At 52.6% G+C, this 120,807-nt stretch overlaps 2 protein-coding genes and 1 long non-coding RNA gene across 6 annotated transcripts; 1 reads left to right on the top strand and 2 right to left on the bottom strand.

Moving 5' to 3' along the window:
• NSUN2 (NOP2/Sun RNA methyltransferase family member 2) lies at positions 8,298–87,392 on the bottom strand. 4 transcript variants are annotated; one of them, XM_021077095.1, is made up of 20 exons: positions 87,025–87,382; positions 86,752–86,909; positions 81,649–81,753; positions 76,155–76,260; positions 73,833–73,904; positions 73,022–73,106; positions 71,352–71,544; positions 68,807–68,881; positions 67,450–67,580; positions 66,151–66,224; positions 65,553–65,683; positions 65,148–65,244; positions 63,189–63,373; positions 62,811–62,903; positions 61,994–62,129; positions 61,183–61,263; positions 60,766–60,904; positions 58,477–58,516; positions 14,820–14,937; positions 8,298–8,360 (listed from the first exon to the last, which is right to left on the bottom strand). In XM_021077095.1, exons 1-20 carry the CDS (start codon positions 87,124–87,126, stop codon positions 8,313–8,315), a joined length of 2,169 nt encoding a protein of 722 aa, XP_020932754.1. In that variant the 5' UTR covers positions 87,127–87,382; the 3' UTR covers positions 8,298–8,312. The 4 variants fall into 4 exon arrangements, with proteins under 4 accessions (XP_020932754.1, XP_020932753.1, XP_013838238.2 ...); XM_021077094.1 differs by lacking the exon at positions 8,298–8,360 and adding an exon at positions 13,737–14,105 and having other exon boundaries at positions 87,025–87,392; XM_013982784.2 differs by lacking the exons at positions 8,298–8,360; positions 14,820–14,937 and adding an exon at positions 20,583–20,745 and having other exon boundaries at positions 87,025–87,381.
• On the bottom strand, positions 32,415–47,458 carry LOC110257333. Its single transcript, XR_002339811.1, has 2 exons — positions 46,401–47,458; positions 32,415–32,917 (listed from the first exon to the last, which is right to left on the bottom strand). It is a non-coding gene; the product is annotated as an uncharacterized LOC110257333 (long non-coding RNA).
• Positions 87,519–113,127, top strand: SRD5A1 (steroid 5 alpha-reductase 1). The gene is made up of 5 exons (XM_003134156.6): positions 87,519–88,016; positions 100,447–100,613; positions 103,388–103,489; positions 105,596–105,746; positions 110,664–113,127. Exons 1-5 carry the CDS (start codon positions 87,736–87,738, stop codon positions 110,728–110,730), a joined length of 768 nt encoding a protein of 255 aa, XP_003134204.5. The 5' UTR covers positions 87,519–87,735; the 3' UTR covers positions 110,731–113,127.

Below are 120,807 nucleotides of genomic sequence, written 5' to 3'. Positions count from 1 at the left end.
AATTAAGTATCCGTGTGATTTAGAAGATTTCTCCTTCAGCTGCCATCTGCTTCCTAACGACTTGTAAACAGGTTTGCCAAAGATGCCCATGAAAATTTCTCAACATAACTGAAATTGTGGGCTCAGCCAAAACCAAAGCTGAATGAGAGATACGTCTCAGGAAAACCGTTATAGAGTAGTGCTTCCAGAAAGGGACAATTTTCACATAACCTGAGCTCCATGTATTTAAATGAAATAAACTTCAGCCAGCTTTTCACACTAGTATATAAGCTGCCTTTCAGGTTTTATTTTAAACTGTTTATCAGAGAAATGTCTCGGCTCTTATGTCAATATTTGAGACTTTTCCAACTAAGAGCACATTTTTCTTTGTTCTTTTCTTTTTGGGGAGGCTGCCCTGTGCCACATGGAAGTTCCCAGGCTAGGGGGCTAATCAGAGCTGCAGCTGCCAGCCTATGGCCCGGCCACAGTCAACCAAGGATCCTAGCCTCGCCTGCGACCTATGCCACAGCTTGTGGCAACACCAAATCCTTAGCCCACGGAGCGAGGCCAGGGATAGCACACTCATCCTCACAGACACTGTGTCAGGTTCTTAACCGGCTGAGCCGCAATGGGACCGCCACATTTTTCTTCAAAAAAAATCTGAAAATGTGATGATTCTGTATTGAAGAGGCCAAGGCTTTGGAATCAAACAGCTTTGAATCCCCTCAAGCTCTTGTCACATGTGGACAAGGAACTTAGCCTACCAGATGCTCATTCCCGCCCTCGAAATTATTGAGACACTATCACAGTTGAGGCTGCTGGGACAAGCCAAGCCACAGGGAGGAACGAGGAGCCTCGTGCCTGGCGGTAAGGGATGCTCAATGCATTCTTCTGAAAACAGCAAGGAGATGGATCCGGTACAGTCACGCTGACAGCTTGAGGTGACTCTTAAAGACCTTTCAGAACTATCTTCTCCAATCGTCTCCGTGGGCAACGCTTCGAGGGGGACTCATAGGCTGTACGAGGCAGAACTTCCTGATAGGAAACAGGTATTAAAAGCTTCATTGATTTTTCTAATCCGATTTCACTGAAACATAGTCAATTACTTTCCGGTGTCACTTAAACATTACATTAACTGAATCCTAAAACCTTTTAAATCTCTATCTTCAAAGCATAGTTCTAGCTACAACTCTCCAAAATTTACCCTTTTTAAACAATACAGGTCATTTTGCACTTGACAGAACTTTTTTTTTCTTTTTTACCAAATTCTGTGTATCACAGACACACACACACACACATACACACACTTGATTTATGGAAACTTATTCTCACGGATTCATGGGTTTTGTCTGCCTTTCCCTAGTTTCTCCATTTTATGGTGTCACTTTTCCATAAAACGCATTAATTTCTGAAACACTACAAATTCCAGGTGGCACCTCCTCCTCTCTCTTCTGCTACCTGGAGCCTCTGGTGTCTCCGTTCTCACCTGCGAGGGGGCTTGTGTCCTCTGTCCACTGCCCCCAAGCCCTGGATTTCATGGCATCCAGGGTCCAGCTTTCCCACATTCAAACGGGGGGAATAGAAGCTATTTTTAGCAAGGACTAGGAGCTTTGTTCAGGTCTACTCTGGAAAGTTAGTGTTGGAAATAAAAGCAAAGGCTCTGCCTTCGGATCTTCACGCCCACTGTTTATTTAGTAAATGAACTGGAGTGGGCCTCAGTGGTCACTGAGAACGACCCTGTCATTTCATCTGCGTCCGTCGGCCCCAGGCTGAGTCCTCAGCTCAGAGCCTGTTCTGATCACATAGAAGGTTTTAAAACCAGCCTGTCCCAAGGACGTCTCGTAGTGACAGGACTCTTTATGACCGTAGAAGAGTAAGCTAGAGACCTCACTTTTCAGAAGGGTGTTTTAAGGCAGAGGAAGTTAAATTCAGAGCCCAGGGGTGGCATCGAACACACCGTAAGCCTGGGACCCGAGAGGGGGGCCTCACTACTTCCAGTTATGTTCTCTTAGTCATAGAAGACATATCGACCTGTGCACATGCCCGTGGTGCATCTAAGAAGTAGGCATATTCTTGGAACATAAAAAATATATATATTTTTTGGGAGTGCAGCAGAAACGAATCTGACTAGGAACCGTGAGGTTGCAGGTTCCACCCCTGGCCTCGCTTGGTGGGGTTAAGGATGTGGGAACCTCCGTATGCCACAGCTGTGGCCCTAAAAAAGACCAAAAAAAGAAAAAAAGAAAAAAATACATATTTTTACCATCTGTGTATAGCAAAATATAAACATGTATAAATTTAAATATATATAGTGGTTTGTTGAATAGTGGTCTCACAAAAGACATGTCCAAGTCTTAACCTCCAGAACTGTGAATACAACCTTATTTTATTTTATTTTATTTTATTTTATTTTATTTTATTTTATTTCATGTTTAGGGCCTCACCTGAGGCATATGGAAATTCCCAGGCTAGGGGTTGAATCAGAGCTGCAGCTGCTGGCCTACACCACAGCCACAGCAACATAGGATCCAAGCTGCATCTTTGACCTACGCCCCAGCTCGAGGCAACACCAGATCCTTAACCCACAGAGCAAGGCCAGGGATGGAACTCACATCCTCATGGATACTAGGCAGGTTCTTAACTCACTGAGCCGCAACGGGAACTCCCTGAGCTTCTCTTTTTAAATCTCCCAAACAGAAGTGCCAAGACTTAGTGACACTGGCCCTTTCTTCCCGTGGGAGCAAAGGTCAGAGTGGTGTGAAGTTCAGGGGTCGCAGGTAAGGAAGGGAGCGTGGGTAGCAACTGAAAGCTTGCAAAGAGCAGACCCAGGAAGGAAGATGCCCAGGTGTGCAAACCACACCTGAAGGGGACCCCCCGGTGAATTGCACTGTCCAATGCCCCCCCACAGTGGGGGGCAGACCAAGAGAACATGGCAAAGGGGACAAGACGCCCCCTGATCATGTTACGTTTCACCGCAAGAATGAAGCCCGAGCCGAGCCTTTACCTGAGAGCGGAGATGCTTCTGCTGGCCTCGGACGAGTACACTTCCAAGTGGCCCGGGACCTCATGATGGGAGGCTGTGGGGTCTCTAGATGCTGAGGGCAGCCCCCAGCTGATACAAGAAAAGAGCCCCCGTCCTACAGCGGCAAGGGACTAAATTCTGCCCTCAGCTGCCCAAGCTTGGAGGAAGAGCCTGAGCTCCAGGAGGGAACCCAGCCTGGCTGAGCCCTTGACGGCACAGTGCTGAGCAGTCTTTACCTGCGCAGAGTTCAGCGGACCCCGCACCCTCAGGACGGCAGATGGCAGATGCGTGTAATTTCAACTGTGAACAGTCACACAGCAATAAGACACTAACACACCGGGCAAACCTCACATTTTTGTCCTCGTCTGCCCCCACCCGGTCACGTCCAACTCCATGGTGTAGAGAAGGCTCTGGTCAAGGACAGTGGCCCAGATGTTAAGTGGGGGTTTCTTTGGGGTCCCTGGGCATTCGTTTCCTGGAGCTGCCACAGCAGGTCGTCATAAGCCGGGTGGATGGAAATTACCCTCTCACCGTTCTGGAAGCCGGAGGTCCCTGGTGCTGGCAGGACCATGCTCACGACTCTCAGAAAAGCTCTTTCTTGCCTCTTCCAGCTGCTGGCGGCTCCTGGCGCTCCCTGGCTTGTGGCCACACTTTGCCAATGTCCGCTTCCTTTGGCGCAAGAAGCCACTCTGCCTTTTCTTATAGGAGCACTTGTCATTAGGGCCCAGACAACCCAGGATCACCTCATCTCAGAATCCTTCATTCAATTACACCTGCAAAGACCCTCTTCCCAAATAAGGCACCAGGGGTGAAGGACATGGGCGTATCTTTCGGGAAGCTGCCAAGCAACCCATTCCAGTGTCACTGCCAAGGATGTTGAAAATTTGTTTTTATTAAAATATAGTTAATTTACAATATTTTGCCAATTTCTGCTGTACAGCAAAGTGACCCAGTCATACATGTATATACATTCTTTTTTTCGTACTATCTTCCAGCATGGGCTACCCCAAGAGACTGGATATCATTGCCTGTACAGCAGGACCTCACTGCATTACATTCTAAAGGCAATAGTTTGCATCTACTCACCTCAAACTCCCAGCCATCCCACTCCCTCCTGCTCCCCCTTGGCAACCACAAGTCTCTCCTCTATGTCCATGAGTTTGTTTCTGCTCTGAACAAAGGTTCATTTATGCCGTATTTTAGATTCCTCGATGTGGAAGTTTGCACGCACACTGTGACTCTGAGCAGCGCCCCCTCCTCTGGGGTCTGCCGAGCCCCTCCCAGAGAGCGCCCTCCTTGCCTGCTCCTGCCCCAGCCCCCACCCTCCACCCTGAGCTCCTATTCTCAGCATCCTGGCCCTGTGGAGGGGACCGGGCAGAGCTGGCAAGTCCCGGCCCCATTCAGCAGTGGGTCACCCAAGCCCTGCGATGGGAGGGGCACAAGGGCCTTTGACTCTCCAGTGAGACTCTGGGGAGAAGGGAGGCAAGGCTGCTGTGGTTCCCCTTGGTCTGAGGCCCCCAGAGGGCACCTCCAGGTCAGATCATCTCATTAGGAAGCCCCACGCCGACTCCTCCGGGCAAGGGAACCACAGCTTCCAAAGGGCACCTTTGCCCTTGAACTGGATTGTCCTCGGTCAGATTTGCTCCAAATGAGGAACCCCTGCAGGGAGCCGTGTACTGTAGGTACCAGTGGGTCCCGCCGTTGGGGGTCCTGCCTTTGCTCCCCCCCAGCCCCGCCCCCGCTGTGGTCCTGACTCACTGTCTCCACCTGCTGGCTGAGCTGACGTCTCCGGTCGCAGGAAGCGTGAGGAAGAGAAAGGGGGGTTGATTTGGGTATAAAAAGGTAAGTCTTCTCCAGGAAAGGAGACATCCCCCCAGCCCCATAACCTCATCGCCAACCGTGAAGAAACACCACCGGCCTCTGGGGAGCAATCCCCCCAAACCGCCCCCCTCTCCCAGCCCTGCCGGAAGGGACGGAGAAAGCCTCCACCCCTCCTGGGAGTGTCCTGGTCCCCTTGGGTCCTGGCGCCTCTCCCTCCTTTGGCTGGAGGTTCGAATTTCTCCCAAACGAACCTGTAGGGGGTCTGCCCCCAACACTAAACTGCCCCGTCCTGGTTGTTCCACCACCTCTCCCTGTCCCCCCGCCGCCGAATCCAGCCCAGCACAGTTCTGTCTGTCTGACGGGGCCTCGCAGATGCTGGAAGGTCTGCAGACAGAGAACTGGAAAGCAAAGCTTGTCATTAGAGGGAGACGGGAACAGCGGGCCGGGAGAGAGGCCCCGCGGCGTCCCCCTCCTCCCAGGCTGGCAGCTTCTGAACTGCATGTTCCAGCGTGTGGGTGGTTCCAAGAGATGCTGTTGACTTTTCTTCCCAGGGCTCATCCAGGCTGGGACCCGGGAGGCACGAGCCGTGTGTGAAACAGTCAAACTGCCCTCAGATCAGAGTCTCTATGGGGACCCGTTGGACCTGGTTCTGGCAGTTTCCATTGGAACTGACGGTCCCAGAGACCAGGTCTGCTTGGAGCCCTGGGGGAGGGGTGCATGTCCCGCCAAGGATTGGGGGGGGGTGGCAGAGGGGGTGTCTGCTTGCAGGAGGACTCTTCTCATGCCAAGCCTGCAGAAACCTGGCATTTCTCAACCGCAGAGGGAACACCAACCAGCCACATAAGCAGAACCTGTACAAAAATATCCGTCTGGAGTTCACCCTACAATTTACTTTCTCCATCAGAGGGAGAACTATATTTTTTTCTTTCAAAAGCTTCCTGTCCTTCCCCACAATTCTGAATGGATGGAACTGGGAGAGGCATCAATGAGATTTGCGTCCTGCCCAGGTGCCTGGCCAGGCTCCACCTTTCAGCCACATTTCAGGCCCTGTGGGGCCATCAGGACCAAGAAGCCTTGGCAGGGGCTGTGGGGCCCGGAAGCCGACGAGCTCACACAGGTTGACCCAAGCTGCCCTCTTGAGCTCCCTCACATTCTGTTCGTGAGGGCTCTTTTTTTTTTTCCATTTCAGCCAGGGGAGAAAGCCATATATTTCCTATAATTTTTTAATTAAGAAAAGAGACGAGAAAACAGAATGAAAAGGGAAATTCATGGTCTGAGAGAATCCCTGTGAGCAAGGCGGGCAGGGGGAGAAATGAAAATATTTAAGGTGCAATGACTGTGTCAGGCCAACAGGGGGGGACAGACCCCTGGTTTACCTGGAAGGTGGGATGGGGGTGAGGTAGGGATAAGAAAGTTTCCAGTGAGTCATCCCCCCGTTTCCAGGTGGCCTTTCTGCAGGGGAGCCACAGCCCAAGGTGTGCCTTTCAGGAGGAGGGGGGTTTAACCGGGGGGGGGGGGTGTCCTCAGCTCTCTCAGGCTGGCCTGGGGACCCCAATACCTTCTCGACCCAGGAGCACCTTGCTCCAGGTGACCCAGGAACTGAATCCTCAGTGATGAGGACAAATCCGACCAGACAGCTTACAAACAGGCTGGGCCTTCGGGAACAGGTGTGATGCTGAGCAGCGGGACACGCCTGTACCATGTGTCGGCACCACCTGCCAGGGTGGTGAAAACAGGCCTGAACTAGTGTGGCTGGCAGACTAATGGCCCCCGAGATGTCCTGATGGCATCCTAGCACCTTCCCCCCAACCCTGACCCGTGACCACGTGACTTTGCCGGTGCGATCCAGTTAAGGACCCTGAGATGGGAGAGGACCCTGGACTATCAGGGTGGTTCAATGTCATCACAAGGGTCCTTATAAGGGGGAGGCAGGAGGGTCAGGGTCAGAGGAGATGTGAGGACAGAGGCAGAAGCTGGGGTGACTCAGGAAGGGGTCACGGGCCAGGGAAGCCGGCCCCTCTAGGATGTGGACTCATGGCAAGTCCTTAACTTCTGTTTAAAAAAAAAAAAAAAAAAAAAAAAACCCATGCAGCCGATGAAAGTGCTTCTCAGACGCGGTTGGGGATGACTCAGGAGAATGAGTCATGACTCCGGGAGCAGGAGGCCTGGTGGGCTGAGAAGAACAGGCACCAGCCCTGCTTCCCATCTTTACCTCCGTGCCCCTCAGTGGAAAGGCCAAGACCCCCGGCCCTGGGATTGAGCAGGAGATGGGCAGCCAAGCCTCTGCAGCTTCTGGGAGCAGAGCAGCTACGAGGCTGAGCCTCTTCTGGCTCGGAGTGGGTGCAATTTCCCCGGAGCCCCAGAGCCCAGCCTTGCATTCTCCGGCCCCCACACCCAGTGTCAAGCTGGTCTGCCCCTCCCTGGGCCTCCCAGCAGGACCCTCATGTCGCCAGAGCACTCTGAGAGTGAAGGTCTCCAGAGAGCCTTCGTGTTGGCTCAAGGAACCTTCCAGAGTCGGGAGCAGTGGGAGAGGGCGACCCAGGAAATGAGAAGTGAGTAAACGGTGCCTCCAGGGCCCCTTGGGATCTGCAGCCTGCGACTCATTCCAGAGCTCAGAACTGCCTGGTGGCTCCTGAGCTCCCACCTGCCTGGTGGCTGCAGAGCTCCCTAGGCCAGTGTTGTCACCCCAGGACTTTTGATGATTCTTGTCCCCGGAGGTGTCCAGTTGCAGGTACAGGTGGAGGAGGAGAACCCACCTGGTAGACGTGGAGAGACACCTGCTGGGCGGCAGGGAGGGAGCAGGGTCCTCGGGGACAGGAGTCGGGCCGGGCCAGCCAGCAGACACTGGGTGGGCACCCAGGGCACCAGAGGGGGAGCCGGGCATCCTGGAGCTGGCTGGGTCGCGAGGAATGCCCGTCGGATGGATTTCCACTGTGGGCCTGAGGCCTCCGCCATCACCAAGAGGCAGGACCCCACGTCGTCGGTGGGGGAGGGCCACAGGTGCACAAGACGTGGGGATGGGAGAGGAGAGGGGGTGTCCAGGCTTAGAGGGGTCTCGAAAACCAGTGCATTTACAGCCCGATTCCCAGAGAATGTGGGGCTCAGGGCGGGGCCCGGCGCGACAGAGGACGGGGTCAAAGGAAAGATGATTGGTCAGCAGCGTAGAGGGTGTGTCCAGGGGCGGGGCTGCTGAGGGAGGGGTGGTGAGTGGCGATGCAGACCAGTTAGACCCGCGCGGCCCCCGCTGTCTGCAAAGCCGCGAGCAGAACAGAGAACGTGAGATAATGGATGGAAATCCTGAGGCTTTCAAAGCGGCTTCTGCTTCCCTCCACTTGCCAGGGCTGTGGGGCCCAGCTGTTTCGTCAGACACCAGACTCCATCCTGACAGCAGACACCAGACACCAGACTCAGTCTTGCTGGTATTTTAGATCCGACTCAAATTTACAGCAGTGGACGCTGAGTAGAGCTGGTCGCCCTCCCGAATGGGGCCTCATGAGGTCAAATGAAGGTCTCGGAGCCAAGGCTGGGATTCTTCCTCCTTGAAAAGAAGGAATTTGGCCTCAGACTACCGCCTGGAAACCGGCCTGATTCATAGATGTGTTGATTTGTTTCCTAGTTTCGATTCCACATACGAGTGAGATTATGTGGCATTTGTGTTTCTCTTTCTGACTTACTTTGCTTGGTATGAGAATCTCTAGGGCCACCATGTTGCTGCAAATGACATTATTTCATTTTTGATGACTGAGTACTATTCCGTCATAAGGTCTATCTCACTGCAGCTTAGCGGAGAGCTGCCAATAAGGCTCTGTGTGTGTGTGTGTGTGTGTGTGTGTGTGTGTGTGTGTGTGTGAGTGAGTGAGAGTGGGTTCCTATTTATCCTTCTTTCGCAGTATCAAATCCATCTTCCTTGTTCTGTAATTGGCACAGAGACATAATATTAAATGATGATAAAAATCTCCACATCACTCTCATGGGAGCTTTGGAGAAGAGAAGCATCTTAGAACAACCCCATCGTGCTCTGTCCTGGGCATCTCTCCTCGGGGGGGGGGACTGTCACCCCCTGGGACAGCAGCACCCAGCTGGAGATGCCAGAGGGAGGACGTGGGAGAGGCCGCTACAACCAGGGGCCCGTAGCCTGGGACGCTCTGGGGGGAATCAGCCTACCTTCACTGGGACCCAAAGAGAAAACTGGATATTTAATTTTGTGAATGTCACCATCACTGAGTTAATGACATGTAGTCACACCCTACGATGGAAACAAAAGATGGTCTTATGGAGTTCCGCCTGTGGCACAGTGAGTTAATGATCAGGCTTGTCTCTGTGGAGGTGCTGGTTCAATCCCCAGCCCAGTACGGTGGGTTAAGTATCCGGCATGGCTGCAGCTCGGATTTGATCCCTGGCCCAGGAACTTCCATATGCCACAGGGGCAGCCAAAAAAAAAAAAAAAAAAAAGATGATTTATGTTACTTTAGAAAGAATGTATGCAGAGTCTAAGAAGGCCCCATGTGCCCCAGTGCCCGTTAGCGACAGCCATCCATTCCCGGATTTCGAGATGCTGTGGTTCTGGGCACACGAGGACAAGGGTGTTTGCTGGCAGAGCCCACAGACTGCTGGCATTTTTGGAGCCTTTGCTTCTGGAACTTCAATTTTACATTCTTCTCCTTGGTGCAGCAAGAAGGGGCAGTGTAGACAGGCGTGAGGAAGAGAGAAGCTGGGTGGGCTGGTGGCAAAGGGACAGGGCAGGGCAGGGGGCCACCCAGGGCAGGGATCCTTGGTGGAGTCACCCCTGGTTTCGGGTGACACCGTGAAAGGCGGACTTTGTTCAGACCTCTGACACCCTCTGGGCAGGTTGGTGATCTCCCAGAGAGACGGGACCACAGAGTAAATATCAGGAAAGCATTTGCCAAACTCCACAGCAACCGTGAGTGCCAGGGAAGGTTCCAGGACGTACCTTGCAGGGCCAGGTGCCTACTTCAAGCAGCAGGACTGCTGGGCCCAGGTGGCCTGATGGGGACTCCCCCTGGACAGAAGAGGTGGACTTGGTTCCCAGAGGTGGAGAAGGAAGAGCCAGCAGGTCCCAGACACGGGGCATCCTGGCGCCTCCCTCCAAAGTGTGGTGCTGTTTCAACCAAGAACCACATCACGCCCTTTCCTGAAAGGTAAACTGGCCCAGGCCACCCAAGCAGGTTAGCACACCAGAGTCAGCCCCTCTTGCCAGGAGGCTGACTTGGGAAGAGTCCCACTGTCACAAGGACCTCCTGCGCCTTTAGGTGACTCCGACTCAGAAGGAAGGGAGTCGCCACCAAGCAGAGAGCAACAATTAGGCCAAAACCGCCAAGAGGTGTAAGCACCTGCCAGGTAAGTTCATGGACACGGGGCTGGTGTGGGTGCCTGAGGCCAAGGTCTAGAGTGAGCTCTCCCAGGCCGGGGACCCCTTGGGACTGGGGGCCTGGGCTCTCTCCCGGGCCCCTGGATCCCACTTCAGCCCACTGACCACTTCACCCCTGGAAGAAGCCCGATGTGAGTTCAGCGCAGCAGCTGTGAGCCACACAGCCCAGTCCAAACGGAGCTGCCAAGAGGGGTGTCAGATAGCCCTTTAGCGATTTTTACCTTGATTTCATGTGGAAATCATATGTTTGGAGTCATTCAATTAAATACAATATATTATTCAAATTAATTTTACCAGTTTAGTGTAGCATAGCTAAGGAAAATTTACAGTCACACATATGCAGCCTGCATTGTCTTTCTGATGGACGGCCCTGCCCTAAGGCTCGAGGCGGCAGCCTCACGGAAGGTCTGAAGACACCCGCCTGTGGGGGATCCATGGTCTAGGGTAACCCCTCCCTCAAGCGATCACTTTGAGGAATTCAGCAACACTGTGGGAAGGTCACTGCCATGACTGGGTCACAAAAGTCTATGGCTTCATCTCGCGGGCAGCCTCTCTGTGGCTCTGGAGGAGCCCACCTGGTGAGGCCATGAGGGCAGCCCCTGGCCAACAGCCTAAGGAACTGGACCTTGCCAACCACCGCCCTGGGTGCTTGCTTGGGGGCCAGTCCTTCTCGATGTCAAGCTTGAGGTGACTGAGGCCTCACTGATTCTCAGCCAACGAGACTGTCATAGATTAAGTGCATGTTGAAACAGCGAAGTCATAGGGTAATTTGTTACACAGTGACAGCTGACTGATAACAGCCCTCCCCCAGAGGCCACACGAGAACACAGGTGCCTCTGGTCTGTGGCCTTTGGCCTTGGCCCGCCTGGGCTTAAATTCTCCAGGCCATCGGTGCAGACACTGCCCTGAGCTCTGGCTCCCAGAGTGATGAGGCGGCCAAGGCGTGGCATGGCCATGAGATGGAGCGCGAGAAACAGCCACGGCTTTGCGGCAGCCCCTCTGCTACAAGATGCCACCGTGAGCATCTTGGGGGTCACAGGTGTCATGGTTACAATAAGACAACTAAACTCAGCTAGGTGCCCCACCCCGTCTGGAACTGCCAAGCCCTCAATTACGCCTCCCACCTGGGATGCTCCTGCCTGAAGGTGGGAGGCTGTGTCACCACTCAGGTTTCTCCACTTGACCCTGAGTGCTCTGGCCTCACCATGAGCAAATTCAGCTCCATGGAGGGGACATGTGCAGAGTGCAAGTCCCATCATAAGGGGCCCCAGGACAACGAGGCACTGACAGGAGCAGAGATGCCAGCAGATGCCACACACACACCCCAAAACATACACACACGCCAACATACACACACAGCCTGACACACACACACCCCAACACACCCTGGGGCACCATGGGCTTCTCAGGAGTAATTTAGTGACACTTGAACCCAAGGGCATCCTCGGGGCCTCTTCTGTCATTAGGAGTCTGGCCTCATCCACTGCCGGGGAGGCTGGGGACATAAAAGGCTGCGGCCACTTGGGAAGACAGTCTGGCAGTTCCTCAGAGTGAAACAGAGTCACCAAGCGGCCCAGCAGTTCCACTCCTGCGTCTACACCCTGTGGAAATGAAACCACACGCTCACGCAAAGCATTTCACAGCACCGTTCTTAAGAGCCGAAGGTGGAAAAGACCCAAATATGCACCAAATGATGAATGAAGTTAAAAAGCGGCAGGTCCATACAATGGAACATTATTCAGCAACAAAAAGCACTGAACTATTGAGGATGCTAAAACATGAGTGGACCGTGCAAACACGCCACCAGCCTCACAAGACCACACGGGCCACAACTGCATTCGCAGAATGTCTAGAATAAGAAAACTTAGAGACTGAAAAGAGATGAGGCGTTGTCAGGGGCTGGCGAGGATTAGGGAACCCGAAAAGCTAATAGTTAAATTACAGGGTCTCGGAGTTCCCGTCATGGCTCAGCAGTTAATGAACCAGGCTAGTATCCATGAGGACACAGGTTCGAACCCTGGCCTTGCCGAGTGGGTTAAGGATCCCACGTTGCCATGAGCTGTGGTGTAGGTCTCAGATGTGGCTTGGATCCTGGGTTGCTATGGCTGTGGTGTAGGCCAGTGGCTACAGCTCTGATTTGACCCCTAGCCTGGGAACCTCCACATACAGGGGGTGCGGCCTTAAAAAGATAATAAAATAAAATAAAATGTACAGAGTCTCTTTTGGGGGGGGTGAAATGTTCTAAAACTGGGATGATGATGGCACATACCCATGAATATACCAAAAGCCACTTGTGTTAGTCAGAGTTCTCCAGAGAACAGAAGCAGCAGGACATGGATATACAGAGAGAGATTTTTTTTTTTTTTTGTCTTTTTTTGCTATTTCTTGGGCCATTCCCATGGCATATGGAGGTTCCCAGGCTAGGGGTCCAATCGGAGCTGCAGCCACCGGCCTACGCCAGAGCCACAGCAACGTTGGATCCGAGCCGCGTCTGCAACCTACACCACAGTTCACGGCAACGCCGGATCGTTAACCCACTGAGCAAGGGCAGGGACTGAACCTGCAACCTCATGGTTCCTAGTCGGATTCATTAACCACTGCGCCACGACGGGAACTCCTTTTTTTTGGGGGGGGGGTCTTTTTTAGAGAGAGATTTATTTTAAGGAATCTGCCGTACTCAACAGATTTAAATATCAATCTCATCCCCCCCAAAAAAACCCTCACGGATATGCCCAGAATAATCTTTGACCACATATCTGGACATTGTGGCCCAGCCAAACTGATATAAATTGTCCTTCACAGGAGTTTCCACTGTGGCACAGTGAATTACGGATCTGTCTGCAGGAGTTCCCGTTGTGGCTCAGCAGTAACAAACAGAACTAGGAACCATGAGGATGTGGGATCAGTCCCTGGCCTTGCTCAGTGGGTTAAGGATCTGGTGTTGCTGTGGCTGTGGCGTAGGTCACAGACGTGGCTCGGATCTGGCATTGCTGTGCCTGTGGTGTAGGCCAGCAGCTGCAGCTCAGATTAGACCCATAGCCTGGGAACCTCCATGTGCCGCAGGTGTGGCCCTGAAAAGAAAAAAAAAAAAAAAAAGTCTGACTGCAGTGGTTTGGGTTGCTGGGGAGGCTGGGGTTTGATCTCCAGCCTGCAGCAGAAGGTTGAAGGACCTGGTGATGCCACAGCTGTGGCCTGAGTTCAATCGGCTGGAGGCGCTCCCTCAAAAAATTCTCCATCACACCCTTGACATCGCTTTAAAGGACAGCCTGTGTGGTCTGTGTTATGGCTCCACAAAGATATTTTTAAAAAGCACTCTGGCCACAGTTCCCTCTTAACATTGGTGCCACAGCGCTGAGCACACACAAAGCCGGCCCGGCTGGCAGCGCCTGGCACCTGCCAGCCTTTTGGAGATCGAAGGACAGATGCCACCCCTCCACCAAAATCACACTGGGTCAGTACCACGTGTGGCTTGGGCTGGTGTCAGCGTGGTCAAGGTCCAGCTGGGAAAACCCATGTGGCCTGGGGAAGGCGGCTCAGTGGTCAGAGCCAGGGGTTAGATGCACGCAGAGGGCCTGAGGCAGCAGGGGGCAGTGAGGGGGACGCCCAGCCCTCGGGAAGAGAGAGGCGCAGGGATTGAGGAGGAGGGAGCAGCCCAGTTTGTGGCACCAAAGAGACTAGGATACGCGTTGTTGTGATGAGTTTCTTCCACAGCCGCTCAGGGTCAGTCTGTTGGGCTTGGAGAACAGCCCATGTGGTTGCCAAGGGGGAGGGGGAGGGAGTCGGATGGACGGGGAGTCTGGGATTTATAGATACAATTATTGCCTTTGGAATGAATTTGCAATGCGATCCTGCTGTGCAGCACTGGGAACTCTGTCTGGTCCCTTGTGATGGAGCCTGATAATGTGAGAAAATAGAATGGGTACATGTAAGTGTGACTGGGTCACCTTGCTGTACAGTAGAAAAAATAAATAAATGAAAGGTGAAAAAAAAAAAAAAAAAAAACCAGCCCCTGAAATCAGCAGCTTAGATCCGCGATGCTCGAGGCTGGAGGGCGTGGCCTGTGAAGCCCTCGCGTCCCCGTCGCCAGGGTGACGGCGGGGTTTGACGACGAGGATGAGGCGGGGAGGAGGCTCTAGGCCCGACCACGTTCTTGCCAGGGCTGAGATTCTTATCGCTTTTATGAGGGACTGACATTTCCACAAAATAAAGTTTGGAAAAATGAGTTTTTAGTTGAATGAACGGCTGCTACCGAGAGGAAGGCAGTGGCCTTCACAGTTCCGGCTGCAGCTCCCCAGAGGGGCAACCTGCCCCTGATCCGACCCCCTCCCCCAAATGCCCTGGATCTCCGGCATCTGAAAAGAAGCCAGTTCTCCGCCGCCTCCCTCCTTGGTGCCAGGCCCAGCCCTGGGCGTGGGCGGCCACACCAGTGTCCACTTCTAAGCTCTGGAACTCGGAGCCCAGACCCACCCTGCACACCTCCACCCACCCCCTTGTCCCTCTCCGCCCGCAGGCCCTGGTCCCGTCCTTGCATCACCCTCTGCCCAGCCTTTGCCCTTCGGGGCACCCTCTTCCTGGACCCCTCTGAGCTGCACCCTCCTCCCCACTCACCTGCACCCGAGACCTTGCAGCTCCGCTCTTGACAGCAGCACCTCGGAGGCTCTGCGTTTCCCCTGGTTTCCGGTACTCGCCTCTCTTCTCCGTAACTCCCTGGGGCTCTGGGGTTTTGCTAGAAAATAAAAGTGACATAGCCTGGTCAGCTGACTATAACTGCTGCATCCATGTCACTGACGGGTCCCCAGTCCCTCCATCCCAGGCTTCCGGGCTCCCTGTCCATTTGCCCCTCCCCTCCTGCTTCTCTGCTCCCCTCCTGAAGTTCCCCTTCCTGCTTGCTGGCTGCAATGATTCACCCCTAAAGTCCTCTGTGCGCTTGGGGTCCTTCCATTGATCATGGTTCCACCTATTTTTTTGCTGTAACCTCTCTCCCAGTCCGTCCTTTAGTAACTAAACCACCATCTCCAATAGCCTGGGCGCTCTCTGCCCCAAATCAAACTTGGGATCTTTCCTAATGTGCCCTCCCATCGCCTTCCCAGCACTAAGGCATAAAACCTGTCATCAAACCTCTCTCTCTTTTCCTTACACCTCCTACAGCAATTAGTCATCAAGACCTGTGTCCTGTGCTGCCAGGATGAATCACCACCAGTCTTAATCTCCTTTCCCTAAGCATGTTTGGGTTTAGCTCAGCTACATATAACAAAAAGCCTCCAAACAACAAAAATGATCCATGAGGTTTCTTTCTGATTAATAATAATAATAATAATAATAATAATAACTCTACGAGGTTTAGTCTCCGGCAGAAGTCCAAACTTAGTTTCTGGCATCAAAAGTCTGGATCTTTCACACCAGAAGTTTATCTGGGGGATGGATATGGTGACCTCATAGGTGTCAGGGACCAGCCAACTCTAGTTTCTCCATCATCCTCAGTACTTTACCTTATAATCCAAAATAGCTGCTTAAGCTCCTGCCATCACATTCACATTCCAGATGATAGGAAAGATGAGAGGAAAGAAGGATATGTTTCCTGTCTTTAAAGATAGTCCCTGGACACTTCACATAAGACTTCAATTTATATCTTATGGTCCAGAACATGACTGTAATAGAAGTTGACACTGTTTGTCTTTTATTAATGCCCCAAACAAAATCAGGGTCTGTCACTGTGGGAGAAGGGGAGACTAGATCTAGGGAAGCAATCAGCCATTGCAGTTTTCTTCAACTGAGCATCAGAATGAAGGACTCAGCTTATATTTAAGGACCTTGTATTTTTTTAAAAGAAAGAAACAAAAGATTAGAGTGATGGGTAGTTTAGTTAGATGCCTACCTGGAGAAGCAGGCACAAATCTATACCTGGGCCTGCCCAGGAGATGTGTGTCTTCCCATGAACTGTGTCCCGGGGGGGTGGGCAAAGGGCAGGTAAAATTATTCTTCTCTCTCTGTTCTTCTCTCTCTCTCTCTGTCTCTGTCTCTCCCTCTGTCTCAGTCTCTCCCTCTCTGTCTCTGTCTCTCTCCATTGTTTCACTGGACATGCAGATGCGACATGACTTGGCTGGTCTCGTCCCCTCCCCTCTCCCCACCTGCCCCCTCCAGGGTTCCTGCCTGTCCGTTCACTCCATCATTCCCTCTAGCCCACTCCCACCGCACCTAAGCCCACTCCGTGGATCTCAGGTGCAGACCTGCGCCTGGCTCACTCTCTCCATCATAGGTAAGCACCTGTCCTGTTTGATGAGTTTATTTATCCCTGATCATCCTCATAACGTTCTCCCTCTGTCCCCCTCTCTGTCTCTCTCTCTCTCACGCATATACACAGGCAGACAGTCCCGTGTAAGTGATGCAATCCTGTCCTTCGCAGGCTCCAGTAAGACACAGTGGATGTTTTGGTGGTACGCATTCTTAGGCCATTTTCTTAAGTGTGTTTGGCTGCGGGTCTCGTGCTGATTCTTACTTCTCCATCCAGCCCTCTGTCGTCAGGACCCGTAGCCATGTGCAGAGACATTCTGTGGCCTCTGGCTGCCTCAGCGCTTTGGTGGTGTGTGTACGGAGAGGGCTCCACCAGAGAAACAGAACCAGCAGGAGACACATACACAGGAAGAGAGTCAGTGCAAGGAGCTGGCTCACCCAGCTGTGGGGCTCTTGCCTGGAAGGGAGGCAGGAGCTCTGGATTTGGCTGGAGCGGCTGTCTGTCCACAGGCAGAATTCCTTTTTTTCATCTTTTTAAGGCAAAGGCACATCCCCAGACACAAAGAGTATTAGCCACTTTTCAAATATTTGCAAGTCTGATGGGTGCCGAGTGGTAGATTTCCTGGGTGCAAAGCGATGGTGTTTTTCAACGTGCGATTCTTTCATTGTAAGTGGGTAAGCACAACTCGATTTTTGTAAGTCTTTGAAGTTCCTTCTTCTGTAAATTGCCTCATTTTTGTTCATTTTTCTCTTGGGGTTCTTGACCTTTTCTTATTAATTTCAGTGCTTCCTCGTATAATTCATTTTTCAGTTTCTGGGTTTAGCCATGATAAACATCTTTTCTCACAAGCTCAGAACAGAAATCTTTATCAAGCCTTCACTAAACTCATCAGTACTCAATTTTGGATGTTCCCATCGTGGCTCAGCACCTAACGAACCCCACTAGTATCCATGAGGACGCAGGTTCGATCCCTGGCCTCGCTCAGTGGGTTAAGGATCCGACGTTGTCGTGGCTGGGGTGTAGGTTGCAGATGTGGCTAGATCTGGCATCGCTGTGGCTGTGGTGTAGGCTGGCAGCTGTAGCTCCCCATTTGGCCCTTAGCCTGGAAACTTCCATATGCCATGAGTGCAGCCCTAAAAAGACAAAAAAACAAAAAAAAAAAACAAAAAAAACCAGTCTATTTTGTCTTACAGTATATGGGGGATTTATTTAATAGGAACACTCCACCTCTTGCTACTAAGATACTCACTTGCATGCTCTCCTGCTGCTTTCAGGAGATGCCAACTTTATCTAATAGTCCCACGTGTACACGGGTCTCTCTGGAGCTCTGTCTTGTTTCACTGTTCCTTTCCCTCGAAAATACGGCATTGTTTTCATCACTACATCTTCGCAGAATGTCTAGTAAGACAAATCCTCCCTTCCTTTTGCTCTTTTTTGAAGACTTTGGAGATTCCAAACAAAACTTAGAGTAAGTTTATCAATTTTCTCGGGAAAAAAAAAAAATTCAAGAGGAGTTCCTGTCTTGGCGCAGCGGAAACGAACCCAAGTAGTATCCAGGAGGATGAGGGTTCGATCCCTGGCCTCGCTCAGTGGGTTAAGGATCCAGCGTTGCGGTGAGCTGTGGTGTAGGTCATAGACACGGCCCAGATCCCACGTTGCTGTGGCTGTGGTGTAAGCCAGCGGCTACAGCTCTGATTCAACCCCTAGCCTGGGAAGCTCCATATGCCTTGGGTGTGGCCCTAAAAAGACAACAACAACAACAAAAATTCCACTGCAAATGTGATTGGGTTTGCATTAGGTGTATGGCTTAATTTAGGGAGAAACATCTTCTTTGTAATATTGTTGTTCCATCCTGGTGCCTGGGTAGTTTCCTATTTATTCATAGCAACTTTTAGGCCTTTCACTAGAGTTTAAAGTATTTGCCATAGAAGTTTCATACAGCCTTAGATGATTCCTACCCACTTTATAGTTTTTGTTGTTATTATTGCAAGTAATGTCTTGCTTTTTAATTATATTTCCATGTTGATTATCTCTGATGTCAAGAAATTTTTTTTCTCATTTTTAATTTATTTTTTATTAGAGCATAGTTGATTTACAGTGTTGTGACAATTTCTGCTGTACAGCAAAGTGACCCAGTCATATATACATATATATAGGTGTGTATATACACACACACACACACACACACGTATATACTTTTTTTTTTTTTTGCTTTTTGGGGCCTCACCCACAGCACATGGAGGTTCCCAGGCTAGGGATTGAATTGGAGCTACAGCTGCCGGCCTACACCACAGCCACGGCAACGCGAGATCTGAGCTTCCTCTGCAACCTACACCACAGCTCACAGCAACACCGGTTCCCTGACCCACTGAACGAGGCCAGGGATCAAACCCACATCCTAATGGATCCTCATCCGATTCATTTCCACGGCACCACAATGGGAACTCCAGAAACACGGATTTTGTCAACTTAGGTATCCAGCAACATTGCTTAACTTTCTTTTATTGCGATCGTTTTCTGATTCTCTTGGTTTTTCTTGTAAGATGATCATATAATTTGTAATCACTGGTCTTCTGTTCAAGTTATTCGTGTACCTGACTCCTTAGAGAAGACAGAACCCATGCCTGACCACCTTTTATCACCCTGGTGCCACACACAGTACCGAGATGTTCAATGAATATTTATTAAATGCATAAATGAATCATGAGTCATCACAAGACGGTGGTGAGCATATTGAGTTCATTCGAAATTGAAAAATTCAGCCAAATTGGGTTGAATAAGAAACACACAGGTCTGGTTGAGTAGCCTGGGTGGCTGAGTCCAACACCAGGGCCTCTGAACAAGCTCCATCACTCAGTCTTTGGGGGCAGAGGACCAGCGGGCCCCTGAGCCACAGCAGGGCCTCTGCGCCACCACCGGCTGGCAGTTCTACAGCGTGAGCATCCTGCTTCCTGCGACCGCGTGCCCCACGGAGAACGTGCGGTCCACAGGCAGCACTCGGGCCCAGCTCTCCGACCTCCCTATCCAGGCCTGGCTTCATGAGGATGTACAGTCACCGAGGGCACCAGAGGCCCTGTTTCCCCTGTTCTTTAATGGAAATGAGAAAACTCCAGCTTGTCTAATTTCCAGGCTGAGCAGATTCTCACTAGATGATAGATAGATAGATAGATAGATAGATAGATGATGCATAGACGTGTGGGTGGCCCAACAAACCCAGTTACTCTGGACTCTGGTTCTTTTCTCCACGCTCGCCCTCTGGTCTCTCAGATCAGTGCTGGCATCTTCAGCAGATCTCGTTGGCACCTTGCCAACGGCAGCAGAGGTTGGCTAACATGTGTGCTGCTGTGCACCTGCGCAAGGGCGCAGGTCTATGGCAGAGTGGTGATGGGGAAGCAGGCGAACAGAGACTGGACATGGGCCATGCTCTGCTGCAGACACAATCCAAGTGGCCACAGAATTCAGGACTCCCTGGTATAGACCAGAGTCAGTCTGGCTAGGAAAAGGGAGTCACAGCAGCTGAGTTTTCCTAGGGCTACCCTGGCCTTCCCACACCTCAGGGGTCACCAGGGACTCATGGGCTCCTCCAGAAACGGGAACATTTACCAGGGAAGCCTTGGACTTATCCTGGTATGCCAGCTCTGAGCTCACCTTCAATGACCCCTTATTTTTCAGCATCATTGCAAATCGAACTGAGACACAGAAGTGGTTTTCTAGGGCTCCCTCCCCAAAAATATCTTTTTTTTTCCCTTTTAGGGCCACACCTGTGGCATATGGAAATTCCCAGACTAGGGGTCAAATCGGAGCTGTAGCCACTGGCCTACACCACAGCCAAGCAATGCCAGATCCAAGCTACATCTGTAACCTACACCACAGCTCACAGTGATGCCTGATCCTTAACACACTGAGTGAGACCAGGGATCGAACCTGCAACCTCATGGATACTAGTCGGGTCTTTAACCCGCTGAGCCACAATGGGAACTCCCAGAAAAATTCTTAAATAATGTTGAGACAGAACTCTAAGGATTTCAGGTATCCTGGATGTAGGCTCGCAAACAGGCTGCTCCTGGCCACACGCTAGAATTCTGACTTTATTTGCTCATGCAATTCTGTCCCACACCACCCAAATCCCACCTTCCAGTGATGGGCGCTCTGTGGGCAGCTGCCTTGGCTCACAGGCAGCTCCAACTTTTTGAGTTCTTGGTCTGCTTTGAATGATTCAGGATCTCATGTCTCGTTGCAACTTGGGGTCTGAATCTACCTCCTCCGTCCCCTTCTGATTTCCGGCATCCAGCCTGTGGTAGCCTGAAAAGCAGTTTGCAACACGTGTCAGAAATTTACCAGAAGTCAAAGTCATAAACAGGCTCTGAGTAAAAGCTGGGGGGACTCATCTATGTTAAAAATACACACACAGGAATTCCCATTGTGGCGCAGCAAAAATGAATCCAACCAGGAACTATAGGCTGCGGGTTCGATCCCTAGCCTTGCTCAGTGGGTTAAGGATCTGGTGTTGCCATGATCTATGGTCTAGGTTGAAGACTCGGCTCGGATCCAGCTCTGGTGTTGCTGTGGCTGTGGTGTAGGCTAGCAGCTACAGCTCCAATTCGACCCCTAGCCTGGGAACCTCCATATGCTGCAGGTGCAGCCCTAAAAGCAACAGACACACACACACAAAACAAGCATCAGCAGCAGATCATCATTAGCAGCAGCATCAACATCAATGGTATCGTCTTCATCAACAGCAGCAGCAGCATCAACCCAGCACCCTCAGCATCAACGTCAGCATCAGCATCAACAGCACATCATTAGCATCAACCCAGCACCAGCATCGGTATCAGTATCAACATCAGCATCAATAGAACATCATTAGCATCAACCCAGCACCAGCATCGGTATCAGCATCAATGTCAGCATCAGCATCAACAGCACATCAGCAGCACCATCATTAGTGGCAGCAGCAGCAGCAACAGCAACAGCGTCAGCAGCAGTGTTCTTAGCTAGCTCAGGGCAAGACACCTCTGGCCTCTGCCCACCTGGGCTGGAGAACGGAGCGCGATTAACCTTCTACATCAGAAGCAGTGTCTTGTGCCGCTGCCCGTGACTGCGGGCACATTTGTCCACCTCTGAGGCCCCACCCTATTGCTGAGCCATCCCTGGCTCATCCCTGCTGCCATGGCTGTTCTTCCTGGCACTCCTCAGCCTCCTGTCTCGCCCTTACAGCTCTGCCCACCTGCTCCATGAGGCCTTGCCCACCCCCTGCCCTCACCCACCTCAATTCTCTACCTGGATCTGTATTTCCCACCTCAGAAATCAGTTGCCAGCCTCACGGCTGCTGAATCCCACCATGTAAAGCTGGCAGGTTTGTCTTTGTAGCCTCCAGGCACTGCCTCTGCTGAGATCTAGAGCCTCAGGGCCTGGGCCAGGGACCAGGGGTGGGAATGGCCGCCAGCCTGGACACGACCAGGGGTCCTGTGTTCCCCCAACATGCATATCCCTTTTCAAAGGAATTTTTTTTGGGCCACTCCCGCTGCATCTGGAAGCTCCCCGGCCAGGGACTGACTGAGCACGGCAGTTGCAACCTGTGCCACAGCGGCAGCAACGCCGGATCCTTCACCCACTGAGACACACGGGAACTTCCTCTGAGGAATTTTTTATTTAGTCAAGTGACATTACTGCTGCTGCTGTTGGGGGTGTATCATCTATGGCAGACCCCGTTTTCTGTGTACTCCGAAGCTGCAGGCTAATTGCTCAGAGACTGCGCCCTGAGATCACGTTCCCCAGTTTAGTTTTAGAAGCAGAGAGGGTTACGGGTGTCTAATCGTGCGTGTTCCCCGAGGGCCTCGGGCAGCTGAGCGGAGTATCTGCTGGGGCTCTCAGTGGAGATGCGGGGGCTGAAGGATCCCCGCGTGTGCCCCTGGCTTCCAGACACAAAGCTTTGGAACAAAACGCAGGCAGGGTGGGTCCCCGGCCCTGGTGGGCCCTGAGTAACACTGGAAGGAATGGCGAGAGGATGCCCTTTAAGTGACCAGAAACCTCCAGGAGCTCCGCGGGTCTCCACTCTGCCGGGGCAGAAGGGTGAGGGGGCCGGCAGGCTCACCCCCATACCCCAGAGTTCCCCATCTTCCTGTCCTGTGAGGGCCTGTGGGATCGGTGGTGCTGGAGGTGTAGACAGAAAGCTGAGGAATCGGACTGAGCTGCGGAGACTGCACTGCGCCCCAGATGCTCGCAGGTTTTTTCGTTAGCATTGATCGAGATGGATTCTCATGCGCGCCATCCACTCCTTTATGTGCCACACTTTGCGGGGCTCTGGTGTATGCAGTGATGTGCAACCTTCACTGCAGCCAATTCCAGAACACTTTCATCACCTCGAAAGGACACCCCATGCCCTTGGCCTGCCACGTCCCCGACGCCACCCCCTGCTAATGTACCCTCTGCCTCCATAGACTCCCCCCACCCCCCGTCCCTTTCTGGATGGTTCGTGTGATGAGTCATTCTATACATAGTCTTTCGTGTCTGGCTTCCTTCACCGAGCACAGAGCTCTCAAGGTTCATCCACATTGGACCAGGGTTTCCTTCCTTTTTACCCCCAGTGCTATTCCATTGTGTAGACGGACCGCGTTTTATTTGTCCACTTGCCCATCGGGGGTCGGTGGACATTTGGCTTTCTCCCCGCTTTGGGCTGCTACCAGCAGTGGTGCTGGGAACCTCGTGTATTGCCGCCTGCTTTGGCTGCTTTGCTGCTTTCTAGAGGAAAGTGAAATCCCAAGTGATCTTTGCCAAGGCTTAGTTCCCCTGCCCCCCTCCATACCCCTGGGGAACCTGCTCAGAAGCGCCCCTGCCAGGCTCAGGCTGATTCAGGGCACAGTGACAGAACAAATCCTCAGCTCCAGGGGGCACCTGATGCTCCCCTCCCCACCCTAGGGGAAGGGGCAGATTTTAAGGACAGTGCCCTGTGGGGGGCAGTGTGGCCTGCCTTCCCTCAAAGCCCCCTGGGCATTCCCAGGCTCCATTCCCAGCCCCCCTCTCCTCCTACCCAGGGATCAAAAGTGGGGTGGGCTCTCCCCAGGTGTCTCAGGGTTAGCCAGGTGAGGGGCCCTGGTCTGGCCCTGGAAGAGAGGTTCAGGATTTGGATGGAAAAAGCGTCTTGTACCTTTTGGACACCCACAAGTGAAGCAGAACTTAGGGAGCCCAGCCTTGGAGCAGAAGTCCCCGGGGCGGGGCGGGAGGTGGGGAGGCTGTCTGGCTGAGAGTCGCGCTGAGTCATCCAGAGCTCTGAGCATCCCAGCCGGCGAGGGGGCGGGGCCATGGGGCGGGGGCGGGGCCAGGAGCGGGGTGCGGGAGGGGTGTGGCTTGGGGAGCCAGAGGCCTCGCAGATCCACTTGGGAGGAAGGGCCAGTCTCCACTCCTCTGGGGTCAGGCACCTCCCCTTCAGCCCTGAAGGCTGCGGCAGCTCAGAGACCCAGTCCCTGGGCTCCTGCTGTTTGAGGGGCCGGCTGCTCCCTCGGTGACCCTGCCAGGCCAGCTCAGGTCACCTTCCCTCCCTCCCACTCTGGCTTCCCTTCCTCCCGCCATCCCATCGGACCAGGGGCTGGAGGGTTGTGGTCTCAGGAAGATAAACGCCACACTCCCTGCAGATTGTCGGCAATTCTTCTGGAGTCACTTTCCCGTCTCTACTGAGCTGTCAACCGTGGGGGGCGGGGGAGTGGAGCTGCTGACCCACTGGCTCCGCCCCTGGGTTCCCCAGGATTTCCCAGTTTCCTGGTGGGGGCGTGGGGATGACAGCGCTGGGGCTGTGGAGGGGACCCAGCGGACCCCCTGGTGGGCACCCCTGTGTGGACACCGGTTGTCCCTTTGTCCTTCCCAGCCTGAGCCCCGGCACAGGGCTCTGTTCTAAGAGATGGCTGATAAATATTGGTTGAATAAACACATTGACGTTTCTCCCTTGCCAATCAAGATCACCCAACCTGGGGAAGCTGCCTCGTTTTCCAGATGATGGAAAATTTGGTCCAGTGTCTTAACTGTGGCTTTGGCGGGGCCAAGGGTCTATGCAGCCATGCCTCCTGCCCTGGCTGAAATGCTGATGCCCAGGCCTCTCCCAGGCCCAGGAAGGTAGGTCTGAGGCAGGGCGGGCCGGGTAGTATTTTAAAGGCTCCCTGTGCCTGCGCCTCTGCGTGCCTCAGCTCCCTTATTTGTAAGAGCAGCTGAGATGAGCCCTGCCTGGAACCACTGTGCACGTAAGGAAGTTCATCCATGTGCCATGCGCGTTAAAGGAGTTAAGCCACGTGCCAACGCTGGGCGCAGGGTGTCCCTGCAGCTGTGAGCTGTGGCCACGAGCATCCTTCTCAGCCCTCACCTGCTTCACCTGCTCTTCCTGCGAGGAGCCAAGTCGCTGCGACTGTTGGTGCGGGAGTGGTTGGCGTCCTTCCCAGAATCCCTTTTGTCCCACAAGCCTGGACTTGACCCTGCGGGGGGTCTGGAGGAGCAAGAAGGCGGGCAGGGCGCCTGGATGGCCTCGGTGGCTCTCAGGGGGGTCAGCACATGTCCCGAGCTCCTGCAGGGGGTGGTGGTGAGCTGCCGTGTGATCTGGGCTTAGCCGGGGCGGTCAAGCTGGGTCTCAGCCCCGCGGAAAATAGAGGAGGGTTAAACACAGATGTGAACCCCTTCCCACATCCCTGTGCATCGCCACGACTGGAGGAGCTCCCAGATCTGCCCGATGTTTTTCCTTTTTTCAGGTTTTACTGAAGTCACCTTGATGGACGAGGTTGTGACCCTGCCTGCTGTACAACACAGTGACTCACTTACACGTACACACACATCCGGTCTCGTTCTGACCCTTTCCCCACATAGATGACCACAGAATCTTGGTAGAGCTCCCTGTGCTGGACAGCAGGGCCCAGTGGCCAGTCATCTCACATAGCTCAGTGTGCCTCTGCCAACCCCAAACCAGTCCATCCGCCCCACCTGTCCCCTGTGGCAACCATAAGTTTGTTTGCAAAGTCTGTAAGCCTCTTTCTGTTCTGCAAATAAGTTTGCTTGCATCCTTTTTTTCAGATTCCGCATATAAGTAACATCATAGGAGGTTTGTCTTTCACTGTCCGACTAACTTCACGTCATGCGACCATCTCTAGGTCCAGCCTGGCCATGTTAGTGGCCTCTGACCGGGCTCTGTCTGGGGCTGTTCTGGGTGACATGAGCTCATTTTGGTGCAATTTGGTGAAATCCAACTCAATTCACATCAACTCCAGACTCACTGCATTCACTTTGCGTCACCGAGACAGGAGGAAGGTGTCTGTAAGCCGCGGTCTTCACTGAAGGGGGCTGTTGTGGGGGGACCGGAGACCCGACGGCTTCAGTGCCAGCGCGCACCACGTAGGGAGTGTGAGGATGGACTCGGGGTGAAGATTCACGTCGGGAAAGGCGGGGTGGGAAGCTTTGGGGTGACCTTGGCCTAGATTACGGAGGCTCAGTGGGTCACACACTGGAGCGGGGAGAGGCAGGCGGGGATCAGCCAAAAGGCCCCCGGAGCCGCAGGAAGCAGGATGGCAGGGAGGGCGTCTGAGCACGAGGTCGGAGGACTGTGACTCAGACACTGGCCAAGGCCACGCGTATTTGATGTATTTAAAAGTCAGCTCTTGGAGAGTTTCCATCGTGGCTCAGTGGTCAACAAACCCAGCTAGTAACCACGAAGACCTGGGTTCGATCCCTGGCCTCGCTCAGCGGTTTAAGGATCCGATAAGGATCTAGTGTTGCCGTGAGCTGTGGTGGAGAGGAGAGGAGAGGAGGCTTGGAACCCGTGTTGCTGTGGCAGTGGCTGTGGCTGTGGTGTAGGCCAGTGGCTACAGCGCTGATTCGACCCCTAGCCTGGGAACCTCCATATGCCACAGGTGTGGCCCTAAAAAGACCAAATAAATAAATAAATACATAAATACATAAAAGTCACTTCGTGGAGAAATTGGCGCCCTCATACACCACTGGTGGGAATGGAAATGGTACAGCCACATGGGAATACGATCCAGTGGGTCTTTAAATGAGTGAACATAGAGTTTACCCCTTTAACCCTAGGACGCAGGAGCTCCACTCCTGGGTGTGTGTATACCAGGAAATGAAGACATGTGTCCATGCAAAAACATCTCTGTGGAGTTCCCGTTGTGCTCAGTGGGTTAAGAGCTCAACACGATGTCCACGAGTTTCCATCCCTGGCTTTGCTCAGTGGGTTAAGGATCCGGCATTGCTGCAAGCTGCAGTGTAGGTCACAAGATCCGGTGATGCTGTGGCTGCAGCTGCAGCTGCAACTCCGATTTGACCCCTCGCCTGGGAACTTCCAAAAGCGCAGGTGCAACCATAAAAAGAAAAAGAAAAAAGGTGTACATGAGTGTTCAGAGCGGGTCTACCCACAACATGTTTGTGCTGAGAATGTGATGAAAAAGGCATCGCAAAGCATTAGTATCTGTCAACGACTTTGAAAAATGCTAATAAAATGGCCACATCAGGTCACACCGGGCCCGCTCCAATGATACATTTTTCAGAGCAGCAGCAGAGGAAAGGAGAGAGAAAACTTTTAGGGTAAACTGGATAATTGGAGCATTATTGGAAGTTTTCCTCAACATCTTCCAAATTGAGTACTTTTCCTTTTCTAGTGCAGCTATGAACGCAGCTTGGGAAGTCAAGGGAAAAACGTTTTTCCTGGGAAATCAGCTTTCTTTGGATGTTCATTCCTCATCCTGGGAACCCCCTTGGACGTTGGAGGAGGGAAGGCCTGGCAGTGATCAATAGCTCATGATCCCGCTGCTAGAGACAGAAACCCTGCAGGAAACACAGCAGCCGGAGCTTTCATCTTGGCGTCTTGTTTTCTTCTCACGTGTCAAGGAAGAGGGGCCTGCGCGTCTGGAGCTTGCAGACCGTGTCTGCCCTTGGCCTGGCCTGTAGGCCAGCTCCCCACCTGTTTCCAACATGCGACAAGAACAAAGAGAGACAAGAAAGATGCCAGAAAGGATGCAGGGATGGCGTGGAGAAAGGGGCACCCTCGCATGCTGCTGGTGGGCATGTACATTGGTGCAGCCGCGACGGAAAACAGTGCGCAGGTTAAACCATTGAAACCAGAACCCACTCCCGGGTGTCAGACACAGCGAGGGAAGAAGGAGGCAGAGACAGGAGGCAGGGAGATCGCACGCAGGTTTATCGACCGGCAGAGTGGCCGGGAGCACTGAGCAGAGAGAACTCGGGCTCCCCGAAGCTTAGGGAGCAGCTAGTTTTATAGGGACATGACACGGGGCTACTGCACACCCGAGGCTGGAGACCAGACCCATGGATCGGCTGGGAATGTGAACACTTAACACGTGAATCAAGGGCCTGGGCCGGGGGAAGCGGGGGTCGGTGACGACGGGTCCCCACAGAGATGGGAGTTTGCAGGTCAAGGCTGAGAACCTGAGAAGAATGCAGGTGCCATGACCTGAGGGGTGAGGAGGAGACTCAGTGGCTTGGGCAGAGGCAGGCAGTGAGCCGAGGCACCGGTGAAGCAGCCCCCAGGGCATTTGCAGAGCAGAGGGGACCCTCGGCTCCGTGGCAAGGGGGACGTCCTGGGAGCCCATCAGGGGAGGAAGCCAGAACAGGCCGAGCTTTCCGTGCCTTCATGGAGTCAGGGAGGCATCAGCCTTGGTGGGCTGAGTCCGATGGAGCCAGAATGAGGCACATCCTGCTTCCTTGGGAATCAAAGGGGCTGAAAAGGGCCGGAGGGTGTCATGCTTCAAACGGCCTGGACAGGACACAGAGGTGGCCAAGTCCTGCAGGACAGGATGGGACAGGCCAGGGGAGCAGGTCTATGGCTCCCTAATCCCGCAGCACCCTGCCCCCTGGTCCCACCACACACTTCAAGCTCTAGGGGTGGCCTCGTGCCAACAGGCCGTCTGCCCCACCCCCCGGAGACTCCAGCACCATCTGGACCCGGCTCTGGGCCCAGTGGCCCCCGAGTGGGACATTGTCTGTCTCCTTTACATAGTCAACGACCTGGACATTCGGCCTCTTGTCACCTGGAGATTAACACCGACGCCGTGGAGTCCATCAGCTGAGGTTTAGACACGCTTGTTAGATTGCTCACGTGCTCCCTCCACCCTTCTTTTCCCGGTTTTGGATTTTTTGGGGGGCGGTGGTCATGCCCAGAGCATGCAAAGTTGTGGCCAGGGATCAAACCGGTGCCACGGTGCCACAGGCAGTGACAATGCCAGATCCTTAACGCCAGATCCTTTTGTTTTGTTTTGTTTTTTTGCTTTTAAGGGCCACATCCGGGGCATATGGAGGTTCGTAGGTTAGGAGTTGAAGCAGAGCTGTAGCTGCCAGCCTACACCGCAGCCACAGCAATGTCAGATCCGAGCTGTGTCTTCAACCTACACCACACACAGCTCATGGCAATGCCGGATCCTTAACCCACTGAGCAAGGCCAGGGATCGAACCCTCAACCTCACGCTTCCTAGTCAGATTCGTTAACCACTGCGCCACGACGGGAACTCCAGTTCTCAGATTATTTTGATGTTTGTGTTTCTGGCAGTTTTGCTCTAGGTAAATGTAACAAATGATCCAATTAGCTCAATGCATATGCCCATCGTACAGTGGGCATCTTGATGTTTACAGAAATAAAATATTTAATGCTTTGCATCTGGAACACTTCCAAATGGTCCAAGAAAACAGACTTCTAAGTGAGCTTTTTCACATTTTGTGGTGTCCCTACCCAATTCTGTATCCTGTGCCGGGCACCATAGGAAAAAGGAGGGTCAAGACTGACCCTTGCTGTTCTAGAACTTGCCAGCTGCTCCTGCAGCCCCTCCTAGCTCAGGCTGGAGCCCCTCCTGCAGTGCAGAGGCTGCCTCTCCTGGGAGCAAGCCAGGGGCTGGAGACAGAGGGGGTCTCTGCTCAGGGGGGCCTGCTGGGACCCCACACCCTCCCCGCAGTTCTGCAGGCAGCTGACCACAGGGACAAGGCCATGTGGCTGAGGGCTGTCCCAGCTGTGGACATGGACAAGCCCATGCGGGACAGGTCTTGTCCCAGCTGTGAACTGGCCCCGCCCACGGTGGCACTCCATGACGAGAATGGGGCCTTTTGTCCCCAGCCTGCAAACGGCCTCATTGAGACAGCTCTTGCTGGGCACACTGTGGGACCCTTAGAACAGGTCAGCCTCGGAAAGGGGGCTGGGGTCTTCAGGGCAAAGCCCCTTCCCCACTTCCCTGCATGCCAAAGCCTCCCACTGGCGGAAGAGGAGACTGGTCCCCACAGGGGCACAGAGCCACCGTAGCTGAGCACAGCGCGGGGCAGCCGGGGGAGCTGGGGAGGGAACGGAGTCCCAGCCCCCAGGACCACTCTTGCCTCCTCTGCCATCCACGTGGTCCAGAGCGGCAGAACGGCCGCTCCCTACCTGCACCCCTTCCTTGGGAAGCCAGCCTCCTGGGGGCTCCCAGAAAAGCTGGCTCTGGCTGAACCCCAAAGGAGCCTGTGTCCAGAAGCTTCCTGCTAACATGGGGGGGTCTGAGCCCCCTCCTGTCTGAGCCAGTGTCCAGCAGAGATGGGTGGAGGGCACCTGTTCCCCGGAGAGGAGGCAGGCCACCGGGCAGGGTTACCGGCGGGTCTGCGCCAAGGGCACCCGGGGTACAAACCCGTCTGCCACCCGCTTCCTTCTGTTTGATGCAGGCCCAGGGTGCTGGCAAGCCCACTGTCTAGATGCCAGGCTCTGTCCAACATGAGCTGTTCTTCTAAAGGAGCTTGTGGCTTTCTTGGCAGGGATGAAAGAGAACCGCCGTCCCGTCCTGCCGCTCGGCCCAGCCAGGTGACACTTTGAAGGGCAATTAACGCTGAAACCCACTTGCAAGCAAGGATTCCCCTGCAGCAAAGCCTTCGGATGCCTGGCTTCCCTGGCAATCACACCTCGGCTCGTGGTCCACGAGGGCACAGTATGAGGAAGGGAACCCTGACCGGTCGCCAAAAGCCCGCAGGGACCGGGTCCCCTCCCTCTGTGAGCGATGGAGGCGGATGTGTGCCCAGGAGCCCATTGCCTTGGCCCCTGGACTGAAGCCCTGCCAGCCGAGAGCGCGGGCCCGGGGGCCCAGTGGCACTTGGTGGAGGAGCTGGTGGCCTGTCTTTCTCCCTGGGGTGGTCCACACCCCCCACCTTCGCCGAGAGGGACACCGGAAGTGTGGAGGTTTTTCAGCAGTGACCTCAGGTTGCAAACGGGGAACAGGAGAGAGAGCAGAGCCTAGAAGCCCAGGGAAGGCCGTCTGCCCTCTCAGGACACTAAGAGAGAGACTCACACGGCGCAGGTGAGGGCGCTGGGGGAGCTCGTGGGGTGCGGGTGGGGAGGGAGTGAATCGGTGACTAATACCCTGAGGACGAGGGGCTGTGGACGCAGCCCCAGAGGAGGGAGCAGGGCCCCTCGTGGAGAGGAGCCTGGGTCTTGCCCGCCAGCCCTGCTCCGGGCCCCCTCCATGCCCCCCACCATCACCTCACTTGGTGGGGGGCTGGCTCTGGTGTCCGAAGGGTCTGTTTTCAGGCCAAAATCCTAAGCGTGGTCCCTCAGACTAGACCACAGGCAGGTGGGCGTCACGGGGGGTGCACCCGTCCCCATACCAGTCTCGCGGTGCCCAGCTGGTGCATGGCGGTTTTCTGGAGGGAACAGCGGTCCAGGGCTGAAGCCCCGCCTAAGCTAGACACGCTCTTGCACAAGAGCCCCCCATTCGGTGGCCGCTTCCTGGGGGCTTGTCTGAGGCTCTGGTCTCCACTGCGACTCCACCCTGTTCCACTCCTGGCCCTCCCCGCTCCTTCCTGAGCCCCCGGCCCTCCAGGTTCAGGGCTCCCAGCCGTAGGAGGATGCTCCCAGGCAGTGCTGAGCCACCTGAGCCCCGCCTGGTGCTGTCTACCCAGCCCCTCCTCTGCCTCTCACACGTCTCCTGGGTCAATAACGCGGCTTGGGTATCACCTTCAGGTTGGCTCCTTGAACTACTCCACCAGCTTGACAACTGATTACTCAATGATCTCTCGTTTCGGTCTTTCCCAACACACCCCCGCGTCAAGGGTGTCTTTCAACATTGGCAGGTGGATCTGGAACCTGAGGCCAAACCCCAAGATTTTATAAACAACGCCTTTGTTCCTAGGCTTCTTGACATGTGGTAACTCAACTAAAGTAAGGTTTCTCCTCTCTCTTTTTTTTTAAATTGGACCTCAGACGCACAGAGCTTATACAGATTCAGCTTATATCAGTGGTTCAACTATGCATGGCCCTTTTTACTGTCTGTCTGTCTGTCTGTCTGTCTGATACGAAAAACGTCCTGAACCTGACAGCCGACCCAAGCGTGAGGACACTGCGGATGACTAACACTTTCATCTGTGCTCCTTCCCGTTGGCGTTTTGCCTCTTTCTTCAGAGGCAACTACTGTCTCGTAGTTGAATTTGGGCTTCATCATCACTTTGCGTTTGAAAAAACTTAGGACACACACATGTAGAACTAAGTATTTTGTATAGCTGTGCACTTGGGGGGTTTTCGGCCATGCCTCTGGCATGTGGAAGTTCCCAGGACAGGGATCAAACCCACGACACCGGATCCTCAACCTGCTGAGAACCACCTGAGAACTCCAGCTGTGCATCTTAAAAGCTATGGGGAAAGGCTCTCCTCTTATACGAAGTCTTCTGGCACTTGCTTTCTCATGCAACGCGACACCATTACAAAGCATCAGGTTTTCCTTGCGACTCTAGTTCCTTCCTTTTTCATCCCTCTACAGAAGCCTGTGTGAGGAGACTCCAGTTTCTACAGGCAGTTGGGATGCTTCCAGTGTCTTGCGACTGGGAACAGCTCTGCCATATGCACATTTTTGTTCATTGAGTCTTATATGTGTTTGCAGGCATCCCTCTCTCTCTCTCTCTTTTTTAATTATAGTTGATTTACAGTGTTGTGCCAATTTCTTCCGTACAGCAAAGTGACTCAGTCACACATAAATATATACGTTTTTAAACATTATTTTCCATCACGGTCTATTCTAGGAGACTACATATATTTCCCTGGACTATATGGCAGGACCTTGTTTTCTACAGCCACAGGGAGAACAGTACGGAGCTTCCTAGGGGAGCCAAATACAGCCACCGCACAAGACCCAGCAATCCCACTCCCAGGCATATATCCAGACGAAGCTAGAATTCAAAAAGATACATGCATTCACATGTTCACTGCAGCACAATCCACAATAGCCAACACAGGGAAACACCCTAAATGTCCATCAACAAGCATCTCTCAACGATTCCTCAGACGAGAACAGCCAGAGTGTAGGGTAGGCGCACGTTCAAATTTACACGATCGATTTTCACAGTGGTGGTAACAATTTACACTCCCACCAGCAGGTAGACAGTATTGCTTGAGCTGCTTCCTCTCCCACACTTGGCACTATCGGAGTTCATCATTTTGCCAAACGGAGGTACACAATGATATTTCACTCTGTGACAGGAAGTCCTTAAGCCAAAGGAAAAAAGGCAAAATATGATGAGACAGTTACAGAGTAGCTTATTTTATTTGGCATTTTTGTTACAAGGAAAAATCCGCTTGTGAGCTCCAGTTTCTGCAGGCAGCACACACCCCCTCGAGAGCTAAAGGCCATCAGTCAGGCATAGACCCAGCACCCAAGTTCAAGGGAAGCCCCTTCTCTGGGCGCCCGTCTCGCCCCCTCTCTGAGAACATGGTTCAGCTTGGTCCCCGCACGTCCCATGTCCCTTTTGCTCTAGCTTGCTGTGGAGGGCCTTGGACTTAGGACCACACAATCTTTGAATCCAGTGCTGTCCCTCTGGGCAAGCTGGCAAACCTCAAGGCTTAGCTTGTTATTTATAAACGGAGACATAACAGAACAACCGCAGATGTTTCTAGAAAAGTACCTGCTGCATCAAAAAAAATTCAGCAAATGTTCGCTATACAATGTCAAGTGTTACCCCTGTTGAAGATGTGCCAGAAACCTCAGCATCTCCAGTGGGCAGAGGGCCACAAAGCACTTAGGACCACAGCAAGGACCAGTCTCGGGGTCCAGGAGAGCAGGAGGGGGAGTCCGCCGAGCAGTGGGGAGCGGGGGGCTGGAAGGGTGGGCTCCTGGCAAGTCAGATGAAGAACCAGGACCCAGAGCCCTTCCTGCTTCCGGCGCCTGCGGCTGGAAGGATGGCGGCCACCCCTCACCTTTGCCACTACCAAGCTGTCCCCACGAGCCTGACTTAACTGTCCTGGCCAGCACGGCCCAAGGAGACGGAGCGGCTGGACGCACTGACATAAACAAGGATAGGAGCCCACAGCAGAGACAGACTTTCTCTGACTTGCTGCAAACTCAATCTCCACTCATCTGCAGGCCGTTCAGCAAGACCAGGCTCTGAGCCCAGACGCCCGGGCCTCGGAACCTGCTGACCCACTGAGGCCACTGCTGTCCCCACTTGCAGGGATGTGAGACACAGAGGTATGGGGCACCAATTAGCCCCACCAGAGTTCCCGCTGTGGCTCAGCAGGTTAAGAACACAACTAGTAGTCATGAGGATGCAGAGTTGATCCCTGGCCTCGCTCGGTGGGTTGAGAATCCAGAGTTGCCCTGAGCTGCGGTGTAGGTCGCAGACATGGCTTGGACTCAGCCTTGCTAGGCTGTGGTGTAGGCCGGCAGCTGTAGCTCTGATTCGACCCCTAGCCTGGGAACTTGCATATGCGGCAGCTGCGACCTTTCCAAACTGCCCACCTGACTGTGCGGTCTCTGACCAGAGCCCCGCCCCGGCTCTCCGCCACCTGCAGCCGCGTGCACCGAGACTGGGGGGAGAACACTGTCCAGGAGGTGCCCTCTGCCAAGTACTTTGGGTGGAAGGCGCTTGGAGAAGGCAGTGCCCTGTCTGCCCTTCCTGGATCCACAGGGGTACATTCGAGGCTCCGAACTGAGCTTTCTGAACCCAACCTCCTCACGGACACCCTCGAAATTTACTGTAGAAATGTTGGCAGCTGTCAGAGTCATCCGCTGGCCAGCTGGGCATGCATTGCAGAAATAGTTTCTAGGAGCAAACTCTCTTTTGAGTTCAAAATGCTTGTGATGTTTGAAGTTCCTGTTTTGGCTCAGCGGGTAAGAAACCAACTCGCATCCATGAGGACATGAGTTCGATTCCTGGCCTCACTCAGTGGGTTAAGGATCTGGCATTGCTGGGGCTGTGGCATAGGTCAAAGATGTGGCTGGATCTGGTGCTGCTGTGACTGTGGTGTAGGCTGGCAGCCCTAGCAAAAAGCAAAAAACAAAAAACAATACAAAGGGAAAAAAAAGAGAGTCGTGTATACTCATGTTCACCACAGCATTACTCACAGTAGCCAAAGGGTAGAAACGACCCAAACGTCCATTAGCAGATAAATGGATAAATGCCATCTCTCTACACCCTGGAATATTATTCGGCCATTAAAAAGGAATGAAATTCTGACACATGCTACGACATGGAGCTGCACCTTGAGACTTTATGCTAAATGGAATCAACCAGACACAAAAAAGACAAATACTGTAGCATTTCCAGTATCTGAGACGCTAGGCAAGGCAGATTCCTCGAGACAGAAGGCAGAACTGAGGTCACCAGGCTGGGGGAGGGAGAACGGGAGTTCGTGCTTAATGGGTGCAGAGGTTCAGTGTGGGATGACGAGAAATTCCTGGAAGTAGTGGTGATCTTTGCGCAGCACTGTGGATGTACTTAATGCCAATGAATTTAATCATTTTAAGATGATTACAATGGTGAACTTCATGTTACATATATTTAACCAAAAATAAGCCTAAACAAACAGAACCCCCCAATTTATTATCTCACGGTTCCATGAGCACGGGCGCCTATCAGCGGAGTCCCTGATTTCCAGGCTGAAATCAAGCTGTTGGCCGACTGTGCTCTCCTCTAGAGGCTTGACTGGGAGGCTCCTCTTCCACTGCCCTCAGGTGTTAGCAGAACATATTTCCCTGTGGTCATAGGAGGACTGGGGTTCCCAGAGTCCTGCTAGCTGTCAGTGAGGGGAGACCCTCAGCTTCTAGAGGTGGCCCTCAGGTCCTTGCCATGTGGCCCCCTCCACAGGCCCCCTCACACTTCAACCTCTCACTCCAGGAAGGGCCCACGCCCTTGAAGGGATCACCTGATTAGGCCAGGCCCACCAGGACTCCCTGCCCCCCAACTTGATTAACTCAAGGTCAGCGATCAATAACCTGCTCACAGGCATGAATCCCATCAGAGTCACGGTTTCTGCCTGCAGTTGGGGGCAGGAGGAGTCTAAAGGCATGGCCACCAGGGGATGAGAATTTCAGGTCATCTTAAGAGTAGCCACCGTCCCTACCCACGCATACTAGAAATACCACTAGAATCTGTTTTAATCTACAATAACCAGGTGGCTCCACTGAGGTTCTCTGCTTGGCTTGTAGAGCCTCCCGGGAAGTTTTTTTGTGAGACCTAGAAGGGATGAGGAAAATGAGGTTTTATGCTTCTGCAGGGCCCGGCCTGCTTTGAAGACCTCATGAGCATCCTTTGCAAGACCCAGGCACTGGATCGGCCAGCGTGAGCCTCTCCCTCCCTCCGGGAAAGGGAATCCCGTGTGGTTTTCAATTAGCTGCGCTTTGCCGGCTTAAGCGTCTGGCTCCAGCTGTTGCCTGGACTTGAAGGTAAAAATCTGGGTCAAATGCATGTTTTCAGGCCTTTGAAACAGTCATCTCTGCTGACCATCTGCTCTGGACACTGCCAGTGCTGGGAGGCGACCCCTGGGAGCCACTGGGTGTCCTTAAGAAACCTGTGCCTGGGCCTCACCCACCCAGACCGGCCACGTCACATCCTCCAGCATGTTCTCGGCGCTGCGCAGCTGGTGCTTACGGGCGGCCTGGGCCGAGAACCACTGGCGTAGATAATCATTTGGGGAATACGCTCTGATAAGATAACAATGAGAACTCGAGCTGATCTGCTCACGAGGGTACTCAGCGGATTAGAGCGGGAAGTGAGGCCCCCCAGGGGATGGGAAGGCAGCTGAGTAAGAACTGGTTTCCTTCAAAGGGCCGGGGGCAGGGTGGCTTGTGTCTGGGGTGTCAGTGTCAGAAGACGAGGATTCGAAGAGCCCGAAGAGCCCTCGAGGGTGGCCTCCAGAGACACGGCCAGTTGTGCACAAGATCCCCCGGGGGAGTTCTGGTTGTGGCTCAGAGGGTTAAGAACCTGACTAGCATCCATGAGGATGCAGGTCTGGCCTTCTCAGTGGGTTGAGGATCCAGCATTGTCACAAGCTGTTGGGGCGCTGCTGTGGCTGTGGGGTAGGTAGGCCTGCAGCTGCAGCTCTAATTTCACCTCTAGCCTGGGGACAACGGCAGAACATGTCCCGAAAGCTGCTCAGATCCTGGCTGTTGGGTTTTTTGGGTTTTGTTGGTTTTTTTTTAACTGGAGCACAAGGATTCAACTCTGTGCTCTTACACTTTTTAGGTGAGAAAATTGTATCCCTGTGTGTTAAGAGAAAGCACATCTTTTTCTCCTGGAAATTTATGAATGAATAGATGGTCTTGGGTTTGCTTTAAGCTCATCTGGGGTGGAGTGTGTGTGTGTGTGCGCACGTGCGCACGCGCGAGCGCGTGTGTTAGGGGGAGGGGTCTGCAGACAAAACAAGCCCCAGTGTGACTTGGTGGAATTGAGCAAAGGTTGCCCAGGGAGGGGTCACTGTCCATTCTCCCTACTTTTGTATATTTGGAATTTTCCATAATAAAAAGTTTAAACTGATGAATCAAGAGACAAAGGAACAGGACATCAATTAAAACTTGCATGTTTTTGGGAGACACCGCTGAGTTGGAAGCAGTGCAGAGCAGGGCTGCAGAATGAGACCCTGCGGGGAGCCGAGGAGATGCAAGGACTCAAAAAAAAAGGACCTTGGAGTTCCCGTCATGGCGCAGTGGTTTAAGAATCCGACTAGGAACCATGAGGTTGCAGGTTCATTCCCTGCCCTTGCTCAGTGGGTTAACGATCCGGCGTTGCCGTGAGCTGTGGTGTAGGTTGCAGACGCGGCTCGGATCCTGCGTTGCTGTGTCTCTGGCGTAGGCTGGTGGCTGCAGCTCCGATTCGACCCTTAGCCTGGGAACCTCCTTATGCCGCGGCAGCGGCCCAAGAAATAGCAAAAAGACAAAAAAAAAAAAAAAAAAAAGTACCTTGCCTGATGGCAGAAAAACCTGAAGGCAGGTTCCTACCCAAGGAAGAGAGCTCACCTGAACGGTGAAGCCGAAGGTGGGCCTCTGGTCAGGATGAAAGCCTGCCTGCACGGTACAGGCCGAGGGCAGGCCTCGGGTTACACAGCTCTCACTTTGACGTCGATGGGGAAGAACTGGGGCTTTCCTGGGAAACAATTTCCACGTTTGCGCTGGAGAACATGGATTGTTTCTCCAGTGACCTAGTCTTTCCTGCTGCTTTATTTATTATTCAGTTTTTCCTCAGTCTCTCCTGATTATTTACTTATTATTCTTATTTCCCATTCTTATTTTCCTGTGGTGATTTGTGATTTAACAAAATTACAACAATATAATAAAAATTTCATCCTGAAGGACTCTCCCCTTTTCAAATCCAACTTAATTAAAACATAGTGTTTAGCCACTAACTAGTTATACAGTAAACTTTAGAGTTAGGATTTTAATAAGGTTCATAAAAAGTTAGACATATATTATTCTTGACCAAAAGATACCTAGCTATGAGTTATAGAAGCTTTTAAGTGATAGCTAGTTAAGTTGGCTTATATTTTCTTACACTGTCTCCTTGCCATAATGCTTTAAAGATAAGCGCCAGTCTGAAAACAAGATTTGTGAATGCCCAATTCTTGCGTCCGTGACCTCTTCAACTTGTGGAGACTGGCTGACCATGGGATGACTGGTACTGAGTCTCCTCCTTTCCACATGATGTATTGCACCTAATTGCCCTTAAATTGTACCCACTAAACTTAGTTAAGATAAAGGTCTTAAAACATGATGTATAGCTGCTGTACCATGTAAGAGTTAACCAATGTACTTTTAACACTGTGATGTAATCTGTAGTGAAAAACTGTCTATATAATCAACCACTTATGCCAATAAAATTTGAGCAGTCCAGCACCTTGAAAGGGACAAAGAGGCTGTCTCTGATGCAAAAGCCGACGGCCTTCCCTCTCCTTCAGGAAAGTGTACACTCCCTGGCCACCGGAGCTGGCCTCCGGCAAGACCCTGAACTTGGAAACTACGTGCATTATGACCCGACTCAAACGTGAGCCCCCACGCTGGGTTGGGACCTGCCCTGCCTGGTCCGTGGGCTCCTGACAGACACATCGCGCCTCCACAGGGAGCTCGAGGGCTCGGGGCAGCAGGGCTGGGGTCCGGGTGTCTTTGCCCCCCAGTACCCAGAACAGCCCTTCGCCCAGAGAAGTAAACACCTGAAATACCACTGGGCGTTTACAGAGCCAACACGGATCAATGGGAGCGTCACCGAAGGCCCAGCTCCCTGGAATTTTACCTGTATCTCGAAATTCCTGCCAAGCCCACAGCCTAAGGCATTGCATTAATTAAGACTCAATTGAATTTCAACCAGAAACTGGATGTGAGGATAAATGGAAGCCACGCTTCAGGTTTTCCCTGGTTCCCCTGGGCCTGGAGGTGGATCGGGGCGGGGAGAATCCAGGGAGGGGCCCCGGGGGTGGGTTTCCTGTGACTTGTGCTCACACAGCCCGTGGCCAGCTCACCTGGGGAGTTCGGGTGATGACAGTCCTGCCAAGGGTCTCAGTCCCCTCACTGCTGAAACAGGGGGCCCGACCTTTTGACCTTTGATCTCTGTCCAGCTTTGAAGATCAGCAGTGGTGTGGGTGCAGATGAAGCAAAGCGACTGCATACACTTACATTTAACACCGTATAGTGTGTGTGTGTGTGTGTCTGTATGTGTGTGTGTGCGTATGCCTCTGTGTGTGTGCATTGTGTGTGCCTGTGTGTGTGTGTGTGTGCTAGTGTGTATGTGTCTGTATGTGTATGTGTGTGTGTGCGTATGCCTCTGTGTGTGTGTGTGCCTCTGTGTGCCTCTGTGTGTGTGTGTGTGTGTGTGTGCGCGTGCGCGCTAGTGGGGGGGGCATTTAAAGTCAACTGATTTTTATAATCTTGGGTTGAGGAAGATTTTTTAAAAAGATGATCCCAAACCTAGAAACATGAAAAAAAGATTCATAAAGTCAACTACATAAAAGTCCCCTGTGGGAAAAAACCCCTATACAATTATCAAATTACCAGAGATAAATGGAAAGGCATACCAAGTTCAAGGGCTATTCTTTTTTTTTTTTTTTGTCTTTTTGTCTTTTTGCCTTTTCTAGGGCCACTCCCGAGGCATATGGAGGTTCCCAGGCTAGGGGTCGAATCGGAGCCGTAGCCACCGGCCTACACCAGAGCCACAGCAACGTGGGATCTGAGCCAAGTCTACACCACAGCTGATGGCAACGCCGGGTCCTTAACCCACTGAGCAAGGCCAGGGATCAACCCACAACCTCATGGTTCCTAGTCGAATTCGTTAACCACTGCGTCACGACGGGAACTCCTCAAGGGCTAATTCTTTAAGAGCGTGCCTCCAAATCAGAAAGAAAAAGATCATTGGCAGAGAAATACACAAACTCTGTAGATACAACAGAAATGACCACAACGTTGTAAATCAACTGGACTTCAATAAAACTTTAAAAAAGGAAGAAATGAGCTGAAACTTGAAATCAAAAAATTAAACTTGGAGTTCCTGTCGTGGCTCAGCAGAAACGAATCTGATTAGCATCCGTGAGGATGCAGGTTCAATCCCTGGCCTCGCTCAGTGGGTTAAGGATCTGGCATTGCTGTGGCTGTGGTGTAGGCTGGCAGCTATAGCTCCGATTCGACCCATAGCCTGGGAACCTCCATATGCCATGGGTGCGGCCCTAAAAAGACAAATAAATAAATAGACAAAAATAAAAAATTAAACTTGCTATCCAAGCTAAAAAATAAAAATAATGCAGGTATTGGAGGACAAATATTAGCTTGTAGACTACTCACAATGTCAGACTTTTGCTGAATATTTTTTATTGAAAAGCATGGCCTGATTAGCTATACACAGGTGAGCACACGTGTACCATCATAAGGTCCAAGTCTAATTTCAAAACTTTCAAAACACGACTCTGAGACAAGGAGGTAGTGACCACAGATCAACGACTCATTGAGGATTCATTGAACTTGACAATGAGAGGGCGCAGGAGGGTGAAGCTGGTTTACTGAGCGTTTGGGGAACAGAGATGGGCAGTCAGGCGGGGAGGAGGTCCGGGGTAAACTTGGGGCATAACCCCTGGGGTCATCCTTCCTGCCGGCCAGATGTCACCTGCGATTTGTCAGTTCATAGTCAGCATCTCTGAGTGTGGCTCCAGTCCAGGCACAGACAGGTGCCCGTTGGCAGGTGAGTTGAGGTTGCTCCTGCACTTAGAGGCTCAGAGCCTCTCTTCTCAGCAGGGCCCTCCTGCCTCCCCTGGGCTCAGCTCACAGCCTCCAAGCACCAGAATGCAGAGAGGGTGCTGTCTGCTGCCTGTTGTCACCGCTCTGGTGGACGAGGCAGTCCCTAGTCACGTGATGAGGCCAGAGCACAGGTCCAGCCAACTGGGACCTCAGTTTTCCCATCTAGAACTTGCAGCCTAAGGTACTGCATTACTTAAGCATCAACTGAATGACCTTCTCCCCATCACCCTGCCCCCGTCTCCCCATGGGCAGCCCCGAAGCCTCTGGTGCACAGGTCCCTCCTCCAATGCAGCCCATCCGCCGCGACTCAGGGCTGCCCCCTGCTGTCCCCTGGGCTGAGAACCTGGGTGCTGAGCAGGCCCGGGAAAGCCAAGCCTGGGCTCCAGCATGCACGTGGGCAGCACGTTCGCCTGAGCCCTTTGGGCAGCCTCCGCAGCATCCCGGCCGGATGCTGTCGTTGGTTCGCAGAGACTTGGGGTTTGGGAGATGCACCAGTTACCACTGCACTTGCGCGCTGACCAGAGGGGCCAGGCGGTGGGTCTGTGCAGGTCAGTCACGGGTAGGAATCCCAGGCAGCAGGTTTCACAGAAACGTGGAAGCATTTGTCCCGCGTGTATACGCCCCATTCTGCCCCGTCCAGATGGCAGAGACTGTCAAGGGCTCCGGGATGCCTGAGACCCACCCAGCCTTCCTCCTACAGCTCTGGGGGAAGCGTTACACCCCGTGGCTGAAACTTGGCACCTCGCCCCTCCCCCTCCTGGAGATTTTGACACTCTGCGTGCGAGGGTGGGGGGTCCCCAAGCTGGGAAGCGGGGGGTCTTCTACATAGCTCCACCTGCCAAGATTCAGATGAGCTTAATTTTCGGCAACGAATGGTTTTTAAATGTTCTCAGTGTCATGCTCAGGGGTAAACTTCATATTCATAATGCTGCGTAGATGTGCTATTTAAACTCCCTCCTCACAAGACCCCAGAAGGGGTCCTCCTCCCTCCACGGGCCGCCCTGTGAGGCAGGGCAGAAACCCCAGCTCTGTCCCTGAGCAAGAAGCTCTCTGAGAGCTTCCTCCCGCTTCCCCGTCCTAAATCGTGCTGGACAATCCTGCCCCCAGGCAGCAGGTCTCCACGGTGGGAAGGGGGCAACAAGCACTCAGCAGATGCTGTTTAGGCGATGAGTTGGGGACCCAGGGGGAGTCGCCCGCCTGAATCAGGCTCCACTCCTTGAGTTTAACAACAGGCTGGTGTCCCAGGGTAGGGACGGGGCTTGTCCAGCTCCCTCCCTGGGTCCTGTGACCAGCTGGGCAAAGCTGAGACCCCCGCACCCTAGAGATGACTGGAGAGTCCGTCCACTTCTTTCCAAACCATCACCCTGAGGCAGAGATGCAGAAGTCAGTGTCCCCTCGAGAGGCCGCCATTTGTCCCCCAGGACGCCTGCTACTGGCCGCTCACCAGCATTCATTCAAGCAATGCTCTCTGGGCACCAGGCACTGGGGAGAGGGACAGAGCTCCCTGTCTGCGTGGGGCTTGCTGTCTGCAGGGAGGCAGACAGAGTGAAGCACACCAGCAGAGAGAGGGAAGGTGCAAACGCCCCCTCAGGGCTTATTGTGACAGCGCAGGAGCCCCTCGGCCTCTGCTGCTGAGAGAGGTGGGGGACAGCTCAGCTCCCAGACTCCGGGTGACACGTGACACCGCCATTGTGGCTTTTGTTTTGATTCCCTGTGCACAGGATGCTGGTGAAGGCCCAGGACTGTCACCTCTGGAGGGTCCCCTCCTAACACACCTGACCATCATCCAGCCCGAGAGAGGGCGGGGAAGAGCCTCATCCATCGGACGCCTGGCTTTCTGCAGCTCCTGGGAGCCAGGTCCTGGGGCAACTGAGATCCACCTAGATCCCTGCACTTGACTCTGACCTCATTTAACCCAAGGTCATAGGCACATGGCGCTGCGGGACTCAAACCAGAAGCACAGGAAGCCCACCTCCCAAGACCCTGGGGCTAAAGCGAAGGCACCCTGCCCGTCGTCATCCTTGGATTATCACTCCTTCGGCTTCGGTCCTGAGAGGAGAGCAGCACTGAAACGCCCTGACGCCGCTTCTCATTTTCTAAGCTGAGCTGGGCTGCCTCGTCTCTCTTGCGCGCCTTTTTCTGCAAATGACCGTGTCCCTCCTTGGTCTGCTTTTCTCTAAAGCGTTCGTCTTTTTCTTATCGATTCAGAGAAGCGATTCACAGCGTATGGAGCTGATGGGTAAGCTATACAAATATGGCAAATATTTCCTCCTAATGGGTCACTGCAAAAATCTTTATGAGCTCTTTCATCTTTAGCAAATGACGGAACTATTTAACTGGGTTTTTATACCTTTCTCGTTCACGGTCTTGGATCTTCATGCAGCACTGATTATCTGATCTGCAAATCATGGCAGTGGTAGCCCTTCAATCCCGCGTTGCTTCCCTCGGCCTCGCCGTATGGCAGGAGTCAGGGTGAATTAACGGGATGATGGTGAAGAGTATCTGTTACAGTAACAGTGTCTGTTGCCTGGTTCCTGTTTCTAATATTTTTACCATTAAGGATGATGTCTGATACATGATTTCTGATAAGTATCCTTTTATCGAGTTAGATTAGTTTCCTTTTATTCTGAGGTTTTTTTTTTTGTTGTTGTTTTTTTGTTTTTTTTTTTTAATAAGGGCTACAATCGCGGCACATGGAGGTGCCCAGGCTCGCTGCAGCTGCCTGCCTAAGCCACAGCCACAGCAATGCAGGATTCAAGCAGCATCCGTGACCTACACCACAGCTCACAGCAACGCTGGATCCTTAACCTGAGCGAGGCCAGGGATCGAACCTGCGTCCTCCTGGATGCTAGTCAGATTCGTTAACCACTGAGCCATGACAGGAACTCCTGTTATTTTTAAAGTAAGGCATCTGTCTTAAATGTTATCGTCAATTTTTAATTATTCTCCTTTCATCTCTTAATATTCCTTATGATTCCTTGTCATTACATTCAATAAATAGCTTCATATAGAATGTATTTTACCATATAAATATATAATAAATATCTACTACATATAATAAAATACAAATTATGTAGAGAATATAAATCCTTGTGCCCTGTGAATCCATCATGGCTGGCCCCCTATTTTAATTCCCTGCCCATCTTGTTTCCCTGAGGTTTTTCCATCGGCGGCAGTGATGTGCCCACAGCAGGTTTCCTTTCTGTAGGTGCCCTGGGCCATGTGGGGTCTCCTGGGTACCCCAGCATGGAGTGACTGGGGAAATGTTCTAACCTTTTCAACAAAACGGATTTGACAAAGGAAGTAGGTGTTTTCCTAAAAATCTGACAAAGCTCACCTGAAAAGCGCCCAGGGCCTCGTGCCTGTTTGGGGCGAGGCAGTGGGCACATCTCTCGCTGACTTTTTTTTAATATATATAATGATTTTTTATTATTTCCACTCTAACTGGTTTACAGGGTTCTGTCAATTTCTACTGCACAGCACAGTGCCCGGTCACACATGCATATACATCCTTTTTCTCACATTATCCGCCATCGTGTTCTCACGGCCTTTCCCTCTGCCTGTGGTTGTGATTCCTGCTGCGGCCTCTCTCCCTTCTTGAAACAACGCCAGTGACATGATTCCTGCGTGTATTCATTTCACCCACGGCTTTGAATCCACCGGCACAAAGCACAGGTGTTGCCTTGCACACTGACGCTGTAGTGCAACGGCCTTCTCTCATGTCTCTTGCTTTTTCGCCTCTTTTCCTTTGGCCGCACCCACGCATGTGGAAGTTTCCAGGCAGAGACTGAATCTGAGCCACAGCTGTGACCTACACCACAGCTGCAGCACCCCAGATCCTTAACCCACTGCGCCACAGCTGGAACCCCATGGTTGTCTCTTTCCTCCTTGAGCAGTTACCAAAGATGTGTCTCTTCCAAAAGCCTTTGAATCATCGGTCACCCCTAATGAGTATGTGTTCTCCTTCATTACTTTGTGTTTGCTCAAGCTTGTTCACTGATACTCAATTCTTTTTTTTTTTTTTTTTTTTTTTTTTTTTTTCATTATCTTTGTTTTGCTTACAGTTTTTCATTTCTGTATATCAAATTCCTAAATTCTACATTGCGTGTCAATTTCTGATAGATGCTGTTATTAAAATTTCTTTATATAAACTGTGGATTTGTCCATTGCTTCTTGTATTGGTAACATATTTTGCTTTTTCAATTTTTTTTTTTTTTTTGTTCTTTTTACAGCTGCACCTGCAGCATACGGAAGTGCCCAGGCCAGGGGTCAAATCAGAGCTGCAGCTGCTGGCCTACACCTCAGCCACAGCAACGCTGAACCAGAGCCATATCTGCAGCCTACACTGCAGTTTGTAGCAATGACAGATCCTTAACCCACTAAGCGAGGCCAGGGATCGAACCTCCATCCTCACAGACACTATGTTTTGTTCTTAATCAGCTGAGCCACAACAGGAACTCTGCTTTTTCAGTATTTAGCTGTAAGGTGCTTTAAGGTCAAAGGCTGTTAGGTTAGGTTCTTGGTAGATTATTTCTTGTACATATATTTCTGTTTTTCCTTAATGTGTCTTGCAACAAATTTTATTTTATTGGATATCAATCTCAACACATCTGATATCTGCCATAATGTAAAATGCACATACTCCCTGACCAAGAAATATCACTGCTCCTTAGGAATTTATTCTAAGCTACAGGCCACACGCAGTATTTGAAATGAAAGGTACAAGGTTCTTCCTGCAGCCGCTGGAGCAGTGACAAAGGACTGCAAACAAAGGACCGCAAACAACGCAAGGATCTGTTCACAAGGGTTTGGCTAATGGGGGAGCCTCTGAACCTTAGCAAAGAACGAAGCTCCTGCTGCAGTGATGGGAAATGACCTCCAAGCTACATTATTATTATGTTTCATGGCCACACCTTGGGCACATGGAAGCTCCCAGGGCAGGGAGTGAATCCAAGATGCACCTGCAACAACGGCAGATACATTAACCCACTGCACCGGGCCAGGGATCAAACCCGTGCCTCCACAGCGACCCGACCTGTCGCAATCTGGTTCTTAACCCACCGAGCCACAGCAGGAGCTCCCCAAGCTGCATCACTAAATTTTTAAAAAATGCTAGGAGCAGAACATTCCACAGAGAAGTCACATTTGTGTACAAGGGAGAAAACACCGTCGGGGAAACCTCAGGAAGGATATACAGGAAACAACTGCTGCCGGCGGCCCAGAGGAGAAAGGCCGCGGGGCTGAGGTGGGGGCGGGGACCTGCTGATCTGAACCGAATTCCGACCGAACGCCCCGAGTGCCTCGGTGCTGGACTCTTAAAAAAATACTGAAACGAAACACTCACACCCCCCTCCTTCATGGGCGTCTGCCTGGGTCTAACTCCTTGTGGTTTTTTGAGCCGTTTTGTTTTCCATGTCTGTGTTTTCTTGCCATTTCTATCCTTTCTCCCGTTCCCTTCTCCTTAGACTGATAACGTCTTGTTACCTTTTTCCTCCAGTGGGTAGGAAGTCGCTGTCCCCGCTTTGCTTCTCTACCGTGTTGATAAACATGTTTCAGTGGCTTGGGAGATGCCCGGTCCTCAGGCAGGATGCCCCCCTCCGTGCCTGTGACACGGCCCCGCCCTGCTTGCTTCCCAGGGCCTCCCACCCAAAGCTCCAGCCCCGGGCCGTCGCCCAGGGAGGCCGGCTCAGCCGGGCATTGCCGCGCATTGCCCGAGCAGCCTTAGTTGACCATCACCTCTCTCCCAAGCAGGACAGGCCCTCGGCGCCTCGACCTTCCCGCCCCACCAGGCTGGATTTGCTGACGTCATTGGGAAGCAAAGCCTGCCACCTACGCGGCGGCTTGTGGCAATGCCGGATCCTAACCCACGGGGCGAGGCCAGGGATCGCTTTCAGATTTACGTGTCCTTCCCATCTCTGCCTCTCCCGAAACTGGGCCGTGCAAACGGTCCGGTGCTAATAATCAAGACGATCGGTTCTCAGAGGCACATGTGAACGTTGGTGCAGCCTCTGAACCCTTTATGTTATTTGTACCCGTCACTGTTTCAAACTGGCTGAAGTGCGGAGACACTCGTTATTGGGAAATGCTCTGGGTTGCAACCAAAATCCACCTGGAAAAACAAACCGCAGAGACTTGTTTTTATTTTAAAAGGTGTAGTCAATCTCCCGACACCAACGACAATCTTACAATAATCTAATGAGAAAAACTTGCATAATTTCCCAGGTGCTCAAATACTTTTAACGCAAAGGCCGATGTTTTCCAGCTTCTGTGAGCTTTTCATTCGCTACTTTAAAACAACCTTCAATATTAAAGCGTGGCTTTGAGGACGGGAGGAGCTGGGGGTGGAAACTGGTGTTTGAAATCAGAGCTGGGTCATGTGAGCAGTTCCGGATTTCCTGCTGCAACCAGTTCCTGAGCTGTCTGCCCCTGAGGTGAAACACCCCCTCCCTCCCGAAGCCATAAAAAGACGTGAGAGGAGTTTCCGCTGTGGCGCAACAGGATCGGGTCAGTGGCGTCTCTGCAGAGCCAGGACGCAGGGTCAACCCCTGGTGCAGTGGATTAAAGGGTCCAGTGCTGCTGCAGCTGTGGCGCAGGTTAAAACTGCAGCTCAGATCTGATCCCTGGCCGCGTGGCGGCCAAAAAGAAAAAAAAAAAAAAGCGAGAGCAGGAGTATATGAAGCAGGTGATGCTATGTGGCTTTGCCTCCGTGTCTGTCACACCTGAGACGGAGAACTTTTGCAGCTGCAGAACGTATGAACAAAACACACAACTTCAGAAGCTTGTACTTCACCCAGCTGGTTTGCCTGCCCTGATCACAAGGTTTTACCCAAGAGCGAAAAGAAACAAGGGCTTCCAGGGAATGCCTTGTGCTGTCGCCTCACCAAGAAGCCCCTTGAAACACTTGCTGTCAAGGGCTGCCCCATGTCCTGCGCCGTGGCGCCTTCAGGCCTTTCAGGTGGCTCTCATCAGTATGCCCATTTCGCAGACGAAGCAACAGAGGCCCAGGGATGTTAAGGCACTTGCCTGGGGTCACATAGGCAGTTGGTCAGGGCCTCGTCAGTGATCTATGGCTGTGTAACGAGCCCCCCCAGGATTTGGTGGATTGAAACCTTTATTGTCTCGTGGTTTCTGCTGGTCAAGAATCCAGGTCTTTGCTGAATCTCCAGCGTCACAGTGTCTTGAGAGGCTTCAGTCCTCTCAAGGAAGGACTGGCTTCCAAGCCCACCTGCAGGGTCCAGTGTCACCTGAGAGGCTGGCCTCAGCCCCTTGCTCCTTTCTCGTGGCGGTCACACCATGACATAAGCAAGCCAGGTGGAAGTGGGCGGGAAAGAGCGAACACAGCAGGGCTGAGACTGCTGTCCTCAGAAAGGCCTGAATGCCAGCCTGGCCTCTGGGGACCTGGGTCTCGGGAGTGTTGCCTCAACTGTCTATGCAGGCAGTGGCCTGAACCGCTGCCTTCCTGTGGCTTCTGCCACTGATGTGAAACATACATGATCCGGAGGTCAGGGACGCCCCTCACCAAAGCGCCCTGTGCCCTTCGAACTCACATACACGCCTCCTCTTGCTTCACTCGCTGGTTTACGGAGGGGGTCCAACACACCCAAGTTCAAGATGCAAAATCTCTCCCCTGGCCTTGGCTTCGGCCCACCTCAATCCCCTCCCCGGAGACAACCAATCGTCCGTCTCCTCTCCATCCTTCGGTCATCTTACATAAATTCAAAAGCACTCGTGTGTGTGTGTGTGTGTGTGTGTGTGTGTGTGTGTGTGTTTCCTCCTCTTTACACCAACAGCAGCAGAAAGAACACATCTCTAACTGCATTTCTGGGCGGTCGCTGTGTTCCAGGGCGTAGCCAGCTCCTTGGCCTCTCCGACGGCAGCGGTGTCCCCGTGTGGCTGGGCATCACGAACTTCAGCCCCCAGCCGTGGCCTTCACGTTTTCCCAGTTTCCTGCTGTCATCAGTGATGTTGCATCAAATGATATATAGACACCGCCCTCTGCTCATTTGCAAGTGTCGGAAGTGGACTTGCCGGGTCAATCTTGCATATCTGTCGTTCAGTTCTAGGGAATGTATCCTTCCATCCTCTCCGAGGGGATATTCCAAAGCTCAAAGGAAACGGAGACATTCAGGCGAAAACTTGGTCTCCCAGGTTGTCTCACCAGCAGTCAAGCAACTGCCACTTCGGGACCGCGGGTCTCAGGCAGAGATGCCCGCTGGGTACATACAGGCATGTCTGCGTCCAGGCCAGAAACCCAGCCTGGTCTGTCTCCTCTCTTGCGACGACCTCATTTCAGAGCAAAAAAACCTCATCCAAGTGTTGATGAGATGCGCAGCCAAAAGCCTGCAGTGCAGGCATTCACGTTAGCACACCCTTTTTTTAGTTTTTAGTTTTGGTCTTGAAACGCTTTCATCAGTCTCAGCCCTACACCATCATCATCTGGTTTATTTTTAATAAAAGGGATTTTTAAGAGATGTTTTCTTCTCCCTGTAGAGTCCGTGCTCCTTCCTGGCTGCTGCTTCGTCTTTGCTTTGATCCTTCTGGTCCCTGCCAGGGGCTGTTTCCAGCTGCCTGGGGTCCGAGGTTGTCTTCTCTCCACTAAGCCAGGGCCCCAAGGCAAAGCAACGGCACCGCGGGGGACACGCGCCACAGCTGAGGGTGACTTGAGGGGCCCGTTCTTGGGAACCACGAGGCCACTAGCCTTAGAGCTTTTCTCTGGAGCTGGACAGGTTCCAGAGAAGCATCTTTGAATAATCTCTCACCAGAGACTGAGGCCTGGCTGCCCCAAATGTGCTGGAGTCGAGGGAGGGCCACAAGCGGCCAGCGGCTGGTGGACGGCTGCTCGGCAGTCTCACCGCTGGCTCGGGGGCTTGCTGTCTTGGTTTTCTCATCACACCTGTTTGCTTTCCTGCTTCTGAAACTGTGTTGCTTCTGCACTCCCTTCACTGCTTCTGTTTAAGATGTGGTTACCACAGGTTCTCTAGGGTTCGGGGAGCAGTGAAATTAGATGCCTGGATTCAACCCACGTCTCAAACCAGACAGACCCTCCGAATTGCCCTCGGCTTTGAGAAAAGTTCGTAAGTTTATATCTGACCGAAATAAAAAGTCCAGAGGTTTCAAAGGGTTTTAATTCTAATCCACGCTAAGATTGTGTCTGCCCCTCGGGAAGTTCACACCTATCTGGCAATTTTGAAAAGCTGCTAAAATCAGGAAAGTGCCATCACTCAAAGGCAGTTGTTGCCATGCAACTGTCCATTCAAAAGGTGGGGGGACTCCTTCAATGGAGACCCCCAATCACAGCAGGATTGCTGGCTCTGCTCCTATCGGTCGAGCAGGGGACAGGACAGAAGTGGGGTCCTGGCTTCGTCACTTCCTCTGTGTGATGTCTGGTACCTACTTAATTTTTGCTCGGATTTCTTTATCTATAATGCAATAATGCCCTCATAAAGCTGTTGCCCTGAATGAGTCACATGTCAGTGTCCCATTTGCTGTCTCCTCGTTGCAAGCTCACCTGTCACTGCCGTCTCTGCCAAAACAGATCTGAGCCCTTGAAATAATTTTGCCAGAGGGCGCTGTTAGTCTTTGTCAGCAGAGGGCACTAGAGAGACGCCACAGAAAGATCCGGGGCCCTGGATCCCCAGCTGCCCCATGTGTGGCACTGCTGGTGCCCGCCTCCTGCCGTGTGCCCATGCCAGTGGTACCTGCAGCAGCAGCCTCCCCGGCACCCTCTTGATGCTCTGTTGAGGTACCGCCCATGAAAACTCTTCCCCAGCTGCCTGGAGAGCAGATTTCTGGCAGGTTCCAGCGATGCAGAACCACAGCAGCCTCTCTGCCATTCAGTGAGTCATGGTCACGGCCCCTGCCAACAAATCCCAGGTGGGGTGGCGGGTTCTCCCTGAGGTGCCCTAGCGCAGCGCTAGCTCTTCCTCCTGGCATGCCCACAGCCTCCAGCACTCTCCTCACTGTGTACCGGCCCACCCTCACCACCCTACCCTCCTACAGGGAGCAATGCTTCGTATTAAGTTTAAGGAATATATATATGGATGGATGACTGCATCGCTTTGCTGTACAGTAGAAATCGACAGAACACTGGAAACCAACTATACTGGAAAAAATAAAAATCGTAAAAAAGTTTTCCTCGCTTAAATTGCAATGTGGTTTCTCAGTCGCACCTGATATGAGTCAATATACATACACCACTTAAACATCACTCGGAAAGGGCAGACCTTGCCCGGCTAGATGGCTGTTACTACCTAGGCCTTGGTTTGCTTCTACGGCACATCGAGACGCAATCTGGCTAAACACTCAAGGGAGTTTTGTTGACCAATGGGTCCGTGTCATTAACTATGATGCAGCGTGGACAGACCTGGGTTTGAATCTTGACTCTGCCATTCCACACGGGTCTCGACACACCTGTACGTTACAACTACACAGAATGTTTGCCACGTACCTCAAATGAACAAATGTTAGGCCATCTTCAGTGCAAAAACAAAAACCCCAAACACCCCAAAACAAACAAACAAAAATCCACTAAGCATCCTTATTTGTCTTCACAGTATCGTATTATTAGAGGAGCTACGATTATGCAGACCAACAGTCCCCACCCTGGCCACACATCAGACCCTACGGGGTTTAGACTCCACCCCAGCCATGAGAAATAGAATCTCAAGGAGTTTCTGTCACAGCTCAGTGGAAACAATCCAATTAGTATCGATGAGGATGTGGGTTTGATCCCTGGCCCTGCTCAGTGGGTTAAGGATCCGGCATTGCTGTGAGTTATAGCGTAGGTCGCAGACGCAACTCGGATCTTATGTTGCTGTGGCTGTGCTGGAGGTCCGCAACTGCAGCTCTGATTCAAGCCCTGGCCTGGGAACCTCCATATGCTGCAGGTGCAGCCCTAAACAGGAAGGGAGGGAAGGAGGGGAGGGGGGAGAAAGAGAGAGAGGGAGGGAGGGAGGAAGGAATCAAATCTCCGAGTCGGCCGAGAGACCTGCATTTTAAAGCAGCTCTGGAGAAGGAACTTTGGGAACTAAGAGCTCGTCCTTCCCTTTGGTTGGTGGAGACGTTCATGCCCACACCGGCCGCAAGGGTCTTCAGGGAAGAGGATGAGGATGGTGAGGTGGCCCTGGCCCAGCCACTGAGGGTCAGAAGGGCAGGGTCTGAGGCTTTCAGCCCCAATGAAAGAAGGAATCTGTACCTTCAAAGGCTGAACAAATAAAATCGGTGAGGAGAACCAGAGCTATGCTGCTTACCTGGGAGAGAGTGGAGGGGAGCGACGACGGGAAGTATGAGAGGACCCGGTGCTGGGTTCGTATTGAGGAGGAGCTGGAGTGACATGGTTTTAAGCAATTTATAGGGACACGCAGAGACGTAGGAACGCAGGGCGTGTGCACCCGCACGTTTATTTCTGAGCTCCCTTTGCTGAGAGGGTCTCTGAGACACGATGCCCCACTAGCACTGAGCACATGCAACCCCAGACCTTGGTTTCTAACCACAGGGCTCCACGCAAAGGATCCAGGGCTCCAGGGGTGACTCCAGGACTGGAGCATCATTGTGCCAGAAAGGAGCAAGACGGGGACGTGTGGGAGGACTTGAGAACCGGCCGGAAGCAGCGCCCATCAGCCAATTCCAGGACAGCGTGGGCAGGAAAATAATGACAGTAGCACATACCTTCCCGAATAAAGTAAGAATCCTCGCATGCGCACGATATAAATGAATGAACAAACAAGTAGACAGGGAACAGGGAGACGTACTTAACGGAGAACGCACACTCGTCAGGTAGAGGAACGAGACGATTGGAAATGATCCCTCTGCAACTCTCACCGTGAAAACTGGTTCCGGAAAATTACCAAGAGACGCTAAAGCCGCGAGTGAAAGCTAGTAACGAAGAGGCGTATACACATGGTCCTCAAGCAGCTCCTTGTAAATGTCTACTAAGTTTTTAAGGGAAGAAAGGCACAGGCGGTTTTCCTGAAGCACAACGTGACATCACGGAGAGAGTGACGCAGCCCCATCACAACGTCTTGATGGGATTCTAGCGAAAGGGATGGGGAACAGCGCTGAGCCCTCGGGGCAGAACTGTGAATGTCACGAGGACACAGGAGACCCGCCCGAGCTGAAGAGCACTCTGTAAGCTGACCTGACACCCCTCCCCAAAATGTCAGCACCTCAGAAGACAGACTGAGGACCGTTCCAGGTGGGAGTGAACTCAAGATGCGACAGCGTAATCGCAGCACACGGCTGACCCGGAAAGGGCGCTGGGCCACCCGGCAGGACGAGGTCTAGGGGCTAGCGGGGCACCTTGTCTCGACAGCAATGCTTGGGCTGCAAGTACGTAAGCGGTGCCTTTGTTTTGGGCAAAGACTTGCTGAACTTTCAAGGGGTAACAAAACATGTCTGCAACTAACTCAAATGGTCCGGAAACACACGCACACACAGGAATTCAGATGAAGGGTAAATAGCAGTTTCCTACTGAGTTGGGAAGTATTTCAAAATCAAGAGACTTAGCAGATAAATCAACCAAACGCAATGTGTGGTCTGTCCGTCTAAACCGACCAAAAAAACAAATTGAGGTTCAGCGAATATGAACATCAAACTAAGCTATTTGTGGGCCGGGGGGTTAGTCTTCGTTTCTGCCCATCCCGGCAATCATTTTTCTACGAGTTTAATTTTTCTTTTTTCCCTTCTTTTCTTTTTTTGGCCATCCCACAGCATACGGAGTTCCTGGGACAGAGATCAGATCTGAGCCACAGTTGCAACACCAGCCACAGCCGTGGAACACAGGCTCTCTAACCCACTGTGCCTGGCTGGGGATGGAACCTGCATCCCAGCGCTCCCAAGACACTGCCAATTCTGTTGTGCTACAGAAGGGAATTTTTCCTTTTTTATTTATTTTTTTGTCTGTCTTTTCTAGGACTGCACCCGCGGCATATGGAGGTTTCCAGGCTAGAAGTTGAATCGGAGCTGTAGCTGCTGGCCTGCACCACAGCCACAGCAACGAGGGATCCAGGCTGTGTGTGCGACCTACACCACAGCTCATGGCAACACCAGATCCGTAACCCCTGAGCAAGGCCAGGGATGGAACCCGCATCCTTATGGTTTCTAGTCGGATTCGTTAACCACTGGGCCTGTTGCCCTATCCTGCTATCACACGTTATGGTGAAGCTGAGGCTGCAGGTCCTCTTGGAGGCAGCTTTTGGATAAACACCAGTAGGACTGCCGCCGCATCACCGCGTGGTTCTACTTTCAATTTCTTGAAGAACCTCCACGCTGTTTCCCAGTGGCTGGACCAGTTTCCACGCCCGCCAACAGACGATTAGGGTTCTCTTTCCCTCACGTCCGCATGGCCTTTGTTCTTTGATAACAGACATCCGAACAGGTTGGGAGGTGCTATCGTGGTTTTGATTTGCATCTCCCTGAGGACTGGTGATGTCGTCTTTCAAAAAGGGCCCACGAAGGTCCTGTACCCATAATGGTGTTTGTTCGTTTGTTTTTATTTCCATTATATGAGTTCCCTGTGTTTTTGATATTAACCCCTTATCAGCTATGTGGTTGCAAATACGCAGCAGGCTGCCTTTTCATTCTAGGGTTTCCTCTGCTTTTTTCATTGAGGGAGTCCCACCTGTAAGGAGCTCACCCATGTTTCATTCTGGGAGTTTCGGTTTGCCTTCCACTCAAGTCCATTCACCGAGTTCATTTTCGTATACGATGTAAGATGAGGGTCCGTGTGTTTATTGAAGAGACCAGCATTCTCTCACTGTATGTCCTGCTTCCTTGGTCAAGTACTGGCCACGTGCACAGGAATTTATTCCCGGCTTTCCACTCCGATCTACACGTCTGCTTTTATACCAATAGCATGCTGTCTGGCTACAGCTTTTTAACACAGTTCAAAGTTAGGAATGCAGTGCTTATAGCTTTATTGTTTTCTTAAGGTTGCTCTGGCTTTGGGGTCTTTGGTAGTTCCATATACATTTTAGGGTTTTTTTTTTTCCCCAATTTTTGTGAATGATGCCATTGGAATATTTATAGGGCTTGCATTGAATCTAAGATCACTGGGAAGTGTGCACATTTTAATACTACTTCTTCCAACCCGTGAGCATGGACTATCTACTTCTTTGTGTCTTTAATTTGTGTGGGGGGGGCATGACCTTAGCATGCAGGAGTTCCCGGGCTAGAGATCAAATCCATGCCACAGCACCAACTTGAGCCACGGCATTGTCAATGCTGATCTTTAACTCACTGAGCCACCAGGGAACTCACTTCGACTTTTTCCATCCGTGTGCTATGGTTTTCAGTGCACAGAATTTTCCCATAAGCTTTTTGACATTAAGGAATTGCTACCATTTTTGACGTGAAGTTATTGGTTTTTATTTAAAAAACAACGTGTCCTTACATTTTGATATGTTGGTAGACACGATTTACTTCAGAATAAAGGGGTGGGGTGGGGCAATAAGAAGGGGTGTTAATAAGACTGCAATAATTGTGACAGCCAGGTGACGAGGACCACACCATACTTTCTGAAGGTACCTTGCTAAGCTGTATCATCAGCACCCAGAACCCCCCGGCACACAGCTGGGACTCAGTGATTTACTGAGAAGGCCACGCGGCTCCCGTGCCCAGGGGACTGGAGCCAGTCCCCCAACTGCTAAGTGAACCTTTATCCCCCCACCATCTCAGTGGCTCTGGCGTCAACACTGCCCTCTAGAGGATACAGGTAAGCCCACAAGGAAATCCTCGCAGCGCTTCCAAGGGCAGACTTCCCATTAAAATTCTTCCACCAGCCAATAAGGTGGCTCGCGTTTACCCCAAAGAAGTTCTTTCCTTCTCGTGAAGAGTAAGACAGAGTCGTCCACGCACGCATTTTCACTAATAACGCTTTATTTAAACTTTCCAAGGATCCCAAACCCCATTTAAAAAGTCAAGTCACAGAGCGCCCCTAAAAGCACAGAACCCTCACCATTAGCATTACAGTTCATGATACAGCTCTTACTCCGAGAAAGTTTATTTTACCCTTTATTACAAAGGCACAGACGTCATCTGAGACCTCAGATATTAACCCCACCGCATCAATGTCGCACCGCCGTGCAACTTCGTGTCATCGTGAAAGCGGGTCGCTTCCCAGCAATTCCTAAGGAGTTATAGATTCTCTCTATAAATAATACTTAGAAGTACTGGACCTTAAGACCCATAAAGGCATAACAAAAGGGACCTGAAACTTTCCGCAGGGCAGTCACGTTTCTCGGTAGAATACGACTGTAGCCATGAAAGTCCACTGCCAGCAACAGGCACACCGGACCCAACTTGCCAGAAAAAAACAATGTAAAATGAGCAATTTCTCCCACAAGCTAAAAAAATACTCTTCCATAAGCTCCACAGGAAGGGAGTCCTGGGGTCGTCAGAGACCATGGCCACCGCTGTCAGCCCCCAGCCTTTAACAGGCAGCACACAGGTCAGAAGCAGGCCTGGCTTTGGGGGAGGCCCCTGCAGCTTGCTCACCGGGGCGGGCCAGCCTCCACCAGGTCACTGCCCATGGGGACCTCCGCCGGGTCACTGGCAGGGTCACTGCCCGTGGGGACCTCCGCCGGGTCACTGCCCATGGGGACCTCCGCCGGGTCACTGGCTGGGTCACCGGCCATGGGTAGCTCCAGGCTGGCCGGCTGCTCTGCTTCCTGCTCAGCACCCACCTCGTCCCCCGGCGCCCCGGGGCTGGCCGCATTCTCATTTGTCGCCACAGCCCCCTCCTTCTTCTTCTTCTCTGCCAACACCTCCAGCCCCATCATCCGGAGATAGTGAAGCCGTTCGTTCTTCGGCACGAAAGTTCGAATGGAGGCCTTTCCCCGCCATCCGCACAACACGATGGGGCACTGGAGCGTATCTGGTTTCCTAGGAACCAACGGCTTCGGGTGAGCCTTAAATGTCCTCAGGACTGCAGCGGAAGAGCGTTAATACAGGAGCCCCAGCGGGAAGGCATCTGTGTGCCATTCTACGGAGGGTTTTCTCAGAGGAAGCCCATCGTCTTCCTTCCTCCTGTGCTGAACCAAGACCCTCAGGCTGGCCGGTTTCCCGCAAATTCAAACACCTTCAATGTTAGACTCTCCAAACACTGGCATCTTTCCAAGCCTGGCGAGCTACCTGTGTGCTCCACGCTACTGGCCCTTGGCACTTTGCCTGCCACCCCGCCCCCGTTTTCCAGACCAGGCGCCGAGACCACCATCCTTCCAGTTCTCGAGCTTCCCACGATTGGGTCTGGTTACCCACCCCTGCAACAACACGACCCGGTACACCATGCCAGCTCGTGTCCAACAAGCAGCGCCAGCTGGGTGCAAACATGTACCCCCCTCGCCCCCATGCCCCAGTTTGCTCGATCCTGCCTTCAAATCTGCCTGCCTGCTCCCCAGGCGGCAGAACCCCCATTTCCTGCCTGGCAGGCAGTTGCTGTATCACCCACGTGCCCCTGAGCAGGTACCACGCACATGAGCATGAACCACACGCAATGCTATTTAGTTTCTTTCCAGCACGACCCTCGTCTAGCCTTCAGGCTCCTAAAGGCCTCAGCAGGTAAACGTACGTCCCACGCCTACTTGACACCGGACATCAGTGACACAGGCCGAGCAAGGAACAAACGAAGAGTTTCACTTATATTAAAAAAAAAAAAAAAAAACAGAGACGTGAGAATGGCCTGAACCAGGAAGAGAGAGAAACCACTAAAAAAAAGAGATGAAAACACACAGGCCTTTCCATCTCGCCCAGGATAAAGCACGGACGATCAGCCGATAAAAAATGAGAAGTAAATACAAGACAATTCCCACACTCCCTTTGCCTTCCTTCTTAGACAATTTCAGTTCCCCAAGCTGTCTTTTCACCTGCCCTCTTCAGCGAGAAGCCAGTGCCCGTGGAAAAGTGAACCTGCATCCCAGGATCGCCTCCAACTCTCCACCTGAGCCACCTGATTCCTGTCCCTTAAACTCACCTGCCATCTCACCTGAGGCCCTGCACCCTTCCCCACCCCCGCCCTGGAGGCCGGAGGCCGGTCAGAGGAGGCTGTGCGCTGCCCTAACAGCGTCCAGCTGCTTCCCACCTCCGGCTCAGGGCTTCCCAGCTCCCTGCCTGCATTGCGTTCAGGTCAAGGACCACCTGCAGAGTAGCTGCCCAAATCCCTCTCCAGCCCCAGGCCCTGTTTTATTTCCTCCTGGGAGGGGGCTGCAGAATTGGGGGGGGGTGGCTGGCAGTGTCACCGCAGGGGCCGGAACCTCCCCACTCCGGCCTCTGGCCTAACAGGACACCACGCACAGGGGCTGGGCAGCAGGGGAGAGGGAAACCCTCTTCGTGCCATCTTCACACCCCCTGCTGAAGCGAGAGCGAGAGCGAGGTCTCCATGGCACACGGGGCTGCGCGTTTCAGAATGTTTTACTGAGACGTGTATTTGTGAGGACACACGAGAATATCCCAGTTCTAAAATTTCCGCACCACTGTTTGAGGGGAGCATCCCCCGAAAGCTTCTAAGACCCCCCTCCCCGGCCGCCCCCAGTGCACGGAGGCCCCGGGGCAGGAGCGTGTCACTTACGTGGGGTCCGGCTCGTACTTCAGGACGACGCTGCCCTTGGCTGGAAGAGAAGAGACACGGGTCGGCTGAGCCGTCCAGGCAGGGCCACCCCTTGCCCACAAACAGTCGGCCTCGGGGTCTGGGCGGAGACGAGGCCACCGGCAAGCCGGGGGCCAGGCAGCGGGGACGGGCAGGAAGAGGCCCGCATCCGGCCATTCGGGGATGTGCGGGAGCGCCTCAGCAGGCCCCTCAGACGCAGGCCGAGGGGACAGACTGCTTACCTGTCAAAACTCAGGATGACAATAAACACCTGTTCCAACTCGCAGAACAGCATGCAACAACACGCAAAAATTGTCACAAATTATACTGCAATCATCTCAGCGTAGGATTAAAGGGAAACAGGACAAGCACGAGCAGTTCACTCGCCTATTAAAGACGCTTGTGCCTGCGGGGAGCAGAGGACACCACACACGACGCACCTCCACTCCCTCTGGCCCCCGGTTTCCAACACAACACACATCACACAGCCTCAGGAACTGATCCGTGCGGTTTCCATCAAATGCAGCCAGAAACACTCAATAGATTATTATAAAGCAAACAAGAACAGGAAAAAAAACAAAATCAGAATCCCTGGTGGAACCACCTTTATTCGTAGGTGGAAACGTCACTAGGAGTTCCTGTCGTGGCGCAGTGGTTAACGAATCCGACTGGGAACCATAAGGTTGCGGGTTCAATCCCTGGCCTTACTCAGCGGGTTAAGGATCTGGCGTTGCCGTGAGCTGTGGTGTAGGTTGCAGACGCGGCTCGGATCTGGTGTTGCTACGGCTGTGGTGTAGGCCAGTGGCTATACCTCCGACTGGACCCCTGGCCTGGGAACTTCCAGATGCCATGGGAGCGGCCCTAGAAAAAAAAAAGGCAAAAAGACCAAAAAAAAAGAAACATCACTAGAATGGTTTTGGGGGAAGTTTATGAAGCAGAAAACTAAGGCTGTGACGGTAGCTGTGGTGCGGCAGGAACCGCCAGTGACAAGGCACACCCCACCACCAGGGCTGGTTAAACGACCACGCAAACCTGGCCGCCGGGCGGCCGCTCTCCGGAGCACCAGGACCTGCCCACGCGAGGCCCTCCGCAATGGCAGGGGCTGGGCCCTGGCACCTGCAGACGAGCCTGGGGCCGGACGGGGAAGGAAAGGACCCTGGGGACGGCCTTGACCCTCAGCACCTGCAGGTACTGAAACCCCCACCACACGCTCTCTGTGTTTGAAGCATAAGGCCTTTCCTTCAGCCTCCAGGCCGCCCCTCTGTCTCCAAAGGCTGACTCAAGAGCTAATGATTAGGAAATACGGTGACAGCTAAACACGAGGTAACACAGTCTCCATCATGCCACGTCCTGCCTCGGCCCATGAACTCATGCCTAAGGTGTCCTGTCTCGTCAGAGCTCTCCCGCACCTGCTGCCGCCTCTCCCCCACCCCCCCTTCCTGGACCAGCTGCTTCCTCTGCTCACGGTGACTGTCTATTCGGAGCTCTCCTGCACCTTGTGTTTCCTTTTGCAATTGCAACACCCCCTCACACCCCTTCCCTGTAAGCATCTTCTTTCCAGAGAGAAGGACAAAGAACGATAACCCCAAAGACCACCAGAAACCATCGCTGGACCGACGGACGCCAGCCTTGACGACTCCGAAATCATCGATGGACAGAGAAGCATATAAACCCCTTCATCAGGAAGCCTGTCTTCTGAGCTAAACCTGTAAGGCCCTTTGCTGTCCCCTCTCAGGACAGGCCACCGTTGTGAGGCCTTAGCCTGCGGTGTCCTCCTTTGCCTGGCAAAGCAATAAAACTGTTCTTTCTCTTCCTCAAAAACTGTCTTGGAGTCTATTTGGTGCAGGTGGACAGAGGCCTCATTTCAGCTACAGTACCAGCTGTGTCTCCAGAAACCCCTCTTAAAATCAAAAATTAAAAAAAAAAAAAAAAAAAAAAAAAAAAAGAGGCGTTCCCATTGTGGCTCAGCAGAAACGCATCTGACGAGCATCCATGAGGACGTAGGTTCGATCCCCAGCATCTCACTGCCATGAGCTATGGCACAGGCCGGCAGCTACAGCTTCAATTCAATCCCTAGCCTGGGAACCTCCATATGCCATGGATGTGGCACTGAAAAAACAAAAATAAATAAATAAATAAAGTACAATCAAGAGTCACTAAGAAGAAAGGCTCAGGTACTGACACACAAAAGGGAGAAAGAGCCACCAGGCAGGGAGACCCGCGTCTCTCCCCGTGACGAAGACGAGCTATGACCCACCCGTCCCTGCTTACCCATGTCCTTGGCTTGGTTGTAGGTCTCACTGCTGAGTTTTCTAAAAAATGGGTTTTCCTGGGTTAACAGAATTTTAACATCTTCTATCGATACAGTGATAATTCTTGAATTAATGAATGGATACAATGTATATATTCCCTGTAGGAATAAACAGAGAGGTCTCCATTATGAACAGGAAGTCACCCCCGCCCCCCACTCACTGTGAAGTGAGTGGCCAGTGTCCCCTGAGTCCGGCTGCCCCCCCCACCCCAACCACTGCAGCCCCGGCATTGGCGACACGGGTGACACCCATGACCCAGAGAAGGCTCCTGCTGGGAGAAGCCAGCCTAGCTCTAGATGGTCCAGACTTGCCGGCCAGCTGAGCAATACCCATTTTCGCCCCCGTGGCTTGTGCCGTGCCCCCCGAGGCCCATCACCTCCTGCGCCAACCGGAAAGCACAGTCAAACTCTTCGCCGCTGTTGTTGCGACACCAGACTTTAATCCCGGTGTTGATAACCTGGAAGGGAAAACGGCAGCTGAGACACACGCGTGGGCAGAGGCAGCATCACGGATTAAACCTCTCCCTTCTGCCACGAGGAGACAGGGCGCAGCTGCTGCAAAGGAGCGAAAAGAAGTGGGAAACATTTCATGAGTCGCCTGAGGTTCGCCCCGCCGGCTCTGGTGTGCGGGCCTCCCGCTGACTGACAGCTACGACAGACCTCGGACCGGGACGCTCCGAGTACACGGGAACCCAGACACACAGTCCACAAGCCGGCAGGGGCAAGGACGCTGTCACCATGGAAGCTCCAGTGTCCCCGCAGGGAGGATGGGGGAAAAGGCACACTGTCCTACCACTGTCATGAAGCTGCCTTTGACCCCAGGGGCCTCCAGAGCACGTGGAGAAGCACCTCATTAGATAAACACGCGAGGGGGAAAATGAGCTTTGAGGGGAAAAATGAGCTGGGAAAACCGTACAGCCAATGAAGACAGGGGCCTGAACGTGGAACCTTCTATGGAAACCGGAAAAGTAGTGCCCGCAGGAGAAACAGGGCGCTTGGACACTGCGCAGAGGAGCAGGGAGGGCACATCGCACAGCCCGAGCCTGCCAGCCGCTCAGAGACCACCAGGCAGCTGGGATCCCCCCTGCCCAAGATGGACAGACGCCAGGGCGGTGCCGGGCCCAGCTCCTCCCACAGAGCCCCGAGCAGGTGCGAAGCGCAGGGGCGCCTCGTCTGCGCGGCCGGTACCTTCATCCTCTCGCTGTTGTTCAGCAGCACGTTTCTCAGCTCCTTGGACACCATGTAGAGCTGCCTCTTCTTCCCTTCCGTGGTTCGAGTTAACAAGTTCATCTTTGGGAAAGAAGGATCCAAGGCGTAGAATTTCCTGCAAAGCAGACATGAGAGAGCCGTTCACGAGAGAGCAGTGCAGCACGAGCTTGACATGCGCTCAGCCTGCAGCCCCCCCAGAGGTCCCTTCTCCCCCGGGGTGTGTGGAGGCTGAGGGGCGCCGAGTCACCTGAGCACAGCAGGTGGTGCGACCTCTCCCCTGAACTGCTGCTCCAGCGACACACCCGAGAACCCCCCCGCGCTTCAGGGATGTTCTGGGAGGATTCTGACCAAGGGAGGCAAAGGACCGCTGTCCAGGAGGCAGCGGAAGAGGGACGGCTCTGGCGAACAGACGCTAAGCCGGGTGAGGAAGAGACGACCTCAAGACCGTGACCCGCGCCCTCTGCCCGGTTCCACCTGCAGATGCCACTGGGACCCAGCACTCTTCGTCTCCCAAACCGGGGCTGGGCAGGGAGCCCCGGCCACGGCCCCAGAGCCCCGAGTAACTCCCACTCAGGCTCACCGCCCAGAGGCCTCATGTTGCTGCCTTGACCTCCAGGGGCTCACGTTCCTGGTTATCGCTCCCCTTAAACGGAGGGTTCAGTGAAAACCCTCTGAAGGACACGCAGGGGGAGCGGAGCTCCATGAACACCCGCCGGTGAAGGGCCCCACACAGGCATCCGTGGCTCTATGGCGAGTGTCTCTAAATGCAGAATTAACGAGGCTGATTAATCCTTACTGGATGGGAGGAAATAATGGATCGTCTTCGGGAATAAACACGAACGGGTCTTCTTTGAATCCGAATAACTTCATTTTCTTGGATGGAGGAGGGCTGAGAAGAGGGGGACAAGATAAATGGACCTGGCACCCGAGGGACAGCAGCAAACCCCACGGCACACGGCCTCCCGCGTGCCACCCCCGCCCAACTCCGAGCAGCCCAGGGTCCCAGACACGGAGGCGGCAGGGCAGGGGGTCCCCTCCCCCAAGACAACAGGCAGCGGCATCCACGAGGCAGGTTCATGCGACACAGGGAGGCCCTGGCACCCCCACCGCGCGTGAGACCACCGCCGGACAGGACAGCGCCCGGGACCCACAGGAAGGTACGCGTGCTTCTTACCCGCACACGCCGTCCCTCTTGCTCCCGTCATTCTCCAGACCCTCAGCTCTTTCAACGGCTTCTGCGTCGCTCATGACAGCGTCCGGTTTACTGCCCAGCACGGCGGGGTCAGGAGGGCTCTGGGCTGTGGGGTCCTCGGGGCTGGGCTGTACAGGCCCCCTCCGATCTGAGGGCTCACCCTGCGGCTGGAATGGGGTGAGCTGTCACTCAGCTGCCTCTGCTGCACTGGGCTCTCAAAACCACCCAAGTGAACAGAGTGTTTTATGTTTAAAAGAAAGACACAGAGTTCCTGTCATGGCTCAATGGTCAACAAATCCAACTAGGAACCATGAGGTTGCAGGTATGATCCCTGGCCTTGCTCAGTGGGTTAAGGATCTGGCGTTGCCGTGAGCTGTGGTGTAGGTGGCAAATGCCACTTGGATCCCACGTTGCTGTGGGTCTGAGGTAGGCTGGCGTCTACAGCTCCGATGAGACGCCCTGGCCTGAGAACCTCCTTATGCCGCGGGAGCGGTCCAAGAAATGGCAAGATAAATAAATAAATAAAATAAAGACAGAATTTGGTTTTTTTGGTGTGTCTTTTTAGAGCCACACCTTCAGCATAGGGGTTCCTAGACTAGGAGTCGAATCAGAACCATAGTCGCCGGCCTACACCAGAGCCACAGCAACTTGGCATCCAAGCCTCATGGCACCACAGCTCATGGCAATGCCGGATCCTTACTCCGCTGAACGAGGCCAGGGATCGAACCTGCATCCTCAGGCACACCATGTCAGGTTCTTAACCCACTGTGCCACAACAGGAACTCCTCAGAATTTTTTTAAAACAAGTATTTTGTCTACATGCTATTACAAGCTAAATTCACAGGCACTGATTCTAGTTTTAACTTCTGGTTTCTAGGCAGGAGCCAATGAGGTCAGCTTGTCTTCATTCAGAAATGCTACCGCCCGGGGCAGAGGAGGACACGGTTGAGTCCCACACGACCCCTGGCACGAGCACATAAATAACTGCCACCTAAGGGAGGACAGTGAAACTCTCCCAGGGCCCTGGGGAAACCGCTGCGAAGACAGGAGGAAGTTTCCAGGCACCAAGGAAACTCCTCTTGAAAAATGAATGAACTTGAGATCCGGGACAGCAGTATAATTTGGCTTTGAGAAGGACAAAATAAATGTTTTACTTTTGTTAAATTGTAATGTAATTTTATGTAAGATCTAACATTAAAAAAACACAATGCACAGCGGGACTAAAGTTAACAACACTTGCCTATTTCAAAGTTACTGAGAGGAGATCTTAGAAGTTTTCACAAGAAAAAATGGTGTAAAACTATGTACATACAAACAGAATCGTTATGCTGCACACCTGACCTAACGTGACGTTGTAGGTCAGTTACATCTCACTTTAAAAAATACTTTAGAACCACAGGTCCCAACCAAGGACAAGGTTGGGAAGAGCGGTAACTCCCTTGCCCAGGACGCGATTGGTGACAAAAACGTCAACGCAGCCCCTGGTGCAAGGACTTTGGGCTGTTGGGGACCCCACCGGCCACATGCGTCTGACCAGGTCCAACGTGACGGAGCAAAGTAAGACGGATCCGGGAGCCCCAAATCGGCCCTCTTTAGGCCTCAGAGTGAAGCATGCAAACACCTTGTTAAAAATGTCCTGCTCCGACTTTGTGGAAATCACATCTAAATATACTGCAATAAATCCCTTTAAAAAAAAAAAAAAGCTTTTTAAAATGCGGTTCTGAGAAAACTGGGTGACACGAGTGTGTCGGGCCGGAGCAGGTGCCGAGCTCCAGGGCTCCCTCTTCACGGGGAGCGAGGGGCTGGTGAGGCAGGAGACAGACAGACAGGCCTCCCCTCCAACACACACACACACTCCTCTCCACCCGCAACATATCCCAGCGACCTCAGTCAGCCTGGGCCCCGACCGCACAGCCAGACCACAGCCGCCGAGCTGCTTACCTTCGGGGGACGCCGATTCCAGGGCATCGGGGACTTTTTCACTAACACCGCCACGAAGAACCCTCCCGTGTTCTGATGGTGTGGTAATATTCTAAGACTGGAGAAACAACACACACACACCACCACTTACCCCTTGTAACTGATCCAAAACAATCTCTCGCTGCAAATGCGCGCGGGACCCCCCCTCACGCTCAGGACGGCCGACGTGCGCGCTGCAGGAGCCTAAAGCAGCGCCCGCGCCCGGAGCGTGGGACCAGCTGGCTTCAAACCGCGTTTCCAATTCACAAATGCTCGATGCCCGCAGCTGCCGGGCCCTGGGAAACCCCACTTGCTGGAACGTTCCCAGCGGAAGGCGGCCGCGCGCACGGCCCAGGCCACGCAGGCCCCGCCGCCCCACCGACCCACCAGCGCTCGAGGTGCATGGCCTGTAGGCTCTCGGGGTCCTTCGGGGGGAACATGGTGGGCCGGATCTGCGTGTGTCTGCCCTGAGGAACGTCATCCCACGCCGGGAACCACTGCCCGTCTCTCGTCATCACCTGCAAGCGAGAGGGGGGCGCGGGGTGACCAGCCCCGCCTGGGAACAGGGCTCTCCTTTCCCTCCAAAGCCAGGAGGACTGTTCGTAAAGAACAGAAAAAGCCTTCATTCCACGAGAACGGACAGCCATTCTATAACGCGGCATTTCCATTTTCCATGGGCGTTTTTTTCTTTTTTTAAAACAAGCCTCGGACTGGTCCTGGTTTAAGACTGAAAAGTGAATTGTTTCGTCTTGGAAACAAAGCTTGAATCCCAGGCAATTAAAAGAAAAAAGGGAAGCTGTATTTACAGGGATGAGAATAAACAAAGCTGACTTCTAACCGCAGGACGGAGACGGGAAAACCTTCCACTGCCAGAGACAAGCGTTTGTGTAAATCACACCGGCCGTCACTGAACACGGCTCCGAGACGGACTCCGAGCCGCCTAACCCGACGTGCTGGTTATTCGGTCACCCAGGGGATGGATTACCTTCCACTGCGTGAGTCCCGGCATCCACTTCAGCCCCGGCAACTCGGAGGACACGTCCGCAAGCTCCAAGGCACCTGAGGGAAGAAAAAGAAAAGAAAATCAGGCTGTGCCCATGAAAGAAACCAGCTATGAAAGATCACACACTGGTCAACGCTGTTGACAGGAAAGACCCGGGGAGGACAGACCACAGCCGAGGGCAGACGGACCAGTGGGCCCGGCCCGAAGCGGAACGTGGGGAGGAGCCGGCACTGCAGGGAGGTGACCGAAGAGCTCGAAACGCGGCTGTCACTGACGGTGTGTAAACTCCAGCACAGAAAAGCTGCTGCAGTAAGGGCCCCTGCAGGGCCCTGGGTGCAGCCAGGGCCACCTCCACAGGCGGCCTCGGACCGAGCCCAGGCCAGGGCCCCCAGCATCCGGCCCGCCCTGGCTTCCAGCCACACCACTTAGGCGAACGGGGCTCTGCGCCCTTCTGTCTAACAAACATCCCAGAACCCAAAAGCAACATTTCAAGTGAGCTGTGGAAATTTTTACACCTTCTGTCTTAGGCCCAAGTTAATTTTCTAAAACCAGCCATCAAGACAAGAGCCTCGCTTAAAAACCCTGTGTCCACGGTGGCACCAGCACGAGGAGCCCTCAGCGGGGCCGTTACCGGAGACTGCTCACGGGACCCCCCCACCCCCCCCCCACGGATCCCAGGGCCCCAGAGGGAAAGCCCACAGCCTTCTTGAAATAAAGCACCACCAAAAATACGGAGCTCATAACCACGCAAAAAACATGATTCAGAAATCATGTCTTGGAGTGCCCTCTGTGGCTCAGCAGTCACAAACCCAACTAGAATCCCTGAAGATGCAGGTTCGACCCCTGGCCTCGACCAATGGGTTAAAGGATCCGGCGCTGCTGTGAGCGGTGGTGTAGGTCACAGACACGGCTTCGATCCCAACTGGCTGTAGCTGTGGTGTAGGCTGGCAGCTGCAGCTCTGATTCAACCCCTAGCCTGGGAACTTCCATATGCCACGGGTGCAGCCCTAAAAAGCAAATAAAAAAAAAAAAGGGAAAGGAAATTCTGATACATGAGGTAACACGGAGAGACCTGGATGACATCAACCTAAATGTAACGAGCCAGTCAATCAAAATCCCTGGTTTTCATCAGCGATAACCCCCTTTTAGGATTTACAGGCCAATCAGATAAGCAAACCCCCATAAACAAACGTAGAAAAAGCCTACGAGAAAATACACCACGGCAATAAAGGTTCTGCAAAGTCCATGTTCTCCTTGCGAGAAGACTCGCTGCACACACACCTTCACTCTTTTCCAGCAGAGACGCTATGACCGCTTCGTCCTCGATGGGGTTCAGCGAACACGTAGAATACACCATCCTACCGCCCTCCACGAGCTGCTCAGCACCCCGCGTTGCGATCCGGAGCTGTAAACTAAGGGCCGGATGTCGGGTTATCCCAAGACCGAGCACTCCCACGTGGCACACACATCACAGGCACCTGCCACCGCACGCATTTACTACAAATTTTATGACAGACTAACAGTAAAATACAAAACACTGCATGTAAAAGAAACGCCCATTAAAAAAAAGAAAAAAACCTTTTTAAGGTTCTAAACGAAGTGAGAGTAAACCTATATAACGTGTTCCTTATTTATTTTGCTTTTTAGGGCCACACCCACAGCACATGGACGTTCCCAGACTAGGGGTCGGATCAGAGCTACAGCTGCCGGCCACAGCCACGCTGGATCCCCGACCCGGTGAGCGAGGCCAGGGATTGAATCCGCATCCTCATGGATGCCGGTCGGATTCGTTTCCACTGCGCCACAAGGGGAACCCCATCCACGTTAATTTTAAAAAGCATCTATTTATACAAGTGACCTCGTTACTGTTCTGTTAACCTTTTCCAACATGTCAACAGGCAAAGCTAAAGCTGACCAACAACTGCATTCAATATATTAGGCAAATTTCACCACTAAAAAGCCTCCATACTTCTATAAATATTTGACTTTTCTTGCTATGAACAGTTTGTATCCCTCAGTACAAGCCAATCCTAATCACAAAAAACAGCAGTAAGTATTTAACAGAGAAATAAAATTTCACGCTGGAGTTGTTTATGGCAAATATTCATTAGTACACTCTCGATCACCCGTGGGTCTATAGTTGCATCATTTTAATATTAAATGAAAAATTGGAATGCAAAGCTCCGTAGAAAGTACAATTAATTAACAGGTTATTTTAAAAACCCCTACGCAAAGAAAAACACACCAGACACCACACAAATTATCTTGGAGTTGGAAGATTTTCTTTTTCCTTTTATTTCTAAGAACTTACCAAAAACTATTTCTAAGACATCAAAATGTTCAGCAAAATAATTCAATACCTAACAACTGAACACAGGAGAAATACTGGTAAGAAACAGACATTTCATAGAAAACGCACCTGAAATGCTACAGGAAATACCTATAAAAGGCCTTCCGATCTCCGTGCACCTGAAGTGCGCAGACTCCAGGTGACGACAAACGACGTCTGAGAGAGGAGCCAACGCTCACGCAGGCGAGCGTCAGGCCCTGAGGCTTGGGGTCGGGCCGCCGAGGGCCGGCCGCCCCGGTAACTCAACCGCAACGGCGACCGCCCCCGCCGGCGCCCGCGGGTACTGACCCGTGCAGCTGCAAGCTGTTCAAGGTGGTCCACTTCTTCCAGACGTCGATGTTCTTCCTCATGGTGCCGTCCCCGCTGAAAGGCAAGGCGGCCAGGTGACCACAGCGCAGCAAACATGCCCTGGCTGAGCTGCGTGACCCGCCAGCTGGTATTCACCATAAATCACAGTTAGAAAACACTCCACATTCTCACAAACGACAGCCAACTTCCTCTTTAAATGGCTGCACTTGTGGCACATGGAGGTTCCCAGGCCAGGGGTCCATCCGCAGCTGTAGCCGCCGGCCTACACCACGGCCACAGCAACGCGGGATCCGAGTCACATTTGCGACCTACACCGCAGCTCACAGCAACACCGGATCCTTAACCCACCGAGTGAGGCCAGGGATCGAACCCACATCCCCATGGATCCTCGTCGGGTCCGTTAATCGCTGGGCCACAAAGGGAACTCCAGTGGCACCACACTGGGAACTCCCTACAATAAATTTTCTCCTTCTGTTGTGGGGACACCCTAATACGTGACATTTTCTAATTATACTTCCGTTTTAATTTCATCAGGAAATGAAGATTTGCAAAGGAAACCATGCTCCCTAAGGACAGAACAGGGGGTTCCCGCTGCGGCTCAGTGGGTTAAGGACCCGTCACTGCCTCGAGCTGTGGTGAGGGTCTCAGATGCAGCTGGGACCCCACAGTGCCGTCACTGTGGCTGTGGAGTGGCCAGCAGCTGCAGCTCCCATTCGACCCCTAGCCTGGGAAGTGCCATACGCTGCAGCTACGGCCCTAAAAAAAGAAAAAAGGAGAGTGTAATATGCTTCCATTTGAAAGAAATACTAGCAAAACTAGCCTTCAGACCTAGGACACAGAACCATGAATACACAGAAAACACTTTGATCCTGCTACTCAGAAACCTGGCTAATCACAGTGGGACTTTAACCCGAATTACTTGAATAATGACCAACTTACACTCACAAAGGAGTTCCACAGCAATTTCAATTAAACCAATTTAACATATTTACCAAGATTTTTCTATATCTGAGCTGAAGATTTTTTCATTTTTCTACTTTTATTTAATGGCGATTATTTGCACATAAATTTCACGAGAGGTAATAAACTAATCTTTCTGTCCACATCTAATTTTTTTCTATGCAGATTTTTTAGAGACAGCCCCGTGTCTGCTGGCTTTCTGTGTACAATGCAGTCCTCACTGATGGGCGCTTCGCATGACCCAGAGCTGAAGGGTCTGCAGGATGGAAACATCCCCGGAGGCGCAGGCTTTCGGCCTCGCTTACGCCCTAGCGGCTTAAGTCCTGATCTCCTCTGCTGACCCTCGCAGCTCCCGAGGCCACACTCTCACAGCACGATTTTTCCAATCAAAAGAACACAGGGGCAGGAAAATCGCTGATCCAAACGAAAACTAAAAAACTCCAACCTCGAAAGAAAGGAATACGGCTCATGACCGATTTCAACGTTCGTGAAGGAGAGTTTTCAAGTATCTGACACGCGATCACACCCAGTGCTACTGAGCACTGCCACCAGCATAAACCCGCCACTTGTTTAAACAACGGAATTTCATGCTGCTGTCTTTTGTCTTCTCAGGGCTGCACCCACAGCATATGGAGGTTCCCAGGCCAGGGGTCGAGTCGGAGCTGCAGCTGCCGGCCTGCACCACAGCCACAGCAACATGGAATCCAAGCTGCGTCTGTGACCCACACCACAGCTCACAGCAATGCCAGATCCTTAACCCACTGAGCAAGACCAGGGTTCGAACCCGCAACCTCACAGATATTACTCAGGTTCGTTAACCAACTGAGCCAGGATGGGAACTCCGATGTAACATTTTTACACACTGTGTCTGGTGCTAACAAAGTCCTGTGGCAGCTTCTGTGCCACGGTCTCAGTGATGCCACGTGTTCAGAGGGCATTAAACACCAGTGACGCCAACACCTACGTCACTGCCTCTGGGAACTTAACAGCCTTCATCAATTCTATTCTTTCTGGAAAAACTCAGTTATTCGGCTATACCGTGCAATTCTTTTATAGGTCAACTCTAAAAACCTAAAATGTAAACTTTGAGAACAGGTACGTGTAGCAGTTCACACAGAATGCACTTCCCAGAGGCCGAGACCTCTAAGTCCCGCTGAGCTGACTGAGAGAAGGCTCCCCGCTCCCCGCAGACGCCCAGGCGAGAGCAGGATCCTAGGACTCGTGTTTGACACGCTCAGCAGGAGCAGGAGCATTAGCAGCTGGGCTGAGCAGGTCAAGCAGCACCCACATCCTGAAAGGCCCAGAACGAGGCTCCAGGACGCGACCTCCCTCTCAGGTACCTTCTTGTGTCTCTTGGAAAGACCATCAAAACCTGGGCTCTCGTTCTGTATGCCGTCACGGCCACGGTTCCCCTGACGCTGAGCTTGTCCTCTGACCGAGGCTCCCACTGCCCCTCTTCACACCCGTGGCCCTAAGACGCACCTGCGCTGGCGTGCGGCTTGCCTTTAGACTACCTGCGATGGGACCTGGGGTAGACCCTGGGCCCTCAGGCCTCGCCCCATACCTGCAAGGGACGTCGCACAAGATGCGGTCGTAGAAGAGGACCTCCTTGCGCCCGTTCACGTCCATCTGGAGCCGGGGCAGGCAGGCGGCGTCGTGGTTGACCACCATGATGCAGGGGCTGCTCAGCCGCTTGGCCTGGTGCACCAGCAGGTAGCAGCGCTTGTTGTCCACGTCATTGGCGATGACAAAGCCCTCTGGGGACACGGAACCGCGGTGTGAGGGAAGGGGAGCGTTAAGGGAGGGAAGAGGTCACGTCTGGCCGGCAGGGAGACCAGCAACCCCCTGGACCTAAGGCTGAGCTTAAGATCTGCCAGAACTATGCAAGTGGGCCAACGAGGATCGAGTTCATGGTCATTTACGAGGTCAAAACTTCAAAATTCACCTGCTCAACAGTTATTTACCTTGCACCAGTGACTGTGCCAAATGACTTTCCTCTCATTAGCAAGCATTCGTTAAAAAGGAGGGTGCGGGAGAGAGATGGAGAAACACAAGAGAATCGCCCAACAAGTATTTAAAAGGGGCCCGCGTGCTGGGTGGGGGCTCCAGTCTAGACTCCGCAAATCAGACTCCGGGCTGGGGGTGAGGGGCCCGGGGTCAACCTGCTCCCTGGGAGCCTCTGAGCTGCAGCCCAGCCGAGACCCACTGCTGGGACGCTGGCTGAGCGACACACACCCCCCACTCAGAGAGGCAGACGGCACACTTGCCTAATGACATTTCATGATCAATACGACTCTTAAAACAATATGAAACATAAAGTGTTAAAAACAGGAAGAAGCTCTTTATACTACCAATTTTGGAAAAAATAATCGAAAGTAGGGAAGAATAAAGAAAGCTTTTTAGAAAAATATTTATCACGGTTTAAAAGGGGACTTAGAAAAACACAGCTAACCAGCACACCATTAAAGCAGAACTAGAGCCAGTTAGCCTAAACACAAAGTAGGATGAGACAAAGGTAGATAAAATATTAAAAGACACTACAAACAGTATTTTTCGGAGTTCCCATCGTGGTTCAGCAGAAACGAGTCCGACTGGGAACCATGAGGTTACAGGTTCGATCCCTGGCCTCGCTCAGTGGGTTGAGGATCCAGCATTGCCATGAGTTATGGTGTAGATCACAGATGTGGCTTGGATCTTGAGTTGCTGTGGCTGTGGCTGTGGCTGTGGCTGTGGCTGGCAGCTACAGCTCCGACTGGACCCATAGCCTGAGAAACTCCATATGCCACGGGGGCGGCCCTAAAGAGACAAAAAGACCAACAACAAAAACAAACAAACAAAAAAAAGACCGAGTCATATGCCATGTCTGGTAATGTCACCTAACTTACCTATTAAATTAAATGGTGGTGGGATTTAAACCTGGGGAGTCGACAGCAGCTCTTACCCACACGCTCCTGCCTCTCACGCAGGTAGTAAACACTCAAAACAGAGGCCCCAAGGTGAGACCATTACCACGGAAAAGTCAAGCCAAAATCTATCTACTGTGGCTTTAAAAAGAAACCCCACTTGTTTTTATAGAAAATCCAGGTAATTCTAAACCACAGGCCCCTCCCCCGGCACACGCAAGGGTCTGAGGACAAGGGACGGTGGTGAGCACAGCGTCTAGTTCTACCTTCAGAGGCAGAGCCCATCCACGGACACAGCAGGCACCTGCAAGCCGCCCCCTGCGGCACCCACCTGGGAAAGGGACAGTCATGTCGGCGTGCAGCATCTCGATGAGCTGCGTGGTCTTCGAGCCAGGTGCTGCGCACATATCCAAGATCTGGTGAAAAGCGAGGCAACGGCCCATGTCTTTCTTTTAAGAAATCAATCATCCTACATTTACTTTAACACAAGTTAAAGTTACCTTTCCATTTCTTTTTCAAGACCTAAACATATTTCTTTATAGAATGAATCTAGAGTGTTACATTTAATTTACAGAAATCTCGTAATGGGTAATAATGTCCCCAAACTACGGAAGGATAAAGGTTCTCCTCCCACAAGGGACAGGAACAAAATGGCCCTAGAGACCAGTGAAAGTGATAAATTTAGGGACGGTGAGCAAAGATACTAAATGCAGGAAGCACGGTAACCCGAGGCTAAGGGGCAGAGCACGCCGGGTCCACGACTCGGCTCAGCCGCTGATGACTAGCTCGTGACTTCAGGCGACAGTGACAGCACCTGTTCTCACAGGGATGCGGGGATAAGAAAGCGGATTCATTCACAAAAAGAACACGGAACGATGCCCGGCGTTCACCAAGCTCGGGAACACTGAGGGGTCATCTGTGTCCAGGAAACCGGTCAACTTCAAAAGGGAAGGAAAGCGCTATCTCAGCTGTGACCACGCAAAAAGCACCTAAAATAAAACACATGCCATTCTCCACTTTACCCGAAGAGCAAAAGGGGAGAAAAAGGAGGAATGACATGAAGAAAAAAGGGCCTCAACCAGCAGAGACACGAACGCGGCGAGCGGCCTGCCCACCAGGCCCTCCCGCGCGGGGCACAGTACCTTGTGGTGGGGCTGGGCGTTTAGCAACAGCGGCGGGATCATGCTGACGGCTTCTTGACGGCTGATGTTCCCCTTGGAAAAGAACATGTGTTTACGACTCAGCAGTGACATGAAACAAGGCAGACACTTCTAACACGGGGCGTTACTGCCAGTGCAGCAGGAAAAGCCCACATCATCACACGGAGAACAAAAAAGTGAGCCCCATCATATCAACGGGAAACAAGATGGATTTTATGCTGGCGGATAAACGGCTGCCATCTGAAGGCTGAGGAAGAGTGACCACTAAGCGCAAAGGCTCGTGTCAGAATATCGGAAGGCCAAGCACAACACGAGCTGGTAAGAGGACGCAGCGGGACCAAAGGCCACGGGCAACAGCAAGAGGCAGGCGTCCAGCCAGGGTAGCCAGCCCAGGACACGGGTCCCTGCTGCAAGTCTTCCCCGCCCGCGGAAACCCGAAGACGGCTCCTTCTCAGTGCCCGGTTTCAGGGACGGCCCACGCCCGCTCCGGATTCCCAAGAAGCGCCTCTGAGGAGGATGAAGACACCGAACGCTGCTCGCATCTCCGCGCACGGAAGACAAGCAAGCAGCGCCATTCCTCACTAAGGCAACCGCCCCCGGGCCTTCGCTGGTGCGTCCCGTCGGGACACCTGCTAAAATGGATGACTCTTCGGAGTCGATCGCAACTAACAGCTTAAGACTGCACGCTCGGCTGTGCTGCAGCTCTGATTCGAGCCCTAGCCTGGGAATCTCCATATGCTGCTGGAGAGCGGCCCTAAAAAGCCAAAGAAAAAAGCGTGAAACCATGAAAACATCGACCGAGTTCTCTGGCGGTCAAGATGTTAAGGAACTGGCGTCACCGTTGCGGTGCGGGTTTGATCGCTGGTCCAGAAATTACTACCTGCTGCAGGTAAGGCCAAAACCAAAAACAAAACAAACAACAAACAGAAACACATCAGCTACCAGGAAGCTTCTGCTCCGCTACCAGCTGGGTCTGCTGGCCTTGGCGAGCGGCCATCACCCGGCCTACGCGGGCCTCCCTGACCCCAGAACCGGGGTGCAGACCTCCGCTCACACCTGTTCACGTCCTAAATGCTCTTGGCGGCTGAGAGTATCTCATCCTGCTGACTCCTGATCAAAACCCTGGAGGGTTCCTACAACACGCACCCCAACACTAAACTCCAGTGCCCCCGAGCTTTCAAAGCTTTCAAAGCTGCCCACACACGACCCCCACACACACCTGTGTACCCCCCAACCCCTCTGCTCTGCTCAAGTTCAAACCTACATCATTCTCTACAGCTGCCATGTCCCTGCCTGGCCTTCTGATTAAAAGCTGAGCCAGAGCACTGTCCTGGGGGGCCCCAACACAGACCCGGGGACCTAGCGGTGCTCAGCTCCCTTTATCCCTTACCGTGGGGGAGGGGAACGAGGCCAGCAGGAGCCCAGGTTACCTGTAACCTACATGGACAGAAAGCCACAAGGAGAGGAAAGAGCTGTGGACGGAGCAGAGGTTAGACCTGAACGAGCTGAAGGGTTTCTAAACTGGTTACGGCTCCAAGGATGTTCAATATAATCCTGTTAGCTGGACACAGAAGCTCAGGGTGAAAGAGAAGCACAGACCCCCGGACACACAGAGGCTTCCTTGGCTAGAAAAAGGCGATGAGGAGACAGGAAGGGGGAGCTTCTGATTTAAATGAGAGACTCCTAAGAATGCCAAGAAAATTAAAAGGCGACTGCAAAGCTTAGGATACCTGAATTTTATGAGCATTCCATCACATACAGGCTGAGGGCGCAGCTATTTGGTGAGGAGGATCTGGGGCTAGAGGCAAGGCGTTCAGTGACTGAACTACAGTCCAGCAACTTGTGACGGCCAGGGAGCCACGAGGGCGAGGACAGGTGTCGTTTTAGGAGAGCCGAAGCTGCCGCAGCTGGGTGGCGTTTGTGGGTTTGGCCAAGGTGGGGCTTGGCACTTTAATGAAGGGCAGAACAGGGCCATAAAAACGCATCCCCGTTTTCTGTGGGAAGGACACGCGGCACCTGCGCCTCCGAAGGACTGAGAGCAGATGGAGCCAGAACACGCGCAGCCCACTGAGCTGCTGGGACACGCTAGCGGTGCCCCCAGGACATCTCAGCATCAGAGGAGCTGAGCAAGAGAGCCGCCATGTAAATACCCAGCCCCTCGAGGGGCAAAGGCATGCCAAGGTGGGGTCTGGGTGCCTCGTCTACCTCGTCACCCCCCGGGCCAGGAGGGCCGAGATGAATCCACGACCCTAAGGCGCCTTTAAAGTGTGGAGGAAACCAATGAATCCAAAGAAATCTACTCACAGATTCAGTTTCGCTAACCAGAAACTGGTGGAACTTTTCCAACTGTGGAGACTTTCTCAAGATTTTTCGACTTAAATTTGTGTGCCAGGCAAGTTCTTCGGGATACCTGACCAAAAAGAAAGTCAAACGTTTATGGATTATACATACATTTTAGAGTGGTCCCGTCACAACTTTATGCTTGTACACGTCATAAGTCCAATGACACACCGACTCTGCTCACAGCCACGAGCTCGGAGGACGGTCGGCAGCAGCTCGTGGGGTCCCGGGGACACCAGGGCACGCTGACCACGAGGACAGCAGGACAGGCGGGGTCCCGGGGACACTGGGGCACGCTGACCACGAGGACGGCCAGTAGCACGCGTGGGGCCCCAGGGACACTGACTGCGAGGACAGTCAGCAGCACCACACAGGGTCCTGGGGACACTGGAGCACGCTGACCACGTGGAGGCCCTGGCAGGACAAGCCTGGCGGCTGTGAGAGCTCCGCACAGGACACTGCTGAGCAGTTACAGTGCTCAACGGTCAGGAGCACGAAAAGGCCGAGACCACAACTCTTCTGCGCGTCCACTAAGGCAGGTTAATGGCACGAGTTCAAGAGAGGACCTAAGACGACAGGCGACCTAAAGCGCAGATGCCACAGAATCAAAATAATGCAGTACAGCAGGTTCTGCAACAGCTGACAAAAACCTGAAAACAATCTTATTAAACTAAATTTCCCTCATTTCCAAAACAAATCAGTGCAGTAAGTACTGAAACATTCCACATTCCAGAGAAGCGTGGCAACCACCCAGGCGTGCATCTGAGCTCCCAGGCTGCTGCTTCTACGGGCCCGAGAGTGAAGCGCCTCCTGCCATTTCCGAGCAGGTGTCAGCGTTTCCTCTAAGTGATGACGTCACAGGTTAGGAAACGAGTGCTTTTTTATCGCAGCTTTTGCACCTGTCCCCGAGCTCCACCTGCACAAGCCAGCGCCTGGAGAGGACACACAGGCCACGGCTGACGCCAGGCCCCGCAGCGACCGGTCTTCTGCACTCACTGTCCAGGCTGAGGGATCAGAGTGAGCTCAGTTTAACAACGCAGGGTCACCACAGGTCCAGGTGTCAGACTGCAGCTAAGGTGACAGCCAGGAAAATGAAACTGGAGTGTTTAAACCACAACACATGTGACCGCTTTAGAACTTGAAAATAGGCAGGGCCAAGCTGAGACTTAAACTCTGAAGCCACTGCTCCACCGTCACGTTATTACGAGGTGGGTCTGAAAGGTGCCTTCTGCCAAGCAACGACCACTACTGCAGCGGGCTGAGTCTGTTCAGGGCACTCTCCAAACGCCCTGGGGCTTCGCTTCTACTGCTCGTACCTGGGCCCCTCCTCAATATTTAACCTGTTTCAAAAATACAAAACCAAAGGGCAATCATACTTACCAGCTAATTTTGAAAAGTTTGGCTTTCAAATTTCAACACTCCCCACGCGCCCTCCCTAGCAGGCAACGGCTCGGACTCGCTCGAGTTGGCTCCAGGAGCAGAACCGCACCAAACCGGCCGCCCCTCGGCGACCTCTGCTGGTGGTCAGGTCTGATTTCATGATTCCCGGCTGCCCTGGGCTGTGTGCAACCAACGACAGCACACATGCCAGCTGCCACCTCACCAAGCCGCCACAACAGCTTCTGATCCGAGTGCTGCCTGCCTCTCTTCCCTGTGCGTCGCTTAGGTTCTTTCTCAAAGAGAGACAGCAAGCAGCCTAAGGGCAGCAGCACCTCCTCAGGCGACTTACAAGCGGACTTTCTAGCAGTTAAAATGTAAACTGACTATCACAAGATTAAAACTGTAAGTAATGACGGCTGTGACAAGCTTTTAAACTTAGAACTTTCAAACAGTTAAACACAAAGACAGTTAAAATGAAAAAGTGTGCTTCTTACATAGCCTAAAGCTATGTAAGAACTTTTTTTTGGGTCTATTTAGGGCCGCACCTGCGGCATATGGAGGTTCCCAGGCTAGGGATCTAATCGGAGCTGTAGCCGCTGGCCTACACCACAGCCACAGCAACACGGGGTCCGAGCCGAGTCTGCAACCTATACCACAGTGCTCGGCAACGCTGGATCCTTAACCCACTGAGCGAGGTCAGGGATCAAACCCACAACCTCATGGTTCCTAGTCAGATTCGCTAACCACTGAGCCACAACGGGAACTCCTGTAAGAACTTTTTTGAGCTAACAGATGTTTATGAAAATCTTTGCAGATTTTAACATCAATCTTAAAAAAAAAACAGCCTATCTTTAATTTACAGTTATGTAATTCAGATTTTGCTCTTGAGTCATTCAAGTCCTACTTGGAAACTTGTCATGCCTTTCAAGAAGAAATTAAAACCACCCTTTCCCCTTTATACCTCAAAATTTCTTAAGGGAAAAAGGCTCTGTAAATACACACAACAGCTGTGATAAATCATCTTCAATCCAGACTTTACAATGACAACGAGGTGTGTTCCCAACAGCTGATTCTCAAAAAAAGGCTTTAAAAAAAAAATGCTTTGGGATAATTCCTTACAGTTCCCAGTCTATGAAAAGAGAGAAATAAAATCTGCCCAAGTTATAATTCTTACACATAACATTCCTCCTTGCACACCTGGTTCCCCAAAATATTCCTCCTTTGTTATATTCCACCAGATACCAAAAGATTAAAAAGAATACGCTATTTTGAACACAGCAAACCACCCAAAGTCTTGTTCGTTTCTGCTTTACCTGCTTTGCTGATTCACAGGTTTCCACACTTGACAAGTGGTTTTGATTGATTAAAAGCTTACATAATAAAACGATCATGCGACTATCCCTGATAACGGAAAAGGCTGAATGTTAGGAACCCAATACACACAACATCCAATGCGCTGCTCACAGCCCTGCTGTGTGTTCACGCAGTAACATGAAGAGAAAGCCTGGCTGTTCCTGGAGCGAGTCCCTGGCGTCCTTTTCCCACAGGGCAGGTCCGGGACGGACGGGTCCTAGACCCACACCCGAAGTTCAGCCATCAAGAGGGAGAAACAGCTGTTAAATGTTGAAAGAGCTGATCAAACAGAAGTGTGACGTAGTTTGCAGGGAACATCAAAAACAGTGAGGCCGATTCCTGTGTGTGTGGGAACCCCGAGAAGAAAACTCCAGCAGGCCACGCTCGGGGAGGCCTGTCTGGCCCACAGGAGGCGTGCTTTGCAGCCCCTCCTCCTGGACCAGGTGCAGAGAACGGGGCCTCCTCCTCGGAAAGGCTGGTCGAAGGAGGAACGGGCCACGTGATCAGACAGAGAAATGTGGGCCAAGACAACCTGGAACCTGCCTCGGAAAGTATCAGATGACCCCTACTTCCCAGGACCGTCAGTCAGGTCTCCAAACCGCAACCCGAGAGAACGGTTCAGTCTGCCTCCCAGGGACTGTGAGCGAGGAAGAAGCGCACCGCACAAAGGTCGCCTCACGCAGCGACGCTCGGCCCAGCAGCCGGGAATCACGCCTCTCCCACTGGCCTCTGGGCAGTGGACACGCAGCCAGTGACCACCAACAGCCACCTGGCCCCTGGGAGCTCCGCCTGTCCTCTCACCTTCAAGCGTTTAAACTCTGATGAAAATGTTTAATTTGAAAAAAGAACACTGAAATCTGGGGGCCTAGTATTACCAGTTTATTACTGCATCCCAGAAACACATCCCATGACGGTGACATCTGGTTCTGATCCGATTTTAGCGTCTGACCACAGAGCAGTCATTCCAAACGGAAATCTGTTCAGGGCCGTGACAGCCAAGGGCCGACGACCGAATGACAAGGAACAAACCCACAGCCCATGACTGATGAGAACCCGACCTGGGTTTGTGATTCCTAAAGGGCACCAAAAAGGAGGAAGGGCAACAAACCCTCCCTCAGTCAACGCTTCAGACGCTGCCAGGAAATACCGGTTAAATGATCACCTTTTTACAGCAATCATTTAAAACGGGTTGCTGTTTGCTGAGAACGCAGTACCTCGAAGCTGATAACTGAACCGTGGAACCCCAACAAGTTACTTTAACGCCGCCCCTATTTATAAACAGCCCAGGGCTTGGCACTGCTTTTGCGCTTGAGTGCGCCAGGCGGCCTACAGAGACACGAGGGGCTGCCCTCACACATCCGAGCCCTGAACTGGACCACACAGACAAGGAAGCCACGGGACACGGACGGTCAGTAAAGACGGCAGGGGCGTGGCAGGCACGGCAGGAGTCTGCTTGGGCCCTGGAGACGGCAGGCCGGCCTGGCTGAAGCAGTCTGGCCGAGCCTCTGCCAGGTTAAGGGCTAAGACGTGATCTCTAATCATGTGATTCCTGCTCGAGTCGTACGACTTGAGACGATGTCACGCTGTTCAAAACGGAGTCACAGCAGCCAGTGCGAACCTCCACGACTGCCCGGAAACGTCCAGGGGTTGGTACTGTCTCAGAAAGACTTCACGGGCACAGAAGGGGCAACGGACGGAGAAGAGACCCCACCCCCCACCCCCGGCTGGAGCTGCCGCCCCCACTGATGGACTCCAAAACACCAGACTGGGGCTTCGAGGCTCGTCGCCATGGGATCTGATGCTGTGGGGCTGAGGAGCTGTTCCAGACAGACAGACCCTGCTGGAGGCACTGTCAGAGCAGAAGGGGACTGCCTGCTCCCACTGGTCTCAGGACTCAGGGCAGGACGGGGCACCCTACTCATGCCGAGACAGGTCCTTCCCAGACCCCTCTTCCAAGTGGTTCATGACCCCGTCCCTTTTCCTATCTGCAGGACTAACGTGTTCCTGCAGTGTTGTCGTGTGCAATAAACCACGTGACCTGTAAAGTGAGTTCTGGCTGCACTCCATTCAGCCCCATTCTGAGATTCCTGCCAGGCCTTCCCGCTGGGCCCTGCAACAAAACAGTCCGTCTGTATGTAGCAGTTTTGATGTGAACACAAGGGGTTTGAGTGAAAACGGTAACAACGTCAAGGAAGCAAAGCAGCTGGACTGATTTGGAAAAATTAACTGAAATCGAGACTTCAGGGGAGTTCCCGTCATGGCTCAGTGGTTAATGAGCCCGACTAGCCTCCATGAGGACGCAGGTTCGATCCCTGGCCTCGCTCAGTGGGTTAAGAATCTGGCGTTCCATGAGCTGTGGTGTAGGTCACAGACGCGGCTTGGATCCTGCGTGGCTGTGACTGTGGCGTAGGCCGGCAGCTACAGCTCCAACTCGACCCCCTAGCCTGGGAAACCTCCATAAGCCAGAGGTGCGGCCCCAAAAGGACAAAAGACCAAAAAAAACAAGAGTTCAATACAGAGCACTACAAATCACATGAGAAAGCTTGCATGTCAACGTAAAGCTACAGCGAGAAAAAGCTGGTTCGGAAACAGAACAGGAGAAGGTCTGAAAAGGAGACTGACGTTCTTTGCTGCCAACGGCAAATGCATGACCAAGAAACAGATTCACGTGACAAAGACTAAACCCCCCAAATACCCCGACAGGATGAAGCTTTATTATACCTACCAACTCAGGGGCTGCGGGACTTCAACTTTCTGACCATCCACCTCCAAGTCCTCCAGTTCCTTGAAATACTTGTTCTTCAAGCAATGGAGAATCTCTTTTGCGTGGCTATTAAAAAATAAGCAAGTTTCAAATCAATCTGGAAACCTAATTTAATACATTTCATCTTCCTGTAAATGTAAGATCCTAAGTGCTTTAGAACGAAAACCATCTTTACGTGAGGATAAGACCTTCTTTTATCACTGCCTTTTTACTCTATTCCTTCAAAGCTTAGACAATCCTCATTGTTTAATTACTAAAAGGTGATAACCTCAATATACTCCTGCAGGAATTCCCATCGTGGCTCAGGGGGAAACGAATCTGACCAGGATCCATGAAGACACAGGTTTGATCCCTAGCCTTGCTCAGTGGGTTAAGGATCCGGCTTTGCCATGAGCTGTGGGGCACGCTGCAGAGGTGGCTCAGATCCTGCGTTGCTGTGGCTGTGGTGGTGACCCGCAGCTACAGCTCCAATTCGACCCCTAGCCTGGGAACCGAAAATAAACAAATCAATAAACAAACAAACGACTGCATTCCTTTCCTCCTCAACAGTCCTAGAGTTCGATTTTCACTTGCAGGTCATCTCCACAGAATCTCACTGAAACCATGTGCTGACACTGACACACCCGAGGCCCCTACGGCAGAAGCAAAGTGATGAACGGAGACGTCTAAGCTTGTTTTGCAGAAGACTAGGAAAACCACAGCTATGAAAACAACACGCTAAAGGCCCCGTCACGTGGCACAGGTGCACTAAGGGATTAAAATAACCCAGAGTAAACTTTAAACGTCTCAGGCTAAAACCCTCCACCCCAAATCTGCACGTGACCCACGAAGAGGCACAAAGGACAGTCACGCCTGCACGGAGACCTCTTCAAACTGACCTTCACTCTCCATCCCTCATTTCTGAGCCCCTCCGCCCTTCCTCCCTCCCTACCGCCACAGTGAACGTGCCCCTCAACAGCTGACGGGGAGAGCCGAGCACTTCCTGTATCCCTGCTCGGATGCCCTGCCAAAAAAAGCCTCTTCTCCTTCTGCAAGAGGCTGCCTTGGTATCTGGTCTTTCCCACTGCACAGCAGGCCCACTTGGAGACCCAGATGGGACGGCGGCCTGGATAACTGCCCATGCCCTGCCCTCCCTGCAATGGGGGTGGGGCAGACAACCCATCCTAGCAGCTGCCTCGTCGACGCTGCCTAGAAGGCCCATCCTCAGGACCTCTGCCCCAGCACGGCTGGCAACCACGGGCACACGACAGTGGCACTTTTTGTGGAAGAGAGGCTCTGGAAGAGATGCCGCCTTTTGGCTGTGTGTCTCAGTAGGTAGTTCTGAAGCCTGTTTTCTCTCTGCCTGTACTGCCCCTCGTTAGAGGGCGCTGGTACCGGGGAAGGCGACCGGCGAGAAAGGTGAAAGGATCAGTTGTTCTCAGAGACACTCCCAGATGTTCCAGAAACTGAGCATAGTAGAAACTCCTAGAAACCGACAGCTTAAATGTGGTCCCGAGTCTGAGCGGAGGCTGGCGAGTACCTCTGGAAGTGAGGTGTGTGCGCGTCAGGCAGCGGGCCTCCCTGTCTATCACTGCGGCTGGCACACACTGAATGTGGCCCATGGGGGCTGAGGGTCGTGGCGACCACAGAAAACCCCTCTAAGAAGTCACCTCACCAGCGTCTTCTGACCAAGAAGAAAAGTGGCACTGTTTCTTCCCAGGGGACCGGGGAATTTACGGAGGCAGCCAGCTGAGGTGTCTGCTCCTGACCTGGGACAGCCTCGCAGGGAACCACTTCTAAAGGAACATTTTTTGGGGGGACCTTCCATGTTCATGGGGAAGCAGCTGGTCGTGGGAGCTCATCAGAGGCTCGCTCTCCTGAACTGTGGCACCAGTGAGGGAGCATTCCTGCCAACGCCACAGCGTCAGAGCTTCACCAGCAACCCTGGAGAGACCCTGTTTGCTGCAGCCACCTGGAAAAACCACCTAAAGCAGGAAATGCAAATGGTCCACCGAAATGGGCCAACGGGGAGACATTCACCAAAGCCGGAGCTCGTCCCGCCACGAGCCCAGGAGAAAGCAAAAGATGATATTCTTTCGCAACACTGCCTGCTGGCAACACCCTCTAAACCCGGGGGGAGCAGTGGTCTGGGAAAGGATCTTTGAGTTGCAACATCTTGCAATGACTTTTACTTCGTAAAAGAGAAAAGCGATGAGGCGCCTTAGGTACAGTCGTTCATGCTGTTGCATCAACACAAGACCACTCAAAAGAAACGTCAGGTCACGGGGCAACAGGGAGAAGCCCAAAGAAAGCCCGTGCTGCCAGAGCAGACAAGGAAGGAGGATGACTCCCTGGTATCAGCTAAGTTCACCCACCCCACCATCTCCTCACAGGGGAGCAGAGGCAGCCGTCTCTGCACCTTCACCCTGGGACACCCAAACCCCGAAGGAATGGTCTTGCCTCTCATACCCAGCAGGACACTCCAATCGGGCAGGGGGCTGCTCAAACCCAAGAAGGGCAATGCCTCTTGCAGCACGTGTCTCGAAGAGAAACTGACTCGGCAGAACAGCCTCAAGGCAGGTACACATGCAAACACACCTGCAGACTCATTTCCAGCATCTGACTGGTACACCTGCAAGAACACGCCTTCACACCAGGATGCGCCTAAGGAAACAGAACACTTCCTCCTCCGTGTGTGCACGCAAACCCCAACCCGGGGAGATATTCAACTCATCCCTAACAAATTCCTCGTTTCTGAGCAACGCAGAATGGTCTTGGGAAAGGCAAGACAAGAGGCCAACAGGCTTCACGAGGCCACTCCAGGAAACCCAGGGAGGGTAGGAGCTGGCCTAGCGGTCCCCGTGGCTAATTCAGGATGGTATCCAGACCATTCTGGAGACAGAAATAAGCCTGGCCACTGTGGAGACTCCTTGTGACCAACTTCACATATTCTGAAGTCGTGCAAGATGAACGCCAGTCACTGATTAGAAATCACATCATAGCCCTTAACCTGGCAAAGGCTCCCCAACACTGCCCTGGCCAGTCCCGTCTGCTGGCCCTAAGGCCCAAGAAGATTCCTGCTGTCCCTGCTGCCAACCTCATGTTTAAAAAGGAACTGACCCAAACCAGATGGTCAAACCATCTTTCAGAAGGGCCTTAAAATACACTGACTACCAAGAGACCGGCGTCGGCTAGAACGGACTCAAGCGTGGCAAAGAAACGGCCGCTGTAACAGCCCTCAAGTGAACAGCCTGCAGGCTGACCAGAGCCTAAGAGCTGGGCCCATCACCTTCCTCAGGTCGCTGGTGCACCGCGACCTCATCCTTGGCCCCAGCCCCTTTCTCCTTCCAGAAACACACGTGGATGACAACCTGCACCCTGGAAGGATCTGCGCTTCTCTGTGGGACCAAGAGCCAATGGCCCAAAGGAAACACAGGACCCATCTAGTGCAACCAGGTCAGTGTTTCGCCATGTCAACTGCACTTGGACGTGCAGCCAAGCCGTTGTACCCTGGGACCATGGCCACCCTGAGATAAATATTTTTCACCCAGGAAAGCAGACAAAAAGGCAAAGAGCCTCGAGACAGAGAATCACAGGTACGGGCTTAGGACCAGCAGTACCACCGGGTGGGGTGGGGGACGATGCTTGTCAGGAGGACCCCCTTGGAAATCGAACTGCCCCCGTGGAGGCTCAACTGGCCCAAACTGACAGCCTCCAGTTTAGATGAACTAACACTTTGGGTGAAGGCCTTAGCAAATGTACACCGGATACTAAACCAGTGCTCCACTATCTCCCGGGGGAACAAGGAGGTCACGAGTCACTGCACATGGACAAATACCACCAGACAAGTGGACCAAAACACAAAGAACCGATACCAGCAGGCCAGCTGGTCACAGGACATCCGTAATCCTTCTGCCAGCAGAGCTTCCAATCCATAAGGGATTTTCTCCTCTTAGTTAAACGGCCCACATGCACCGGTGTTTCCTTGAAGCCCAGTCATACTGATTCTTCTGTTTGAGCCCATGCCCCTTAACCTTCCTGTCAAGTCTGTGTCTCAGAGACCGTGGGCCACCAGACTGTTCCTCTGTGGGCTCAACCCTGACCTGGGGGGACGGGGGGAGGCGGATACCAACCTCTCCAACAATCCGGATTGAATACTGGAGAATGTATACAGCTTAGGGCCTAACAGTTTCCTTCCTCAAGCCCTTGCAAGGTCTAAACACCTCGTCCACGGGAAGCAACTAGAGCTTTCATCACCCAGATCCCTAGAGATTAAAGAGGGACCAACACACAGCAAGGACTAAAACCAGACCCTGTAACTTACAAACTCAAGTCTCATTAAGAAGAAACAAAGTGACTTAATAAAACCTCCAAGCCCCCTCTGCAGAAGACCAAGGAAGCCTCAAATATGGAAACAAATTGCTCACACACAGCCCCCTTGAATGAACACAGAACAAGTGGACACTTGACCCAGGGAGTGGCCTGAAGGAGAGTCCCCAGCACAGAGAACTCTTGAAACTTACTTTTATTTTCTCCTGGTTACTTCTGGGCTCCTCTCCCATTACTCCTGACTTCCATGATAAACCGCCACTCAAAAGCAGACCAGGAGACAGATCTGAGCATTGCCTCCTGTCTCCTTGCTTGACTGCCCCACAAGGAGCAAAAGTCTTTTTCTGCAAAACACCGTTGCCTTGGTATCTGTTGTCTCCGCTGTGCAGTGGGCAACGAGCTCACCCCCTCAGTTACCTGACTACAAGAATTTCTTCAAGGAGAGAACGCCGAAATTCTTACTTAGTGGTAGTGGCACAAACTCTCATGTGTTTGTTCCCAACGGTGGGCATCCTCAACGCACAAGCTCCCAGGAGCCAACCCGTTCTCAGACCGCATTTTCATGCCTGGTTCTAGCCTCCCAACTTGCAACACCCCCTTGCCCTATTCCGTTGAACACGTGCTCCCTCCCCTCAGTGCTTCCAAACTCTAGAACCCACACCGCTCGCAGGCACTTTTCGGGACAGACACCCTCGTTTTTAATTTGGGCATCTTTACACCAGTTTTACACGAAATACAAGAGGCACGACCCCCTACCTTTTATAGCCAGTAATTCTTAACGTGGCCGGGAGGGGCTCCCTGAGCGCTTCCATGAACTGCTCCCACTCTCCTTCGGGCACGATCTTGAGCTCCTGATAGTAGTGCTCGAACAGCTTGTTCTCCTTGACGATCTCGGGGTACCCGCCTTCCCAGCCCTGAGGAAGGAAAGAGACGTCCACCCAGGGCCGGGGAGCCGCCCCTCGACCCCCGCAGGCCTCAGGGCCAGGGAGGCCCACCCGGGGCCCTCGCCGCCCTCACCCCAGCTCCTACCGTCTCATTGCGCTTGCCGCCGCCCTCGGCGCCGTCCTCCGCGCTCCCGGGCCGCTGCTGCTGCTGCTGCGGGAGCCGCCGGCCCCGCGACCGCCGCCCCATGGCCCACGCGGCCGCGCACGCCGCCCTCACACACCGACCCGCCAGGACCGGCCGCGAGCACTTCCGGGCTGCAGCTCGAGGACCCCGCGGGTCTGCGCCTGCGCCTCTCTGGGACGTGCAGGGCCTTCGAGAAACGAGCCAAAGTGTCGCGATCGGTGCTCCCAGAAAACAGCGGGCGAGAGGAAACGCCGACGGCCCCCAGGAGAAAAGTGGGGAAAGCGGCTCCGGAGAGGAGGCCGAAAGGCGCCTGCGCGCCGAGCGCCCTGGCTTCCCGCGCGGGCTCAGGCAGCGCTGCGGACAGCCCGAGGGCGCGCGTGCGCCTCGCGGCGATGGAGGAGGGGCAGGGCCGGAGTGGGCGGGGCCAGGGCTGCAGGCCCGCCTCCCGCCCCGCCCGCGGCACGTGCCCGGGACCCGTCTGCTCCGCTGAATCCGCGCACGTACCGCTTCGAGGCTGCCCGCGCGGGGCGGATCCCAGCCGGTGGTTTCGGCCGCGGGCGCCAACCTCGGGTAACCGCGCCTCCCGACGCCCCCTCCCCCCGCCCCCGACGCCGCGCTATATGTGGCGGGTCGCGGCCGGCGGGCCATGGAGCACGCCTGCCGTTCCCCACAATGGAACCGGCCGAGCGGTTCTTGCTGGACGCGCTCGCCTACCTGGAGGGCGCTCTGGCCTTCCTGTGCTACGTGATACTGAAGCTGGTGGGCTCGCCCTACGGGCGCTACGCATCGCCGCGCTCCGCCTTTCGGCTGCCCGCGCGGGCGGCCTGGGCAGTGCAGGAGCTACCCTCGTTGGCCCTGCCGATCCTCGCGTGCGCCGGCGCGCCGGCCGAGCGCCTCAGCCGCTGGCCCAACTGCATCCTCCTGGCCATGTTCCTCATCCACTACGCGCAAAGGTAAGGCGGGCTGCCCCGCGCCCCTCCCTGCCACCCTCGGTGCGCCGCCCGGTCCCTACCACCCCGGGGTGCCCCCACCCTGCCACCCCCAGTGCGCTGCCCCGCGCCTCTCCCTGCCACCCCCAGTGCGCTGCCCCCTCCCAGCCATCCCCGAGGCGCTGCCCCTACCCTGAGACTCCCCGGTGCGCTGCCCCATCCCTGGCACCCCCTGGCCCTGCCCTCTCCCTGCCACCCCACGCGGGTTCCTTCTGCCTGTGCCCCAGGGCCTGGTTCCCTCTCCCAGTGTGCTCATTTCTACTGTTCCACTTTGGTCCTTTTGCGCGGGTAGAGCTTTCACCAGCCAAATAAATGGTCACCCGCAACTTGAAAGCCCGGTTTCCTAAAACGCTCCCCATCTCCCCTTCCGCTGAACAGACTGCACTGGCTCGAAGGGATGCGCTTGGGACGCTCGCCTCCACCTTCCGTAGGGGCCCTCGGGGTTCTGGGAGGGAATTTCCAAGAAATAACCTTAAGCACAAAGTGACTTTCCTCTGCCTGGTTTTGCGAAGACTGTTCAGTGGCTGTGTCTAACTCTTCAGGACCTCTGATAAGTTGGGTGTCTCTCTGGCTCTTAGGCTTGGGTGTTTGCACAGCTGAACCAAATGGTTAACCAGTTTAAAATTAAAAATGTTTATTCACATTTCAGAAGGCTGCCCAGTTTTCAAAAAGGTGTTCTCTGCACGAGAGGGGGCTGGGCTCACTTACTCTGTGAACTTGGGCTGGGTTCACTTACTTGACCTCTGTCATTGTGGGGCTCCACCTTACTAGAGCAGGATCTGGAAAGGGCGGGTGTCGCTGAGCCTCTCTTGGGTCCCTGCTGCAGCTGGGGCCCCATCTGCCGTTCTGCGGGCTCTGGAAGCGGGCAGAGTCTGGGTCCCACAAAGGCTTTGCGTTCCATGTCCCTGCACTCCTAGAGCACCCCGTAAGCAAAGTTGGCGGCAGCCAGCAGGGTGTTTTGTAATGTGACTGGCATTACTGCGGTTCGAGTGTCAGTGGAAGTCTGCTGTCTCTATGCACTTCTTCACAAACACGCCAGAACCTGGTCTGTCTGTCTGCTTCTGTAATGGTTAAACCAAGCTCTGGAGTCAGACTGCCAGGTGTTAGCCCAGAGCCATCGCTGGTCACCCAGCGTAGGTTACAGAGCTGCTCTGCAGTCGGTTTTCCCATCAGTGAAACAGGCATGGTGATAGTACCAGCCAGCCAGCGGTGTCATCGGTATGTGATTTAAGTAAAGCCAATCCCATCCAATGCTAGCAGATCTGAATGGTCAAGGACGACAAGGAGCACCACTTTGTGTCGCTGTGCAGGTGGGCGTATTGGCTCCTTTCGCTGCATGTCATTCCTACACCCTGCTCCAGCTTCAAGTGCCAATAGTATAACCTAGGAAGACGAGGCGTTGGAAAGGTGGAAAGGGAGCCCTTAACAGAGCTTCATCCGCAAGCCTGGAGTTGAAGCTTTGACATAAGATGTTTGTGGGAAACCGGAGGCAGCTTCCCAAAGGGCCCACATTGCTTCTAGAACTAGACCACGAATGGAGATCATTTTGTGGAGACGAGGCCACTGAGCCACAGAATTCAGGTGTTTTACCCGCTTAGACAAGAAACTGCTGGGACTAAACCCCACCCCCACCCTGGTCTCTCAACCAGTGGCTTTAAAATCTCTGCTCCTAAGGATTTGCTGGGCCAGATGTAGTTGTTTGTTTTGTTTTTTTTTTTTAACTGCAGAGCTGTTTTTTGTTTGTTTGGTCGGTTTGTTTGTTTTTTCCTCAAGTCGTAACAGTCATACACACAGCTCGTGTGGTTTGGGGACATTTAAGTTTTCCCAATAGAAAAGATAAGCATCTTCCATTCAACCCAAGCAACTAATTTATTAAACGGCCATTTGACCTAAGCCGTTGAGCTCTTGGACGAGAATAGAAGTACCAACCGCATCCAGCATTTGTTCGAACATGCAGCCCGTCCAAGAAACATTTACACAGCTCCCTCGTCTGCCAGGGCTCTGTGGATGAGAGGAGACAAGTAAGAAACGAGACTGCACGAGTCCAAGCCTGAGTTGGGCTGGTGGCAGGAGAAACATGCAGCGGGACATGCCTGGGAGACCCTGCAAGGCTGAATGGGCGGGACTTAGGGGACTTGGCAGATGGCTGCAGAAGGCCTGCACCAAGCTGTGGGATGGCAGGAGGGAGGCAGGGCCCTGCCCAAGGGGGGTTTGGCCTCTGAGGACCCCAGCCAGGCAGAGGGGCTTCCCGTGGTCTGTGGGAGGGGCTGTGTGTTTTTCTGTGTTCCCTTGGCCCATGTTGGCTGAGGGTTGATCTACGTGCCTGGCACTCTGTTTATTATCAGGCAGAGAGAGAGAAACAGATACTCCCTGAAGGGGTCCTGGAGAGCGAGGCAGACTCCGGAGAACTGACGGCATCTTCTGGGCAGAAGAGCCAGGGGCGGGAGGGAAGGGCTGCCTAGGAGGGGAAGAGGGGACGGCTGTGGGGCAGAACATGGGCCCCAACCAGTCCCCCAAGGATGGCGAAGGACCTTTGGAGGCACGTTTTCTAATCCATGGCCAACATCAGGGCTGCCCCACCGGCGGCCCTGGGTGGTTTCAGTGCCTCCTGCCTCCTGTCGTCACAGGGGTCCCCTCCTGTGCAGTGCAGGCTTCTGCATTCCTGGGGGCACCAGCCCCATCTTCTGATACCGCCCTTGGTGGCCGAGACTATGGGTGCATAGAGCGTGTCTGTCCTCGTACCCACTTACCTGAGCCAGGTGTGGGGATCAGATCAGCCCAGAGCTGCTCTGCATTCATCAGTGGCCCCTAGACGTGGCTCCCTCCAGCCCCAGCGCACCTCTGTCCTGCTGCTTTCTGTCCAGCCAGGCAGGCTTTTCCATGCTACCTAAGCCCTTGTCACCCATGTCACGGCTTTCCCCTTCCCACTCAGCCGTGACACGTGAGTCACTGGCTTATTTTGGCTTCAGCTCTGGTTAGCAATAGGTACAAACCCAAGTCCCACTTGAGCACACAATCACTGCCTTCACCCTGAGGCCGCCCAGGAAGAGTGCCACACGCACCCCACCTCCTAGAGTGCAGACTTTCCAACACCCACCTCAGAGTCTGTGCTCAGCCAAGTCTGTGACCTTGATTCTGTCGCTACCCCTGACTGCAATGCCTCAAAGCACCTTGTCTGCTTGGATCCATCTCTCTTCCTGCTGGGGTCTCTAAGGCAGGGGCGAGCCTGGCCACTGTAAAGGTGTCATGTGGCAGGTATCACCTTCAAACACAGCAGAGAGCTGGAGAGGGTGACAGGCCTGCCCAGTCCTTCCCCCCTTACCTCGAGGATTCAGGCAATTGGAGGAGAGGGAAAGTTTTATGCTAAGAGCTGAAACGCTCACGTCGATAACCTTGCCTTGAAAGGGCAAAGTGCTTCAGTACCTGGCTTGATTGCAGTTTAATCATTTCCGCAGGCGTCTTTGGCAGAAGGAAAGACACACAGAAGGAACCGAGCCACATTGTAGGCAGCGCCGTTGCCCTCCACAATGTCAAATTGTTGAGAGGAAAGTAACACAGTCAGTTATTAAAATTGGCAACCCCTGCCAGTGTTACGTACTTCAGAAATGTTCCAATCTATTACCTAAATTACTGCCCAAACCCTCGGCTGAGTTCTTTGGTCTTTTCCTCAATTTGGGAGGTAGAACACAGCAGGCCGTCCTGCGAGGTGCTGTCCCACTGCTTATCTTTCGAGAGTCCGATCATTTGCCGAATGACTCATTGGGTATCGCAAGAAACCTGGCCTGTTAGTATTCCAGTTCCGTGGAAAAACATTTTAAGAGTGCATTCTTACAGTTTACCGTGTGAATGAAACAGTCACGGTGCTTGTGTCTGGGGTTCCAAAAATCGAACTCTCACTTTCAATGATTAAAGAATCGTCGTCTCACGTGGCTCCCCGCATGTGGCCTTTGAAAGGGATGCTTTCCGTCTCTGAACAGATGGCCATCCAGCAAATGGGCAGGGTGGTTATTTGCCAATGACTTGGGTCTTGTGTAGGCGTTCGCCTCGAGTGGCCCAGAGAACCACGGAGAACTGCTTGGGAGGTAGAGAAGCTTGGGGCTCTGGAGGCTGCTTGATGCTCCGGACACTTTGTTCTCAGGAAGTCCATTTTCTTTCATGGGGGCTTATAGGACAGCTTTGTTTCTTAAAATTCAGAAACTGCCCCACAGGTCCTCCGTGGTCTTCTCCCTCATTAGCTTTGCCTGACTCCCTCTGAGCGTCTTCCAATAAGCAGTTGCAAGTCTTCAGCCCAAGAAATCTGATTGCTCGCTCTCACTCATCAGGTCTGTTCTGAGTGTATTAGGCACCAGGCCTTAACATACACGTCTGCACCTTGCATGCAAAAGACCCGAGAGCTGGGGAGTTCCCGTCGTGGCGCAGTGGTTAACGAATCCGACTAGGAACCACGAGGTTGCAGGTTCGATCCCTGGCCTTACTTCGTGGGTTAAGGATCCGGCGTTGCTGTGGCTGTGGTGTAGGCCAGTGGCTACAGCTCCGATTAGACCCCTAGCCTGGGAACCTCTGAGTACAGCCCTAAAAAAAGGGCAAAAAGACCAAAAAAAAAAAAAAAAAAAAAGAACTGAGAGCTGAGGGGCGTGCTTCTTGTAGAAAACGGAAAACGCAGAGGAATTCCAGAAAGAGAAGAAAAACCTCCTCTCATCCCGTCACTCGGCCATAACCCTGGAGGATATGTTGGCCCGTTCCCCTCTCTTCTGTGGTTTCTTATAAGGTTTTGATCATTTTGTTCTAAAGGGTAAAAATAATGCAGAGACGAACACAAAATCCTCTATCCCGTTTTTTGTCACTTATCATCACAACGTAAGCATGGTCCTGGCTTAGGCGAAGAAACACTTGATAGCACTGACTTGCAAGGACCATGCTGTGGGGTGACCGGGGCGGCCGGCCAGCCCGGTCTGCTTCTGCCCCCTCCTGTGATGTGCTGGATGGAACACATGTCCCCACCTCCCAGGGTCCCTCGCCAGCACCCAGGTCACCGTATTCCTCTGGGCCTCTGGGTCTCAATCCGTTAAACGGGGTGATAGTCACAGTTTTGAGTGTAAAAAAGGCATGTTGTGTCGGGTTAGGAGGTACTGGGAATATTTTTATCAGGAACTACGGGAGAAGCCCTTTCACGCTGTCTAAGCCTGTGAACTCGTCCAAAAGGAGAAGGGTGGCGGGCTGCCCCGGGCATGGACGTGCCGCGGATGCTCAGCTTCTCCGGGTTCTTGGTTCAAAACCCCTCGTGGAACTTGCCACACCTTCCTGATTTTGCCTTATAGACACAAACACTCGCCCGTTTCCGGTGGCTAACAAAAACAACTCCACAGAAAGTACATATTATTTCTTTACATGGAACAGAAGGAAAATAAAATGAGGAAATCATAACACAATGAAGAACAAAGTGTCACACACTCAATCCCGCACCCCCTCCGATGACGCAGGGGTGGAATTCCAGGCTCCCTGGGACCTGGCTATTGTGTGTGTGTGCAGCACAGGAAATGGCTTTAGAACCCAGCACCTAAAGAAAAGACTTTTAAGTCCAAGCACGTCATTGGTTCTCAAAAAATGCTGTCTGGATTAAGGAATTTCCAACCTCTGACTTAAAGCCGGTTTTCAAAGACAGGGTGGTATTCGCTTCCCGCAGGTGATTGTGAGGCTGAGACAATGCGTGAGTGCCTGTCGTAACCGACGTGGCTTGGGTCCCAGGCCCTGGGTGGTGACAGGCGCTGTGACCCCCCAGCAGGTGTGCCCACCTCCCTCGGTGTCTGAGCCTGGATCCTTCACCCGGTAAACGGCCGGGGCCCCCCACCATCCTTGTGCCACTCTGCCCTCCAGAGTCTAGGTGAAGAGCCAGGTCAAAGCCCACCCAGAGGCCTCCCTGCCCCCATCCTGGTTCCCACTTGGCCCAGGTCAAAGGAGAGCACTTCATACGACAGCTGCCTGGGTTTCCAAGGAAAGGAGCTGAAGATGACGCGAGATCCCAAGAAGGGGCAGAGCACTCACCACTGGGAGGCGTGTGGCATCTGGACGCCTGGCTGCCGAAGACCCGGCCGACGTGCTCTCAGAGCCAGGGTGGCCGGTCCCCACGGGCGTGCTCAGGGGAGGGCCGTCTTAGCTACTTCTTGGAGTCTGCAGGCACAGGTGGCATCGCTCCCGACAGCTTGTTCGGACCTCAGTTGGTTCTATGGCCAGGCCCGTGGTCAGTGGGGTCACTGGTGTCCCCTCCAAGGCCCGAGATCAGAGAGCTACAGAAGAGGCCTGTGTCAGCCTTCTAAGGCCCCGTGTCCACTCCTCGCCCCTTTCCTGACACTCTCGTGAGACAAGGAGCAATCTTCTGCTGGGTTCTTCACGACCATCTTCCCCGGGGCGGGGGGGGGGGCTGCAGCAGGAGGCAGCACAACCCTCCTGCCACGCGGGGAGCAGGACACAGCCGTGCAGTCCCCCAGGCCCCCGGCTGCCCGCAAGGCGAGGGCCAGGGCCGCCGGCAAGAGCGTTTCCAGACTGGAACTCCTGTTTTAATCTAGACCAAGGGCTGCAAACGTTTTTGGAAAGGGCCAGGGAGTGCCTGTGCTAAGTTCTCTGGGCCAAAGGACCAAATAAGGTGTGTAGTATAGAATGTATAACCAAAGAGGAAACACACTTTCACAAAAACTCTAGTGACAAAATGCAAAATATAATACCTCAGTGCAGGCGTAATGAGAAGAATGGAATTCTTTTTTTGTCAGGCGTCACACTGAAGTGAATCTGGGATCTGTTAGGGCATCTTCTTTTTTTTTTTTTTTTTTTTTTGGTCATTTTAGAGCCACACCCTCGGCTTTCAGAGTTCCCAGGACAGGGGTCGAATCGGAGCTGTAGCCACCGGCCTATGTCAGAGCCACAGCAACACGGGGCCCGAGCCACGTCTGTGACTTACACCACAGGTCACAGCAACGAGGATCCTTTACCCACTGAGCGGGGCCAGGGGTCAAACCCATGTCCTCATGGATGCTAGAATGGTTCATTACAGCTGAGCCACAGTGGGAACTCCAGGGCACCTTCTTATCAAAATCTGTTGTAAGATCTGTTGTATCTGCTTCTTAGTTGCTTATCTGCAGTAAATTTGCATCCTTTCACGCTCACTCGTAAGTACTAGCCAATATTCATATCAGTCCACAAATTTTTGATTTTAACTGAATATAATCCTGGCTTGAAAGTCTTTTATGGGATTGCAGTCCCTTGTTCGCTTGATATTTTAGTGTTTCATGACATCGTAGGTTAATTCCTTTTGATTAAAGATCAGGTGACAAGTCCTTGATGACGCAGTTAATCATGGATTTTAAAATACGGAAATCAAGCTGGAAGAAACTGGTGGAACTGTAGTCTGGGCTTAGAAATTGTGTCCACTGCCCACTGATGTGAGCACGTAGGTCTTGCTGCTGCTTTTAATGTTCACAGCGTGGGCAGTGGGTCAGGCAGTTTGACATGACTTTGATTCAGTGTCAGCTGTCATTGAAATGGCTGATGCAGTGTCAGTTTTGCACAAAAGTGATTTTTGCCTGACAATGCCAGGTGGATTCACTAAGGCGACGTTAGCGAGCAAAAGCGAATTTTCAAAGCCCTTTAAAACTCCGTAGTAGTGGCTGAGGGCAGTTTTTCTCAATAAGAAAATCTGTCCTGAGCTCAAAATACTGATCAGGTTCACAGAGGGGGTGTCACATTCACTGTTGACACGTACTGGTTCCGTTATACACAATAGAATTTTTTGGGGGGATCTGAGTTTCTAGAGCAAGGATTGAACCCCGTGCTACAGCGGTGAAAGTGTCAAATCCTAACCCCTAGACCACCAGGGAACTCCCAGATTTTTTTTTTTTTTTTTGTAAAGCTGATATAGGAAATAGCTTTAAACACCTTACATTTTCCCAAGCTTTCCAAATGTGTGATTTGTGTACCTGTTCCGTACATTTTTACCACCGCGAATTACAGGTGGTATTTAGCAGCTTCCACTTTAGGTTGTGATGAATTATTGTTTTTCCACAGCGTCTTTGGAAATAACCTCACCTTGAGCTGTCCCTCGCAGGCTGTTTGGGGAGCCTTATCTCTTAGTCACTCAGCCTCAGCTTTGATCCCCAGAACAAACAGCTGAGCGGCAGCAACAGCACCCCTGGACCCGCCAGGGGCCAAGCCAAGGATGGGGGCGCGCTCCGTCTCCCGCCTCACCTTTTAACTGACGGTGTCCCTGTGTCCTGGCTCCTCAAGCAACTATCTCCCCAAACGGCTAAGCAGGTTAAACAAGTTTCTGTTGCCTGGACCTGGTTCTTTGGCGGCTGCAGTTAACTAACTCGTCATTGCTCCATGGCTTTCCTCACTTGGCTGACAGAATGAACTGCGTGGTCGCTTCCCGGGGTTGTAGCCTCATTGTCATGTCTTTGGTGAAGAAATTCTGTGTCCACGTCTCCAGTTCTCCTGCCTGTTGCTTTCACGTGCATCAGGGGTATGGCCACGGGCCCTTGGTTGGTGGTATCAACGTCTGTGGTACCCTCCTGGCAGAGCCACCGTGGGCATTGCCTCCCAGAGAATGCTTTGCCATCTGATGCAGCAACAAAAGAGCTCACGTTCCACTGGACCTTCAAGGGATGCAGGGTCCGCTTGTCTTGTTCCGACACCACGGGGATGCACTGATGTCACAGGGCCCAGCGCCGGGCTTGGCGCTCAGGTCACCGAGTCATCGGCAGTGCACCAAGCAGCAGAGCAGAGATGAGACCGCCACGCGCAAGTGCTGTCCCACGTCCTTGTCCCTACGCAGACGTGTCAGCACAGGACCGTGGCCGGGTTCCAGTCCTGCTTTATTTATATGGGCACTGAGATTTGAATTTCATAGAATTTTCATGAGTCAGGAAAGAGTCTTTTTATCCCCCCCCCACACACACACTATTTAAAAATGTAAAGACCATTCTCAGCTCACAGGTTGTGCAAAAACAGGTGATGGGCTGGTTTGGGCCCTGGGGTGGGATTTGCTGACCACTGCTCTAGACCCAGGTTGCTGTCACAGGCATAGGACACGAATGACAAATGGGGACCATTCGTGAGGGCCAAACCAGACCGAGGTCTGGGTTTCTTCCTTACAGCGTGCCAGCCAGTGTTTGCCAGTGTCGCATCCAGCCGAGAACTTGAAAGCAGAGTGGGCGAAATTATCAAAAGTGTGCAGCAGACCGTCGCAGGTAGAATCACTAACCATGGGGGGGGGGTGGGGGGTGGCGGGGGCGGGTGGGGCGCGGGGAGCGGCGTGTCCTGGTGGCGGGGTGCAGCCGATGATAGTGGACTCCATGCGGGAGCGCCAAAAAAAAAAAAAAAAAAAAAAAAAAAAAAAGTGGCACATAAATCTCCCTGGGCGGGGGTAGCCTGTTTCTCCGGAGTGGCTTCCTCAACACGCCGGCGTCCCTCGTTTAGAAACTGGTGACGCCTAGCCTGGCAGGTTTCCTTCACCCGTTTCAGGATCTCTTTTTCTTATTTCGAGCTGCCTGGGTTCCTGCCGCCTCTGGCCCTGCCTTCCTAGGAGCCTGTGTGGAACTCAGCAGGGGTTCTGTTCAGGTCCACAGCCCTTCAGGGTCTGAGCCCTCTCTCTGCCTTTTAACGGGTATCTTTCTAAACGAAGCCCAGCTCCTGCCCCCACCACCCCCTAAGTCTTACTTCCTGCTCTTTTTTTCTCCTGTATTTTTTTCAAACTTTCTCAGTTCTGTCCTGCAGTTTGCCTCCTGGAAAATTCCTTGAGACCATGATGGCCAGAGAAGGTTTTTCCCAACTTTCTCACCTTACTGCCCTCTAAGGTCATTGATGCCCCCGGCTTCACAAACGAGGCTCTTCACTGCTGGTGGCTCTCAAGTCCAGGCGCCCAGAGACAGGGTGAGACCCGTTTTGTCTTCTGCCATATGGACTGTTTGCTCTGGGTCTGACACCAGGCCCTCTGCCCTGGCTGAGAGACAGGGAGGGACAGAAAGGCACCGTGACAGCCGTAACGGGTCTAAATCTCTGCCTGTCTTTAAGGGAGCCTGTGCTGGTCCAAGACACACGTTGGCCCGGGTTGAGACCCAGTGCTGGTCTTGCATTGCAGGTGTTGGCAGTTAGCAGCATCGCATGGCCAGCCCACTGCCCCTGCACGCTGCCCACGGGGCCTCAGGCTGCCCTGAGGCACGGAGGGACGGCCGGGATGTTTTTTTCTTTTCGGGGTTCTTGCCACTAGGGTAGTTTCTGGGCCAGTCACTCCCTCAGCGATGACATAACAGCCCAGGGGTAGCTTAGTGTCTAACTAGTGCTATGCCTGAGACTCATGTAAGGTCTTCTTTGGGGGGGGACCTGGCCCCCACAAGAGGAGGGCCCTGAAGACTGCTTTTGATGCATTTGAATGTTCTCCCGAGATGCCGAGTGAGACTGTGGGGAGAGGATGCCTCGAGGGCACGTAGCCGGCATCAGGGCCCTATTATCGTGCTGTTAGCATCCACAGTAGGTTATGGGTTTACCCTGGAGGGACGGCCAAGATGGGGACAATACGTTTTTACGTTTTCCCCTGTTTTAAGCTATAATTTACAGAAATCGAATCCACTCATTTTAAGTCTGTAGTTTAATCGATTCCGATGACAGGATAAAGGTATACAGCCATTGCCGTGTCCGGATGTGGAACAGTAGGAGCCCCCGAAATGCCCCGGGTGCCTCTGTGCAGTTACCCCCCCCCCAACTCTGGTCTTGCCTTTGCTAGGCTTCCCTCTGTCGAAGTTCAGTTTCTTTCATTGATAGAGGGGTTCGGGCTGTCACTTTCTCCTTGGGCCAATTTTGGTCACCTGTCTTTTAAGAATGCCGTCAAGCCTATTTGGCAGAAAGCCTTTGGACATAGTTTCTTCTCGTTCTCTTGAGGACCAGGATACGTAGGGATGCCCCCTCTTTAAATGTATGGCACATTGATTTTAAAGAGAAAATTCAAACAGAAAATTGGCATCCTTTTTTCGTCACATACTTCTCATCCCTCGTCTGTATAGCTGTGTTCTCGTAAGGTGCACCTCAACCAGTGTGGTTTAACCAAAAAACATGCTCTCCAAGGTACCCAGATTGACACTTGAACTCTGCCACTCTCCCTGTGACCCTGAGCAGATGAAGATGCTGAGTCTTTTGTCCTCGGTCACATGTGTATGACAGCGCCTCCCGGCAGGGAGCTGGGCGGCCTTGCCGGTGATGGGTGCTCCGTGAATGGGAGCCAGTGCAGTGGTGACAGATGATGTGATGGTGGCCCCCAAATCATACTGCTCCGACGAGAACAAGCACTGGGTTTAGGATGGTGGAAATTTGAGAAACGCGTGAGCCTTCAGTTTTCTCTCGTCCAGTGTGTCCACCTCCCGCTCCGTGTAATTGGAATCCTGGGTTTGTGCACCACAGCGGGGACATTATTGAAATACGGTTCTTTCGTTAACTGGAAATTCTCTCTTTTTCTTTATTGGTCTCCCTGTGGCACGTGGAGTTCCTGGCCAGGGATCAGATCCAAGCCGTAGTTGTGACCTACACCACAGCTGTGGCAATGCCAGATCCTTAACCCTCAGTGCTGGGCTGCGCATCGAACCTGCATCCCAGTGCTGCAAAGACGCTGCCGATCCCGTTGTGCCATAGCGAGAACGCCTAACTGGAAATTCTGCTTCTAACTGCTATAATAAATTTTAGTATTACTAAGAATGACTTTTCTAGAGAAAGCAAGATTAAGTAAAAACCAAGGCACTTGAGGAGTTCCCCTTGTGGCTCAGTGGCTTAAAAACCTGACTAGTGGAATTCCCGTCGTGGCTCAGTGGTTAATGAACCCAGCTGGCATCCGTGAGGACACAGATTCCATCTCTGGCCTCGCTCAGTGGGTTAAGGATCCAGCATTGCTGTGAGCTGTGGCGTAGGCTGCAGATGCGGCTCGGATCTGGCATTGCTGTGGCTGTGGTGTAGGCTGGCAGCTCCAGCTCCGATTAGACCCCCAGCCTGGGAACCTCCATATACCATGGGCGCGGCCCTAAAAAGACAAAAAAAAAAAAGTGACTAGTATCCATGAGGATGTGGGTTTGATCCCCGGCCTTGCTCAGTGGGTTAAGGATCCAGCGTTGCTGCAAGCTCCGGCTTGTGTTGCAGATGTGGCTCAGATCTGGCATAGCCATGGCTGGAGCATAGGCTGCAGCTCCAGTTTGTCCCCTAACCCAGGAACGTCCATATGCCACAGGTGCAGCCCTCACCCTAAAATGAAAACAAAACAAAACCCAAGGCACTTAAAATAGAATTACAGAAATTAGATGCTTTATGCTTGTTGTATTTTTTTTAATACTTATATATACACATATATATATGTTTCTTGTTTCCTAAGGGCTTTGGTCTTCCCATTTCTGATCCGAGGAGGAAAGCCCATGCCGCTGTACCCTTTTATACTGGCCTTCCTGTTCTGCACCTACAACGGCTACTTACAGAGCAGGTACTTGAGCCAGTACGCCGTGTATGCCGACGACTGGGTCACTGACCCCCGATTTCTAGCAGGTGAGTGTCCTCAGGGAGGGACTCCATCATCTCGCCATGACTCCCGTGTCCGAGTTCCACGTGACCAGTCAGAAAGGACACACTTCTTGGGGGAACAAGGAGTCCTCGGAGGGCCTCGACCCAGCGGGGGGCGGGGGGCTGGCTGGAGGGAGGGCTGACGTGGAGTGCACATCAGCATCCGCAGTGGGGCTGACGCAGGTGCCTGGCCCCCTCGGCCGCTCAAGCGCTGAAAGCACGCATACCTGTTCTTAAGATGAGCCCAAGAATAGCCACAAGGTCCGGCAGAGTGAGCCCTGTGGCAGATCAAGGAGGCTTGGCGCTCCCTGGCCGGGTAATCTAAGACGGTCGTTAAACCACCCCCAGTTTCTCCTGGAGGGTCAGATGCCAACGAGGCAATTAGACTTTTGTGGTCATACGCACTGGCATAGACGTTGAGGTTGGTGACGCTTTTGAAATGTTTTCATTTGTATCAATTAGTGTTAAGAAAAGAACACATTCAGAGCTCTAATGATATCCTCACAAGCTCTGAATAAAAGTGATAAGAAAACAGCCGTCAAAGCAATATTTTCAAGGGAGTTCCCTGATGGCCAAGTGGATTAAGGATCTGCATTGTCACTGCTGTGGTGCAGGTTCAATCCTTGGCCCGGGAACTTGTGTATGCCACGGGCATAGCCAAAAATACATATATATATATATATACAAGAATGTTAAAAATAAATGATTTGGGGGCTTTTGGTTACATGGAAGTTTCTTCTAAATGTTTGCCTTTCTAGCATGTAGAATTCTAGCAAATTCAGGTATGACTTACTCCCACAGTAGCATGTTAAGAGTATGAAATTAGGAGTTCCCATCATGGCTCAGCAGTCATGACCCCAACTAGTATCCATGAGGTTGCAGGTTTGATCCCTGGCCTCGCTCAGTGGGTTAAGGATCCGGCGTTGACATGAGCTGTGGTGTGGTCGCAGATGTGGCTCAGATCTGGCGTTGCTGTGGCTGTGGTGCAGGCCAGCAGCTGTCTCTCTGACTTGACCCCTAGCCTGGGAACCTCCATGTGCTGCGGGTGTGGCCCTAAAAAGCTGGTGCCCAGGCCCTTAAGAGCCTCGTGATTCGCCAGCTCTTGGTCTTGTTTTCTTCAGCCCTGCCAGGCGCTGCACCCATGCCTTCTGCCTCCCAAGGTTCAGATAAGGGAAGAAATTAGCTTCTTTTCTCATGAGAAAGGAAGGGTCAAGGCCTGGCCCAGGATCGAAATTGAGTAACAGCAGCGTGGTGGTTTAAACCAGCGCCTCACATGGGCCCAGAAAAGTAGACAAACAAGGGACAGGGGGAGGGGATTTTTTTAAAACTAAAAGAAAAAGGTTGTAAATGTTTATTTCCGATTCTCATGGGACTCATTTCTAAGATGAATTGTTTGAAAACTTTTTCTTTCTTTTTAAGGCCGCACCTTCTGTATATGGAAGTTCCCAGGCTAGGGGTCCAATCAGGGCTGCAGTTGCAGGCCTGCACCACAGCCACAGCAACACCGGATCCAAGCCGCATGTGAGACCTACCACGCAGCTGTGGCAATGCCAGATCCTTCACCCACTGAGCGGGGCCAGGGATGGAACCCACATCCTCACAGACAGCTATGTCCGGTTCTTAACCCACTGAGCCACAGTGGGAACGTCACATTTTAAAATCTCTCAGGACAATCAAATTAACTCTTTTCATGAAGTCAAGTTCTTCCTTTTATCAACCCCTGTTTTGACAGTTTGCACTTTTTCTTGTTGGAATTCATTGATATGATATTGATGCTTCTCCTTTAAGTGATAAAAAGCCTCTGCAGACGTGTAAGACTGGGAGAGAAAACGCTCAAATGCTTTGGGAGATAGTCAGAGCCAGGAGGTGATGCTGTGGGGAGTTGAGGTGCCCAAATAGCACCCCCAGATGTGCCACTTACTGTGTGAGCAGGAAGTCAGTGGTGGGCGTGCGTTCAGTTCAAATGAGGCTACAGAGAAGGACGAGGACCAGAGGTCAGCTGCTCAGACCCTCCCTCCAGGGGCCTGCACGCAGCTGACTGTGGGGAGTGCATGTCCCCCCTCCCCAGCCACACGAGGGAGCCGAGGGGGCATCGCGCTGCAGACGTGTTGGTGAGGGCAGATACACTCCCGGCTGACCCGCTGGTGATCACGTCTTTCCTGGAAAAGAGCCTTGTGCCAGAGTCATAAGTCGCATTTCCAATCGTACAAGTCATCCTCGGAACATAGACCGTAGCCATCAGGTCACAGTACTTTAAATACATTAGATCATTTATTAGTATTATTAAAACAGCATGGAGTTCCCGTCATGGCGCAGGGGTTAACTAATCCGACTAGGAACCATGAGGTTGCGGGTTCGATCCCTGGCCTCGCTCCTTGGGTTAAGGATCCAGCGTTGCCATGAGCTGTGGTGTAGGTCGCAGACGCGGCTCGGATCCCGTGTTGCTGTGGCTGTGGCGTAGGCTGGCAGCTACAGCTCCGATTCGACCCCTAGCCTGGGAAGCGGCCCTAGAAAAGGCAAAAAGACCAAAAAGAAAAAGAAAAGCAAAGCCCTATCTCACACACCTAGAGCAGTGCTTATTAGTCATTTTTCTAAATAAAGGACAGCATTTATTGCGATGATTTCTCCTAGCAGTTATGCCTGTGTTATAGCAACAACAGTCACATGAAGGGTTACAGTAATAATGTGCATTGGGGCCGGGGCTTGTGAATTTCGCAGTGTATTAACCGTAACACCCTCGAGTACTTTCTCTTCTCTAGGTTTCGCCTTGTGGTTCATAGGCATGCTGATAAACATCCATTCCGATCATGTCCTCAGGAACCTCAGGAAACCAGGGGAGACTGGATATAAAATACCGAGGGGTAGGTACTGAAAGTGGGGAGTTTATTCGGAAATTGCCTCGAATGATGCCTTGCCATTTTCGTTCTGCCAGATCTAATAACTAAAGTATCGTGTTTATTAGCTGCAAGTTTTCAGTATGAGTCACTATTATTTGTAGCAGTGACCATAACTACATTTACGATTAAGTTTTCATAAAACAATTACAACGATAAAAGAACCAACTTTGGAGTTCCCATTATGGCTCAGTGGGTTAAGAACTTGACTGGTATCCATGAGGATGTGGGTTCGATCCCTGGCCTTGCTCAGTGGGTTAAGGATCCGGTATTGCTGTGAGCTGCGGTGTAGGTCACAGATGCAGCTCGGATGTGGTGTAGCAGTTCTGGCTCACTAAATGGTTATGAAGCAAAAAGGAAACTCTGGTCGTATCTGTGTCTGGAAGGAGTTTAAGTAGGAATTTATGACTTGTCAAGGGGTGTCCAATGCTTCACGTCTGGCAATAGAGTAGAATAGATACCTTGACTGACGCTCCCTCCAAAAACAAGTTGAAATGTTGGGTGAAATTTTGAAATGCATCCGTGTGACATCAAAAAGGGGAGGACTCACAGAGGGGAAATCTGTGTGTCTGAGCCCAGAGCGTAACCTGGGAGGATCTGAATCCAGTAGCTGGCCCTCGCCCTGGTGCGTAGCCCAAATTTGTGCCGCTCACCTGGTCTGAAAACATCCACCCTTGAGTTAGAATCCTTGTGGTCCTGGACGGGTGTGTTCACACCTGCGGCCAACACAAGGCCCAGATCTGCGAGGAACCAGCCTTCAACTCAGGCCTCCGAGAGCCCAGCAGATCACACACCGCGGAGCAAGGGCCACAAAGTTCGTAGAGCCCAGGAGAAAGCAGGGCGCCACGAGTCAGAACGGCATTGCCCTGAGCAGCACAGCTCCCGGAAACCACAGAAACAGCCTGTAAAGTAAATATTTACGCATTCAAAAAAAATAAAAAGGGGTTGAAACCACGAATAAGGGAGCAAGAGACTATCCAGAGGACTAAATAGAGATAAGTAGAAAACAATCGATTTTCTGGAAATTAAAAAAAAGTTCTTGTCGTGGCTCAGCAGGTTAAGAGCCTGACTAGTATCTGTGAGGATGCGGGTTCCATCCCTGGCCTCCCTCAGTGCGATCCGTGGGTTAAGATCGGGCATTGCGGTGAGCTGCGGTGTAGGTCGCAGACCAGGCTGGGATCTGGCGTTGCTGTGGCTGTGGTGCAGGCCGGCAGCTGCAGCTCCGGTTTGACCTCTAGCCTGGGAACCTCCATATGCCGTAGGTGTGGCCCTAAAAAGACAAAAAAATACATGCATACATCCATACATTTTTTTAAAGATGAGCAGGTGAAACTAAAACCGGAGCAGAAGTGGGAGGCAGACAGCATCGTGTCCTTGAAATCCCTCTGCTCATCTCCCTGGAAACCACACAGGCATAACAGTAGAACGGGTGACCCAAAGCCCCTGCAAACCCGAAGTGACTTCACCCTCGACCCTGAGGTTACCCTCGAGCGTCCACGACCCCACCTGGCTCCACCCCAGCCGGACTCCCGGGCCCCCTCGCCTTGCTCTGCCCCTTGAGACCCTTGCACCCTGCCTCAGGTGTGCTGGCCCAGGTGTGGGGGCGGGGTCCCGGCCACACGGCACCCCGCGTGCTTAAAGGAAGGGCCGGCCCAGCCTCCCAGGCCTCGATGGATCTGTGAAGCCTTGGTGAGTGCACGAATGAGTGAACCTGGCCTTGAAAGTTTATATTCAATTTTTTTGTCCCGAGGTCCACCTAGGCCCCCATCAGCAAGCTGGCTCCTTAGCTGTTAAGCTCTGCTCCCCTTCCGAGCCTCGGTGTGTCATCTAGATTCATTAACTGGTGAAGTGATATATGAAAGTTTGTAGCATTTGGTAGCTGCGTATAGTTACTGCCAGACGTGAAATGGGAGAGGGCCGTGCTGGCTGGGTTTCACCGATGAAGATGCCGGAGAGGCTTTGTTTTCCCAGAGTTGGTTTTTATGTTCTCGGAGCAGGTAGCCCCCCGTTACTCTTAGGGCTGCCTCTCCTGGCTCCGTTGATGGGCAGTGCGCCTGGTCTGCTCTCTTGCAGGGGGCTTGTTTGAGTATGTCACCGCGGCCAACTACCTCGGGGAGGTCGTGGAGTGGTGCGGCTACGCCCTGGCCAGCTGGTCCATCCAGGGCTCGGCGTTCGCCCTCTTCACCTTCTGCGTCCTGTGCACCAGGGCTCAGCAACATCACCAGTACGTGCTCAAACACTTTCCGAATTTTTAATTTGTTCTCTGACCTTGATGGAGCCACTTCCAGGTGAGAGTTTTTTGAAGGGCTCATATTAACCTTTGCCGCATCCCGGTGTGTACCAGGCTCTAGCTCACCGAGTGAGTACCAGACCACGCCGATGGGAGTTCCCACCGTGGTGCAGTGGTTAAGACTCCAACTGCAGCGGCTCTGGTCCCTGCAGAGGAGCGGGTTCCATCCCCGGCCCCGCACGGGGGGTTAAAGGATCCGGTGGTGCCTCGGCTGCAGCTCAGATTCAGTCCCTGACTCGAGAACTCATATGCTGTGGGTGCCGCCATAAAAAGAAAAAACAAGCAAAAAATCCAAACGCGCAAAACCCCTGCAGGTAGATGTCTGAAGAATGGCTCGCTGTCATTGTCATACACAGTGGCGTCTGTCTTTGCTCCACCTCCTGCTGGCCTCCTTGAATTCCGCTGCTGGACTCAACAGTCAAGTTAACGTCAGGCAGGGGATGGGGGTGACGTGGAGCTCGCCAGGACACCGGGAATGCTGACCCCACAGTCGGAAGAGGCAGCCCCGGGCCCTCGCAGAGCCGCTTCCCCTAAGTGCGGCCCACTCTGCGGGTCTGGGGTCCCTGATGAGCTCTGGGGTTACCGTACCCCCAAATCACATCATTTTCCAAAGTACGGGGCCCCAGCCTTTGTCAGATCCCCCAGAGCGCCTGTGGTCCCTCTGACCGATAACATGAGAAACAACCCGGGATGTCAGAGCCGACACGAGCTTAGAGGGCGTCTTCCCATCTAACAGGTGGGGAGACCGAGGCTCAGGGAACAAAGCCTCAGATAGGTTTCAGGTCACATCTCCCAGCATCGGGATGGTTCCCTGATGCCGCAGCGATGCTGGGAGTTTGGCCGGTGACGCCGGCCCCCATGTGGACAGCTCATGTCCTCTGGGCTCTGCTTCCTGGCTTCATGCTCTCGGGAACATGCCCTGGTATCCCTGGGGCTGCCCACACGGAAGCCTCCCAAATGTGTGACCTCGTCCTGCTTTGCGGCACTGGAATCTCTTTGGGGAAGACGACAGAAATGGGAGACCAGCAGCAGAATAGGCGGTGTCACAGCATAGCAGGAGGCATACGGACTTGCAGAGTCAGGAGCCCTAGGCTTTTTTCCCAGACTCACCCCGCACCGAAAGATCAGAGGTGACAGGGAGAATGGACAGAGCTGAAATGTCTGTTTAGCTAATATTTGAAGACGTCACATCAAAAGCATGAGAGTTAGGAGAGAAGCACCTCTGGTTTTTAAGGTTTTTTTGGCCACACCTTTGGCCTGTGGAAATTTCGGGTCAGGGATCAAACCCAAGCCACGGCGATAAAATGAGCCACTGCAGGGACCGCACCCCCAGGCCAGTGGGGAACTCTGAGCCTCTGTTTTTGAGGCATCAGTCAGCTCAGTGATCTTCCCTCCAGCCAGTGAGGGCAGCAGGGCCATGGAGCTGCTGCAAAGACAGGGGCACCAAGAAAATTCAGGTCAGCAGGGGCTCAGGAAAGGCGTTATGGCCGCGAAAGTGGCACAAAGGCTGAGTGCGGAACGATTTGCTGTCGTGGGTTGGATTGTGACCGCCAAAGCACATCCAAGCCCTGACCCTGGGCACGGGAGCGTGTGCAGAGGGGGTTAGTGAAGAAAAGGTCGGAGTTCCCTGGTGGCCCTGTGGTTAAGGGTCTGGCACGGTCACTGCTGTGGCTCAGATTTGACCCTGGCCCAGGATATTTCCCATAATGTGGACATGTGAAAAAAAAGATCACACGAGTCCAGCCCCGGTCCAGTAGGACTGGTGTCCTTATAAAGAGGGGAATTTGGACATAGATACGCACACAAAGAGGACATGGCCATGTGGAGACAGAGGGAAGACGGAGGCAGAGAGGCAGGGCTGTGCCGCACACCAAGGAATTCCAGAGGCGGCGGGAGCCGGGAGAGGCAGGAGGGAGCCTCCAGCTCCGGGCTGTGAGACCACAGCTGCTGCTGCTTCTGGCTCCGGAGACACCCACACACCAGCCCCTCCGTGATTTAAGTGTTGGGCCCTAAGCAGAGGCCATGAGCACCAGCCTGAGGCCGTCGGTTTTCTCTGCTAGATGAGTTCCCCAAATCTCAGGCTGGTTTTCTTTGTGTGCGTGTGTTTTCTTTGTATGGCCCGCAGCATAGGGAGGTTCCCAGGCGAGGGGCTGAATCGGAGCTGCAGCTGCTGGCCTACACCACAGCCACAGCCACGCCGGATGCTTAACCCACTGAGCGAGGCCAGGGATCGAACCCGCAACCTCATGGTTCCTAGTCGGATGCGTTAACCACCGCACCACGATGGGAGCTCCATAGATTAGATGTTATAAAGCGAATATCGATGGGCTTCTAATAATAAAAAGCACTGAGATAATAACGCTGAGACAGAGGGACGGGGGCAGGACACACAAGCCCATCACGTCAGTTGTGAAGAGGTTTTCCCACATGAAAGCAGGGGACGGGGACGCCCCTCTCAGCCCTGGAAGAGGAAACATGCAGAAGTGGAAAGTGAAATCCTCCATCCCATTTTCCAAACAAAAAGTCTGTTAAAGAAAAACCCAAAGATAGGCTTTGCAGAAAGACTCGTCGATCGAACAGGCTCTTTTTCATTCCTTTGGGGTTTAAATTGATATCAGTGTGAAACCAATTTTAATTGCCAAACAATTAATCAGTTCAGTTTAGTGGAAGTAAGTTCAGAAAAGTTCGATTTACAGAGTGCCCGTCATGGCTCAGCAGAAATGAATCCAACTAGTATCCATGAGGACGCAGGTTTGATCCCCGGCCTCACTCAGCGGGTCAAGGATCCGGCATTGCTGTGGCTGTGGTGTAGGCCGGCAGCTGTAGCTCTGATTCGACCCCTTGTCGGGGAACCTCCGCATGCTGCAGGTGTGGCCAAAAAAAAGAATTGGTATCCAGCCCTGGTCAGTGTCACAACAGTGACAGCTTTGATCCTAGGGATAGGAAATGAGTGAGAAAAGTGACAGAAATATACCACTTGTCCTTTTAGAAATTTACACGTACACACATACGCTTGCCCTTAACCCATGACTTCTCGAGGTGGACGTGTGATCTGAGTGATCAAACAACGAGCCTGAACATGCACCTGGCCCCTGTCCGAGGGCCCGCGTGGGCTCAGCGGTCCTGTTCTGGCTGCTTTTCTGCCGCTGGCCCCACTCTGGCCCTGCTGAGGCCCGTGTGCCCTCGTCCTCGTGGTTAGGTCACGGGAGTGGAGCCTCAAGCCTGGCAACTGTGCCCTGAACAGACAGGCCCCAGAGTTTGGCAGGTGCATGCCGAGGTGTGTGGCGAGATTGGCCCTCAGGGGCCTGTTTACAGCACAGGGACCTCAGGAGGGGGCTCGCCTCCTGTGCTCCTGGTGCAATGTCCACACTGCTGACCCGTGGAGGCTCTGAGCCTTGGGCTCCCAGGCTGAGTCCTGGATCCCAGCAGGCTGTCTAAGTCTGTTCAGGCTGCTGGAACGAACAGTCATAAACTAGGGGCTTGTAAGCAGCCTTTCTTGCTCACCGTTCTAGAGGCTGGAAACAGGAGCTCCGCGTGCCAGTGTGGCCAGAGCTGGGAAAGGCCGTCCTCTGGGTCGCAGGTGGTGCCTTCTCGCTGTCACCTCCCAGGGCGAAAGGCGGGGGCCCTGGGCCCCTTTCTTTTAACTTTTATGGCAGTAGAGTCGACGTGCAGGGTTGTGGCCATTTCTGCTGTGCTGCAAAGTGAGGCAGGCACACGTGTACACACATCCGTTCTCTATCGGCGTCTTTGCCCACGTCGATGCTCGCAGAACCCCGGGTAGAGGTCTCTGTGCTGTAAGCAGGCCCCCGTGGGCCCGGCACGCCACACACTTCAGCGTGCGCCTGCCCACCTCTGGGGCCTCTCTGTTCGGGGCACAGATTCCGGGCTTGAGACCCCCCACCCCGTGACCTCTTCACCTGCCACACACATAGCGCCTCGGGCACTGGGCTCTTCCATGTCTGTGGGGTACACATTCAGACCGTGGCCCAGGCCTACAGGAGTCAGGTTGGGCAGCTCGTGTCCGCCCACGTGGCAGTGCCGGCCGTGCCCAGGGCGGTCTGCCGGGGGACAGGGGACAGTGTTACTTTATCTAATATGGACAGGAGTTTGCTGACTCACTTTCAGTTTGCTGTTTTCCTGTATTTCTACCATCTTAACAAATAGCTACTCATTGTCCACCCCTGTTTTTCGTCCATTCGACCCTCCTCTGAGCCTCTGGAGACCCCCCGCCCCACCCGCCGCTGCCTGTTTCTCCATTTCATCAAATTATTTTTCATTTTTACTCTGTCCACTTCGTTGCTGCTTTTCAAACTTAGCTCCATGATTTATGTCCAAACTGAGACCACCTGTTTGTCTGAGTGCAGGGCCCGATTATGAGTCACCCGTGCAGCATGTCCCCAGGTTCCTTGGAGGGTCTCCGGGCCCATAGCTGGTGCCTGTGTCACAGACAAGGAGTCCAGAGCAGGAGTTCTATCCTGGGGACTGGGGGCAACTGTCAGTCTCCAGAAGATACTCAGGGTACAGCCACTGGGCTCCCCTCCCCTCCCCCAGTCTGCAAAGACCACACCTCGATTTGCTGATGAGCGTGTCTGCCGCGGGTCTGTCACTCTCCTTGTCAATAGACAGGTGGATGACGCGGGTTCCGTCGTGGGGAATCATGCTTTATTGTGGGATGTGTTGAACTCTTCATGATGTTGACACAGCCAAACGGTGTACCTGAGATGGCAGAATTTTTATCACTGCTCTTAAAACACTCAGCATCCCTTTAGAATGAGAAATATTGTCCCTTTCAGTAGCCTCTGTTCAACGTTGCGGTGAGAAAATTAACTTATGTTTTGTTTCTTATTTCAGGTGGTACCACGAGAAATTTGAAGATTATCCAAAATTCCGAAAAATCATGATTCCGTTTTTGTTTTAGGTTCCTTGTCAATGCACTTACCTTCCACTTAAAGCTTTTCAGTGCTATTTCTCTAGGGATTATATACATGAATTTTTATCTCTGTAATTTTCCTGCCACTTCATCTCTTTAAAGATTTGCAGTAGGGTTTTGGCCCCAACACATAACTCTTTAATAACAGGTTAATCAGACGAGGTTGAGCAGTGATGCTGCGTCCCAGAGGCAGGAGTCTGGAACCCTGTCACTTCACTGATCTTCCTTCCCCTTTGCATTTGCTTCTGTGGACCAAAACGTTCCTCCGCCCCTTACACACCTCTACAGCAGTGGGTTTAAGGTCAAGGGCAGTGTTGCCCTTCTCCCCATGGAGGCCTGTTCTGTCTTCATGTCCCTCCCATCCCGGCTGGTCGGAGGCCTGGTGACCCACAGTGAATCCACTCCTCTCACTGGTGGGTGCTGGGCAGGCGGGGAGGTTGGGCCAAGAGATAAGAGAAGCCTGGAAAGGCTGGTGCAAAGGCCTCTGGCACCTGCTCCAGCGGGCTCACCAGGTGGCTTCACTGGCAGCACAGGACACGGGGGGCATTCTTAGGGAGCAGGGGATGTCTTGGAGGCCTTCAGCTGGGACCGTGAAGGTGCCACGGGGCAGCCCTCCCATCTCAGGTCACTTGCCGTGAGCCATCAGGACTCTCGGGCCTGGGGTGGTCTTCCCCCCACTTTCTAGAATTAGAATTTTAAGGCACTTTTTTTTTTTTTTTTTTTTTTTTGGTCTTTTTAGGGCCACACCTGTGGTATATGGAGGTTCCCAGGCTAGGGGTCTAATGGAAGCTGTAGCTTCTGGCCTGCGCCACAGCCACAGCAACACCAGATCCAAGCCATGTCTGCGACCTACATCACAGCTCACAGTGATGCCGGATCCTTAACCCACTGAGCGAGGCTAAGAATCGAACCTGCATCCTCATGGATGCTAGTCAGATTCATTTCCACTGAGCCACAACAGGAACTCTGTTTTGGTTTTTGGTTTGGGGGTTTTTTGTTTTTGTTTTTGTTTTTGTTTTGGCTTATTAGGGCCGCATCTGCAGCATATGGAGGTGCCCAGGCTAGGGGTTGATTTGGAGCTATAGCTGCTGGCCTATACCACAGCTCACGGCAATGCCGGGTCTTTAACCCACTGAGCAAGCCAGGAATCGAACCTGAAACCTCATGGTTCCTGGTCGGATTCATTTCCGCTGAGCCACGACGGGAACTCCTCTTTTTTTTTTTTTTTTTTTTTTAAGTACCTCACATGTTTCAAAACTATATCTTGAAACAGAATTTCTTACTTCAGATGCGCTTGAAAACTCCAGAGATAATAGCTGTAATAAAGTGTACTGCTTATTACCAGATGTGTAAAATAAATCTCCCGCTGGAAGGCCGTTGAATCTCTCAGCCCCTCTGTGGTCAGGACCCACTCCTCTCCTGGGAGAGCACTGCCTCTGTGGCCGCCCCCCTGCAGAGGCTGGACCTAAAGATGCCGGGTGACACAGGCCTCCAGGACGTGCCTGAGGTTGTGTCCTGTATGGTCTCTGACTGCATCCCAGCACCCCGGCCCCCTGGGCACCCCATCAGCTCCCTCCCCACTTCTCCTGGCTCATCTTCCCCACCAGGGGCTCCCTCCCAGGAGTTTTCCTTTGGAAACTGTATTCTTGGTGTTAGTAGTTTTTAGAGTCTCTTAGGGTTTTAGAGTTACATAGAAAACTCTTCCTGATGTGGTTGGGCTTCTTTTTAACTAAAAATGGAAGGCTTATGCAGGGAAATTTTATTATCAAATAAACTTTGGCCCTTTTTCTGACTGTAATTACTGTGAACAATAAATAGTTATGATCTTCTCCAGAAAGCTCAAAAATCTGAGTGAGTCATGGAGCTCCCTAGTGGGTCTAGCGGTTAAAGATCAGCCATGAACCTTCATCGCTGCTGTGGCTCAGGTTCAGCCCCTGGTTTGGGAACTTCTGCATGCCACAGGGGGGAAAAAAAGTAAATAAAAAAGTCTATCAAGTTTAATTCTCAAAAAAAAAAAAGTGGTGTAAAAAAAGCATCTGAGCGAGTCCTGGCTGACTTGAGCCCCTGGGTTCTGGAGGGTGAACCTGGCCAGAGGGAGGCCTGTCTGAGAGCCAGGAGAGCTCGCTGTGAATTTTCCTTCTGTTGCTGCTCCTTTGAGTGGCCCGTATGTGCAGAAGCCCGGCTAACTCAGACGTGATACTCAGCTCCTGCTTCGCCGGCCTCTGCCCTGGGTGGATGAAAGACACAGGAAGAGATGCTGGCCCTATTCTCTCTTGTCTGGCCGTCTTTCTCTTACTAGTAACTAACCTAACCAGTTGTCGTGGGCCATTGTGTTAATTATGGGAATCAAGGAGATTAATAAACTTACTGTTAAAAAAAGTTCAATCACTTTTTTGGTCTGTGTGGACACGTCTTCATGCTAGATGCTCCGATGATACTCTTATTGTCAGCCCTTAAATCACCTTTCCACCCATATTAACCTGAACAGGCTCATGAAAGTTTATCATTTTTATTTTTTTTAACTCTAACTTTTATCATGATAATTTCCTCTGGCAGAAGAGACTCCAAACAGTCTCTTCGGTCTCTTGGTAACATTCTTCCTATAAATCTTGCACATTTCTGCTAAGGTTACTTTTGGGACAATTGATTTCTTTTCACTGTGAAAGAGACTGTGTCCCCACATACATTTCATAACCAAGATAAAACAAAGCTATTGGTGTTTATTTGTCACATCCAGCCATGCAGCTAAGATTATTTTATAAACTCCAACTCTTTTTTAAAAAATTTGTATTGTGGTTGATTTACAGTGTTCTATCCGCTTCTTCTGTACCGCAAAGTGGCCGTTATATATACACATATTCTTTGTTTCCCATCGTCCTCCATCATGTCCCATCTCAAGTGACTAGATAGAGTTCCCTGTGCTGTCCAGCAGGATCCCATTGCTTATCCACTCCAAATGCAGTCGTTTGCATCTACCAACCCCAGACTCCCATCCATCCCGCTCCCTCCCCCTCCTCCTTGGCAACCATGCGTCTGTTCTCCATGCACTTGTTTCTTTTCTGTAGACAGGTTCCTTTGTGCCGTATGTTAGATTCCAGGTGTGAGGGGTATCATAGGGTATTTGTCTTCCTTCTGACTTACGTCCCTTAGGCTTGAATTCCATCCACGTTGCTCTCCTTGGTCAACTCTTTGCTGTCGTTATGCTTAGGTTCTCTAGCTTTGCAGTCACAGCATTCTCAAATATCTTAAGCAGATCTGGTTTTGCAAGATTTGAAGCTATCGTTATTATTGTTCCTTTCGCTTTAGCAAGAAACTCAAGAGCAATGTTTCGTTAGAGGCAATTGTTGAGATTCTTGTACAGTTTTAACAGGAATGCCCCCTTCGAGATCACGATTTTGAGCACTCTTGTTTTCTGGTGTGGTTGTTGTCCTGTTTTCTGCTCTAGCCGCGGGGCTCATGCCTTTGCTTTCTTTGCTGCTCACCTATTTGTTTTGATTTGCAAATGCAGTCCCTGTAGATCAAAAACGAAGGTGAGGCTTTGCCCCTGGGCACAGAGGGGATAGCCAGCTTAGACCTTCGGGTGGTGTAGGTTATTTTTCCTTTAGATATTCTCCAAGTTTAACCTGTTTTCTTTGACTCTAACTTTTATCATGATAATTTCGTCTGTATTTCCTAATTGATGAATATCTGACTTGATCTTCTTTTTTGCTAATCTCATTTGGTTGAGAGGTTTTTGTTGTGTTCGTAACTGCTGAGAAGGAATGCTTCATTTGCTTTCTTCCTGGCAAGGGTATTTTTAGCTTTTAAGGCTGTGTTTCTGCTAAATAACCACATTTCCTTCAGTACAATGACGTTCCTTAAACCAAATTATCTGTGCAGTTCATATATTTCCCCAGGTCACTGCTCATGTGCAACCGTATCCCTTGTTTGTAGGTACCTTTTTGTATATATTTATTACCGTAAGTCATTTGCTGTCACCAGCAGTGTGTAAGCCTCAACTATTAAATGACATCTGTATATTTGGAATTTTAATCTTTAACTAAGTGATCAAGTTTTTTTAAACTGTTATTGTTTTGAGAAGTTTTTGAGCTAAAACCCGAAACTGCCATAGTTCACTAATTTTTACATAAACCATTTATTTACAAGACAATCTCAAAAAAATTACTTCTCACAAAGTAGGCACATTATATCCGTACCTTGCACTCCTTTGTAAATTTACCCTCCAGGATTTCTGCTGGCATTCATGTGAAATTCAAGCAGATTCTTTAGCAATTTCCTGTAGCTCCAGGTCTTTTTTCAGTGCTTCTAACTGGATATAAGTACTAGGATTCCATGAAATATAGTGGAAATGTGGATGAAGAATTTACTACAGCAAAGATTTTTTTTTAAAGTTTAATCACATTCCGATGATTCTGTCCCAAATAGTCTCAGCTGTACTTCTTAGGTTTGCTTTGATCTAAATATTTTCAGAAAACTAGTTTTTGTCTGAAAGAGCCCTTTCTACTCTTCACACATTTGGGAGGATTTTATTTAAACATTTTTTTATTCCTTTTACATACACAGTAGTTAGAGTAGAGAGTTTTCTGTGTGATTTCTCCTTTGTGGATTTTGAGTTTTCCTTTGTAGCCTCGGGCCTTTTTCTAGCAATAATAGCACCTTTTTTTAAAGTTTTCGTAGCTTGTTAATTCACACACATTAGGTATATCGTTAAAAATTCTCTGCAACCTTTTCCTCCATGTCAAATTTTCCTTGTACTTCTGATAGTCTTTGCTTTATGTTTTTGTCGTCGTTCTTTGGTTTTGTTTTTGTTTTGTTTTGTTTTGTTTGGCTGTGCCCACAGCTTGTGGAAGTTCTTGAGCCAGTTTGCTCCACAGCAGCAACCTGACAATGCCAAACCCTTAACTCACTAGGCCAGCAGGAAACTCCTTTGCTTTATGTTCCAATGCCGTTGTTTTTTGCAACTTTCCACCTTAGAATCTGTATCTGTTTTCAGTATAAGGTAATCTTCCTGCTGAGTGCTTTTTGCCTCTAATTCTACATTGATAAGATTCCCCCACTGCTTTTTTTGTTAGTAACTCATCTGGCATTTCCTTGCCTGTCCTCTCATTCAAAGTTTTAAATGTCATTTGTTATCGTCGTCTCTGTCAACATCGGAAATGGACATTGCCCTTTAATAAGCTAGCTCAAATTCATTTCCTGATTGCTACACTGAAGAGTTCTGTCTTTTATCACGTTTTGTTTTTATGATTTATTTTCCGCTTCCTTTGTTTATTTTTTAGAGTGATTTGGAAAGGAGCATTCCTTTTAAATTTTGAGCCCTTAGGAATGCTCTTATGTTTTCAGGAGTACATTTAGAAGCTCCTGATTAAATACGATGAACTGGACATATTTTTCTTTTACGTCTCTCCTCTGCATCCTGACCCGCATTGCAGTCTGAGGGAATTTAAGGGTGAGGAGGAAGTGGCCCCATAAAGAGCAGGAGAGCAAGTCATCACTGCAGCATAATCAGAGCACCTATGGGAGTGAAGACAGGTGCTGCGGCCGGAGGTGCTGCGATGATGGAGGGAGCCGGCTCAGAGGTGCCTGCAGCTGAGGAGGGCGATCTAGGCAACTTCAGCCTGCTGGGGTGGGTCTTTTTCCCTGCCTTGTTTGTTTTAAAGATCTGAAACGAATACATCAAATCTACTTTTTCAAATATTAATTGTTATGCTGGGTGGTTGTTATACCTTGTGGGTTTCTGCAGTTTTATTTTTAAAGTAAAAAAGAGTCCAGGAGGGGACCGTTGTTTCTGGATGCTGTAAATAGGAAAGGAGACGACAGGCGATGCGCAAGGCCTGTCTCGAGTCCCTGCACGGGGAACCTCGCAGGACCACGGAGAGCTCCACGCAGGCAGCGTGCCTGTTCTGGGGCAGAGGGTCTGCCACCTTCCTTGTTGTTGCTTTTGTTATTGGGGCACCGAGGCAGCACTAGGAGTTGTGAACCACGCTAAGGTTTGATGACAGTCCCTGTAGCCTGAAGAAGAGTTTAAAGGACAATTGATATGGTCCCGTCCCCCCCTCCCCACACCTGCCCCCGAGTCCCCGTGCCCAAGAGAGAAAGGCAGGGTTCAGTTACTTGTCTACTGGCAGAGTAACCTGTGGCCCACTGTGGCCAGGCACTGAGTTGGACAAGGGGGTGAAAGGCAAAGTGCAACTTTGTCCCCAGGAGATGTGAGGTGAGAGTGGGGACAATACACGGAAGTAAAGTGCAGTCTGCCGTTTGCATTGTGGGAAAAGAAAGAGACAGAGGCTTCAGTCTTCTCAGAGGGTATAGTAGTTCAACGATTGGGGGACAAAGAGTCTACAGGGGCCACGCCTGTAGAGGCCAGAGGAGGGAAGGGCAAGAAGGCTTCCCAGCACTGAATTTCGTCCAATGTTGGTGAAAATAAAATGAGCAAAGGCGAATGGGAGGGGCCAGGGTAAAACAGGCAGGTGAGAAGCATATGAGGATGACGCCCTGTGGCAGCCAAAGGACAGACGGTCCAGCATTCAGGGTCCCCTGGACGCGTCCCAGCGGGAGAGCGGCCACGCGGGGTCTGGAGGCTGCCGTGGTTCTCTGGCAGCAGCGAGCAGGATGCAGGTGCAAGGAGGCGGCAGGAAGGGTGAGAGCAGCATCAGGCGAAGAGGAGGTATCTGCCCCAGAGACGTGGCGGGGGCGGGGGGTGGGGGGCAGGATAAAGATTGAAGGTGGACGTTCACAGGCTGAAACTGAAGTGAGCGAAAGAACTGAAACTGGCACGTCACCAAGGAAGACGTACCTATGGCAATGAGCGTGTGAAAACATGTTCAGTGTTTTTAGTCATTAAGAAAATGCCTTGAGTTCCCTTGTGGCTCAGCAGGATAAGCATCCAGCATTGTCCCTGCTGTGGCCCGACTTTGATCCCTGGCCTAGGAACCCCCATGTGCCGTGGGTGTGGCCAGAAAAAAAGAAAACGCACTTCAAAAAAATTATTGAAACCATAAACGTACCATCTCACGTGTGATCGAGTGGCTCACATGAAAAGCCTGACCAAGCTGAGTGTCAGCAAGGACGCGAGGAAACTCAAAGTCACACCCATGGATGGTGGAAAAGGAAGAGAGCCAAGACCACATTGGAAATTTAGCCATCTCCTTCCTTTTCTCTCTCTCTCTCTCCCTGTCCCCCTCTGCGTTTCTCCCTTTCCTTCCCGTGTGCTTTCGTTTTCTCACTCTCCCCCTTCCTTTTTATTTAATATGAATCCGGCCAAGTGGTCTTACATTTGGATCACTGTTCGATAATGAACAGCAAACACTGCTGGTCTGCATATCATCTGCCACACACAGAACATCGTAACACACTCTGAGGCTTAATTCTGAGTTTGAAAGTCAATGGAGTTTCCATTGTGGCTCAGAGGGTTAAGAACCTGACATAGTGTCCGGGAGGATGCAGGTTCGATCCCTGGCCGCGCTCCGTGGGTTAAGGATCTGGCATTGCTGTGGCTGTGCTGTAGGCCAGCAGCGACAGCTCCAACTTGTCCCTTAGCCTGGGAACCTCCATGTGCCACAGGTGTGGCCCTAAAAAGACAAAAATAAATCAGGAGGCTGACTTAACATGTTAAAATGATTCAGACATCCAATGATGGGTTATATGCTTATTATTTACAGAGAACACGGATTCACCAACATAAAAAAAAAGGGGGCAGCAGCCAGGAGACTACCTCATTCAGTCCCCAAAGGGTGAACCATTTTCCCACTTTCTGCAGGCAAAGCCCTCTCACGATAGGAATCTCTGGCATTTTCCCCAGCAACCGAAGGGCGTGCCCGCGGCTTGATAAACAGAGGCGTCATAAACAGTGTTGCGTTCACCCAGGCTGAGCTGTGCCCAGAAGGCTGGGGGCCAAGGACTGGATGGGAGCATGGCCTGGCCTTCATGGCTTCTGTTAGGTCTGCCAGGGTCAGCGCTGCTCTAGGACCTGTCCACCTGAAGACCCGGGACAAAGTCAGGGCTCAAAACTCACATGTCGGAGTTCCCGTCGTGGCGCAGTGGTTAACGAATCCAACTAGGAACCATGAGGTTGCGGGTTCGGTCCCTGCCCTTGCTCAGTGGGTTAACGATCCGGCGTTGCCGTGAGCTGCGGTGTAGGTTGCAGACGCGGCTCGGATCCCGCGTTGCTGTGGCTCTGGCGTAGGCCGGTGGCTACAGCTCCGATTCAACCCCTAGCTGGGAACCTCCATATGCCGCGGGAGCGGCCCAAGAAATAGCAACAACAATAACAACAACAACAAAAAAAAAAAAAAAAAAAAAAAGACTCACATGTTCAATGCAAAAAGTGACTCCCACACTGCTTCTCACTGAACACGAAAGCCAGGGTGGAAAGGGCCGTGCTTTAGAGCAAGTCCGGGTGGGTCCTGAAATAAGGGTCCTGCCGGGAGTTGGTGGCTTTCATGAGGACAGCCTGGACAAGGGCCTGTCGCCGCCTCTAGCTGGAGGTCATCCACATTTGTGGCCAAACACAGCTGGCCGGTGTCTTCTCAGACCCAGGACAGTCTTGGAACTGCGTGTCCTTGGAAGCGAGTGAGTGGGTACGCGAGGCGGCCCGTGGGGGTGTCCCCCTGTCTTGGGCAGAAGCAACGTCCAGAAGCTAAAGCCCTCTCCCTGGGCCATTTTGGGGCCCCCGCATCTGCCTCTTCACTCTGGTACTTGGTCTTATTCTCAAAGTGCTGTCTCCGCCCTGACGAGCATCACAGAGGAGGAGATTTGGGGGGCATCCTTGGGCTATGATGCAGTCCCAGATTTCCAGGTAAGTCGTGACTCAAGCGTGAGCCAGTGGTCGCTGGTGCCTCCAGCCTTCCTCTGCGCCCCTGGGGAGGGCCCTCTGTCTTTGCTTTTCCCGACTGAACTTGTGCCCTCCACCCCCACGGGCACCAGCTCTGGGCTGGGAGTCAGTCAGTGTGGGGCCCTGGCTCTCTCCACTCCTTGGGTGGCGGGTGTCCCAGCCTCCTCAGAGGGGCCCAGGCAGTTCTCCCTCATGGCTCAGGATCCTCAGGCCACACGTGCTCAGCCCACAGCCCTCCACTGGACCTGCTTCCTTCTGAGCTGCCCCTCGGCGTCTGCAGGCTTCTGCTTTCTGACACTTGGCCCATCTCTGTCAAAATGTTTCTGCTGTGGCTGCCCTAGGGCTGGGGCAGAGGCCAAGGCCGTTTCCCACAGTGCTTTCCTGGCTCACCCATCCCTCTCTCCCAGGGGGAGCAGGAGTAGGCAGGCCTGGAGAGCTTCTCCCTTCTCCCGCGCTGTGCCCAGGGCAGGAAGGGGCAGGCTTTCCATGCTGTCTTTTGTTACCCAGCTGGATCTTCCTCCTGCCCTCAAACCTGGGTTAAGCCTGGATGCTGCACCAGGTGCAGGACAGAGCGAAGGACTGGTTTAGCATGAGGGGCCTGAAGTCGGGCGGTGGTCCTCTTCTTACAATTGCCACGTGCCCTATTTGTTTTAACCCCGTGTGACTCCCTCCCAGCCTCGACAGACAATCCCTTTCCCTCACCCTCTCAGAATCCTTGCAGCAGCGCCCTGGGGTTCGGTTCTAAGCTTGTTTTTGCTCGACGTGGCAGCAGCTGGCACTCTTGCTGGCAGGGATTTCTCTCTCTAGCTTTTACCTGCTTCTCACCCAAACCACCTATGTCCCGGGCTCCTCCCTCCAGTGACTGCATGGCCTCAGTCATCTGCTGCCCGCTCAGCCTGCTGCTGTCTGTGGGAAAACAGCGCACTGGCTGTCATGGCTAATGGTGAAACCCAGCACGACAGAGAACTAAGTCTAGTGCCCTCCTCAAAGGATGCTTCGCCAGGGCCAGACTTCATTATGATGGCTCCCTTTTTGTTTTCTTCTTTTCTTTTTTCTTTTTATAACCGCACCTGTGGAACACAGAAGCTCCCAGGCTAGGGATCAAATCAGCGCTGCAGCTGCCAGCCTACACCACAGCCACAGCAACACCAGATCAGAGCCACATCTCTGACCTACACTTCAGCTCACGGCAACGCCAGATCCTTAACCCACTGAGCAAGGCCATGGACACT

Source organism: Sus scrofa, chromosome 16 (assembly GCF_000003025.6).
Source record: "Sus scrofa isolate TJ Tabasco breed Duroc chromosome 16, Sscrofa11.1, whole genome shotgun sequence".
In the NCBI taxonomy this organism is placed as follows: domain Eukaryota; kingdom Metazoa; phylum Chordata; class Mammalia; order Artiodactyla; family Suidae; genus Sus; species Sus scrofa.
The sequence above is the reverse complement of the archived record's forward strand: the minus strand, read 5'-3'. Positions and strand labels throughout refer to the sequence as shown.

Coding starts and splice junctions, on each gene's coding strand:
- SRD5A1 (XM_003134156.6), top strand. CDS start 87,736: ATGGAACCGGCCGAGCGGTTCTTGCTGGACGCGCTCGCCTACCTGGAG. Junction 103,490..105,595: donor TGGATATAAAATACCGAGGG/GTAGGTACTGAA, acceptor GCTCTCTTGCAG/GGGGCTTGTTTGAGTATGTC. Junction 105,747..110,663: donor AGGGCTCAGCAACATCACCA/GTACGTGCTCAA, acceptor TTCTTATTTCAG/GTGGTACCACGAGAAATTTG.
- NSUN2 (XM_021077094.1), bottom strand. CDS start 87,126: ATGGGGCGGCGGTCGCGGGGCCGGCGGCTCCCGCAGCAGCAGCAGCAG. Junction 76,261..81,648: donor GTCCCGCAGCCCCTGAGTTG/GTAGGTATAATA, acceptor CTTTTTGGTCAG/GTATCCCGAAGAACTTGCCT. Junction 61,264..61,993: donor ACAACAGCGAGAGGATGAAG/GTACCGGCCGCG, acceptor TTTCCCTTCCAG/GTTATCAACACCGGGATTAA.